Raw genomic sequence first — 138268 nt, forward strand, 5'->3', positions numbered from 1 at the left:
GAAAGCACAAGGTCCTGAGTTTCATTCCTCGGTACCAAAACAACCAAACCAAACCAAAAAAATCTCTCTTGGGAAGCTGAAGCAGGAGAATCCAAAGTTCAAGACCAGCCTGGGTGAGTTAGTGAGAACCTGTCTCAAGATAAATGAAAACAGGGTTTCCCATGTAGCTCAGTGGTAACCACTTGCTTAGCATTCATAAGGCCCTTGCTTCCAGACTCAGCATCATTTAAAAAAAAAAAAAAAAACTAGTGGCAAAGTGCTTGCATGAGGTCCTGGGTTCGATTCTCAGCACTATTGAAAAAAGAAGAAAAAACCCCCCAGACTTTACCAGTAGTAGATTGAAGCAAGTAAGGGTCCTTACTATCCTAGCAAACTTTCTTTTTTAAGACAGGGTCTTGGGCCAGGGATTTAGTTCCACCGCCTGCCTCGCAAGCTCAAGGTCCCGAGTTCAATCCCCGCTACCAAAAAAAAAAAAAAGACAGAGTCTTGCTATATAGTTCAGGCTGGCCTTGAACTCACTATGTAGCCCAGGGTGGCCTGGAACTCTCGGTGATCCTCCTGCCTCAGCCTCCTGAGTGCTGGGATTACAGGTATGCACCACTATGCCTGGCATAATTTTTTGGTTATTTTGCATAGTTGAGGATTAAAATCAGGGCCTTTTCAAAGAGCTACATCCCTTTTTTACTTTTTATTTTGAGACAGGGTTTTCCTAAATTGGTAAGTTGCTCAGGCCAGGCTCATACTTGAGACCCTCCAGCCTCAGCCTCCCAGAGTGATAAGATTACAGGTGTGTGCCACCACATATGGCTCTAGCAAACGTTTTAAAAAATGAGCAGTAGGGGCTGGGGATTTAGCTCAGTGTTGCTGCTGCCTGCCTCACAAGCACAAGGACCCAAGTTCGATCCCCAGTACCCAAAAAAAAAAAAAAAAAAAAAAAAATTTAACAGTAGGTTGGATGATAAAAGCAAGATTTCACATAATCTTTTTTAAAATTTAAAACATATTACTTTTTCATTGACAAAAAAATTGTTCAGTATATCTTTCTGGGGTACAATGTGATATTTTGATAGATGTTACAATGTGGTAAATCATCCTGATAGGTTGGAACAAAGTGCCAAAATTAACAAATTGAAATTCAACATGGATAAAGACCTACACTTAGGTTAAAAATTTTAAAAAAGTGGACTGCACAGGCAGGAGCAAGACTGGCCTGACAGCATTTTCGGTGAAAAAGGGTTAGGGGACACAAACCCAGTCCAGTCACAGGCTTATGGGAAGACACAATACAAGATTCAGAGATAATAATCTCGCTGCATGGTGAGCCAGCTCACTCTGTCTGAACCAGTTACGATACTGATACTGAGGAACTAACAGTGCTTAGTGAGACCTCCTCATGTTGGGAAATGATTTCAGAGCATGACAAAAAGAGAAGGAATTTGATGAGGTTTAGAAATCCTTAGCATAGGAGGCATGTTTGATCACACCTGTGATCCCAGCACTTGGGAGGCTGAGGCAGCAGGATCGCTGCGAGTTTGAGGCCAGCCTGGGCAACATAGCAGGACTCTGTCTCAAAAAAGCAAAGCAACAACAACAAAAAATAGAAATACTAAATATAGGAGAGAGAAGACCAAGGTGATAAATAACAGCTGTCCTCAAATAGCCAATCATCAGATATAAGGCTGACAATGTGAAATTGCCCTTATGCAACTGCTTTGGTCCATGAACACGGCAGCTCATCTGGGTTTGTTCCCTCATTTGGCAATGTGGCAGGGGGCACAGGAGAATCATGGGGTGAAAAAGAGGAAGCAAATAGTACATCGACATAGGAAGGAATTTGTCACAATGAGATCTTCAGATTCAGAATGGAGTGTGGTTGTACAGGCCTGTAATTCCAGCACTCTGGGAGGCTGAGGCAGGAGGACTGCAAGTTCAAGGCCAGCCCGGGCAACTTTGCAAGAGATTGTCTCAAAATAATAAAGAAGGAAGGAAGGAAGGAAGGCAGGCAGGCAAGGAGGGAGAGAAACAGAGAGAGACAGAGACAGACAGAGAAAGAAAAAAAGAAGGAAAGAAAGAAAGCCCAGCCATACACAAACCCAACTTCCCTGTCCCTGAGCTGGGTGACAGCGTGCTGGTGTAACTAGTTTTGGCATCAGTACAGGGGTGACATGCTAGACAGTTAGAGAACCGGGGCATTCCAAGTGCTTTGACACCACCATTTCTTTCTTTTTTTTTAATCACACTTTGTATATGGACTAAAATTGACATTCAATTCTAGAGGCTTTCTGGATCCGCCATAGTTTGTCTGTGGACAACAGAATATGAGAAAATTTCTTCCAAGCCAAACACCCTCACAGGAAGAAAGACACTCTTTAATAAATAGTGCTGGCAGAACTGGCTTTCCAAATGCCAAAGATTAAAACTAGACCCACATCTTTCACTATGCCCTAAACTAAAATAAAAATGGATCAAAGATCTAAATATTAAAACAGAAACATTAATGGGGCATGGTGGCACAGGCTTGTAATCCCAGCACTTGGGAGGCAGAGGCAGGAGGATCACCACGAGTTTGAGACCAGTCTGAGCTACACAGTGAGTTTAAGGACAGCCTGAACTACAAAGTGAAACCGTGTCTCAAGAAACCAAACCAAATCAAACAAAACAAAACAAAAAAATAGAAACATTAAATCTTCTGGAAGAGAGAATACGTAGGACACTTGAGGACATAGGAGTAGGCAAAGACCATGAACAAAACTCAGACTGTACAGGAAATACTGCAAAGAGTCAACAACTGGGAACTTATCTTTATTTTTTGTTTTTGTACTGGGGATCGAACTCTGGACCTTTAGCTTGTGAGGCAGGTGGCGGAACCACTGAGCTACATCCCTGGCCCCTCTTCTTATTAAAAAGCTTTTGCACAGAGCCAGGGATGTAGCTCAGTGGTTCCAGCGCCTGCCTTGAAAGTGCAAGGTCCTGAGTTCAATCCCTGATACTCAAAAAAAAGCTTTTGCACTGATCTCACTCCAAAAAGCACGGCTGTTCTCAAAAAAATCAACCAATAACAAATGCTGGCGGGGCTGTGGGAAAAGGGAACCCTTCTCCACTGTTGGTGGGAGTGTAGACTGGTGCAACCACTGTGGAAATCAGTGTGGAGATTCCTCAAAAAACTAAAACTAGACAGGGCAGGGATTTAGCTCAGTGGTTCCACTGCCTGCCTCGAAAGCACAAGGACCCGAGTTTGATCCCCTGGTACCAAAAAAAACCCCCAAAAACTAAAACTAGAGGTTCCATTCAACCCAACTATTCCCCTTCTTGGTATCTTCCCAAAAGTATTAAAAGCATCATACCACAGTGATATATCCACGCCCATGTTTATAGCAGCACAATTTGTGATAGCTAAATCTTTTATTTTTTTGGTACCAAACTCCCCGGCCTTGTAATAGCTAAATCTGGGAAACAGCCCAAATCCCCATCAACCAACAAATGGATAGAGAAGATGTGGGTTTTTTTTTTTTTTGTACAATGGAGTACTACTAGGGCTGGGGGTTTAGCTCAGTGGTGCCACTGCCTGCCTCAAAAGTGCGAGGTCCTGAGTTCGTTCCCTGGTACCAAAAGACAAAAAAAAAAAAGGAACGCTCGGAGTACTACTCTGCCGTCAAGAAGGATGAGCTTCATACATTTCTAGCTAAATGGATGGACCTTGAGACCATACTCTCAAGTGAAATAAATCAGACACACGTGTTTAAATACCACATAGTTTCTTTGGTGTGAGAAAACAAAAGTGGAAATAAGGACTAAAATGTATAATGGATGCTGGGAAATGGAAAGAAAATGTTGAAATGAGAAGGGGAACAAGGGAGGAGGGAAGGAAAAAGGGAGAAAGGGACAAGAAAAAAAATGAAAATAAAAGGAAAAAATGGAAACAAAGCTTTTGTACTCAGGGAGGGGAGGGGGCTTGAGGGGGGGAAAGGAAGAGGAAAAAAGAGGGGCGATATCGTGTAGAGGTGCAAATCCCCTATGATGAGTGTTAGCACTATGTATGTCTAAAATGTAGCAACAGTGCTCCCTTTGGCAGCACATATACTAAAATGTAGCAATAAATGTTTTGCTATAAAAAAAGAAAATTCCTTCCAACTCCACAATTCTATTTTTTCTGAGGCTATTAAGAAACAGTCTAAGAGGGCTGGGGAGTTCTGCAAATCTCCTTGCAAGTGCAAGGTCCTGAGTTCCATCGCCAGTACCAAAAAAAAAAAAAGAAGCCAGGGATTTAGCTCAGCGGTTTCAACACCTGCTGCGCAAGCGCAAGGACCCGAGTTGGATCCCCGGTAGCAAAAAGAAAAGAAAAGAAAAGAAACAGCCTAAGGAAAAAAACCCCTAAGAATCATTCATCGGGAGAATACCAGACTAAAAGGAGGACATAAAGAAGAAAGAATGGAAGGGAAATTCAGAGGTGGGACAGGTAGGGTATATAAACATATGTCAAAGATATAGGAATGGAGGGGAAATCTTGGCCAGAGGTTGTGGTGCATACCTGTGAGCCCTGCACTTGGGAGGCTGAGGCAGGAGGGTCACTGACAATCCAAGGCCCGCCTGGGCTACATAGTGAATTCAACACCACCCTGAACTACATAGAGGGGCCAAACGGAGAAGAAAAAGAAAAAGAAATCATGGCCAAGGATTAGGGGAAGAGAGAGGCACCAAAAGGCAGGCCCGTAGCTCAGGCCTGCAGTCTGAGTTTCTTCTCAGGCTACAGAGCTTAAGGTTCCAGCCTGGCAGCTTCTTTCCTCTCTCCCTTCCTCCTCACGGAAACTCTGAAACTCTCTCTTTCTTCCAGATGGGGAGCTCTGGCAGCAAGAATATTCTAGGCTGTGCACAATGACTCCTTTCTTTCTGCCAAGGGATAAAGCTAAAATCTGCTCTCTCAGAGATGAGCTAATATCTCAAGGCAGCAGGACCCTGGTTTGGGAGAGATTGGGATCTTCGAATAAAAAGAAGGTAAGAAAGTTTCAGCATCCAATGGTACAGGGACTCATGAAGAAATTAAAACCTTGAATACTAGCTGATGATTTTAAAACCTAGCTGGGTGTGGTGGTGCACGGCTGTAATCCCAGAACTGGGGAGGCTGAGGCAGGAGGATCGCCAGGAGTTCGAAGCCAGCATGGGCTACACAGTGAATTCAAGGCCAGTCTGCACTACATAGTGAGACTCTGCCTCAAAAAACCAAAAATAAAAATGCAATTCCTGCCTTCAGGATATAATCTCAGGATCACAGGCTGCTACAATGGTCTCCTCTGGGTCTTAATGTTTTTGATAACCTATCATAAGCAACAGCTCATATTTTTACAGGAAATAAAGACAGGAACAAATACGAAGCCCAGAAGCATAATCCATTAGATTTGCTATTGAACATGCAGGAATTTGGCAAGTAGGACATTTGTAAAGTCCAGAAAAACCAGACTATTACAGTAGGCTCTAAGTCACTCGACGAGGGAAAGAATGGAATCGGGGTGGGGTGGGAACCTGAGTCCATTCCACAGCCAGGTCCCTGACTCATTGCGCGATAATGCCTATCATTTCCTGTCTCCAAGCTCCACTCCTCATTTCCCTTTCCCTGGCTATCCCCCCTGCCCCCAAATGGAAGGGAAATAAAATAAATAACAGTTTATTCTGTCTGAAAAAAAGTTAAGCATGTCTGTTTCTTTTCTTTTTAAAAAAAAATTTTTCGGACAGGGTCTCATGTAGTCCAGGCTGGCCTCGAACTCGCAGTGACCCTCCTGCCTCAGCCTCCTGGGGGCTGAGATTTGCATGTGTGCAGCACCACACTTGGCAGTCTTCCTCTCCTCTTGGCGTCTTCTGTCCAGGAAGACACCGGTGCGCGGCCAATCCAGGGCCCTGGAGAGGTATTTGGGAGATAACCGAGTAACACCAGCTGGGCCAGGGAATGAGTCAGGGCTGGAGGACTGACACCACCTGTTCCTTCCTGCCAAGGAGCCTCCAAAGGGAGAGGGAGCCAAGGGCGGCCTCCCGCTGCCTGCCGGGACCCACTAGGCTCAAGAGCAAAATGGCAAAGGTCAGCTGGGCTGAAGCTGGAGGATCGCTGTGTGTTCAAGGCCAGCCTGGACTACATACACAGCGAGACCCTGTCTCAAAAAAACAACGGGTCTCTGCGAGTTGCCGGCGTTCCCGAAGTTCCAAGCTGCCTTTGATTTATAGTTACATCAAATCAAAATGACGCCAAGCGCAGAGACTTCGCAGGCCTAGGGGGCGCTGTGAGGGGCGGCCCGGGCCACGCCCGTAAATGCGTCTCTGACTCCGGTTCGGTCCTGAAAAGCCCTGGAATTGAGGGGCTGCACGGCCTCCTGAGATCCCAGCGCGGGCCTGGTTCCCCCTAGTGGACGCTTCCGGCATCACAGGTAGTCCCTGGAGAATGGCGCGGTGGAACGCCCGGGAGGGGGCGCGTTTACAGGTCAGATCCAGGGGCCGAGGAGGCGCGGACGGGCACCTGGTCCCCCAGGAGCCCCCAGAGTCCCTGTCCGTTCGAGGAGCGCAGGCCTTTGTGCTCCCGATGCAGAGCTCTTCCCACCACGGCTCACAACTTGGCGCGCGGAGGGACAGGAGGGTTGTCAATATGACCAGGATTGTTTCTGCTTTCAACTCTACACTTTTCATTCTTCCATCCAGCACATTTCTTGAGCGCCTGTAACTGCCAAACACTAGCGTAGGGATTGCTTTTCTTTTTGTTTTTTGAAATAGGGTCTCCCTATGTAGTCTAGGCTGGTCTCGAACTTGCCTCGACCCGCCTGCCTCAGCCTCCCCAGTGCTGGGATTACAGGTGTGCACCACCCCGTCCTGCTCCCCCACCGCCTGCATTGCTTCTCAAGTCTGTGGACTCTTTGTCAGACTATTCGATGGTATGAGAAGGGGGCTCCCAGGCCCCTGGACCCCCAAGCCTCCCGCCCTCCAGGACACTCCTGCAGCTTCCTCCCCAAGCGCCAGCCCCCCAGGAGTCCGATTTATTTCTGTCTCCCTCCCCCACCGAGGTAATCCCGGAGGATGGAAGTGGGTTAGAGGCAGATTACTCTGCTCCAAGGGCTTTGCTCTCTCCTCCCTGAACCTGGGGTGGGGGGAGGGGGGGTCCCAGAAGGCCTGAAATTCCCCTTTAGGATTATTGCTTGATTTAGCCAGCCCGGGCGAAAGTGGAGCGAGAACAGGCGAGGGATTCCTTCTCGCCCGGGCCTGAACAGCAGGGCCCGGCCGCTTTCCGGGCTGAGCTCTGAGGAGCTGCACCTTGAGGAATCTGGGGCGAGAGAGCCGGGCCTTTGTTCCCATCAGCAGGGGAGTGGAAGGGGCGGAAAGAAGCGCTGAGAGAACTCTGTGCAGCACAGGAGTAAGGCATCGCTGCGGGGACAGAAACTGCTGTTGAGGGATTTTAGCTGCAACGCAGGTCAGAGCCTTCTGAGGGCTTCCGGTTCGTAGGTCCATCCAGAGCGCTTCTGCCTTAGGGACCCTGCTCTGGGGGGGATTCTGCGGACAGGGATGCTGTGCATGTCCAGCTCCAGAGCCCAGATCCACCTCCCAGGAGCCTGCTTAGCTCTGCGATTCCCTCCCACGCCATCCTGAGGCTTTAAAGCGCCTCGTAACTGACCACAGTGGGACTATGTATTGCCTCATTTGACTGTAATGGGTTAATGACAGTTCAGTTCTGTGAGTTGCATATTGAATCACCCCCTTTCTGCCAGTGAGGAATAGACATGGAGTCAAGATGTAAACTCAGAGGCCAGGGATTTTGCTCAGTGGTGCTGCTGCCTCCCTCGAAAGCACAAGGTCCTGAGTCCAATCCCTGATACCAAAAGAAAAAAAAAAAAGATGCAGGGCCAGGGATGTAGCTCAGTGGGTCTGGCGCTTGCGCCCAAGCACAAAGTCCCGAGTTCGATCCCCAGTACTAAAAAAAAGAACAACAAAAAAAAAGATGTAAACTCAGACTGGGCTCGGTGGCATACACCTGTAATCCCACCACTCGGGAGGCTGAGGCAGGAGGATCACTGAGTTCAAGGCCAGCCTGGGTTATATATCGGGATCCTGTCTCAAAAGAAAACTCAAGCATTGTACCATTCTGTTTGTTTTCTCCCTATGTAGCCCAGACTGGCCTCGAACTCTCAGCGATCCTCCTGCTGGGATCATAGATGCAACACCATGCTGACTACCCTTCTGTTTAGGAGCAGATTCTTTAAATTCCCCAGAATTTTCCATCTCCCCTCAGCTGTGCTTGTCCTAGATGTAGGTTACTTGGCAAAATTTCAGAAGTTGCCATCTTTGATGTCATCTGCTATTGGAAAGGAGAACAATGCAAGCCTGTGCTCCACTGCTCTCAGGAGTCCTGTCCCCTCCTGGCCCTTTTTAGAGGTCTGAACAGGACAACAGGGAGCCCAGGAACCCTCTACGATGGGGGAAGATGGGGGAACAGGAAATCACCTTCCTTCCCCATCTGCCTTATCACATGTCATCTGGACTGCTCCTTATCCATTGAATGAATACATATTTGACTGTATACTATGTACAAGACAGTACTTGGCTGGCCGCAGTGGCGCACACCTGTGATCCCAGCACTCTGGAAGGCTGAGGCAGGAGAATCCCAAATTTGAGCCCAGCCTGGAATTTAGCAAATTAGTGAGATCCTGTCTCAAAATTAAAAAATAGAAAAGGGCTGGGGATGTAGCCCTGGATTCAATCCCCAGGAACACACACACACACTCTCTCTCTCTCTCTCTCTCTCTCTCTCTCTCTCTCTCTCTCTCTCTCTCTCTCTCTCCCCCCCACTGTTTTTGCCAGGCCGAGCCCCTACCTGTTACACCCTCCTCCCGTTACACACAGTTCTCTTCTCTTGCTACCATCAGCAAGCCAAGATCTTCTTATGTTGCTTTTTTAGAAATGCAAACTAACAAGGTTGTGGGATTAAGAAATATCCCTTTGGAATCACTTCCCCAGCAGTTTCCAATTATCCTGGTTTTAATGAGGTAGGAGGATAAAATGAATTTTCCAAAACAGCAGCTAATGAAACAGCACTCATTTACAATCTACCTCAGAATGAAGTAAATACGTCTTACTTTATCATTTGGTCCAGGCTAATATGGAACAAATTTGCACTATCTGAGAAACTGATCAGAGCTTGGTAAGAAACAGGGATGAGCCGGGTGCAGCAGTGCATGCCTGTGATTCTAGCACAAAGGAGGCTGAGGCAGGAGGATCCCCCTGTGTTTGAGGCCAGCCTGGGTTACATCATGAGTTCAAGACCATCCTGGACTACAGAGTAAGACCTTGTCTCAAAAACTCAAACAACAAAAAAGAAAAGAAACAGAAGCAGAGATGATCTTATTATAGACAGCTGAATTAGTTAAAATATTATAGGCAGTCAGCGCTGGGCCCTCCAGAGAGTCAATGCAGAAGATAAGAACACATTACAGCTGTGGCTGAGACAGGTTTGTTGAAGGTGAGGCTTCAAAACAAGGAGAAATGACTCCACCCACATATTCCCCTAGGGATGAACAGCAGTGACTGATATTCTAAATAGGCATCAGTCACCTTGGGTGAGGACCAAAACCCCCCTAGCCCATTTCTTCCCAGAAAATCCTTGTTCATTCTATGTATGCTTGCTACATGACTTGCTTCCCCATTTGATCACCATGTAATCAATATTACCCAAGCAACTATACTTGTAATCTTCTTGGTTGACCATAGTTTTGCCCCACCTTGTACCTGCCTCACCTCATGGTTTTCCTCTATAAAACTCCCTTGAGATGCAGGGTCCCTGGGCCACCCACTTGGGATCTTTTCTGTCTCTCTTAGACAGAAGCTATCTTTCTCTCAATAAATACTTCCTACTCTTAACCTTCGTTGTTCCCAGAATTCATTCAATTTTAGAGAACACAAACTCAGCATATCAGACATCTAGCACGTTGGGTCATATTTCCGTTATGCTATTTGGATCATTTGGAGGTCCTATATCATCCATAGATCATACTTCCTAGATCATTTTGGAGGTTCCATTGAGATAATTGGACAGAGGTAAGAGTTTGCTTTTGTTTCCGATTCTGGATTGTGACTTGCTTAGGTAATAAAAAATTGTCATCCTGTAATTTTATGCCTTGTCTTTGTTATTTGCTTATGCCTTTCACTTTATACCTTGTCTGTCAAATATGCATGCTTTGAATTTTTATGCCTTGTTTCACTTGCATGCATTGTCCTTTGTTAAAATGATGCTAAATTTGAGAACATGAGAGGGATGTCCCATCAAAGAAAGTGACATTTTGTTGTTGTTCTTTGTTTGTTTTGTTGAGACAGGGTCTCGCTATGTAGTCTAGGCCAGCCTTGAACTCACTATGTAGCCCAGGCTGGCCTAAACTAGTGGCAATCCTCTAGCCTCAGCCTCCTGAGTGCTGGGATTACAGGCATGTGCCCAACAGGAAGTGACATCTTATTCCTGCTTTGTTTTTGCTTTCTGAGACAGGGTCTCACTGTGTACTTCAGACTGGCCTTGAACTCACTATGTAGCCAAGGCTGGCCTCAAATTCATGGCGATCCTCCTGCCTTGATTCCTGTTTTGTGTATGTTACATTTGGAATTAGTTGCTAAATTTACTAGTGTTCCTTGTTTGACCTGTTTGACTTGTTAGACAGCAGCACTAGGAAGAGTAATGCTAGTGCGCCCCCTAGTGGACTTTAACATAAAATTCTGTAAAATGGGTCTTTTTATGAAATCTAGTTTATATTTAGAAAATATACAAACCCCATTAATAAATCACGGGACCCCTTCTGCCAATTAAAAGTCAATAGGCTGGTAGCCATTCTTAGGACTTAGGGGACAGGTTTCACTGGGACAAACTGGCCCAAATTGCCCCTCTACACTCTAGAGGGAATGTTCTGTTCTGCCTCAGTTTCCCTTCTGGTCTGATCTGCTGGTGAGGAGGCAATCTTAGTTCTTGAGATTCCCCATTCTTGCCTGTCTAGGGTGAGAGTGACGACTCATGAGCAAGTTGTCTTTTTTTTTTTTTTGAGCAGGTTGTCTTAATAATTCATCATGAGCATGAGAAGAAAATACTTTCTTTTTCTGATCTCATTTCTGATCTTTCCCTGGCACTTTATAATTGCCTTTTTTGGAAGCATGTAAGATATAGAGAAGAAGTCTGAACTGCCCCAACCTTTTTCTCCTACCCAACAACTAATTACCTTTAAGTTGACTCCATAGAAAACGAGCATTTGTTAAAGCCAAAGAAAAGGAAATCATCTAGGATGAAGACAGCTCAAGTTTTTATCTTTTCCATATAGAACACTAGCAAACAGTTGGATTCCTTTTTGGAGATGAATCTCTGGTTGTGGGGAACCAGTAAAAGCTGAGAGGACAACTGAGGGGTCATGGATAGGGTGACTCTCCGGCGGATACACAAAAGTTCCTCAGTGGAAGCTGGGTCCTGACTGGGTAACCAGCAGAAGAATCTCCATTTATCCATCATCCCTACCAGCACTCCTCAGTGAGGTGAGAGGTAACTCAGCGATCTTCTGGTATCCTCTGTTCCAGAGTGACCACAGATGACACTATTAGAGCCCTCTCTTAAGCCTCCATTAAGAATTGAACAACAGGTTTGGACATTTTTTCTCTCCCAGTAAGTTAGAAACTCCCCCTAAGCTTTTCTCTAACTCATTGGGAGTTAATTTTAGAACCACATTGTAGTTAGACCACCCCTCCCTCCAGGAAGTCAAGCTGAGGCTGTTTGCCTTTCATGGAAGAGAACAGCTACCAGCTAGCAACTTGCAGTTCTGCTTTGTATATGCTAACTAGAATAAAAAAGGCCAAGGATTTACCTCAGTGGTGCCATACCTGCCTCACAAGGGCAAGGTCCTGAGTTCAATCCCTGGTACCAAAAAAAAAAAAAAAAAAAGAATTGAAAAGGGATTTTAGTCAGCCTTTTTCTTCTTTCATGTGCATGTGGAAAACTGATAAAAATGTGATTGCTAGGTGATGGGTATAAATTTAACCTGTAACTGCAGAGACATAGAAGTTTTAGGGTGGATTTTGAATAAAAGAGCCTTATCTTCCTGCTAAGGAAGATTACCTAGGTGATTAGATACATAACTTGACTCTTTCTACCTTTGGAGGTGATTTCTTCTGCCCGCTGAGAGATGCTCCAATCACTTTCTATTTTTTCTTTTTCCCCCTCTCTCTCTCTTTCTTTTTTTTTTTTTTTTTTTTTTTTTTTGGTACCAGGGATTGAACTCTTTGCTCTTGCAAAGCAGACACAGTGCCACTGAGCTAAATCCCAGCCCTCCAATTACTTTCAACTTGCCCTCACTCTTTTTCAAAGAATTGGAAAGTAGTGACTTAGATCTCTTGATTATTGGTTTTGTTAGCAATGCTTCTTTCTTTAAACATGACTGTTACAGCTGAAATCTACTGTAACTTGGGCTTTTAAAAAACATCTGGTGGAGTTAACAATTCCAGTTCCCAGGGGAGATAGGGTCACAAGCCCTTAAGGGCGGCTAGTCTGACCCTGACGCATCTTCTATCCTCCTGCTCTGAAGTGAGTCACCTCTAGGGATGCCTTGAGGATACAGAGATCAAGTAGAAATTAAAGGGACACCAATTCTTTCTCTTGTATTTTCAGATGGGATACTCCATGTCAAAATCTCTTACTCTGTTGGAATGTATTCTTAAGCCCTGGAGAATGTTCTCAATCCTTATATGTTAAAGAGGAGCTGTTTAATATTTTCTGCACCTGTGCATGGCCTGCCTACCCCTAGAGCCAAAACAGAATGCAGAGGGAAGTATTATGATGCTATTTCACAAATAGAATTGTACTGTAAGAAGGAAAATGATCAAAATTGCCTTACGTTCAGATTTTCTTTGCATTAAGAAATGATCCTTACTTGTGTTCAAAATGTAAATGTAAGCTGCAGGAAAACTAGACACCTCTGGTCCCTAAAGTATCCACTACCACTGAGCCTGAGGCTACTCTTCCTCACCCTTTGGAACCTGGGGATGAGGTTGCTAAGTTTAACCAAGGACTCGTCCACTGCTACTGAGTCCAGCCCTTCAGGTGCTGAGAGTGGGGCTTCTAGGCCAGCTGTAATTGAAGCTTCTACAGGGCTGTATCCATCCTTAACTGATTTTGTTAAAACCCTCAAGGACAATATTCCTTATAGTGATAGAGTAATACTATACAATAAGACAAGCGCTTGCCTTGCCTCCATGCTTTTTTTCCCACAGAATGTTTTGTTCCAGAAATGTAATAGTTTGTGCTGCTGGGCAGCACTCCTGCCCAATGTATCAAAATGTTTTGTGATTCTTTGAACTGTGTGACCTTTCAGGAATGGTCTGTTAAGCTCTGCCCCCTTACAAGAATATTCTGTTAGCTCCGCCCCTCTCAGGAATGTTCTATTAAGCTCCACCCCTTACAAGAATGTTCTGTTAAGCCCTGCCCCCTTTCTAGAATGTTCTGTAACTCTGCCCCTCTGCTTCAGTGAGCATGCTCACATGGCATGCGTTTCAGGAATGTTGTGTAACTATGCCCCCCTGCTTCAGTAAGCATGTTTGCCTACCCTGTAGATCCCTATGTAAGGAGGCTCTCATTTCTGGCAGAGTGCTCAGACTTCTAGTATGAACTCCTCTGAGCCCACCAGCGTAATGAAGGTTTTTCTCCACCTCTTTGAGTGACCGTCAGATTCTCGAGTCTTCAAATTGCCATAGCCTTGACCCAGAGCTGTAACACTGAGCTGTAACAGCTGTGCCTCAGAGCTGTGGTACTTGGCTGTGGCACTGAGCTGTTCCACTTTGCCACAATAGGAAGTAAATGGCAAATATGGGACTACCTGGGTTCACGTGTCCCTTTCTCTCAGTGACCTAAAACAGATCAAACAAGATCTAGGAAAGTTTTCCTAGCCCTAGAACTTTTTGATTCAGAGTTATTTATTAGAAAGTAAACCCTGCACAATATAATTGGAGAATGGGCTAGGGATTTAGTTCAGTGGCACCGAGCCTGCCTCACAAGCGAAAGGTTCTGAGTTCGATCCTTGGTACCAAAAAACAACAGCAACAACAACAATAAAAGCCAACATAATTGGAGCATTTTCATTTTTTCTCTCTCTCTCGCTTTCTTCCAAGAGGCTAGAAAAACAGCCATTCAGGTTCTCTGATTATTGGTTTAATTTTCGGAGTGGCAATGCAGTTGGAGTCAACCGCAGCTTTTGTCTCTGGAGGTATGTTTTGATAAGGAATAGAGATCCACTCTGGGGAAGTGCTTGATCTTAATTGTCTTTCAGTACCTGAGATGGTTAGGGTTTAGTTCTTGTGCCATACTTAGAGTCTGCACCTGAGAAATAATGCAGTTTGCAACAATATTTGGTCCAGAGCAATTCTCTCCTCTGTGGCTGCTGGATTTCAGGAGCAAGTTTTCAGACTGGTGAGTTTCCCCTCTTTGGGACCCTTGCAGAGTGAAGCTGACCTTCACTTATCTCTGCGCCATATTAAAAAAAAAAAAAAAAAAGGCTGGTCTAGATTTAATTCTGAAACTCTCAAAGAATAAATGTACAAGTTTTAGTCCAAGTTTATCTGCCTTTCAGTCCTTAAGTAGAACTGGAGATTAATTCCTCTTACTTCCCCTCAAGAATGATGCTGACTGATGATTAATTATAGCACAGGGCAGACTGATTTTTATAACACAGATAAGTTAATTGATAGAACAAAACATCCGTAGGAAACTTTATGAGTTTAATAACAGTTTTAAACGAAAAGAAATGTTAAAGAAGAGGCACAGCCCCAGTCCCCAGAGGACTGTTTCTCTCATCATGATTTTCCTCTAGAACATCACGCCAGGCTGGCCACTATTCTCAGAGATGTGCTAACTGAGGCTCTGAAAAAAGAAGGCCTATAGCTGAGTATGGTCCATGTGAGTAGGGTCACAGGCAAAATGGGAAAAACTGTCATAGGTAGACATCTGCAGGAGGGCAGATTGGAGCCTTGGCAGGCCTTCTTCCCCCACTGTTTGGAGTTCATACTTAGCTCCAAAGAGTGCCACCTAGGCTCTTTCTACATCTAAATCTGGCCTATGTACCCAACCCTGGCAATAGTTAAAATTATCTCTTAACAGTCTGCCCCTCTAGCAGGAACAGTTACATGTGACTATCAAAACAGCACTTTTAGGGCCAGAAATTTAGCTCAGTGGTTCTACCACCTGCCTCAGAAGTGCAAGGTCCCGAGTTTGATCCCCAGTACAAAAAAAAAAAAAACCCAGTAGTTTTGGCTACCAGCTGGTAGCCAATAACTATTACTATCAAAGCAACAATGAGAAGACTGTATAGCTGGATATTACAATCAGATAAACCATCAGGTTAGGGCCCATCTTAAAAACTGTCTTTGCTTTCACAGGTCTAAAAGATTTTTATTCCTTCTGATTCTTGTTACAAGAGATCTCTGTTAATTGACCTAGGAAAAGTTCTGACTACGGGCCGGGGATTTAGCTCAGTGGTTCTGGCGCCTGCCTTGCAAGCGCAAGGTCCCAAGTTCGATCCTCGGTACCAAAAAAAAAAAACAACAAAAAAAACCTTGGAAACAGCCCAAATGCCCATCAACTGGAGACTGGATCGAGAAAATGTGGGGTTTTAAAAAATAAAATGGAGTACTACTCAGCCATCAAAAACGAGAAATTAGAAACATTTATTGCTAAATGGATGCACATTGAGGCGATACTCTTAAGTGAAATAAACAGGACACACATGCGTAAATACCGAATAGTTTCTCTAGTGTGAGAAACTGAAAGTGTAAATAAGGACTAAAAGGTATAATAGATAATGTGAAACAGGAAAAAAAAGGGGCAAAGGGGAGGGGGAAGTGGGAGGGGTAGGGGAAAGGAAAGAGGGGAATGGAATTAATATGAGAAAATGAAAAAATGGAAACAAAAGTCTTTGTAAATAAGGAGGGATGGAGGAGTTGAAGGGAGGGTAGGGGAAGGGGGAAAAATAAGAACCAAGAGAGTATGTAAAGGTGCATATCTCCAATGATGAATGTCATTATGTTGTACACCTAAAACGTACCAATAAAAGGATATGCAAAAAATAAATAAATAAATAAATAAATAAATAAAAGAATAATGTGTTCAGAGGTCACCTAAAAGTTTGTCTAGATAATTAAATGAGGACCACTTAGGTTTGGGGAAGTCTGTGGGATGGGACTCCCCTTGGTGAATAAAGGACCAGCTGCCTAGAAACATTTATTCCAATCTTTACTTACTAATGGGACTTCAATAATTTCCATAGCCTTGTGAGAGACACACCCCAATAAAAATTGCTAAACACATTATTGTGATATGTTTACATTGGTTTTAATCAAAAGGTTAAGGTTCCTGTGGGTAAAACAATATGGTTTTAGGGGCTGGGGATTTAGCTCAGTGTTTCCGCTGTCTGCCTTGCAAGCACAAGGTCCCGAGTTCGATCCCCAGTACCAAAAATAAATAAATACAACAATATGGTTTTATTAAAAGATGCTCTTGGTACAAAACTAAATTGAACAACCACAAAGTCCTGAGCTCAATTCCCAGTACCAAAAACAAACCAACCAACAAACAAAAAACAAAACTAAATTGAGACAAAGGTTTTCATAAAGCTCTGACACTCATCATTGCTAATTTCCTCTTTTTTTTTTTTTTTTTTTTTTTTTTGGTACCAGAGATCGAACTCGGGACCTTGTACTTTCGAGGCAGGAAACAGAACCACTGAGCTAAATCCCTGGCCCTTTCATCATTGCTAATTTCATAATGTACTAAATATATTCATGCCATTCCGGTCTTCTAAAATAAAAAACCAAGATTGTCTATGGGGATAACCTTTTTTTAAAATTCCAGTATCTGCTGAGTATGGTGGTGCACACCTGTTATCCCAGCACTCAGGAGGCTGAGGCAAGAGGATCATCATGAGTTCAAGGCCACCCTGGACTACATAGTGAGCTCAAGGCCTAGGGTGGGGGGGTTTAGCTCAGTGGTTCCACCGCCTGCCTTGCAGGAGCAAGGTCCTGAATCCCTGGTACAAAAAAAAAAAAAAAAAAATTAGAGGCTAGACAGTAGAAACTTCTAAGGTACATTGATAGACCACTAGATTCTCCTTAGATGGGATCTAATTGAAGGATAACAAATTAGGTGAGAGTTTCTTTGTGCCATTTAAGGTCTTGTGATCAGATGTAAATGTTTGACTAAAAAGGCTATTCGATATTAAGATGTACATTTAAATGTGTTGCAAAGATAATGTCATCATAATTGTCATGCTAAAATACTATGTGTGGCTCTTGATCTCAAGTTTTCTATGTAAAACTATATAACTGTTGTCTGTTAACATTCTGCATGGAAAAAAAAAAACATTCTGCATGGACTCAGCTAATAAAACAACCATGGTAAGAAATCAGTCTTGCAAAAAAAATAAACAAACAAAAAAAGAAATCAGTCTTCCAGCTATTCTTTATATTTCAAAGTTCTTGATATTCAGATGAGATTATAATAGTTAAGCTCGGGCTGGGGATTTAGCTCAGTGGTTCCAGCACATGGCTCGCAAGTGCAAGGTCCGGAGTTCGATCCCCGGTACCAAAATAAATAAATAAAATGATAGCCTTACTAAAAAAAAAAAAAATAATAGTTAAGCTCACTGCTCCCTCTGCAATACTGATGTAACTGATCTTCTCTTCTGGGTGCTCAACAACTAAAGTTTAGAGGCCAGAACTAGAAAGGTAACTGGACTAAGAAGACAGTTAATATTTTGGCCCTGGCCCTCCAAGGTCAACAAGGACCCAGGACATGAGGGAACATTTTCTACAGGATCCTACATCTTTGGTGAGCCACCTATCCTCCCAAGAAGGAAGACTGCTGGACCCCAGAGGACAGGAATCAACAAATGTACAGTGTGCCTAAAAAGGGTCACCAAAGAAGGAAAACTCTCCCATGGTTTTCAGAAAGCAACATGCTCAAGCAAGACCATGACCCATCCTGACAGCTGACACTGACAGAGGAGATGAGAGGGTCTGTACATGCTTCCAGAATAATACCTGAGGAGACCTAACTGACCTTAATAGATAGCAAGAGGTTTATTTTGATTAACACAAGTTTCACTTTAACTTGGTCTTAAACACCCAGCAGAAAACATATAACCAACAGATATATAAAAATAATACCATGCTGAGCGTGGTGGTGCACCCCTATAATCTTAGCACTCAGGTGGCAGAGACAGGACAAGAGGATCAATACAAGTTAGAGGCCAGCCTGGGCTACATAGTTCAGGGCCAGCCTGAACTACAAAACAAGACCCTGTCTCAGAAAAAACAAAACAAAACAAAACAAAACCCCAAAATAATACCATAATAATAAAGCTAGATATAAAGAGCTCCAACCATTGACCCCTTCTGACAATTTCCAGCTAAAGAAAAAACTATAGTAAAATCTATAAAAGTTCAACAAAAGTCTACAGTCCTTAGCTAAAACTGTCCTAAACTACCAAACTCTCCATCTTCTTACAGCTGAAACTAGAGGGACTTATGACAAGAAATATCAGACTTGTAGATAACCTCCATCAGTAGAGGGGTCTAAGAGCCAACTGGATACAATCGCTACTCCACTTCCTTAAGGGCAGTTTCTGGATGTGGCTCTTTCCCCAACCTGCCTTTCCATTCTAATGTTCATCCTTTTACTAAACATACTCTTTTTTTTTGGTACCGGGGATCGAACTTGGGTCCTTGTGCTTGCGACTAAACATACTCTTAATTTCTTTTTTTCTTTCTTTTTCTTTCTCTCTCTCTTTCTTTCCTTCCTTCCTTCCATTCTTTCTTTCTGGTACCGGGGATCGAACTAGGGTCCTTGCGCTTGCGAGGCAGACAGCAGAACCACTGAGCTAAATCCCAGCCCCATACTCCAATTTCTTGGAAAATTTGTTTATTCTTGCCTAGAGGCTGCCAAACTCCAAGTGATCATGCAGCTAGAACCATCGACAAATGTGCTAGACTCTTTTTACCAGGATCCACTTGATCAACCTTGTGAAGAGAGTTTATAACTGCTAAACTGCAACACGACACTGACCCTTCTCAGCTCAAACCAGCTAGATGGAAACTATGCCTATGCTCTCCTACCAAAGTTGGGGATAGCTCTTCAGGGGGAAATATTATAGATAGCTAAATTAGTTAAAATATTATCGGCAGTCAGACAGGGCTGGGCCCTCCAGGGAGTCAATGCAGAAGATAAGAACACATTACAGCTGTGGCTGGAGGCAGGTTTGAAGGTCAGGCTTCAAGAGAAGGAGAAATGACTCCACCCACATATTCCCCTAGGGATGAACTGCAGTGAGTGATACTCAAAATAGGCATCAATCACCTTGGGTGGGGACCAAAACCCCCCTAGCCCATTCCTTCTCAGAAAATCCTAGATACATAGAATTTCATTCTATATATGCTTGCTATGGATTTGCTTTTCCATTTGATCCTCATTTGATCAATATTACCCAAACGACTATACTTGTAATTTTATTGACTATAGTTTTGTCCCACCTTATACGCACCTCACCTCATGCATGGTTTTGCTCTATAAAACTCCTTTGAGAAAGGGAGTTCCCTGCCCACCCACTGTCTTTCTGTCAATAAATACTTCCTAGGGGCTGGGGATTTAGCTCAATGGTTCCACCACCTGCCTCGCAAGCGCAGGGACCCGAGTTTGATACCTGGTACCAAAAAAAAAAAAAAAAGAAAGAAAATAAATACTTCCTAGTCTTAACCTCCATGGTTCCTAGAATTCATTCTTTGATTTTAGAGAAAATGAACTCAGGAACTCGGTGTATTGGCCTATAGGACATCTAGCAGGTTGGGAGTTATATTTCCCTTTGGTTATTTGGATTATTTGGAGGTTCTATATCATCCCTATAACATATTCCCTAGATCAATCTGGGACTTGTTAGCTATGGTGTGAGGCCCACATAAGACTCAACAGTGCAACAGATATCCCAGACAGATCATATCAGCATTCTACAATAATCAATAATTAATTACTGAATTAATCTGTTTGATGAGTTTTCCTCACTTCAGTGGGCAGACTGTGATAGCCTAACTCCATTTTGTACCTCATCACTGTTTCCCTCTTTTCATGTAAAGTCCAGTGATTCTGGGTGGTCGCCTCCCCTTCCCTCCTTGGGAGTCCTTTCAGTTGATGCCACCATATCCCATTTGGTAGAGCAGTCTGAAGCTATATGTTATCTCAATGACCTTGTGAAAAGAATAATCCACACCTGCGTGATATTTTGTTTCAACTAAACTATGTGAAACTTCCCCTGACCCCCACTAACTTAGCAAAGTTCTGCTCCTGTGAAATTCTGCTTGTGCTCCCCCTCTCCCTGAGCCCTCCCTAACTAGAAGAGCTGCTTAAAAGAAACCCGAAAGCCACTTTTCGTCATGGAGAGTTTTTGAACCGGAGCTTGCTCTTGATCACCAGCAATAAAAGGACTCAAATTTGCCTCAGAGTGTGGGAGTTCTCTATAATCTCTCGAAATTTAGTATAACAAGACCAGCAACAACAACAACAACAAAAAGACCAGCAACAAAGAGTTCCAAATTTTATTAACTAGAGAATAGAATGAATGGAGAACTTGTTTAAGAATAATCAGGTAGGGGCCAGGGATTTAGCTCAGTAGTTCCACCACTTGCCTTGCAAGCACAAGGTCCTGAGTTTGATCCCCAGTACCAAAAATAAATAAATAAATAGTCAGGTATCTCTCATGTAAATCTGTAATATACTTTCTTTTTTGGCAGGGGGGTACCAGGGATCTAACTCAGGACCTTGTGTTTGCTAGGTAGGCGGCAGAACCACTGAGCTAAATCCCCAGGCCCTGTAATATACTATTTTTAATTAACACCCATATATAGCTCTGTACTTCATGTTACTATTAATGTGTTATGCTATAGATTTAGGTGTGTGGCTAGAATTTTACAGGGAAAATTTTTTTAAGCAAAATATTTATTGGTACATTTTATTTATTCATTTATTTTTTATTTTTGGTACCTGGCATCGAACTCAGGACCTTGCACTTTCAAGGCAGGTGCCCAAACCACTGAGCTAACTCCCCAGCCGGTACATTTTAGATACACATAATGATAATTCATCATAGGGAATTTGTACCTGTACATGATGTATCTTGGTTCTTTTTTCCAATTTCCCCTCTTGACCTCTCTTCCCCTCATTATTTGAAAAAGTTTTGTTTCCATTTTTTCCTTCTATTGTAGATAGGTAAGTTAGACATCTTGTAAGCAGTTAGACAGGGCCACCCTCAAGGTACCAGCCCTCAAGGAGCCAACAAGGCTAGGAGCCAACCTGGAGAACAATTAAGGCACATTTGCCATTTAGTATTATAAAAAAGGAAAAGAGGCACTGCTTCCCCTAGAGATAGAGAGCAGTAATTGATATTCTAAATGGGAAATCTTTGTATGTGGCTTGTTTTCCCATTTGATCCCCATTTAATCAATATTACCTGAGTGACTGTACTTGTAATCTTATTGGTTAGTTCATGGTTTTGCCCACCTCATGGCCACCTTGTAATTTTCCATTGGGTCTTATAGTTTTTTGGGGTTTTTTTTTTTTTTTTTGTACCAGGGATCGAACTTGGGTACTTGCGCTTGTGCAGCAGGTGGCAAAACCACTGAGCTAAATCCCTGGCCCAAATTTTTCCTACTCTGAACCTCTATCGTTCCTAGAATTCATTCTTCGATTTTAGAGAACAGGAACTCTTGTTTCGGATACCTAGCAGGTTTGGGAGTTAGATCTCTTTCCCCTATATCACTTCTATTTTTTTTCTTGCCCCTTCTTTCCTTTTCCCCTCCCACCTCTCTTGTTACCCATCTCATTTGAACATTTTCTTCCCATTTCCCAATTTCCACTTTTGGTTTCTCACACCAGAGAAACAGTAAGTGGAGAAATGTTCACCCTTGAAGAATTTTCAGTGCAATTAAGATTTTAAAAACATATGTACATGTGATCTCCAAACCCATAAGCAATCTCTCAGTTCCTCTGATCATTTCTAGCACTTTATTCCAACCTTTGTAGCAGTTCTCCTCTGACCTAAACCTCTTGCGTGCAGAACCATAGCTCCCAACTCTGCGAAATATTGTGGATGGGTGCCCTGTAAATACTAATTGGCAGGGGCCGGTGATGAAGCTCAGTTATGCTGTGCCTACCTGGCAAGCTCAAGATCCTGAGTTCAATTTCCCAGCACTGGAAAAAAAGAAATACTAATTGGCGGCCGGAGATTTAGCTCAGTGGTTTTACTGCCTGCTGCGCAAGCGCAAGGACCCAAGTTCAATCCCCAGTACCAAAAAAAAAAATTATAAAAATACTAATTGGCAGAATAAGAGCCAATGGCTAAGTGTGGAAAGTGTTTGCCATTCAGGAGTGTTTACAGAACTGGATTTTCCAGGATAATGCCAACATTATGATGGCTTTAACAACTCCATATGAAGCAGTACTTCGCGGTGGTTAAGAACATAGGTCTTCAGCTGGGGAAGTAGCTCAGCGGCACCGGCACCTGCCTCGCAGGAGCAAGGTCCTGAGTTGATCCCCCTTACCAAAAAAACAAAAAACATGGATTCTTTCGGGGCACTATGGCGCACACCTGGGATCTCAGCACTCAGCAGGCTGAGGCTGGAGAATCATGAATTCAAAGCCAGTCATGGTTACAGAGCAAGACTCTGTCTCAAAACACAAAACAAGGGGCCTGGGATTTAGCTCAGTGGTTCCACTCCCTGCCTCACAAGCACAAGGCCCAGAGTTTGATCCCTGGTACCACACAAACGAAAAAAGAATTCACTTCAAAAAAAAAAAAAAAACCACACAAAACAAAACAGGCAACCCATTTGGGACCTCTCCTATCTCTCAGGAGCTATTCTTATGCCCCATTCTTATTTCCCAATAAACTTTTCTAGTCTCAAAAAAACCCCACCAAAAACCCCACAAAACAAAAAAAAGAACATGGGTTCTCTAAGCAAAGTGTGGAGGTGTCTCTTTGTAATCCCAACTACTCCAAAGGCTAAAGCAGGAGGATGGCAAATTCAAGGACAGTGTGAGCGCTTTAGTGAGATTTTATCTCAAAATTAAAAATCAAGGCTGGGTTCCGTTCTGTGTGCGTTGCCGGGGCTCTGGGGTTGCACTGCTTGGATTTGAATCTCTTGCACGTTATCAGCGAACCTGAAGGAATTTACGTAATCTCTGCAACACAACACGTGTGCAACAGGAATACTGTTCTTGTTTCTGGTGAGGATTGAGTGTATATATGTAAATTGTTACCACATTGCCAGCCACCGGGTAAACAATTTCTAAGTTTATCAGCTATTATTGTATTAAATTTGTTAAGAGTTAAGTCCGTGACTCCTCCAAAATGACAAATCAGAAATACTGTGGTCAATCTATGTGCCCTTTGCTTTAGCAAACACAGAGGACGATTGCCCTAACCTGACAAGAACTTTCTCCACCAGGCAGGCAGGGAAAACTAGAGCTCAGGTTTAAAGTTACCTAGCAGCACAGTGAGGTCAGATACAGACTGAGAAACTATTCACTTTTGCTCTTTCTGGGATCCAGGTACCTTCCATGTACTCCAGGTGCTGAGGAAAAACACTTGTCTCCCTAGCTTCAGGGAGACACCTTTTCGGTTTTTTCACTCGCTGTAAACAAAGCGCAGCAACCCGCACCAGCCGGGCAGCCTCGCACGCAGGCGTAGCTCAAACTCTAGCGCACTAGGGCTGGCGCGTGACGGCCGTGCGTTTTCCCCGCCCCCAACGTGGTCCCACCGCGCACGCGCTATGGGCCCGCACCCTCCCCCACTCCCACGAGCACGTGCGCGTTCGCGCGGCTCACATTTCGGAGGAGGGCGCGCGCCCTGGAAAATTCCACTCGAACGCTAGCTCCGCCCTGTGCGTCTCCTGGTTTACCTCACGTTCCTCACGCTCAGCTCCCATCCCGACAGCCTTTTCGCCAACAAAATGGCAGCTACCCTGTGGCGGGGCTTGTCTTGCGTAACCAGGGCTTTGGGATGGTGGATTCGGCAGGTGGGTAGGAACGGGGCATATAGGACTTTTCAGACTAACAGGGAAGAAGCTTTTATTTATTGACTTATTGATTTATTTATTTGAGGCAGAGTCTCGGTATGTAGTTTAGGCTGGCCTTGAACTCACTGTGTGATCCAGGCTGCCCTAGATCTTACAGGGTCCTCCTGCCTCACCCTCTCGCGTACTGGGACTACAGGTGTGAGCCACCACGGCCGGCATGGGGAAGAGTTTGAGGAGAACGAGACCTCAGACTGCTCAGTGGCAGAGTTTGGAGAGCCTGGAAGCGGTGTGTGAGAGAGGGGATTTTTCGGAAATTAAATTTCTCAAATTTGGTTTGAAGTTATCTGGAAAGGAGGCATTTAAGGGGAGAGAACGTGGAAGATGGGCCCATTTCTCTTTGATTCTTACACCTAGACTAGATGAACAGTAGTCTATAAAGGGAGTCTTGTCACAGTTCCTGTCGGAGTAAATCTCGTGATCAGGAGAAAAAGTCACCTTGCTTTGAAAAAGCTTGTTGATCATTTGGGAGCTAGCACAACATAGTAAGGTTTACAATGAGATTCAGCACAGAGAGAGAGAGTGAAATGAAGTCTGAATAAACGTGGAGGAGATGCCAAGGTGAGGAATATGCTTTGGCTTAATAATAGCATTCCAAAGGGGAGAGAAAAGAAATTTAAAAACAAACGAACAGAAAGGCCGGGTGTGGTGGCACATGCCTGTAATCCCAGCACTCAGGATGCTGGGGCAGGAGTATCACCAGCCTCACCTACATAGTGAGTTCAAGGCCAGCCGAACTGAATAGCGAGACCCAGTCTCAAAAAAAAAAAAGTATTCTACTCATTTCAGTTTTGGATTGGTATATAAGTTCCCCATCAGATCGAAGTTCTTGGAATGGATGGCATGCTTTCATGAACTGCGACCAGTAGTACTCTGGAGTATACTAAAGAAAAGCTTTTAGTAAATGTTGAGTGATGTTAATAAAGGTTGCCAAGGTATCTGGTAAAAGATGGCTCTAGGTGTTTGGCTAGCAATGGATCTTTCCCTATGATAACTGATAATTTAGATATTTCTATAAGACTTTGACTAGAGTTTGTTTGAGATGGGGTTTTTTCCCCTAGGTTACCTGTATCCTAACCTTTCCTCACCTTCCAGCCCATCCTGGTGACTCAGTCCACAGCTGTAGTTCCTGTCAGAACTAAAAAACGTTTCACACCTCCTACTTACGAACTGAAATACAGAACACAAAAGGAATTTCTAGAACATGCACGGAAAAGCGGATTGGTTATTCCTCCAGAACGTTTGGAACGTCCCATACATCTGGCCAGTACAGGTAAGGTACACTATTTCTGGGACCCTGACCCACTCTCCTTACTGTCAGAGCCTCTGGAAGGTGTAGTGACTTGTACTGTGATTGCAGCATTAAATTAACCGCTGAATCAGCTCAACTTCAATTATGATTTCTTTTTCTTTTTTTTTGTACTGGGAATCAAACTTGGGGCCTCGTGCTTGTCAGGCAGGTGCTACAATAATGATTTCTATATGGTATAATTCATGAGATCATTTTTGGTGTTTTCACACTGTTTATACAAGAGTAAAATTGTCCAATTGGGTGGAGTAAAAACAGGTGGTGAGAACAGACTTAAATTGTTCTATTTTTTTCAGTGTAACATGGTTCCCTCTACATTGAAAATTTTTTTTTTTATGTATTGGAAATTGAATCCTGGGTCTTCTCATTGAGCTAAATCCCCAACCCTTTCTTAATGTTTTTTTGGTACTGGGGATCTAACTCAGGACCTTATACTTTTTTTTTTTTTTTTTGGTACTGGGGATTGAACTCGGGACCTTGTGCTTGCGAAGCTGGTGCCAGAACCAGTGAGCTAAATCCCTGGCCCCAGGACCTTATACTTTCAAGGGAGGCGGCGTGGCACTGAGCTAAATCCCTGGCCCTCTTTCTTAACTTTTTAAGACAGGGTTTCACTAAATTGCTAAATTGCTCAGGCTGGACTCAAACTTGTGATCCTCTTGCCTCAGCTTCAGTGATTATAGTCATGCCCCACCATGGCCACTTACGTTGAAATCTGTTGGAGTAATCTACTCTATATCCAGAATCCTGCCCAGTTTCATATGACCTGAAGATGACCTGTTCTCAATCTCGCAATACTTGTTTCTCTCTACAGCTAGTATCTTTGATGCCTATATTCCTCCTGAGGGTGATGCTCGCATGTCAGCTCTTTCAAAGGAGGGACTGAAGCAGAAAACTGAGCGACTGAAAAAGAATGTGACCTCACAATTGTCGTAGGTGTCTGAGACAACTAAGGGTTGATATTAAAATAGAAATTTCTTGTTGCTACTTTATGCCAGAGAGGCCTTCTTGGGTTGGGTAGAACTTTAATGACTTGACAGTATTTTCTTTCTCTGAGCAGAGTCTGTATTTAATGGAGATTAATGTGGGCATTCTGATTCTTAGCATCTCAGCCTTTACAGGTAATTTTGTCACATCAATTAGGGACAATTTAGACTATGTAGAACTTTTTTGGTATTTTTTTGGTACTGCCAAAAAAAAAAAAAAAAAAGCTGGGCAGTTACACACTTCTGTAATCCTAGCACTTGTAAGGCTGAGGCAGGAGGGTCAGAGGTTTGAGCCTTGCCTGGGCAACTCAGCAAGACATTATCTCAAAAAGAAAGAGAGGGGAAGGGAGGGAGAGCGAGTGAGTGGGTGAGCTGGTACCTAGTTCAGTGCAGAGGTCCTGGGTTCAGTGTGCAGTGCTGCCAAAACAAAATTAAAAAAGAAATTCAGAAAGTAAGGAAAACGAAAAGGGTCAGGAACACAGATCCAGTCTGGGGTGCTAATGTGGGCCTTAATTAAGGAACAGGAGCCTGAAGCTTTTCCTTGGTTCATAGGACAGAATCATTCTGCATTCATCACTGTGGCTCTACCTGCATCTAAATCAGGGCTTCTCTGGATCACATGTAGATTTACAGCGGAAGTATACAGAGTCGCTGTCGAGTTTGCTGTAGCCATGCCTTGCTTCCATGTGTGCAGATCTTACCGTGTCCTTGCTTGTCATTGTGTGTTCCTATTACCCAAGGAACAGAATCCAAGCTTCTTCAGTGACCTGCCCCGTGCCTTCATCTCCACTGTCATCTCTTTCCCCTTTCTCTGTTTTTCTCATCCTAAACTTCAGCATTCCCAAGCTAATCACCAATTCCATGCTTCTCTGTCCTTGCACTCCTTTCCTTTACCGGAAAATGCCTTCCCCCTCTTCTTCACAAGGTAGCAGCTCATTTCTCATGGTCCAGTTCCAGCACTGTGTCCACCTCTTGGCCTTCCCTAGCTCTTTTTAGTGTTGCCCTTGTTATGATAGTGGGACTACTTCTGATGGCCTTGCACAGATCTCCTGGACTGTGAGCTTTTGGTGTACATGATATGTGCAAAGCACACAACAGTTTTCCACGGATTTGCCACCTAGGGCAGGAAAACAGTCACTAAATACCAGTTACATGCAGTTCACTGCAGTAATTATAGGTGTGCTGAAGTGTGGGCACAGGAGCAGGAGGAGGTGACCCCACCTGGCAGCTCTGGGAAGGCTCCAGTGAGGAAAGACAGTTCAAGATGGGGCGACAGAACAGTTCAAGTGAGGTGACTAGAGGAAAGGGTGTTGGATTTCGTCAGATGTTTCCTCTGTGTGTGCTGGAATGATGCTGTACTGCTCCTCTGTTTTTTTGATAGGGCATATTACAGTCATTGATTTCAGCTGTTAAGCCAACAGGGCGTTCCTGGAATAAATGGCACCAGATCATGGTGTCTCCGTCCTTTTTTATGGTACTGGGGATCAAACTCAGGACCTTATACTTGCGAGGCAGGCGGCAGCACCACAGCTAAATCCCCAGCTACCATCCTTTTAATATAGTACATCAAGGCTTTGAGTAAGCCAGGGTTCCCTGTTGGCATTATTATTATTTTTTTTTCCTGTTGGCATTATTATACCTTATAATTTTTATTTTATCAGTACTGGGAATTCAACTTAGGACCTTGCACTTGCCAGGCAGGTCAGGCGCTGCTGAATTACATCTCTGACGTAATCCTTTTTTTTTGGTACTGGGAATCAAACTCAGGACCTCAAGCTTTCCAGGCAGGCACTGTACCGCTGAGCTACATCCCCAGCCCACCTGCTGGCATTATGACTACTGCAGAAATGACGTTGACAGCCGAGACGAGGCATACCGTGCCGCACAGTTACTTTCCCTTTTTTGCATACAATGTTTTCACAAAGTTAAGTGTCTTTGAATTTGCTCATTTTCTTTTGAAATCCATGCTTATGTCATTTTCTCTGGGTGTATTCAGAACTTGAAGTATTTTATCAGTTTCAGCTTCTACAAGAAGAACTCCCTCCTGGAGTCTGCTTAACCAATTTATGTCTGAACTGGTTGCTCATTAGGACCAATGTACATCTTGGTACCTGCTTTTTAAAAATTTGTTATTTTATTCCATCCCCCACCCCGTCAAGCCCCCTCCACTCCCTATGTACAAAAGCTTTGTTTCCATTTTTTCCTTCTATTTTCATTTTTTTCCTTTTTGGAACCTACTTTTGTCATCAACCTAATAGTCCTTATCCTCTTCTGTTGTAGTCCCTGGCTTTTGAATCCCATATCTTTTGTCTCCTTCCTCCCTCCCTCCTTCCTTCCCTTCCTTCCTTCTTTCCTTTTTTAATGGTGTCCCTCTATGTTGCCCAGGCTAGCATTAAACTCAGTCCTCCTACTTGAGTTTCTCAAGTTCCAGGATCATAAGATCAACAGATGCTTTCCACTGTGCCCAACTTACGGTTAATTTTTATTTTGTGTGTTTTTTTGGTTTTTTTTTTGAGACAGAGATTCACTGTGTAGTCCAGGCTGCCTTTGAACTCACTATATAGCCTAGGTTGGCCTTGAACTCTCAGCAATCCTCCTGCCTCAGCCTTCTAAATTCTGCGATGACAGGTGTGTGCCATCGTGCCCAACTGTTTTCTATTTTGATGGACCATATTCTCCAACAGTTTACTGAGAAAGGATGCATAGTATTGTGGTTTTTTTGGTACCTAGGATTGAACTTGGGACCTTGCGCTTGCAAGGCAGGCGGTGGAACCACTGAGCTAAATCCCCGGCCCCTAGGATGCGTAGTAAATAAAATGAGGTCTTGCAAATCTCAAAAGAAATCTTTTACTCTCTTACTTCACTTATGATTTGCCCAGATATAGAATTCTGGGATACAGATAAATTTTCCTTATTTAAAAGGACTGCTCAACATTTTGAGAAGCATCATAATAAAATTTATAGTAAAATTATTTAAAAGAAAATAAAAGTATTGGTCCAAGCCGGGCGTGGTGGCACACATCTCTAATCTCCTGAGGCAGGAGGATCACTGTGAAATTGAGGCCAGCCTGGGCTGCATTGTGAGACTCTGTCTCAAAAAATGAAAAAATAGGGCCGGGGAGTTAGCTCAGTGGCACTGCGCCTGCCTTGCAAGCACAAGGTCGCGAGTTCGATCCCTGGTACTCAAAATAAATAATTAAAAAATATTGAAAGTACTGCTTCAGGCTGGGTAAGGTACACATCTGTAATCCCACCTGTTTGGGAGGCTGAAGCAGGAGGATCTTGAGTTCAAGATCAGCCCATGCAATTTAGAAATTTTATGAAGAGCTGAGAATGTGATATAGCTCTGTAGTAGCACACTTGCCTAGCATATGTGAGGCCCTGGATTCAATCCCCAGTATTGGAAAAGAAGAAAACAAAAAATGCACCATTGAAAAATTTTGGCCGGGGATTTAGCTCAGTTGTTTCGCCGCCTGCTGCGCAAGCGCAAGGACCTGAGTTCAATCCCCAGTACCAAAAAAAACCCCAAAAAACGCGCCATTGGAAAAGAAGAAAAAAAAGAAAAACTACTGCTCCATTGTTTTTTTAACTTTTTTTTTGGTACCAGGGATCGAACTTGTGCCCTTGCACTTGCGAGGCAGGCAGCGGAACCACTGAGCTAAATCCCGGGCCTGTTTTTTTAACTTTTAATGTTGCTATTTAAAAGCCCAATGTCATTTAGACTCTTGAGCCTTTTTGTATGGAACTTCTTTTTCCTTTCCTTTTTTGGTGACGGAGATTAAAATCAGGGCCTTGTGCATACTAAACATATGCTCGTCTGCTGAGCTACGCCTCCAGTCCCCGTTTTTTCTTTTTAGTGCTTAAAGTATATTTTCTTTGATTCTGGATCAAATTTGATTCTGGAATTTGCCTTTGAGAAGCCTCAATCTTTCTTTAGAGTGAAGGGTTGGATTTAGGGGACTTGATACATTCAGAAGGTAATTATTGACTAAACAAACATTAATGGAGGTTGGTGTATGCTGAGAGTTACAGGAATTGTGTGAAGACTTCAGAGGGTGATTCTCATGCTTCATTCCACAGAATCCGGAAGATAAGAGAATATGATGCTAATTTTAAGATAAGGGACTTCCCTGAAAAAGCTAAGGATATCTTCATTGAAGCTCACCTTTGTCTAAACAAGTAAGTAAACTCTTTCTTATAGGTCTACGCTCCGTAGCTATTGTTCCAGGCACAGTTTGTTTTTGTCCTGCTGTCCTGTGTACAGATTTTCCCTTTCCCTTCAGGGAGGTGGTGAGTGACTGCATTGTCTGACTTCTCTCCCTGTCCTGGGATCTTACCTGGCAGGTTCCACCTGCAGGTGTTGGGACTCTGCTAGAATGGCTGTTCTTTCACCTCCTTATTTCTCAATCCATTCTGATCCTTTTTGTGTGTTAATCTTATGTATGTACATTTTCCTCTCTTTAGTTGTTTTGACTAGGTTTCTGTAGAAAATTTCCAACTATGTGTGCCTGCACACACGTGTGTGTGTGTGTGTGTGTCTGTGTGTGTTACTAAGGAATGAATGCAGGACCTTCCCACTGAGCTACCCCTCAGCCTTTTTTTATTTTCTGAGACAGGGTCTTGTTAAGTTGCCCAGGCTGGCCTCCAGCTTGTGAATTCTCCTGCCTCAGCCTCCTAGAGTGCTGGGATTCCAAGCATGCGCCACCAAGCCTGGCTCCAACTTTTTCTTGCTTGCTTGCTTTTTTTTTTTTTGTACTGAGGATCGAACTCAGGACCTTGCACTTCCGAGGTAGCTGCGGTGCTACTGAGCTAAATACCCGGCTCTCCAACTTTTTCTTGACTAAATCAAGTCAGGGCTTCTAGGAGGATGAAAGGTCAAGATTAAGAACCTAGAATAATTTTTTGCTTCTATCTTTCTTTGTTATGGAAAGTATCAAACACAGGGCCTCACATGTGCTAGGCAAGTGCTCTGCCATTGAGCTCCACCTGCAGCGCTGAAACAATCTTTAGTTCTAGTCCTTGAACCTGTGCTGACATTTTTTGGACAATGGCTACTATGACTAGCTGGTTGGGCTTAAAACCTATACTCTAAAATCCATGAATTCTTTTTTTTTTTGGTACCAGGGATTGAACTTGGGACCTTGCGCTTGTGAGGCAGGTGGCAGAACTACTGAGCTAAATCCATGGCAACCATGAATTCTTCCATTTTTTCTTTTCTTCTTTCTTTCTTTCTTTCTTTCTTTCTTTCTTTTTTTTTTTTTTTGGAGAAAGAGTCATAGTATGTAGCTCAGGCTGGCCTTGAGCTGGAAGCAGTCTTCCTGCCTCAGCCTCCCAACTGCTGGAATCACAGTCATGCACCACCATGCCTGTCTATTTCTTAAATTATTTTTAGGTCTGGGTGTGCAGCTAACTGGCAGCATTTGTTTAGCATGTACAAGGCTCAGGAGTTTGATCCCTAGTGCCACAAAAAAATTTGTTTTTTGTTTGTTTGTTTTTGAGACAGGGTCTCTATAGTTCAGGCTGGCCAGTGATTTCCTGCCTCAGCCTCCTAAATGCTGGGATTACAGGTGTGCACCAACATATCCAGAGAAAAAATATTTTTTTTATTATGAGATACTTCAAACATTAAAAAAGTATAATTCAAGTTCATAAATACTTACATTTTTCTATTTTTTCTTCAAAATCCTAAGTTGGATGGAATAGTTAAAGCTACATTTCCATCTCCCATGATGTTCTTTCCTAGAGGTGAACATGATCCTTTATATCATTCTCATGTGTGTTTTGTACTTTCCCACATGAACTCATCTGTAAACAATATACTTCAGGCTGGGGATTTAGTTCAGTGGTTCTGCCACCTACTCTACAAGCACAAGGACCCGAGTTCAATACCCGGTACCAAAAAAAATCCCCAAAAAACAATATACTTCATAGCTGGGCATTGTGCCTGTAATCCCAGCACTTGGGAGGCTCAGGAGAAGGATCACAAGTTTGAGGCTAGCCTGGGCTACATAGTGAGTTCAAGGCCAGGCTGAACTGCATAGGGAGACCCTGTCTCAAAAAATAAAGATACTTTCTTTGGGCAGAGAATTCCAAGTTGGTGGTTATGTTCTCTCAGCATTTTGATGTTGTTTTTTGGTGTTCTGGAAATTGAACCCAAGGCCTTCACACTGAAGTATATCCCCAGCTCTTTCTATGTTTTAATGTTGAAACAGGGTCCTGCTGAGTCACTAAATGGCCTAGGCTGGGTTCAAAGACCCTTGTGCCTCAGCCTGCCTGGGTGCTGGGATTACTGGTACGTACCACTGTGCCTGATTTAGTGTTTCTGTTTTCTCTGGCTGATTTTTTGACATTTCCTTTCCTTTTAGTATTCAGCAGTTTACTATGATGTACCTACCAGGGTGCGTGCGTGCGTGTGTGTGTGTGTGTGTGTGTGTGTGTGTGTGTATGTATGTGTGTATGTGTGTGCATGTGCGTGTATGCGTGTGTCCACGCATGTGAGCATATGGGTGTGCTTTAGATTCCTGTTGCTTTTTAAATGTTTGGAGCCAGGCGTGGTGGTACATGCCTGTCATCCATGCCCCTGGGAGACTGAGGCAGGAGGATCACCATGAGTTCAGGGCCAGCCCAGGCTACATAACAAGACTGTCTCAAAAAATAAAAGAAAAAAAAGAAATCTTTGAGGGCTTTTTTTGTCATTTGGAAGATTCTCAACCAGAATCTCTCTTCAAATGTTGCTTCTGCTCCACTTTCTTGTCTCCTTGAGTGATTCTGAGAGAACATATGTTAGATCTTTCCACTATGCTAAGTATGTCTTAGGCTGTTTTTTATGTAACACCCCCATCCCCGCAGCTTTAGTCTGCATAGTTTTTCGTCTATCTTTGTATCATCTTTTCAGTTGTATCTAATATGCTATTAAACCTACCTGTTGAGCTCTTAGTTTTCTGTTTATTTTTTGTTTTTCATTTTTAGAATTTTCACTTGATTTATTTTCTTTCTTATTGAAAGTCTCTGCTAAAATTCTCCATTCTGTAATCTAATTCCTAATTTCTTATTTTATTCATTTATTTTAGGAACAGGTCTCCAGGCCTGGAGCTCCTGGGCTCAGGTGATCTGCCTGTCTTGGCCACCCACGTAGCTGGGATTAAGGTGGATGCACTGTGTCCAGCGTGTCGTCTAATTTCTTGGGCCACACTAATCACAATTATTTTAAAATCTGTCTGGTGGGCCAGGAGTTTAGCTCAGTGGTTCTGGCACCTGCCTCGCAAGCACAAGGTCCCGAGTTCAATCCCTGGTACCCCTCAAAAAAATAAAAAAAAAAAAATAAAATCTGTCTGCTAACTCCAAAATCTCTATGTACTCTGGCTTAGACAACTATTTTCAGTTGTTGTTTTTTCCTTTTGATTTTGGTTAGTTCTTTTTGTATTCTTTCTTTCTTTCTTTTCTCTTTTTTTAGTGATACTTGGGATTGAATCCAGAGCCTTCACACTGAACTACTACTACATCACCAGCTCTTTTTTAGAAATAAAAATCACAGCTGCAAGGCCATGATGGTGTTAGGTGGTGGATCCTTCAGGAGCTGATTTGGTTGTACGAGTGGAGGCCTCTTGACTGGGATCAGTGCCCTTCTGCAGGGCCCCAGGGAGCTTGGTTGCCCCCTCCACCCTTGGAGAACATACCAAGGTGGTGCCATTCATGGTCCACCCTCACTGTGCATCACAGATGCCAGCAGCCTGATCTTGGACTTTCTGATTTCTAGAACTGTATGAAATAAATGTTTATAAGCTGCCCAGTTGATGGTGTTTGTGTTACAGCATCCGGGATGGCCTTATCTCCGTACCTCATGTGAATAGAACCTTAGAGTACTTGTCCTTTTGTGACTGGCTTATTTTGTTTACTGTAACATCTTCAGAGTATCATAGCCTATGGCCACCTCCCAGGTACCTGAGACTGCAGACAATGTCAGTACACCAAGCTTAATTTTAAATTTTCGGTATTGAGGATTGAACCTAGGGCCTCCTTGTGCTAATCACATCCTAAACAAATTTTTGTTTGTTTTAGTTTTTCAGTTTTTTTGAGACAGTCTTGCTAGGTACTTCAGACTGGCCTTGGACTCGCTATGTAGCCCAGGCTGGCCTGGAGCTTACAGCTATGCTGCCCCAGCCTCGTGAGTGCAGGGATTACAGGCTTGTGCCACTGCCATGCCCAGCTCTCTTTTTTTTTGCGGTATCGGAATTGAACTCAGGGTCTTGCACTTGCCAAGAAGTCGCTGCGCCACTGAGCTACATCTTTGGCCCCTCTCCTTCAGTATTTTTTTCCTTCTTCATTCTTGAAGGATAGGTTTTTCCATATGTAGAATTCTTGGTTAACAGGAGTTCTTTCCTTTGGAGACTTAAGTGTCGTTTCACTAACATCTAGCCTCTGCTTTCTATTGGAAATTTACTGTGATCTTACTAAGGATCTTGTGTATTTGATGAGTCAGTTTTCTCTTGCTGCTTTCAAGACTTTCTTTCCCATGTGTCTTGGTGTCACTGTCTTTCATTTTTCCCACTTGGATTTTGTTGAGCATCTTGGAGATATATATTCATGTCTTTCATCAAATGCAGGGTGTTTTAGCCACCATTATTTCTTCAAATACTATTCTCCATTCTTCTTCTTCTGGGACTCCTTCTGACCCATGTGTGGGACATTTGATGGTGTCCCCCAAGTCCCTTGGGCTTGCTTCATTTTTCTTCCTTTGCTTCTCAGTTTGGATAATTTTAATTGTCTTCCACTCAGGTTCTCTAACCCTTTCTGCCTGTTCGGGTCTGCTGTTGAATCCCTCTGGCACAGTGATGGGGAACTTTCAGTGATGATAAACCAACTCTGCCATGCATGCTGAAGGTTTGCCACTTCTTTTTCTTTCTTTCTTTTTTTTTGGTACTGGGGATCAAACTCAGGTCCTTGTGCTGCGAGGCAGGCGCCGGAACCACTGAGCTAAATCCCCAGTCCAGCCACTTCTGCTCTAGTGAATTTTTAAGTTACTTATTATAGTTTTCAGCTCTCGTATATCTCATTTCTGTCCCTCTCTTGACAGTCCATGCCAGAGCACAGATCCATTTCCAGGCCCAGTGAGAACCTCTGCTGTAATGGGGTTTCAGAGAAATTTCTTTCTGCTCCAAAGATTTAAAGCAATTTTAGTGTGCTGTCAGGTCTCAGAAATTTCTGGTGAAGCACCTTGATGTCATCTTTTGTGTCCTAGAACTTAGCATATTGTCTGGCTCACAGTGGATGCACAGAAAGTGTTTGTAGCAGTGACCTGTTTTCCACCTTCAGGATCTTTCCAGCCGGCAGGCAGGGTGTCGGCAGGCAGGGTGTTAGAGGCAGGAGTCTGTGACCTCTGTCTCTTTCTCTCCTAGCTCCGACCATGACCGGCTCCACACCTTGGTCACGGAGCACTGCTTCCCGGTAGGTCCCACCCCTGGGGGACGTCCTAGGGGCCAGGTGGTAGACATCACCTCTGGGTTTTCTTTTTTTTTCCGGTACCGGGGATCGAACTGGGGTCCTTGCGCTTGCACAGCAGGCAGCGAAACCACTGAGCTAAATCCCCAGCCCGACCACTGGGTTTTCTTAAAAGGATCCCTTTTGAAATCTGTTTGAGGCCCAGGCCAAACCCCTTACTCTCAGGTGGACAGTGGTGACTAGGCTGGGACTCTGGTAAGGGCCATGGCAGTGAGGACAGGGAAAGTCCTTGCACGGTGGCCCTAGGACCACAGAGGGTACCGCTGAGGTCAGGAGTAGGCGACACACAGCTCCCCCTGCATGTCTGCAGTACAGTGGAGGATTTAACAAGAGGTCAGTGGGCTTATATTACATGGTGATGGAATGTGGGGACTTTGGGGACCTCCAGGAATGGGGACTTTGTGGTTCAGTTAGAGGGTCAAGCATAATTGATTTTCTACAGATTTAGTTTCTACCGGTAGAAGATGAGTTTCTACCAGACTCTCAAGGGACAAGTCTAGCAAATCTAGTATTAGCAGTGTGGCCCTGTCCTCTCGCTCTTGAAAGGTGTGGGGAATTACACAGTTAGCTGAAGTATGTGTGCAGCGGCTGGTGCTTGGGTACGCAGGGAGAGGGGCACAGAGTATGGTCTCTACTGACTCAGAGAAGGGGCTCAAGTTATGATTTAGATGGAAAGAGCTGTGAGGTGCATGATTAAGAGTTGCTTAATCACAGCTTGGGAACAGAAGGGGTACAAGAGAGCATGTGGGAAGCGCAGCCTCAACCAGAGCCTCAGAGACCTGCACAGAGGAAGCGCAGGTTGACCTTGTTCTCTGCCCTTAGGACATGGTCTGGGACCTCAGATATAAGACGGTCCGCTGGCACTTTGTGGAGTCTTTGGAGCCAGCTCAGGTGACTCAGGTGCGCTGCTCCAGTCTGGTGAACCAGAGCAACATGTATGGCCAGGTCACCGTGCGCCTACATACGCGGCAGGTAGGGTCACGGCGCGCTCCCTGCCTCCTCTCAGCTCCACTCAGTTTCTGCAGTGCTGGGGATCAAACCCGGGGCCTGGTGCATGTGAGGCAGCTGGTGTCCTGTGAGCTACAGCCCCAGACCCCAGCACCTAAGGAAAGGTTCACTGTGGTCTTTGTGGCTCTGTCCTAGGACATGGTGTGAGGCTCTTCTCCTGCCCTAGCCGTTGATCCGTTAGTCCTAGATTCCGAATTATGGTGTAATGTGTTCAAAAAAATGGTTGTGTGGTAAAAAAACAACAAAAAGCTAGTAGACCTGTTTGGCTTCTATCCCCGAAGACTCTAGCTATCTATGATCGGTTTGGCCGGCTGATGTATGGGCAGGAAGACATGCCCAAGGATGTCCTGGAGTATGTGGTGTTTGAGAGACACCTGATGAACCCCTACGGGAGCTGGAGGATGCACGCCAAGATCGTTCCCCCGTGGGCGCCCCCAAAGCAGCCCATCCTTAAGGTGCGTGTGCTGACTCAGTGGCCTCCTGGTGCGCTTCTTGGGCTCCACCTAGTGGAGAGGGGATGGTGCAACACCAGGGGCCTTCTGGGTAAGCACTGGGTTGGTAGTAACAGCCTCTTGCTCTTTCAGACGGTGATGATTCCTGGTCCCCAGCTGCAGCCGTGGGAGGACGGTAAAGAGGGCCCTGCAGAGGCCCCTAGCCCTCAGCTAGCCTGATGGAAAAATGGAATGTGAGTGTCGAGGCTGCTGGAGGCCACCCACTGTCTCCCGCCCTGCATAGGTCTTCTTGGTGGACTCATCCTCACGGCCAGGCTTAGGCTGGTCCCTCTCCGTCTTTGAAAGACCATGTCCAGCTTCCGAGTCTAGATGAAGGGCCGTGTGTCTCGGAGAACGTACACCTGTATCAGTTTGCTTTTCCATGGCAGAGACTGGGAGCAGACTGGCAGTATCTAGTCCCAGGGCAGGGGTCAGAACCTGGAATAAAACACTGTCCGATCATCCAGGTGGTGGCTTCCGTGCACGTCTGCTGGTGAGGGCTGGGAGGAGAGCCTTCAGATAGCAGAGTGGAAGACAGGCCTCGTGTGAGTGCCTGGACTTCCAGGAAGTCCAGGCCTAGGGAGAATGATGAGTGTGTGTTTTCTCAAACACTGACCTACTGAGTCTGGGTTTAGATTTCCTAGAAGAATAAATACAAATAAATATTTATCTGTCAGCCTTTGGATCATGTTTTTATCTGCTTCCTGTGTGACCTCCAGAAATTTGGGAGGAGACAGGAGTAAGGAGCATTGCTGCATTTGGGAAATTCATTAGCAAGACTTGGATCTCTGATTGCTATCACCTCCTGGAGGTCATGGTGATCTTCCCAGCCCTGTGGGGAAGGTGAGCCCCAGAGTGAGACTGGAGAGTGGATAGCCCAGCCCTTAGTTCGGGCTGGGCTGTCCGAAGGGTGTGGGGCCTGACTTGCTGTGTCCCGTGTCATCTGGGGAATGACAAGAGGAATCACTGTCCCAGCAGCATGCTTGGCTCATGGTACTGTTGCTTTCCTTAGTCTAGTGAAGGCCCTTCTTTATTTTTTTAAATTTTTTTATATTTTGGTACCGGGGATCAAACTCGGGTCCTTGCGCTTATGCAGCAGGCAGCGAAACCACTGAGCTAAATCCCCAGCCCCGGCAGGCTCTTCTTTAAAAACATGGCCTGAGTTTGATCCCCAGTACCCAAAAAAACCCAAATAATCACAGCCTTTCCCAAGCTGAAGCAGGAGGATCCCAAGTTCAAGGCCAGCCTGGGAATACCCTGGAATACTTAGGAATGCCCTATCTCAGAAGACATAACTTGGGGTGTGACTTCCTGGTAGATCACTTGCCTAGCATGTACGAGGACCTGAGTTCCATCCCTAGCACCCCCAAAACAACCAAAAAAACCCAAGGTTTTGATTTTCTTTTTTTTTTTTCCACTTTGAATGTCATCCAGGCATGACAAACCTTTATTCATTTTAATGCTGGGAGCGATCTGATTATTAGCTTTTCATGGAGGCAGTTTATCTACAGTTGAAAAAACACTTTCACCAACCAAACTCCAAAATATCTTTTCCCTTGTCAGCAGAAGTGCCTAGTATTTAGTTAAAATAGATTCTTTTTTTTAGGTACTGGGGATCAAACTCGGGTCCTTGTGATTGCGAGGCAGGCGGCGGAACCACTGAGCTAAATCCCCGGCCCTAAAATAGATTCTTATAACTATAAAAGATTGAATGAATGGCTTTTAAACCCATGGCTAAAATTGGTTAACTGAAAAATAAAGACTAGAGTTATCAAAACACTTTTTTTTTTTTTTGGTTCTGGGGATCGAACTCGGGTCCTTGTGCTTGCGTAGGAGGCGGCAAAACCTCGCCGGCCCCATCAAAACACTTTTTTTTTTTTGTATCGTCAAAACACTTGAAACCACAGTTCTGCTTGAGGGCTGCATGGAGGAAGGTCCTCATTTTCAGGAAAGGAATGCCGTTTCTTTTCATTGGACTCTTTCCTGCCTTTCTTTTCCAGCCATCTATCATATTGATTGATGGCTTGTTTATCATTTTTCTCAGCTCTTTTCAGTTCTTCCATTCTCTCATTTATTTTCTTTTCCCTCTTGCTTAAAGCTTCCTTTTTTTATTCCATTTTTTGATAGCAGTTAAGTTTTCTTTCTTTTTCTCAGCAACAGTTTCCTCTTTGTTTCTTTGCTCTTTCATATTCTTTCTCCTTTTTATTTTTCTCTTTAAGACATTCCATCGTTGTCTCTCTCCATTTTCCAAATGCTTGCAGGGCCTCTTCTTTCCTCGCTGCATTCTCTTCTTCTTCAGCTTTTCTCTTTTCTTCCTCAAGCCTCTTTTTCGCAGCGAGTTTCTTTGCTTCCTTTTCTTTCTTAGCTTTCCAGGCCTCAAATGATGCTATTGCTTCTTCTCTCTTAGCAGCTTTTTTCTGTTCATTTTGAATTCTTAAGTTTTCACTTTCTATCCTTTTTATTCTGTCCTTTTTATGTAAATGTACATTTTTCTTTTCTAAGCACTCCTGGTAAACAGCTGCCCTGATGTGATCTGCTGTGTTGGGCTCCAGGTTCTGTTTTTGTAAAGGCTTCTGGTCCAAGACTTTCAAAGTCCCTAAGTATTAGGAAGAGATGGAGGAGCACAGAGCTCGCCCTGCAGAACTGGATTTCCTCACAAACTCAAGTCATTAATCTGGCAGGTGCACTGGATACTCTATCATTAGTTGTTGACTTTTTACTCTTCATGTTTCTATCTTTGATTGTTTTCTGTGCAGCTGCCACTGCAGTGGCAGGCACTGAGGCCCTCTGGGATTTAGCAGGGGAGCAGCCACTAAGTCGTCCTCTGGGCTCAGTCCCCCTTTCCTCCTCTCTTCAAGGTCAGCAGCAGCCAGCTCGCTTTCTGTCGGTTTCTGCAGTTCAGGATTAACAGTCTAATCAAAACCACTTTTTTGGGCCAGGGATTTAGCTCAGTGGTTTCGCCGCCTGCTGTGCAAGTGCAAGGACCCAAGTTCAATCCCCGGTACCAAAAAAACCCCACTTTCTTTGCATTTTCATTTAATTTCAAGGAATTACAGTTTTCAGTGAATTCTCCATTCCGATCTTTTATGGATGCTTTTTCCTCAGATCCTGGTGGAAAGCATTGTCCAAGGCTTTCTTTAAGGGATGACGACAGGCTTTTAAACAGTGGATCCTCAAGGGTCAGGGATTTAGCTCAGTGGTTCCACCGCCTGCCTCGCAAGCGCAAGGTCCCGAGTTCGATCCCCAGTACCAAAAAAAAAAACAAAACCAAAAAACAATGGATCCTCAAGATCAAGGCTTACAGAGAATCCATCTTTCTCACCCTGTAACGGACGCTCAGCCCAGGAAGGGAGGAGGGTGCAGACTCTAGGCCCTCACCGAGGGCAGTTTCTCTGTCTTCTAGTTTTTCCTTCTCTTCCACGTGGCTACTCTTTTTTTAACATGCTCCTTGGCCGAGGTGAGGGTTTAAAGTGTTCATCTGTTTCAAGCCCGCTATTTTCTGCTGAAGAGGTGCATTTGATTGGAAGAATTCTGGGTTTTGGTTTTATTTTAATTCTCTCCTTTTCAACTTCTTGATCTATGTTGTGAGATTGAGAGAAGGAATTTGCGACCGTGTCTTCACAGACACCTGGCACCCGTTCTGCACTGTTCCTGACAGCAACTTCTGGCTCATCTCCGGTTATGTCACCATTTGACTTCTTTCTTTTCAAAAAAGACAGTCGTGGAGAATTCTCTTCTTCATCCTCTGATATATGAAAATCATTCATTTTTTTCTTAACTAAATTTTCATCTACTGAGGCATCAGAAAAATCACCAAAAGAAACAACATCACTCTCAAAGTCATCTGAGTATACTGAACTCTGGCTGAATGTGCTGTAATTACTCTTATTAGCTCATCCTGGAGAGTAGTTCTTTTGGTAACTTTTGGACTGTTCATAGATGCGAAAGTTGTGGTGAAAACTTTGCCAGCAATAGTGTATTTGTTCCTCTACCTCTATTAAATAGCTAATAAATAGTTGGAATAATTCATTCAACCTGTGATGATGGCAGGCCGGGAAGAGGCTTCCAGATGCTGTGCGGAGTCACCTTCCCGGCGTAGGAAGCCGGCCAGCCTGGCGGCATCACCCTCCATCCCTCGGCTCCCGGCTCAGCGCCCACCTGGGTTCTGCAGCCGCGGGCACCCCGGACCCTGAACCGCCGAGGGTCTCAGGCCGAATTGGCCGCGCTCAGGAACCTGCACTCAGCCCAGCCACGGGGCGGGACTGGTTTTTATTTTCATATTTACTTTTTTTCAAGCCTAGTATTTCCTTTTAAGGAACTTGCCACTTTTTCTTTTGGGGAGCCGTGGGGGTGTGCATGCTGAGAACCCAGGGCCTTACACATAGCATGCTGGGCAAGCACCCCTGAGCTACATCCCCAACCCGAGTCTGTCACCTCACCTTCACCGTCTCTTCTGACCTTGAGTTAAGAATAGGGTCCCAAGAAGCTGGAACCAGGTCAAAAATAACCTAACTCTAATCTCTCTGAAGCCACCATTTCACCAAAGCAGCAGACAGAGGAGAAAACTGGTGTTTTCCTCGCAGCTGTCCAGGCCGATGATGGGGACAAAGTGTGTGCTTAGGGAAGGGAGCGCTGATGGGCTAAGCCCAAGCAGCCGCTCTGATGCTGCTTAGTCTCAGGCCTTTGGGCTTAAAGTCCACATCCCTGTGCAGCGTGAGTGCTAGGGGTGTGAGCACATCCTATTTGCCTGAGCCTGGATTAAGGCAGGAGAAAGGCTCAGAGCAGGGGCCACAGCCGGAGTGCGGAGGGGAGGGGAGCAGAGAAACCAAAAGGTGCACTTAGCAGGCAAAGGTCATTTTGATTTCTCTCAAATATGTAAAAACTGCCTCAGACGCACTGCCTCATCCCATATCCCTGTCTGTTCGGAGTCTCTAGATAATCCTAAATAGCAGCTGAGCAAGAGCTGCCATCTGGGAGCCAGAGGATAAGTGCACTTTTCATTTCCCTTTGGGAACAAATCCAGCTGAGCAAATGGGCCCAGATGTGAAGGGCTGGTGGGGAGGCCAGCCAGAGCCCATCTGCACTGTCAGCTGTCATCCTGGGCACTGGCAGAGACAGTCAACCCCGGAGTCCTGCAGGCCACAGTGTCACTATCCTGTGCTTTAGAATAGGAACTGTCCTTACTCTGCTCCTGTGTTGAAAAAGAGCAGGCATGGTGGTGCACACCTGTAATCCCAGCAGTTGGGAGGCTGAGGCAGGAAAATTGCTGTGAGTTTGAGGCCAGTCTGAGCTATATAATAAGTTCAAGTTCAGCCTGGACTGACCCATCTCAAAAAAACAAAAGAAGGCCGGGGATTTAGCTCAGTGGTCTTGCTGCCTGCTGCACAAGCGCAAGGACCCGAGTTCAATCCCTGGTACAAAAAAAAAAAAAAAAGAAAAGAAAAACCATTATGAATAAACCAGACCCAACTGCCACAGTCCAGAAAAAGCATTCTTTATTCTTTTTCCCTATAGTTTATTTCACAAGAATAAATGTGGGGGTGGGCCGAGGATTTAGCTCAGTGGTTTCGCCACCTGCTGCACAAGCGCAAAGACCCCAGTTCGATCCCTGATACCAAATAAATAAATAAATAAATAAATGTGGGGGTGACTTTGCTCTCCCCAGGCAGACCAGACCCAGTAGGATTGTTCTGGGCAGCACAGCTGTCCGGCCCACACTGGCTCAGCAGTGGTGGGGTTACGTGGGCAGAGGCCAGAGGCACAACCTGCTTGAGCCACTGCTGTGAAGCCCAGGGCAGAGCAGTTGCCCCTAAGGAGGAAGAGGCACTGCCTCCTGCCTCTGGCCCTTTTGGAAACAGAGCACCCTTTCGCCAGCAGAGCACAGGCAGATTCATGGATCCTCCTGGATATTTGGTCTCTGCTCTTTGCTCTCCTGGGAAGGACATCCACTCCCGTGCTGCTGGATGTGGCCGGCGTCCCGCCGTCTCTGCCACGTTACCCCCCTCCTCTTGTCCCCAACCCCACCTCTCCTCTGCCAATTCCAGGACTTCCTTGGATGTTTTTCTCCTCCCTGCTTCCCTCTGGATGATCATCTAGTCCCAGTTACCTAACACTGCCTATGCTACAGAGCTGAGCTGCCTAAGAAAGAGCACTTTGTATTTACATAGCGCCTGTCCTGGCCTCTGCCCTGTGGCTCCTCACTGCCCGGAAGCTCTGCTGTTTGAGGGCAGAGGTAGTGGGTGCGCTGGCTGTGAACCGGGCCTGCTTCCTTGGGCTCCTCTGAGGAGGAGACGGATGTGGATGTGGCTGGTTGTCACTGTCAAGTTGGCTGACAGCACTGGAGGCTCGGAGGAAGTGAGGAGGTCACTGAAGGAGCCAGCAGGAGGCAGGCAAGCATCCCTGGAGGGACAGCCCCTTCCCATCTGTGGAGGACCTGGTGAAGCTGCCCTGCTCAGTTCCCGGTGTTGTTTGGATGCTGGCCTAAGGTCCCAGAGCCCGCCTGTCAGCTGCAGTCAAGCAGGGCAGGTGTGAGGGGCAACAGCAGAAACAGGAGCTTCGGAGCCAGGAGAGTGTCCTTCCTGATGGCTTCTCGAGCACTGGCTCTGAATCCTTTGTTTCCTCAGTTTATCTTTCCACATGGAGTGAGTGGCTTCTTGCTGAGCTTTGGGTGGAGATGTTGTTGCCTGCTGTAACCCACAGTCCCTGTTCCCCTGGCTCGCGAGGTCCAGCTGCTTTTCCACAAGCACTCCTTTCGTAGACCTCAGAGAAGATTGGGGGCTCCCTGCGCTCTGGACAGGTAGGAGGGAGTGTCCTTGGAATCGGAGGGTCTGGCCTTTGCTCGAAAAGTTAGAGATGGTAAAGAGAGGGTAGGACTTCTCTTGGGGGTTGAGCTGCGCCCTTCCTATTAGTTTGTCTTTCAGTGGAGTTGACACCTGGCTTCCTGGGGAGGAGAACTGGATGAGTATCTGAGCACTAGGACTTGGGAAGGACCTCAGCCCCTGCAGGCTGGCTCTGGCCTCCCCTGATGAGTGGAGCTGTCACTCGAAGTCCCAAGGGTAAGCAGGCGGAGGACTGAGATATTCATCCTGAGCTTCCGAAGCCACTTGTCCGTGGTCCTCAGCTAAGGAGGAAGATTTCGGAGCCTCTGCTCCTTGGACACTGAGCTCCAGGGAGACCCTGGTCCTTGGCCCAAGCCCCGAAGGTCCTCCCAGTGCTCTGCCACCTTCCTGGGAACCAGCAGAACGGGCCGCCTTGGCCCCCTTGACCCCCTTGGGGTGGGAGCTCTTGCTTTCTGGAATGAAGCTGACTGAGAAGCATAGTGACTTCTCAGCGGCCTTGGGGACGTTCTCTGTCTGAGCCACTGTTAAAGCCCGGAAGCCAGGTTCCTCCAGTGGGGCGCTAGTGTCTTCCCAGGGACAGACGTCTGCCATAGTGCCCCTTATTTTATTTCCTTCCAGATCTGTGACCTCCCACTGACAGAGCTCTGCTGTCCTGGTACCCCCGCTGCCTGCTCCACAGCGGCTGACTTTGTAGCAGTCTGCACCCAGAGCATCTCCCTGGGGGACCGGGCCCTCTGAGCCTGTGCCATCCCAGGGGCCAACTATGTCCTGTTCTCTGCCGAGTGTCACTGCCGCTGCTGCAAAGTCTCCTTCAGCCCCTGCAGATCCTGCCTTCAGAAAGAGCACCTCTCCTTGCCCTTGGAACCCTCCTGCCACCCCCTGTGCCGGTGTCCCTTCACCTGCCCCTCCAGGACCTGGCTCCCGAGGGCTAACCTCTGCTTCCTGGGTGGAGGGCTTCTCTTCCACTTCCCATGGACACACTTCTGCTGCCCCTGCCCCCATGTGACCTGCAGCCTTGGCCCTGGCTCTGCGTCCCTCAGAAGCGCACGGGGCCAGTTGTGGCGCCACACCCCCACCATCTCGACTGTCCCTGGGACACGTGGCCCCCAGCTTCCTGCAGTCTGCCATCTCAGGTGTTTCCTGAACCTGCTGGGGCTCTGGTCTTTCCTGGGCTCTTCCTGTTCCCTCTCGAGAGTCTCCCTTTCCATCCTGTCTCCATGCCCCTCTCTCAAGGACTTTCTCTGTGGCCTCCCTGGGACAGAGCTCAGCCTTGGCACTGCTCTCAGCTTCACACACATCTGGGTCAGGAGCATCCCATGGGCACATTCGGGCAATGCTGCCCCCACCACTGCCCAGGGCCTGGGAGCTGGCTTCCATTTGGTCAGGATGCTGGCTGTTGGGGTGGGACAGAGAGCCCTCTGGTGCCATGGTGTCCCATGGACAGACAGACAGTCCCGCTTTGCTAGTCCCTCCCCCAGCCTCAGTCATAGATTCTGCTTTTGAAGCTGGAGCTTTTCCCTGGGTCTCGTGTTCCGGGAAGGAGCCTGTCTTTGGGTCTTGTTTCAGTTCCCCCTTCTGTGTCCCTTCCGCACTCACTTCCCAGGACAAGTCTGAGGCCTTGGGGACTGGAGCAGACCATTCCCTCAAGTCCTGGTCCTCCCAAGGACAAACAGCTTCCTGCTCTTGGTGGAGTTTTGCCTCCCATTCTGCTACGCCTCCTGCTGGCAAGGGAAACCTTCCCTTTTCTAGAGTTTCCTGGTTCCCCAGCTCTTGCCCTAGCCCCTTCCCGGGGGCCCCTTCATTCTCCTCCCAGGAACAGATCTTGGCCTTGTCACTGGTGGGTGCTTCCTGTGCTTCCCAGGGACACATGTCAGCTGGCCTGCGGCCCAGGCGGCCCTGGTCCTGGAGGCCCGCTCTTGGCCCTTCAGTGTCCAGAGTGTCCTTGTGCTGCCAGGAGCCCCCTGGACCCGAGGTCTCCCAGGGATGGGCCCACTCCCCCTCCATGGCTGGCCTCCCTGGCCTCGTCTTCCCTGTAGCGTTTGGAGATCTGATGCCCTCAGGTCCCCAAGCCCTTTCCTGGCCTGCTCCAGCGCCCACCTCCCAGGGACAGATCTGTGCCTTGCCATCTGTGGGGGTGTCCTCCACCTCCCACGGGCAGACCTCGGCTGCCCCACTTCCTGCACTCCCCAACCTCTGGGAAATAACTCGGGACCTCTCTGGCTCTTGGGGACCTGGCAGTGGGGGTAAGCTGCCAGAGCCCACACTCTCCCAGGGGCAGACTGCTTCCTGCTTTGGGATCTGCACCTCAGGCTTCTCCCTCGAGGTGACATCTTGGATTCCTGCCTTCCCAGGCATTTTCTCCTTAGCCTTTTGAGAGTCTCCTCCTTTAGCCGTCTGTCCTGGAGTCCCGTCCTCCGTTCCTTCTTTGACCTTCCAGGGACAGACCTCTGCTTTCCTGGGGACGGGCGCATCTGCCACCTCCCACGGACACACCTCGGCAATGCTGCTGCCCAGGCTCCCCGAGGGGTCCCGGAAGCCTGTGCTCTCCCAGGGACACAGAGGCTCCGGGTCTGCACCCTGCTCCTGTTCCCTCCAGAAGGCAGCTTTCTTGGAGGCACTCTGCCCTGCCTGAGGGGCCGCCCTCTCTCCTGGGGCACGAGTCCCCTGGTCCGCTTCACCCACCTCCCAAGGGTACAGCTCTGCCCTGGCAGGGTGAGGGGACCCAGCTTCTGTACCGGGGGCTTCTGCCCAAGGCTTCTCTGCCTGCCTTCGGTCCACACTGCCTGCTGCTGAGGACCTGCCCACGGCTCCAGGGTCGGCACCCTCCCAGGGACACGAGGCCTCTTGGCTCCGCACCAGCCTCTCTGGCTTTCTCCGAGCTGTGACAGCTGCCCCTCTGGGCTCTGGCTTGCCTGTGGCTGTCCCCCTGTCTTCCTGGGAGTCACCTCGGTGCTGTCCCGATGCCGTCCTCTGCAGGGCTCCCTTGCTCACCTCCCAGGGGCAGATTTGGGCCTTGTTGCTACTGTCCAGCCCACCCGTGTCTGACTTGATCACTTCCCAGGGACACGCCTCTGCCACCCCTCGGTCAGCACTACCCAGCAGCAGGAGGCCACTTCTGGGTGGTTCTCGCCGCCCTCCTGGGCCTTCCTTGGCTTGCTCGGCACTTTTGTCCCCAAACACTTGCCACAGTGTGGCAAGCCCCCTTTTCCCTGCTTTCTCCACTTTGCTCTCCCCTGGGCCCTGGGAGAGCTTCCGGCCTCCAGCCTCTTGCTCCCTCCCCCCATCCTGGTGACAGACATGGAGCATCCCGCTGGTGTGGGCATTCTGCTGGTTCTGCAGGGACTCCTCATCGTTGCAGGGCACCAGGGCTGCCTGCTTGCTCACCACCTTGGGCCGGCCCAGCCTGGGAGACCGGGGAAGCACAGCCATGGCCGCTCCTGCAGCCCTGTCCTTCTCCCTGTCTGGGCCGACCTCGCCACCACCGTCCTTCTCCCTGTACGTGCTTCGGGACCGTGTCAGCGCTTTGATGGCCAGCCCCAGGCTGCGCATGGAGCCCTGCTGCACAGGCGTCTTGAGGCTGTGGGACTTCGAGAATGTCTTGGGCCTGTCCTCAGCCCTGTCATCTGCTTCCCCCTCCGGTCGCCCGGCTTCAGCATCCATCTCACTGTCCATGGCCACCCTCTTCCCTACCGCCTCGGAGAGGGGCCTCCAGAGCTTGCCTCGAGCCAGGGCTGGGGAGTGGCTGCCCAGAGCGCCTTCCTGGACCACAGTTTCTTTCTTGACTGGCAGCTCTGCATTCTCCCAGGGGCAGATGTAGGTGAGTAAGATGGGGCTTTGGGGGGGCCCTGAGACTGGTGCCAGGGCAGGGGTGGGCACTGGGGCCAAGGTGGAGCTGGGAGACAGCATACGTTGCTCTGCCGGGCAGGCCCCAGACAGGACCAGGATGGGCGAGGACACCTGGTGATGGATGGGTGGGTGAGGCAGCCTCCTGCCACCTTCCTCCTGGAGCCTCCTGGAGGCCAGAGAGCTGTCCATGCTGCTGTTCTTGGCAGGGGATGGTGGGGCGGACAGGGGGGGACTCCAGGCCCGCTCCAGCCTCCTGGCCGATGGCCTCCACACTGGCCTGGCCGTGGCTGCCTCTGCCTTCTTTTGCTCCTGTCTCTCCTTCGCCTGCCAATAGGTCTCCTCCAGGTAGGTCTGGCTGGCCACCAGCAGGGCCTTTTCCCTCCTGCCCGCCATGTCGCTGAGCGACTTCTGCAGGGAGCTGGGCCAGGCCCGGGACAGCTGCTCACCTCCCATCAGATTGTGGGCACTGGCAGAGCGGAAGCCCAGGGCGGGCGGCCCCTTGGCAGGCTCCTGGCCCTCTAGCCTCAAGGCCTTCCTGGACAGGTTCCTCCGCAGCACGGAGCCCAGGAGGGGCAGCTCCTGCTCTGGGTGGTGCTGGTCATAGGTGCAGTGGGACTGGCACAGGGCCGGGCCTCCCTCGGGGGTGTCCTGGTGACTGGAGCTGAGCAGCCGGCGGCAGGATGAGCTGGGCAAGCTGCTGCGGCCTGGGGAGCCAGAGTCCCTGGAGTGCTGTCTGGCCAGGGCCTCGGGGAACTCGGCCAGGTACCTCAGGAAGGAGCGGCCCAGCCCATGGCGGGAGCTGCCCCACTTATTGGGCAGGTGCGGGTTGTTAGCAGCCATCTCCTTGGTCTTTCGGACCTCTAGCTGGGCATACAGCTTCTTCAGCTCATCCTGGGGTGGGGACGGGAGGGGAGCAGAGCCCCAGGTGAGGCGGGGGATGGGCTCTCCCACCTGTTTCTCCTGGGGACCTTTCCCATCAAGCAGTGTCCCTTCTCTGCTCTGAAAAAATCAGAATCCAAGCCAGGCATGGTGGCGCATGCCTGTAATCCCAGCATTTGGGAGGCTGAGGCAGGAGGATCACCGAAAGTTCGAGGCCAGCCTGGCCTATATAGTGAGACCCTGTCTCAAAAAAACCAAAAATCTGGGTGGCTTCTCACTGCCTGAACTCCGCAGCCCACAGCTGCCTGAGGTCACCAACCGTCCTGCTTGGCTGGGACTGAGGGGTTCCTTAGTATGCCCCCCTCCATGAAGACACAGGGAGTGGGACTTGCTCGCAGCTGTGCCTCTAATCTGACCTCCTGGCTCTGGGTTCTGGGCCTTAGGGTCTTTCCTCTTGGCCGGTGTGTGGCCTTGTTCAGCGTCAGAGCCGTCACTTGAGGGTGGTGATGGGAAGGGAGGAGATCTCACCTCGAGGGAAGACCAGGGGCTGGGGACCTGCAGTGGCATTCAGCCCGGTGGGAGGGCAAAGGTGTCCCTCTGCCCAGACCTTGGGAGCTGGTACCAGAGGCGTAGGGCGGTGCCTACCCGAATGTCGCCAGGGTCCAGGCTGTGCTCGCTCCAGGCTGAGGCCACGCTGCTGTCCAGGTAGGACCCCAAGCGCTGTAGGCCTAGCTCATCCTCATATGCCTCATCCAAGATCTCCTCGTGAGGTGGTGCCCCCGGCCTCTGGAACTGCCCAGGGTGGTGTAGGGGACAAGGTTCACCACGGCTCCCTGTCCACACCTACTCTCCCTTTCCCTGTGCCGCCCACCTTTACTTTGCCATGCTTCTCCCCTTTCCTTCCCCCATCCTCCCCACCCTTCTGTAGCTCAGAGACGGGTGACCCACCCTCCTGCCCACCAGTCCTTAGCTCGAGTACCTGTCTCTGTCACTGCTTCCAAGCACATCTGCACAATGCTCCAGGCTTACAGCAGTGCTGAAAGGACCCCTGTGCAGCCCTAGAACTTACTTCCCTGCCCCCAGGCCTGGATGGTTGCAAGATAGCTCCCAAAGTCCTTAACTCCGGCTCCTTCACCCCAACTCCTTCTGTCATCCTCGCCCTGACCTGCAGGGGGGCGCTGTTACCAAGGGCCCAGGAAGACCTCACCATAGGGAAGAAGATAAGAGCCAGCGTGGCGGTGACTGTGCTGTGGGTGTGGAAGAAGAAGAGGAGGAGAGTCCAGTCCGGGTGCAGGGAGGGAACCAGCATGAACCTGGAGTGTGTGGGAGGGGGTGATTAGCAGCGGTGGTCTCCCCAGCACTGGGCCCCTGCCGAGGAGGGCCCTCTTCTTCCTGGCCTCCTGGGGATGGAGGTGCTGCCCCAAGGTTCACGTTAATCCCCACCTCCAAGAAGCCTTCCCAGTCCTCAGCACAGATGTGTGCTTCACAGCTCTGGGAGGCCTCCCTGTGGGCTTATCTGTCTACACCACAGGACCAGGTCCCCATGGACACGCAGCGGGTCTGGTGCTCGAGTGGCTAAGGGGTGAGGAAGAAGGCAGTGAGGAGTGAGGGAGTGGAAAGACATGTTGGGGGTCCTGGGTTGGGAATAGGAGGGGACAGCACAATTCATAACAGCCAAATCTTGGAAGCAGCCTATATGTCCATCAGCAGATGAATGGATAAAGAAAATGTGGCATTTACAACACAGTGGAGTACTGCTGTGCCATGCAGAAGGATAAACTTGAGGCATTTGTAAGAAAGTGGATTCATCTTGAGACCATAATGATAAGGGAAATAAATCAGATACACAAGCTTCAATATCACATGGTTTCTCTTATATCAGTAACTCAAAAATAAATGAAAAACCAAGTAAAAGATGGACAATAAGAAATAGGGAGCCAGGACTGGGGATGTACTCAGTGGCACTGTGCCTGCCTTGCAAGCACAAGGTCCTGAGTTTGATTCCCAGTACCGGAAAAAAAATAGGGCTCCAGATCTTTTTTTTTGGTACTGGGGATCGAACTCGGACCTTGTGCTTGCGAGGCAGGCGGCAGCACCGCTGAGCTACATCCCCGGCCCGAGGGAGCTGGATCTTTTGCAAGAGGCAAAGGGGACAAGAGATGGAAGGAGGGGGAGGAGGAGGAAGAAAAGGGAAGGTAAAAAGAATTAAAGTGTGTTATGTGCGTGTGCCACTCCCTACAAGGAATGTAAACATTATGTACTGCAGACGTGTGTTAATAAAAATGGTTTTCAAAAAAAATTGTTTTGAGACAGGGTCTTGCTGTGTTGCCCAGGCTGGCCTCAACCCTCCTGCCTCAGCCTCCTGAGTGCTGGGATTACAGCTGTGTGCCTCCACACTTGGGTAAAAATAAAATTCTTTTTAAAGGAAAAGGAGGGGGATTTAGGAGTGGGGCTTGCTTCCGGGTCTTGTCGCTTATTGGGGACATGGGGTGCGGATGGGGGGCAGGAGGAGAGAAGGTGCCAGGCTGGGAAGAGCCTGGGGAGGTGGCCTGGCTCACCTGGCCATGTGGAAGGCAGCAGAGAGCAGTAGCTCGTTGTGCAGGGCAAGGCCCATGTAGCGCAGCTCATGGAAGGCTGAAGGCACCTCACGGGTGGCACAGCTCAGGAAGCTACCCCAGCACAGCAGCAGCACCTCCACTGGGGGGACGGGGGCACCTCAGCATCCTGCTTCCCTGTGCCCCGAGAGGGCTCTGGGTGCAGGGCAGGACAGCCAGACCACAGGGACCCCAGAGGGCCAGGCCGCTCACCCCCAACCATGATGTAGTCCGAGCGGTCGTGGTGACAGAGGTGGAAGTGGCGGCCTGCGGCCGTGTGGCCTTGGGTCACCAGAGGTGCAAACTGGCCCCGTTCCAGGACGCCTGCCGTCCACACTGCCAAGAAGCCCAGCACGACGAGCAGGAGCAGCCCCAGGTGCCGCAGCAGCCGCCCGCTGCCCAGGGGTGCGCTGCGCTGGGCCGCGCGGGACAAAAACAGCTGGAGCACTCTGCAGTGGCCAGGAGCACAGGGACAGGGCCCAGGAGGGGCCAGAGCCACGTGTTTACCTGTCCTGTCCCTGCCACAGCTCCCTGACCCCAGGGGTGCATGGCAGGGAAGGATCAGCGATGGGCCAGTGAGGGGCAGGGGTGGAGGATTCTGTCTCCTGGAGGAGCTTGGGGTGCCAGAGCAAGGTGTGCCTGGGCCTACCTATAAAGCTTGAGTATTATGGTCCCGTAGACGATGGCAAAACCCAGCAGCCGGACCCAGCGGAGAGTGATACAGCGGAAGACGCTGGGTTTGAAGTACAGGATGAAGACCTGGGAGGGGCGGGAAAGAGCTGCTGGGGTGGGCCCGCCCGCCCAGTCCTGGTGGCAAGACCCCCAGCAGCCCCGAGACAGGGCGGTGGCCTCCTGTCCCCTCTGCAGAGGAGCGGTTCAGTGGGACAGAGGGGAGGCCCTGGTCCCACATCACACGGCAGGTCCCAGCACTCCGGAGCATGCTGCACCAAGCTGCCATTGCTGGGCAAGGAGAGGAGCAGGTAGGTGCTCGAGGGTGGGGAGGAGAAAGGGCTCGGCTTTGCAGGGTGCCAGGGTGTGGCTCTGGGGGGCTCTGGGTGGTAGGCCCAGCTGCTGGCCACAGACTCACAGGGAAGTAGAGAAGCAGGGACCCGAAGAGGATGGCTTCCAGCAGGACCACTCCAGATGCCCGGATCCTCTGTGGCCCAGGGAGAAAAGGTGGTGAGCAGCCACGGAGGGGACAGCACCAGGCCAGGGTGCCAAAGGCTCACTCCAGCCCTGGGCTAGGCTGGAACAGCAGCTTCCCCCTTCTGCCTACCCCGGCTCCTAGCTGCGCTGGCACTAAGCCTGCCCAAGGCCAAGGTTTGCACAGTGCCACACTGCCCCATGTGCCACCCTAGGCTGCAAGCAGAGGCTGCCAGAGCTGGCCAGGACCTTCTGCCTTCGTCCAAGCTCTGGGTCCGATGTCCCCTGTTCAGAATAGGACACCCTGACCTTGCCCAGTAAACATCCAGTTAGCCAGGCTCAGTGGTGCATGCTGTGAGCCCAGCACTCTGGGAGGCTGAGGCAGGAGGACTGGAAGTTTGAGGTCAGTGTGCACGACTAACTGGACTTTGCTGGATGCAGACACCTGCCTGATACCATGTAAGGAATGAGGTGGGGCCCGGCTTGCCTTGTTCCATCGGCATTGGTAGGAGACCAGCATGCTCAGGAAGACTGCCAGCATGCAGCAGGCCTGGCAGGCTAGCACCACAGCCCGAAGCGCCAGGGCCTCCTGCACCAGGCACGGCGTGGCATCCATGCAGCTGGGGCAGCCCTCAGGACATGGCTGGCACCGAAGCAGCCACCCTGTGTTGCCTTGCGGGGAGCCGAATTGCCCAGGGGTCTGCGAAGCATCCTCCTCTAGTCCTATAAAGAACAAGGTGTGTTGGGCTGGGGATTTAACTCAGTGGTTCTGGTGGCTGCCTTGCAAGCACAAGGTCCCAAGTTCGATCCCTGGTACCCAAAAAAAAGAATAAGGTGGGTGCAGAGAGGGGTGTGGGTGGGGCTCCCGAGATCCCACCCTTCTGCCCTGATGGCCACCCGGCCCCTGGGGTGTGAAGGAGTGGGAACCCCCAGGGAAGGCAGGGGAACAGGAAGAGATGCTAGGTGGGGCTCATTCCCGGAAGGCAGCCACCCTAGACAGCCCTACCACGTGCCTTGCTTTTCTAAACCTTCTGGGTGGAGTTTCCACCCAGATCTCCCCTACACTGCCTTCTTTTTTTTCTTTTTGGTACCAGGGCTCAAACTCAGGACCTTGTGCTTTCGAGGCAGTCGGCGGAACCACTGAGCTAAATCCCCGGCCTGTCCCTACACTGCCTTCGTCCCTGGAGTTTCCTTCTCCCCAAGCCTGCCTGGCCCTCACCATGCTTACGTACCCCCAGAGCCACTTGCCCCGAAGAATCCAGGTCGACAGCGACAGAGGTACTGGTCAAGGACAAAACCCCGACCCTCCAGGGGGACACACTGTGTGGGCGAGACGATGTGAATTTACGTGGCACCTTTCTTGGGGAGAGTCATGGGATCCATCTGCCCCTTACCCATGCCTTCTGGGATTAAACTGGGGGGCCCCACCAGAAGCCCTGCCTAGTCTTTGGGGAGTCCTCCCTCTCGGGGACCCCCCCTCCACACTGCTGTCCCTTCCCAAGGAGACTCCAAGCGAAGTGCCTGGGACAGACCAGGCTCTTGTTCAGACGGCAGTGACAGCAATGCACAAGTCTCATTTCCCAGCGCCCGGCTATCGCCAGGCCCAGGCACAGGGCAGGCAGAAGCAGGGATATCTGTTCCTGTGCCGACTGACGTCCTGCTTCAGAGGATGCCCGCTGGTCCCAGGTGTGTTGAAAGGCCCCCAAGGGGGACCGGCTTCATCCATCAGAAGCCATCTGGCTTTGGCACAGGAGTGCTTTCTGCAGCCCCAATGCCAGGCCAATGCCAGGCTGGTGGGATGTCAAGCCAACCCTTTATTCCACTTCCACCCACTGATATTTGCCCAGCATGGGCAGAGCGGGCCCCTGAGGCAGCCAGGGGGAATGAGTGCACAGCGTGGGGAGTGACTGGGACCCCAGTGGGCAAGGGAAGGGCTTAACAGTGGCCGATTCTCTATGCAGCCCCTGACTTCCTTCCACCAGAGGGCTTAGCGTAGCGCTTCTGACATCAAGGCCCAGCTTCCTATACCCTGGGCCACTGCAAAGCACTCTGATCTAGCTGCATCTGCACAATCAAACAAAAGTGTACCCAAAGATGACAAATGTGTGGCTGGGTTAAAAAATGAACTACTGGACATGATGGCACACACCTGTAGTCCCAGCACTCAGGAGGCTGAGGCAGAAGGATCCCTGTGAGTTAGAGAGCAGCCTAATGAACATAGTGAGTTCAAGGCCAGCCTGAACTGCACAATGAGACTCTGTCTCAAAAAAAAAGAAAAAAAAGTGGCCCTGGGAAGGGACCCTGAGGCCCTGACTGCCCGCAGGTACAGTGTAGGCTGTGAGAGGCTGCACTTTTAAAAAGCCTGGCAATCACCTCTGACAATCTCTAGGGATTCCCCTGAAGCCCTGAGATTTGGCAGGTGGTGTTGGTGATGGGAAAAGGGAGGCAGGACCACGGGCCCACCCACCTCGTCCTCACCTGGGTGCTGTTGAGGTCACACAGGTGTGTGTTAGAGAACCAGCCCGGGCCGTCGGCACACTGATTGATATCCACTCTCTGGAGGTCCACGTCCATCTGCACCTGTCCCCTAGGGTAGGGGAGTGGCAGCTGGGGCCACAGCAAGGGCTGCAGAAGTGTCCTTGGGCACCAGACTTTTCCAAGGCTGTTAGCCCCACCGCTATGGCAACTGTCCGCCTCCCACTCGGTCCTTCCCCCATCCCTCGCTTTCCAACATCCCATTATTTTCTGACTTCTGAGGAGACGGGGCAAGACCTGATGACCTGTCTGGGGGGATTTTCACACTTCCCACTGTGTGTGTGCACACACATGCACACATAGCTCACACTCACCGCCCCTCACCCCGCCCAAGCCAGGTCTGAACAGATCACAGCCCAGGAGAGAAGGAACGGAACCCCAGAACTGGAGCTGCTGGCCCCGCAGCAGCTCCCCAAGCTGAGAAGGGAGAGATCTGGCAAGGAGCCAGACTGCCTGGCTGCCTGAGGAAACCCTGCTGGGAACAATGCTTGGGGCCCAGAGCTGGAGAGGCTACACTGGTCGCTGAACCCTTGTACGACTGTACGGGTGCTGCCTCGACCCTCAGGCTCCCAGCCTCTGCTCTGGCGGAGCGAATGTGGTTATTGGAGGACCATCACAAGCCCCCAGGTAAGGACATGCACACAGTAGGGCCCCCCGATGTAAGACAACGGGCATTAGGAATGGTCATAGGAATCAGGACGTGGTGGTGTACACCTGTTAGCCCAACACTTGGGAGGCTGAGGCAGAAGGATCACTGTGAGTTCAAGGCCAGCCTGGGCTACATAGTGAGTGTCTCAAAAAAAACAGTACCAAGGCCAGGGATTTAGCTCAGTGGTTTCGCCGCCTGCTGTGCAAGTGCAAGGACCCAAATTCAATCCCCGGTACCAAAAAAAAAAAAAAAAAAATACCAAAAGGAGTGATACTAGGACTGACCCGGCCTACTCCTGGACAGGAAGGGCATTAATTCCAAGCCCCCAGAAACAGCTTTACCTCGGGGAGTGCCCCCACTGGCTTCCCCACAAACCCTGGTGCACAGATTGGCCCTGTCATGCAAGCCAAGCCCTCTCCTGCCTGTCACACTCACGGTTTAGACCTGAGGGCCAAGACCTGTGTTGTCTGTGCCCTCACTTTTGCAGACATCTGCAAGTGTGCCAACACAGGTACCTACCTGCCTACACGCGTCCTCGGGACACTCATTTGTGTGCTCACACACTCAAAGAGAGCACACACCCATGTCAGTGTGGTCACTGGATGAATTCACTCACACCTATGTGCATGAATGGGCAGATTCCCAGAGCCAGCTGCAGACACCACTGCATGCAAATACCCTCAAGTGTCCCCTGATGTGCACATGCTCTGCCAAATAGCCCAGGCACAGCTGGGCCAATGCGTGCCACCAACCCCCAACCCCCGCAAGTCTGTGAGGCCCTGACTTACCTGACCTCCGGGCTGAGGTCGGGCTTGAGTCCGTAGAAGGTGGCAGAGAGTGTGACCAGCCAGCCGGGACGGAGCCGGCCCTCCTGGCAATCCAGGAAGGGATGGGACAGCCTCACCTGCTGCATGTCCCCCACATATCCATCCCCCTGGGGCCATTTGGGGCTGTTGAGGCTCTGCAGGTCGTTGGTCAGCACCCGCTTGTGCAGGGCAGGGCTGTCCAGGTCCTTGGCTGGGCTCTCCCCCCACACCCTGCTCCCTGCTAGCTCCTGCAGGAGCGTCTCCACTCCCATCCGGGTGGCCTGCAGGGCCAGCTGTAGGTGGCTGGCGCCTGGTGGAGGGTGGAAGGTCAGCAGAGCCCGGTAGGCCCTGGGGTCCCCCTCGGCCACACTGCGGACCAGGGCCTGGTACCACTCCACATCCTCCTCCACGCTGGCCTCTCGGATATCATTGGCTTGCAGCAGCATGTTGAGAAAATTGGCAGCCTGGGCCAGGGTGCCCGCTGCCCTCTGTAGGACTGGGGGGAGTCCCGGCCTGGCTTCCGCCCCAGGAACCTCGTAATGCTTACTGCAGTTAGCCCTCAGCAGCTGTTGGGGATCTCCAGAGTAGAGAAAAGCCAGGGCCCCCTCAGCCCCCTGCGGGGGGATCCTCTCGGGCACTGATCCGGGCTCAGTCTGGGAGGGGAGTAGGGGCAGAGAGCGGAGAGGCCTCAGATCCCCCAGAGCCCAGGCACAGAGGAGACAGCAGCCCAGCAGCACCCATGGGCCGGAGGGCTGGACGGTGGCCCCAGTACCCATCCCAGGCACAGCTGTGGGGCCCTGGGCTCTGGGCTGCCAGGGGATTTGGTGACTCAGGGGAGCCCGGGCAGATGCTGGCTGCGGTCTGGGGCCTGCTGCTCGAGCCTCTCCTTCCTGCCAATCTCTCACTGTCCGTAACATCATCAGCGGCTTCTGGACGCAGGTATGTGGGCCCTGCCTCCTCTCTCCTCGTGGCCCCAATCCTGGCACAGGCACAGCACCCTCCCCACCTCACCCCACATCTGTCAGGGGAGGAGGCAGCTGGGGAGGGACCAGTCCCATCGCCCTCCTCCTCTTCCCCTGCCCTTGGCTCCACGAGGAGAGATAGGCAAATCCAGGATGGGCGCCATAGCAACGCAGCTGTCTCCACTCCTCTGCTCCACTTGCCTCCTGCTGGCCACTGCAAAGGGCACAGCAATCAGGGCAGGGCTGTGCCCCGATGCCAAGCTGCTTATCTGGGATTTGAGGTCGGGATGGTGAGAGTGGAAAAGAGAGCCTAGACTCAGCCTAGACCGAGTCACCGGACTCAGGATGGTGGCAGTTTACAAAGTGTTTTTCCGGCCCATCATCCCCAAGAATCCTGTCCACACCCATGGACGGTGCATGCTATTATTCCCATTTCACAGGTGCAGATACTGAGGCTCAGAGACCTCACACCCCAAGATTATGCAGCTACTCACTTTGAAACTGAAACTGAGAGCTCTGACTCCCCTACTCTGCCCAATTACACCATCATCATCCTCAGGGAACTATAGTAATCTCCTGCCCCCCCTGCTGGGCGTGGTACCACAGGCCTGTAATCCTAGCACTGGAGAGGCTGAGGCAGGAGGATCACCTTAATTTCAAGGTCAGCCTAGACTACATAGCGAGACCCTGTCTCAAGATTATGATGATGTAGGGCTGGGGATTTAGCTCAGTGGTTCCGCTGCCTTCCTCCCAAGCGCAAGGTCCCAAGTTTGATTCCCAGTACCAAAAAAAAAAAAAAAAAAAAGATGCTGCTGCTGCAGCCAATGATAATAATAATAATGATGATGATGATGATGTCCCTCTACAGAGGAGTAAATCAGGACCCAGAACCATGAAGGGACTTACTTCCCTCCGTCCACACTGTTGTTCAGCTTCATCCAGGTCACCCCTGGGGACCCAGGTTCTCCTCCTGCCCCCCATTGAACAGGCACCACAGCCATGGGGAAGAGGGGTGAGCAAAGTTTTCCTTCTGCTCCCCACCTACACTTTATCACCCTAAACCCTGGCTTCTCCTTCCTTCCTTCACGAGAACTGGCCAGTCCCTCCTGATCTCCCAGGTTACCTCTGCCTCGAGTCCATCCCTCTGCTGGACAAAGTGACCTGGGAACCCAGCACTGGACCTGGAAGGGTGTGGGTTCTTGGGAGCTCCTGCCTTTCCCCTTGAGGCTGCCTCTTCCTTCACCTTGCTTCAGAGGCTTCCATGGCCCGGCAATCAATCTGACTCAAGTCTCTCTGTCTCTCTCTCTCTCTCTCTCTGAAGCCAGAGGTGATCTACCAATGAGCTACACCCCCGGCCCTTTTTTGTTTGGTTTTTGAGACAGGGTCTCACTATGTAGCCCAGGCTGCCCTTGAACTCTCAGCGATCCTCCTGCTTCAGCCTCCTGAGTGCTGGGATTGGTGTGTGGCGCCATGACTGGCTCCCAGCCCTTTTTATGTTTTATTTTTTATTTTGATACAGAGATACATTAAGCTGCCCAGATGGCTCGAACTTGTGATCCTCCTGCTTCAGCCTCCCCAGGAGCTGGGATTACCGGTGTGGGCTACCATGGCCGGCTGCACAAGCCCTCTCTTGGCTTCTTTTATTTTAAGCCCTTCCCCCCACTTTGATGACCCAGGTCACTGAGTGGATACAGGAAGTGATAAGTGGCAGGGCTAAAATCTTTCCTGCATTTACAGGTGACTCCAAGTGGTTCTGCCCTCGAACTTCAGTTAGGGGCGTGGGAGAGGGGAGGAGAGGGGAAACCCCAAGCAGAATCTCCTGGATGTAAGGACTATGCATTCTGGCCCATACCTTGGATTTTTTTTTTTTCGGTCCCGGAGATCGAACTCAGGACCTTGCACTTGCAAGGTAGGTGGAGGCACCACTGAGCTAAATCTCCGGGACTTTGGATTTTTCTTTTACAGACGAGGAAATGAAAACCCTGAAAGCAAAGTGATATTCCCAAAGCCCTCAAGACAGTTAGTGGCACAACCTGTATAGCACATCCCTAATTCTTTTTTTTTTTTACATCCCTAATTCTTGGGGGGGGGCAGAGAGAAGGAGAGAGAGAGAACACACGTGTATTGAGGTCACCCTGGGCTACACAGTGAGACTCCGTCTCAAACAAACAAACGCCCAAAACAACAAAAATGTGAGCTCACTGACCACAGAAATCCAAGTCATGCAAACACAAAGATACACATCCTTTGTCTGGAGCTTAATTTTAAATGTTTTTGCAAAATCTAGGCTACATGCCCGGATAACTAAGGACCTAGGAAAAGGCAGCCTACCCTGCTCTGCCTCGCAAAGGGCACACGTGCCTTCTCCTGTACCTCAGGTGGAACTCGCTACCCAGTGGCTGACGCTGGCAGCCCTTGTGGGGCCAAGACAACGATTGGACAGCAGGGGGCGCTGCAGAGCCACAGGCCTCGCCTTCCCCGAGGAATTCCTGGGGCCACAGTTTCCCAGACAGCCCTGTGTCGGTCTTCTGAGGCCTCAGGTGCTTTGCGATTCTGGGGCAGTTTCTTCTCTTTTTTTTCTAGAAACCCAAGGGACCTCTGAGAAGGCGCTGCGGGGAGGGAGGAAACGGACTAAGAGGCTAGAAGTCACACCCAGTTGCTTTGCAGGCACTGCACCTTTTTGAGCCGAGTGGCCACAGCTTGGTGACCCATCTGTCTGCTTCAGTCTGTCTCTTCCTAGCAATTCTTTGTGCTGAGTTAGAGAGGCTCTGTGTCACCATCCCATGTGGATGTACTAAGGGCCCACTCTACCACTTGGAGTCCTTGCTGCTGCAGAATCCCGGGGGCAGAAAGCAAACATGGCCAGCCCTCCTAGAGGGTAGGTTTAGGAGAGAAGACAGATTTTAGTCAAATCACCTGAGCTCAGAGAGAAGGAAAGGCTCAGGCAGGTAGATCTTCCTGGGTGAGGGGCAAGCTCAATCTGAACAGTGGGCAGGAGTTTAATAAACGCCGGGAGGGGACAGGGAATTGCTTATGCAATGCCGCCATGGGGAAAGCTGCTAAGGTGCTCTTGGGGCTGGGGGACAGACAAGGCCCGGAGAGGGAGGGAGCAGCCAAATCACGCAGGGCCCGACAGGCCTCCTTAAGGACTTTTGTCTTCAGCCTAAGAGCACTGAGAAAAACTACAAGTGCAGGCGATGAACAAATTTGCATTTTGAAAAGGCCCCTCTGGGACTTAGCAACCCCTGGACTTTCTTGCCTTCCATGTACCTTTGGGTACAGATGCTGCTGAATTCTGCGGGCTGCTCCATCCTCCTCATCCCACAGAATTTCATCATCCCCCTCGGGGAAGACTGCAATGGCTTCCTAGCTGGTCTCCTGTTTTTCCTCTTCAACACCAAACAAGCATCACCTTATTCCCACCGCACATCACCCCTATCATATAAGCAAAGCTGAAACCCTTACTGAGCTCTAATGGTTCTAGGGAGTGAGCTCATTCCAGCTTGTGAAAGTCAGTTGTTAAAACTGGCCCAGTTTAGGGCCGGGGATTTAGCTCAGTGGTGTCACTGCCTTCTACACAAGTGCAAGGATCTGAGTTTGATCCCTGGTACCAAAAAAAAAAAAAGACTGCCCAAATTTTATAAGCAAGTTTTTAATCTTACCCACTATTAAAAATTAAATTATGGGCCGGGGATTTAGCTCAGTGGTTCCACTGCCTGCCTCACAAGCACAAGGTCCCGAGTTCGATCCTTGGTACCAAAAAAATTTAAAAAAAATTTTTTAAATTAAATTATGTAAACTTACAGGGCTGGGGATACATCTCAATGATAGAATGCTTGTCTAGTGCTCGCTTCAGCAGCACATATACTAAAATAGAATGCTTGTCTAGCATATACAAGGCCCAGGTTTGATTTCCAGTGCTCCAAAAAATAAATGGCTGGTGTGGTAGTACACACCTGTAATCCTAGCACTTGGGAAGCTGAGGCAGGAGGATTACTGTGAGTTCAAGGCCAGCCTGGACTCCATAGTGAATTCAAGTCCAGCCTGAACTACACAGTGAGACCCTATCTCAAAAAAGAAAAGAATACTACAAACTAATAAATTATATTAAAAATCAAGGTAATAAATTCTCAAAACTCATCATTTCCTAGCCTGGTGTGATGGCGCATGCCTGTAATACCAGTACTCGGGAGGCTGAGGCAGGACGATCCCTGGGAGTTCAAGGCCAGCCTGTGCTACATACTGAGTTCAGGGCCACCCTGAACTACAAAGGGAGACCCTGCCTCAAAAAACCCCAAAACTCATCATTTCCTAATAGTTTTCCCTATGGTCTTGGGATTACTTATGTCCATTGTATATGCATGATTATCATTTTGTGTGTGTGTGTGTGTGTGTGTTCTGAGACAGGGTCTTGCTACTTAGCCCAGGCTGACCTCCAACTCGGGCTTATTTTCCTGTCTTAGCCTACTGAGTGATGGGGTTACAGGCAGGTCCCACCACACCTGGCAAACTTGCATGCTTAAATTAACACATCATGAATGGATTTCAGCTCATCTCTTTCTAACTCTGTGTCTAGTAAGAGCAGGTGGACAGATTGAAATCAGCTGCTAGGCAAGCGCTACAAATCAGGGCTTGATTTATTGTTTTGTGGATTACCTAGATTTCAGAAAATGAAGGAGAATATGCTAATGCAGATTTAAACTTTAAGTGTTATGTCTGTAGCTGTGTGAATAGCACAAAAGTAAGGACATATTCTTCCAATATTTGAAAACTGTTGACTTTTTTTTTGTTGTTACTGGGAATTGAACTCAGGACCTTGCATTTGCAAGGCAGGCACCAGAACCACTGAGCTAAATCCCCAGCCCTTAAAAACCGTTCTCTAATTCAGTCGAGAGGTTGTCTCCCATTGTTGACAATCCAGATTTGTCTTTGTCTTTTCACTGTCCTCTTGCGTTAACAAAAGAAAATATCAATGCGGATCCTGGTTCCTTGGTCACTGTGACCTTTGGGTATCCATGTAAGCGGCTGACAAGGGCTGGGGATGTAGCCCAGAGGTTGAGCTCAAGCCTAGCAGGTGGGAGGCCCTGGATTCCATTCCTAGCAACACACACACACACACACACACACACACACACACACACACACACGGAATTTAGCAAGCATCAGTGAAATTCTTTGAGAATCAGTTATATGGAATTTGCCATTGTATATTTTCATTATTATTTGTAAACTGTGCGCCACACATCCTTTGAATCAGCAAAATTCATGAAACTTTTGTACATATACGCATACATCGCCTTTCCTAGCCCAGACAGTGTGGGTTGTTAAACACTTATCCGTACACCACAAGATCTAAAACACTGTTCAAGCAGTCATTCCATGGCTCAGTGGACGCCAGGAGAGGATGCAGATTCATGAAATGACTTGGCCAAGGTCACACTTTGCAAGCAGCATGGGCGGGACAAGAACTACAGATATTCCCAAGGCCTGAGGCTGTCTCTCAGGACTAGCTCGGGTTCCCGGGACCCGCCCTACTCCACCTCCCGGACAGCCCTGTCACTTGGGCCCAGGAAGTAAAAACCAGGGGTCGTTAGGGCAGGAGACCGACGCTCCAGGTCCCAGCCAATAGCGGCCCCCGGCCCGAGCTATGTCACGCGCAGGGGAGGCCGGCGCGAGCACGCCCTGGGAAGGGGCGTGAGCAGCCCTCCCGGAAGTGGCGTCGACCCGGGGCGGTCCGCGGCGGCGCTCGGCCTGGGGTCGTGCTGGGCTCCGTGCGCCCCCCGCCCCCCTCTATGAAGCAGAGGCTGTGGCGGCCGTTGGCGCTGTCGCTCCGGGGGCCGCGGCGGGCGGGGCTCCGGCGGGCCTGGCCTAGTCCCCTCCCCAGCCGGGCTGCCACAGCCGCCCGCCCGGCCTCCCTCCCTCCCGCTCCCCGATGCAGGGGGCCGAGCTCCGGGATGGCGAGGCGGCCGCGGCGGCGGCCGCTTCGTACCGAGTGCTGAGCCGCCTCCTGGGCTATGGAGAGGCGGTCCCCGAGCCGGGCCTGCCGCCGCCGCCGCCCCCGGGCCATGGTCCCCCGCCGCCCCCCTTCCTCGCGCGGCCCGGCCCGCGGGGCTCGCGGCCGCCGCAACTGATGGTGTTCCGCAACGTGGGGCGGCCGCCGGAGGACGAGGACGCGGAGGCGGCGCCGGGCCCGGGACCCACGGAGCTGCTGTGTCCGCGGCACCGCTGCGCCCTGGACCCCAAGGCCCTGCCGCCGGGCTTGGCGCTCGAGCAGGCCTGGGGCCCGGCCGCGGGACTGGAGGCGCAGCTGGCGGCCCTGGGGCTCGGGCAGCCGGCGGGCCCGGGGGGCAAGGCAGCTGGCGGGGGCTGCTGCCCGTGCCCTTGCCCCGCGCAGCCGCCTGCTCCGCAGCCCCCGCCGCCGGCCGCCGCCCCGCAGGCCGGGGAGGACCCCACGGAGACGAGTGACGCGCTGCTGGTGCTGGAGGGCTTAGAGTCGGAGGCTGAGAGCCTGGAAACCAACAGCTGCTCGGAAGAGGAGCTCAGCAGCCCGGGCCGCGGAGGAGGAGGGGGCGGCCGGCTGGTGCTGCAGCCCTCGGGCCCCGATCTGCCCCCAGCGCTCTTCCCGCTGCAGGACTTGGTCCCTTCGGGGCGGCCGAGCCGAGCCGAGCAGCAGCCGCCGCCGCCGCCGCCGCGCTGGGCCTCTCCGGCCCCTCGCGGGCCCCTCTCGGAAGGGCTCCTTCAAGATCCGCCTCAGCCGCCTCTTCCGCACGAAGAGCTGCAACGGCGGCTCGGGCGGCGGGGACGGGACCGGCAAGAGGCCTTCTGGAGAGCTGGCCACCTCAGCCGCGAGCCTCACCGACGTGGGATGCTCTGCGGGTCGGGAGGTGGACTCGGGGAGGTGAGACCGGCCAGGGACTGGCGACAAACTACCCCCCCCCCCCCGTTTTTCTTTACTGCTAACTCGATCCTGGCAATGTTTAATACTGGGTCTTCAACAGGAGGGCAGAGACAGGGCTAAAGGTGGCGACAGCTCGCATTAGATCAGAGCTAATTGTGGAAACAGCTTTCACTCTTAGTTCACATCGGGTGACTTCTGCTGGTTAGCATCTCCCGTGCTGGGAGAGGATTTGAAACCACCACCACCCCCCACACACCCTGGTCCTCTTTTTGAGTGTTCACAAGGTGTTGGTCCACCATTATTCGCCCTGCAGGGAGTTGGCTGGAAATATTTGGCCTTGGGGGCAAAAACCTGGTGAGCATCACCTTGCTTACTGTCAGGGTGATGTCTTCTCATCATCCTGTGTGCATGCACCCCAGCCCTCCCCCTCACATGAACCACAAATGACCAGGAACTGTGACTTAGGGGTCAGCAGTCCACCTCTATTCAGTTTTGTGTTTTCCTGGTGCTTTCCTTAGACACACTTGGTATCTCAAGCCTGTGTGCCAGCCATTGACAGAAAACAGCTTTGTGCAAGTCCTAAGTATGAGTGAGGTTCATGAATTCTAGGCCAATTAATGAAAATTCCAAACTTACAGATTGAGTTTCCCCCTGCGTTTGTGATATTTGACATTCAGGGTTGGGTCTGCAGTGTTGGTATGGAAAGCTGTCAACTTCTGTGTCGGGGGGAGATGAGACTTCCCTGGTGCCGACTGAATAGGTCTTAGGAAGACTGGCATTGGTCTTGCTGTGGCTTTGTGATAAATGCTTGAGACCTACTGAACCACAGACCAAAGCTACAGAACAGTTAGACCGTGTATGTTGATAACTTGCTGTGTGCCAGAGTCACTGGTGGGGGTTTAGAAAAGTGCAGGATGGGCCGGGGATTTAGCTCAGTGGTTCCGGTGCCTGCCTCGTAAGCGCAAGGTCCCAAGTTCGATCCCCAGTACCAAAAAAAAAGAAAAGTGCAGGATGTCTGGAGCACAAGAATTTTAATTTTTAAAAAACTCTACAGTTTCATCCATGGAGATTCTGTTCTCAAGGGAACTTGGGGGACTCTGGGAGAAAAAGGCAGCCTGGTTTGGCTTTGTTGCCCTTTCTGAGCTACTGTGCCCTGTGTGGGTTTATTTTGGGGATTGGGTCAAACCTAGACTCCCTAAGGAAATCAGCGTGTCACCCCTTCAGGCAGGGTTGAGATTCTCCATTTGCTTCCGGATGAACTCATGCTGGGAGCTCTGGTCTTGAAAAGTGTGGCGGCTGAAACATCTTTTATTGTGGTAGGCTCTGCATTCGATGCTCCATTTAGCAATCCCAAGGAGATTCTCCTTAGGTGGGGGTGGAGGGCAGGATTGACGCTGTGGGTAATGACACAGGATAGATTGCTAATTTTCTTAGGGTTTGTCTTGCCTTTGTTCTATATTGACCGCGATTTGGTCTAAGATTCCAGAGCCACCAGAGACGAGGTGTGGCGTGAAATTAGATGCTCTGTCTAATAGATTAGGAGGAGGAAGAAGCATATAATGTTCTACGGTTTTTTCCTTTGGAAGCAGAATTTAATGGTCATTGGCTGCTCTGTCACCAAGCTTCACACTAAGCACAATACAGCTTTCTGCTGCAGAGCAAATGGGGCCGTACCTCTGCAAAGGAGCTTAGTTTAGGGCACTGGAGAATTACATGTTTTGGTCCAAGGGCTTTTCCTGATGAATTGAAGAAGAGCGAGGTGTGTCTGCATGAGCCTGTGCTGTGAGTGCTGTCAAGCAGCATATGCGAAAGCCTAGATTGCATTCAGAGCTCCAGCCTCAGCTGTGAGATGGAAGCCAGTTGGTCTTCTTCCTGCTTCCCTTCTTCACATCTGTAAAATGGGAGAGTGATGCTGTCTTGTTCCTGTCCTTGTAGCATTAGAATGAAGGCAGGAGAGATCTAAGTGGAATATTTTGTGCTTTGGGGAAGAGAAGCAGTACAATTGGACTGGTAGGTTTTTTTCCGTGCTTAGGATCTGGTGCTGCTTGTTAGCTTCCCCACAGCTCACTATGTGCCAGTCTTACTGGCAGCCGCGCAGCTGTGAGGAACGGACTGGGCCTGGCCAGGGTGGTTGTGATGTGTGTGGCTCTGGGAGTCTGCGCTGGTGGGAGGAAGGGAGAGTTGGGATTTGAAGCTCATGCTCTTGTCTTGATGAGTGGGACCTGTGAGCAGTGAGAAGTCCCAGTGTTTTGCCAAAGGGTGTGAGCCTTCCCCTTCATTGTTGGTTAGGATTCATTAAGGGCCTCTGCTGTGTAATTTGGGGCATTTACAGTAACCTCTAGGCATACTTCTCTTTGCTCTTCACATCTCCTTTTCCCATCTACCTTTCCCACAGCTGCTGACCAGAAAGTATGTCCTGTCATCATTTTATGAGGTGCAGCGGTTTCCGTATTTTAACACTGAGCAAAACTTGACTTCTTTCAGATGCTTTAATCTGCCGAGTGGACATGCCTAGATAAAGAGTCTACAGGTGGTAGGATTCAGCTTAGAGAACACTTTTTAACTAAAGTAAGACATGGGCCTGCCAACTAATCAAGTTTCTGTTCTGGGACTGGGCTAGGCCTTGTACCACACACATGTCACGATTCAGAGAGCTGGGCCTGATGCCCGTGGCCTCTGTGTAGTACAGAACTTCGCTATTTCCGGAAAACCGGTGGAGCTCCCTGGTCTGCTCTACGTATGTATGTCGAGCTGATTGTCTCCCTTTGGATGGGGGAGAAATAGCACTTGACCTGCCCTTCTTGAATCATCACATAACACATACTTGGTTGGGAATGGGTACCTTGTTCATTTTTCAGGAATTGTTTTTATACCCGAGGTGGGGCCCGCCTGTAACCCCAGCACTGGGGAGACCAGAGCAGGATCACCACCATGAGTTCAAGGCCAGCCTGGGCTCCATAGTGAGACCCTGTCTCAAAAAACAAAACAAAAATAGGTTTGTTTGGGGTTTTTTGGTACCAGGGATCGAACTCAGGTCCTTGCGCTTGCACAGCAGGCAGTGAAACCACTGAGCTAAATCCCTGGCCCCTTAAAAATAGGTTTGTTTTTCCTAACAGTTGAGGCTGTTCCCGGCAGTCTTCATAGTTGTGCGGTGGAGAAATGGAGAACAGCTCTGAGGTGGTTTTCTGTTTGTTTGGGAAAAAGAGATACAGTTTGGGATAGAGAGGCAGGCTGCCTTGGCACTGTGTGGGGCCCCACTGTTCTGGGCAGACCTGGCAGACGAGAGAAACCTTTTTTGCTGATTTCAGGGTCTCTGGAAAGGCATCTTTCTGCCATAGCATGACATGCTGAGAGAAAATGGCCTTGTGTTGTGAGGAGTGTGAATGTGTTTGGGTTTGTGGTCCACACTCTGTTGATCTTTTTAACTATTTTTCCACAGAGTGGTTGTGCTTGGCTGCTCTCTCAGAATGAGAGAGCTCTAGAAACCTCTGTCCACTCCAGCCTTGTGCCTCTCCCTCCCCACGTTCTGGCCAGCGTTGTTCCTCAGGCTTGAGGCCTGGCCTGTGCCTGCTGGCCTCCCCTGAAAGTGCCCCCATCGGCTCTTTGGCTGCTTTCTGATCGAGTTGGATCTGACCTTGCTGCACAGATGTCTGTGTATTGGAACTAGAAACGAGCACATGGTTTTCGACCCTGCAGCACATGAACAGACACTGGCTGTGACATGTTGGAAATGGCACGGGCTGCCTGGCTTGGCACTGTGCTTTAGCAAGGGCAGAGGTGCATTGGGGCAGCAAAACCTCGTGTTTGGAAGTAACCCTAGGAAAGAGTATGTGTAAGTCTTAGGGCGTCTTAGCGGGGATGTACGGACAAGAGTGGGAGGGCATTACTATTTCAGTGCTTATACTCTAGGTTTCAAGGAATTTGAGGACTGGCCAGTGCTTCCATCTTTGCGTTGGTGTCCCATCTAGCCAGTGCTTCTAGCTCCTTTTACCTCATAAATCTGTCACAGTACAAACAGTAACGTGCCGTGTCTTACCCACAGCACACTGACAGCACTGACGTCTCTGAGAACTTGGCCTGAGCCTTCTGCTCTTTTATTCTGTCATGGGGACATGGCCACCAAATCCTACCCACCCCTGACCCTAGCCCTCAGAAGTCTCTGCCCCTCAATTCAGGGGGCCCATCATAGCCAGGGTTACAGTGGCTTCCCTTTGCACCCCAGTGCTTGTGAGGTTGATCTGGGGAAGAATAAACAACATAGGAATGTAGTCTAGAGGGTTAATTTAAAATGTATATCTGGAGGGGCTGGGGATTTAGCTCAGAGGCACCATGCCTGCTTTGCAAGCACAGTGAGTTCAATCCCTGGTACCCAAAAAAAAAAAATGTATATCTGGAGCCATGTCATTCATGTAGCTCTCCAAAATCAGCTCATCAGCTTGGAATGAGCATTTTAGCATTCCAGATGTTTCCTCTGCACCAAAGGGGATGCATAAGACCTGTGTACCTCAGTAACGCATGCTACCTGTGTTCCCATCCCCAAGCTTAGCAAAAGCGCAGAATGTTATCAGCGCCTTGGAAGACCTGAGTGTTGCTTCCTGATTGCATTTTGCCCCTCCACTGGGTAACCACCATCCTCAATTTTATGTTAATCATTCCCTTGCTTTGTTTTTTAAATAGTCCTCTAGATTGGTCTTTTATGAATGACTGCCGTTAGGATGCTCTCAGGTCCTCAAGGCAGACACTGCTTTAGGTTGTTGGTTAGGCTGCATCTCCCTGAAGAGGAGAAGCCACACATTTTTATTATCAGTCTTCCAGCCTCATAAACCTTTTGCTCTTTGCATCCAGCCACAAGGCACTCTTGTTTGCCAGGAAAAAATCATCTTGGTGCTCTCAAATGGCTCTGCCTGGGTTTGGACTCAGATGTTTGTCTTTTTCTAGATCCTAGAGACTATGGTTTTCTTCTCCAAAATGCCAGGGGCTGGGGAGAAGACAAGCTGCAGTGAGAGGGCCCCTGAAGACGTGTGCGTTTGGCACGGACAGCGTCCCTGCACAGGCAGATGGCACAGTGGTACAGCTTCCTTTGAAAAGAGGCAGCCAGCCAAGCGGCTGAGGTGTGAGCCTTCCAAGAGGCCAGTGCTCGGGCCTCTGCTTGCTTCGTTTAACGTTGTACCCACAAGTTAGCAAATTAGCAGTCAGCTCGGAAGCGCCTGAGCGGCCTTCAAGCTCATGTCCGGTGGCATTAGCTTCCCCTCTAGCCCTTGGGATTATTGGCGCCAAGCTGCAGCCATCACAAGCGACTTTGAGCAACAGAGGGACAGGTGTGGCTGTGCCTGTCTTATGCAGCTGCTCTCGAGTGTGCCCTAGGTGTGGTGGGGGTGGCGTGTGTGTCGCCCTTAGACCCTAAGGTCCAGCCTGGAGGAGGCTGCACCAGGAGCATGCCGACGGGAACCGCCAGATTTCAGCCCCTGCTTGGTGGCAAGGGCTTCGTGGTTTTGGAGTTTTCTCTGAATTCTGAGAAGCTCAGACATCTGTGTCAAAACACAAACGCATAGAGCCGGGGATTTAGCTCAGTGGTTTTGCCGCCTGCTGCGCAAGCTCAAGGACCCGAGTTGGATCCCCATACCAAAAAACAAACGCATAAACGGCTTCTGGAGTCAAATAATTGTAAATAGGATTTCATTTTGTATTTTCTTTGCTTTTCCACCCCTCTGTCGGTACAGTTGATAGTTAAAAAGGGTTTTAGTATTGTTCAGTCCTTCAGGTGAGAATAATTTTAGAAGGGGAGTCAGCTAAAATGTTTGGAGTCAGGTACTGCAATATTGTAATTAGAGCTGTAATGCCTGGAGTCAGCTGGTCAGTTCTGAGGTGGTTTATTGAGGTATAATTTATTTGCCACAAAATTGCTCTTTTTTTAGGTGACTGGCTCTGCTAATTTTGACAAACTCTAGTCATCAGAACTTCTGTCTCACTCAGCATGTAACCCCTTTCCGTCACTTCACCAAGACTCCCCCGTAGTTAATTCAGTCCGCCTAAGGTGCGTGTTTGGAGTCTGGCACCTTTCTGGCCAGGAAGCCTGAATTGGAGGTTTTTGGATTTCTCTCATTTCTTGCTTTCAAGCCAGTTGAAATTGGTACAAAGTGAAGTTCCCTTTGGTGTGTGATCACGAGGAGATCTGGGGAGGGCATGTGGCAGGGTGAGGATGGTAGAGTGCTCACCTAGGTGTGTGGCCCTGGGTTCCACCCCCAGCAAGAAGCACACACACGCTCGCACACATGCACGTACATACATACGTACGTGTGCCCAGAGACCCGGGTTTTCCGGTGACTCCTGGAGAGGCCTCTGGTAGGGCTGGTGGAAGCTGTGTGGCTGGGCTGCTGGGCAGAGCCCCCACCTGTCAGTCTCACCCTCAGCCCACACCTCAGGACGGTAGTGCAGGCGCGCACCCTGGTCTCTGGTCAGCCGTTCCCAGCTCCCTCTTGGACCTCCTGCTCCAGGAGTAGCCCCAGAGGGAAAGCAGCTGGTGTAAGCTGTGTCTTCCTCTTGGCTCCCAAGTGAAAATCAGCTTTACATCTGACTTCCTCCTCTTCAAATGGACTTTATAATTACCACTCCAGGTGTCTTACTCTTTTTTTTTTTTTTTTTTGTCTCTTTTAACTGCTGGGTTTGGAGCGCTCCAAAGGGATTTCTTATTGTTTTATAGGTTGATGATTTGGTAGCCAAACCGATTTAAGGAATTGCCTTAATTATTTCATTCTCCTTTAAATTTTAGGCTTTATTACAAGTGCTGCTGACAATGACTGGGGTTTGCTTTGTTTTCATTGCATCTGGAATTGAGTGTCCTGGTGATTGAAATGCGTGTGTTCATATCTCCCTTCATTCTCTGTGCATTCTCACCCCCAGGAAACCCAGGTTGACAAGAACTCAAAGTGCCTTTTCTCCGGCCTCCTTCAGCCCCCTGTTCACAGGTAAAGGTAGCTTTTTCTTTTGTCTGACATCTGAAAGCGAGTGTGTTCTGAGACCTGTCAGGCCTTTTAGAGAGATCTCATTTTCTTACCAGAGAAGGGTTAAAATATTAGCAGATGGGATTCAGCCCTGGATAAGGAAAAGCTATTGGAAAGAACAAACTAAGGGCTCAGGTAAAGAAATCCTGGGCTCTGACCTGTAGATCCAACCTGCCAGAGCAAACACTTTCCAGGCCCATCCAGGTGGTAACAACATAGCCATCATTCTCTGGAGATTTGCAGGGGGGGCTTCAGGCTCTTCTGCAGTGGATTTCCTTCATCCCACACCCCCTGGGTTTGAGATGAGGCTGTTTTTAGGATCCACAGTGATATTCTTGACTTTGGATGCTTTAGACACAGAGCTCAGGGCTGCTTGTTGGTAATTGGGCGGCCCTGGCAGTTATGAGTGGTTAGTTCAGGGTCATCGCATATAAATTAAAAGTAGGAATTACAAATTTATAGGCTCTCTATGCATAAAAGGCTCTTGAAGCATGTAATTCCTGTCCCTGCTTCCAATGGAGTTTATAGATTAGCTAATAAAAATGATCCACATATATCTGGTCTATTTTTAAAGACTTTGGGCAAGGGGATTACCCATTTTAGGGGCTAGCAGTTCTTGCAGCTGTTGGGGCTCTTTGTTGTATCTAATTTAAGCCTTCCTCTTGCAGCAAGGAACACAGTTGATAACATAGGAAGGCTGTTAAATGCCTGCTGGGTAATGGGTAACTGCCTTTTTTTTTTCAGTACCAGTACTGGGCATTGAACTCAGGGCTGGGCACTTGCTACGCAAGTGCTCTACTGCTGAACTACACCCCAGCCTTGCTTGTTTTACGGGGAACTTTCTCAGAGATGGAGAACTTCCCTTGGTGAAATGTGAAGCTCCTGATTTATAAGCTGTAGAAAAGGGAGCCTTTTCCACACTCCCTCAAGTCTCAGAAACTGAGTTGTGACTGAGAACCCTTTTTTAAAAATCCCACTGCTGGCCAGTGTGGTGGCACACGGCTGTCATCCCAGCACTCAGGAGGCTGAGGCAGGAGGATCACCGAGAACTTGAGGCCAGCCTGGGCCACATAGTGAATTCAAGGTCAGCCTGAACTACATATCGAGACCTTGTCTCAAACCCATTCCCCCCAAAAAACCCCTCAAAATCCCACTGTCAAACTCCTTAAAAGGGACTCTTTGTGTCCCTTAAAAGATGATTGGAAGAATTTTGATTTGGGAATGGAGATGTCCAGGAAGATGTTAAGACAGTGGGACTCCAGCAGGGTAGACTGTTGAGCTCTGAGAACAAGTAAGTTGATTCCTATATAGACATCTGTTGGAGGGAGAAGGTCTCTGTTCTTACCCCAAACCTGAAATTAAAGAATGTTATCCTGTTGGCAACATGTCTTTCTAGTGAATAATTATTTTCTCCTTAAAGTAAATACCACCCACTTTGTAGTTTCAGGTTCAGTCTTGGCCTCTTTGAATTGTGCCTTTCATTTGAGTTCTACGCCTACAGCTGAGGCCTCTCTGACCTGTTGGCATCACTGTTGGCCGGGCCCGGTCCACTGCTTGGGAAGCAGAGTTCTCAGTTGCTGACCACCCCCTTCCTGCTTCTGGTGGTTTACCCATGACTTCTAGAACTTTTTGCATGTCCTTTTTTTTTCTTTTCTGGCAGGACTAGGACCTGAACCTGGGACCTTGAGCATGCTACACAGTGCTCTGTCACCGAGATCCCCCCAGCACTCCCATCTTCATTAGTGTTCAAGACCTTTGCAAAAAAACCTGCAGACTATAAACCTAGCTCCTGGCCTTTTAGAGATATTGGTTGCCTCATTTGTTTTGTTTTGGTTTGGTTTTTTAAAACTGGGAAGCATTAAAATATTAATTGAGGGGCTAATTCAATCCTGGATAAGAAAAAGTTATTGGAAAAAACACCCTAAAGGCTAAGGTAGAAAAACCCTAGGTCCTGACCTATAGATCAGACCTGCCAAAATGAAAGTATTCCAGACCATCAAGGTGGTAATAAAGTACTCTTCATCCTTTGGAGGCTCAAGTGGAGAAAGAGTCAGGGTGGGGACGGGCAGAGGCTGGAACTGCGACACACTGGCAAGGAAGAGGAACCATGTGCCGCCCATGCTGAGTTCCTGTTGCAGAGCTGCCTCTGAGCTTACCTCACCAGTGGCTGGCTGGAAGTTTTTAATCTTTAGGGCTGTAAATACACTTTCAGCCTTGGAAGCCTCCACGACGAGGAACTAACTTCCTTCTTTTTTTGGTATTGGAGATCAAACTCAGGACCTTGCACTTGCGAGGCAGGTGGCAGCACCACTGAGCTAAATATCCAGCATTACTTCCCTTTTTTAATTTGTTTGTGGGACTGGGGTCTGAATCTAGGGCCTCGTGCATGCTCAGCAAGCACTCTACCGCTGAGCCCTTTTTATTTTATTTTTGAGATAGGGTATGACTGAGTTGTCCAGGCTGGCCTTGAACTTGTGATTCTCCTGCCTCAGCCTCCTGGGGAGCTGGGATTAGAGGCGCCACTATGCCCTGCTAATCAACATCTTAAGTGGTAGGTTCTCTTTTTAGATAGATACTCTGGAAACTTCAGTTAGAGATAGCAAGCTAAGCTAATGCTGGAATCTGTACCTGCACTCAGCTTACCCTGCAGTTATTCACGTTCTTCTGGCACTTGCTTTTTCCCTGTCCCTTTGGCATAACAAGCCACCTGCCTCGCTCCCTAAAGCAGAAATTGGTGTGCAAGTCAGTAAAGACAGTGTGGCTTCCATTCAGTAAAGATCCCTCGTTCAAGGTTGTAGGCCTGATCCAAGTTAAGTCAGCGGCAGAACCAGCATTAGATGGTCCCAGGTATTTCTCCCAAAGAGCCCTTGGCCCTTTCTGGGATGAGTGAATGACCAAAGTTTAAACTGACTGTGCTCAGGGTGGCTCCAGGCCTAGGAACATTGGATTCTGGCTCTGGAAAGCCATGGCCCTCTAGCCCCTGTCACTTGACCTTTGCTTCTCTTTGCTGTTGGGCAAGGGACTTCGGTGACATGCTTGCTTGTGCTCCCTCAGGTGAAACAGTGTCGCTTGTGGACGTGGACATTTCTCAGCGGGGCCTGAGCTCCCCACACCCTCCAACTCCCCCTCCTCCTCCGAGAAGAAGCCTCAGCCTCCTAGGTACAGTCTCCCCCCTCTGCCAGGCAGGCTTCTGGGTTTCCAGTGGTGACAGTTCTTTCCTGCCCCAGGCCATTGAAGGGGGCTCTCACCTGCATGCCACAGTACTTAGCTTCCATTTGTTAATTAGCTTTCCATTTCCCTTTCCTGGGTCTTTGGCTGGGAGCTGCCCTGGAATATGCTCACTCCTGCTTCCTAAGCAAGGGCAGCCTTTTGCAGTAAGATGATTTTTCTCCTCTGTGCCAGAAGACTGGGAAGTTCAGGTTGCCTTGCCTCCAACCCGAGGGCAGCCAGGTGTCCCGTCCCCACTGCCTTTGCTCGCTTGTTCCATGCTCATCTTTTGAACCATGTGCTTTTGTTCTCTCTTCTAGATGATATCAGTGGGACGCTGCCTACATCTGTCCTTGTGGCTCCGATGGGGTCTTCCCTGCAGTCCTTCCCCCTTCCTCCGCCTCCTCCGCCCCATGCCCCAGGTTAGCTTAGCTTAGAGGCCAGCTTCTGAGAGTCCAGGCCGGGAGAGATCTGTGTGGTGAATCTGTCATGAGAAAGCTCACATCTTGCCCTTGGCTGGGGCAGAACTCCTTGGAAATGAGGCCAAGAACTGTTTTTTCTAACCCATTCTCTATGGAGGTGAATCTAATTTTCCTCAGGAATAAAAGACCATTGAATTTTTCATCTCTTGGCTGCTGAGACGGGACTGCCAATCCTTGACTTAGACCTCACTTAAGAAACCGCCTTAATGCCAGGGTAGTGAGGAGGTTTGCCGAGTTGCTGGTTTCAGAATGCTTTGGTTTTTCTAAGGTGTTAGTATTTACTGCAGCCTTGTCAGTAAGTACCAAGCATTTAGTAGCCCATGGCTGCTTTGCCAGCCTGCAGTACCCAAGAAATAAAATGAACGAAATCGGCATTCCTTCTACTTGCCTGGCAAAGCCCTTACTCTTCCTGGGCAAGTAGGCAAGTCACTATTTCCAAGGCTGCCTCTTCACTTCGAGGTGGGAGAAGTTGGCGTCGCTCTAGGCTGGTGAAGGCCCCGAAGTAGTCACCTTAGTCAGGTTAGTGAGCAGCCGCCCTGGGGTGAGCGCCCCGCCCATCCTTCACAGCTTACACGAGCCACACAGCTTTTTGTTCCAGCCCATCCAGCTCTCCCCCACCGCTTTGGCTTCCACCCTTTCCTCCTTAGCTTCTGATGCCTTGCCCCTCTTCAGTTAGCATCTCTTTTTGGGGGGCGGGTGGGCCTGGGGGTGGGAGCAGTGAGGGCCAGCGTGTGACCCCCACTGTCTTGCCCTCCAGATGCATTTCCCCGGATTGCTCCCATCCGAGCCACCGAGTCCCTGCACAGCCAGCCCCCCCAGCACCTGCAGTGTCCCCTCGACCGGCCGGACTCGAGCAGCTTCACGGCCAGCCTTCGAGAGCTGGAGCAGGTAGGTGGTGCCCACCCTGTCAGCCCCACGGGCTCCATTCCAGGCCCTTGGGACAGTTTCTAGAGGACAGTGGTTTCCTGACCTCTGTATTTACAGTGACTTGCTAATTCCATAAGAGATGTAATGAATTTAGGGGGGAAGTTATACACAGTGAGGGTAGGCTGGTCTCCATAGGTTGGCTGAGGAGGCCTCGGTAATGGGATTGGAGAATTAGCCTTCTGGTACCATGGGACACTAACAGCACGGTGAGCCTGAAGTTCACTGGCGATGGTTGAAACCCTAGGAGTGGCTTTCACCTGCTCAGATGTTGTGGGAAGTGGGGTGGGGTCCCCCCGGTAAGACAGGCTGTGCCAAAAACCTTGACACTGCTCTGCTCTGTTAACTGCTTGGCTGTTTCCCAACTTTGACCAGTGTGGTTGGTATTGGGGGCCAATGAATTGGGAGGATGCAGAGATGAAGCTGAAAGGGAAGCCGGATGGTTCTTTCCTGGTGCGAGACAGCTCCGACCCTCGGTACATCCTGAGCCTCAGTTTCCGGTCCCAGGGCATCACTCACCACACTAGGATGGAGCACTACCGAGGTGAGTGCTGGGCTGTGAGGGGCTTCTCCCTTTTGCCCTTCTCTGCCTCTTCCTAAGAAGGATTTAGAGGAATAGAACTAGGACGGGGGGAAATCTCAGACTTGCTCACTGGAAGAAGTGCAGGAGGGAAGGGAGAGTAAGGCTCCATTCAGCTCTCCTCAGCATCTTGTCTCCTAAGTGAGGGGAACAGAACCATCAAAGAGGCTTCCAAGTGCCCGGCCCGTGCAGCTCTCCTAAGCTTTATTTGTGATGAAACTTAGCATTCAGAGACCCTGAGTCTCTTTGCTAGTCCAGGCAGTATGTGGTGACAATTTCCTCTCTTGGTCAGGTTTATAGTCTCAGGAAATGGTCATTGGAACGTGGAAAGTTTGCGGGATCAGTGCTTGAGACCTTCTGCTGTCCTGGCGGCACTGCTCCGTTTGTGGTGTTTCAGGTCCCAGGCACGTCAAGAAGCCAACTTGTGGCGCAAGTGCAAGGACCCGAGTTCGAGCCCCGGTACCAAAAAAAAAAAAAGAAGCCAGCTTGTTAAACGCAGCTCTCTGGATCGATTTTGCACTGGGGCATTCTGATTTGACTTGGGCCAGAACCTCCTGATGGTCATTGGTAGTAGGGCTGGAAATAGATCTTTTGTCAGGCTCCTGCATAAAGAACCAGAAACAAATTGTGGAGGGTTTGGGGTGCCTTCGGGGGTTTGCCCTCCCTTCCCAGAGTCTCACCACACACAGCTCTGCCTCTCAGGAAGAGCCTCTGCCTTGCTCCTCTCGGGCCTGCACAGTGGCGTCTTCCCCACCCTCAGCTCCTGTTCTGTGGACTAACTAGCCCGTTTCTCTTTCGAGACTGGAAGTAGCTGCTTGGCCATGGTTTCTTCTGCCCTACTTAGCCTAGGGATGTATGAAGAGAAAGGAACTTGAGTCCAAGGACCTGAGAATGAGTCTCAGGGTGAGGGGGCTGCTTATTTTCCTGCAGTTCCTAAAACCCTAAATTGAATAGACAAAACCAAAATGCAAGGCCGGGGGGATTTAGCTCAGTGGTTTCGCCACCTGCTGCGCAAGTGCAAGGACCAGAGTTCGATCCCCAGTACCAAAAAAACACAAAATGCAGAAGAGCATTTCAGAGTGAGGCATTTTGTTAAACCTATGAAATGGCAAGGGACAGGGCCGTGGGAATGGCAGATAAATGTTTTTGGCCCTGAAGTTCCTGATAGGTGAGATGCCAAGAGCGAGAGTCCTTTCAAATAGTTCTCCAATTACTTTTTATTCAAAAGACTTTTCTTCCTTGAGTAAGGGGAGTTGGTAATAGAAGCCTTGTGGGCTTCTAGCGGCCAGTTTGCACGAGCGTTTGTCTCCATCTCTTTAGACCGTACCTCAGACGTCCCTGTCGGGGTCGAAGGGAGACTCGGGTCTGCAGTTCCCAGAGATGAACAGACCTCCTTTGTACCCTTCTTGCTGGCAGTTCTTTTGGAATGCAATACTTTAGTTTGTGGAACTGTTTCCATTTTTTAAGTTAGCAGTTCCTTTGGCCTTTGAGAGTCTCAGGTCTGAGGTAGGAACTTTGTAACGTGTTGGGCAAGGAGTGTTAGAAGCTAACGAAGGAAAGACTTGGATTGGTTTTCTGTGCCTGACGCACGAGTGAGACCCACGGCGCTGCTGTGCCTGTTGAGTCCTCACCTGTCCTGTGGACGGTAGAAGCCTTGGGTCTTCTTGGGGTGTCATAGAAACCTGCTTTGCTGTGGTAGTCTTTCTCCCCTTCTTTATAGCAGGGGTGTGTGTGTAGGTGAGGGAGAGAAAGTATGATTTAAGGATTAATGTTCATACTTGACAGAACCTTTTTCTATTTCTCTGACTTAAATTATTTGGTAAAAATATTTAAGACCTAATTTATGTCTCATTAAATTGAGGTAATATCCTCCTTACCATCGATGGTGGATAAACTCGAATGGGGAGCTTTGGGTACCTAGGACCCAGTGTGCCCACAAATGGCTCTTCCCAAAGCCTGAATCATTGTCATACCATTTTGAAGGACGGTTTTAGCGTTTCCCCTGTTCATTTTCCATGGCAGGAACCTTTAGCCTGTGGTGCCATCCCAAGTTTGAGGATCGCTGTCAGTCCGTGGTGGAGTTCATCAAGAGAGCCATCATGCACTCCAAGAACGGGAAGTTCCTCTACTTCCTGAGATCCAGGGTTCCAGGTAAGGCTGTGGTTGCGTTGTCGCTCACGTTGGGTGTGATCCAGTGTATCCACTGTGATGTCAGGGCACCCACCCGTGGGCAGAGGCTGCACTTTCTTGAAGGTTTTTCTGGCCGTTACAGCAGCCACTCTTGCCGCAGAACCTGTGGCCAGGCCTTGGCTTTGTGCGTGACCCCTGAGGGCACACACTGGGAGTCTGGGCTTCTGCTTCTATGGCCCCACGAGTGAGGAGACCCGCCTGCTGATGTCTCGGCAGTGCATGAACAGGGCCACTCCTTGTGTCTCCGTGTTGCTGCAGGCAACTTGAGGCTGTCTGTGAAGCAGGCCTGGGCCTTTGGCAAGGGCACCGGGACAGTGAGGGTGCGGCCACAGGAAGGGCTGCTGGGGAGTTTCTGCTGCGGCTTTGTGCGCCTGCCAAGGGCCCGGTCTGCCATCAGAGTGGAGGTTCGTCTCCTTCCATCCCGACCGCTGCTGCACACACTTCTCTTCGTTTGGCCCTGCTCTTCCCAGGCCGGTCGTGTGGTCTCTGCCTGCTCAGGAAGCTATCGGGGTCATTTCTGGTGCTGGGGAGAGGGCTGGTGTAGAGGGCCTGCTGGTGTGACACTGGGTAAAAAGCAGTGACATGCAGGAGGACGCGAATGGAACTGGAGATGAGAACTCTGTGCTTTCCCCTTAAATCCAATTCAGATCCCTTTTTTGGGTACTGGGAATTGAACTCAGAGACTCGCACTTGCCAGGCTGACACTATACTGCTGAGCTACATTCCTGACCCTGTTTTGTTTTGTTTTTCCTTTTTTGGTTGTTTTGAGACAGGGTGTCACTGTATAGTTCAAGCTGGTCTTGAACTCACTGTGTAGCCCAGGCTGACCTCAAACTTGAAGCTATCCTCCTGCCTCAGCCTCCCGAGTCCTAGGGCTACAGGTGTGCAACACTAAATTTAGATTCTTAAATAGGATGCCAAGAGAAGTTGTTCTGAAAAGTAGGAGTTGCCAAGACGCCTCTGGCAGAACATCAAGAGCAGGGCTAAGCCAGGTGACAGGAATATTTGTACAGTTACGGTGTGACAGGGTGTGAACTGTGTTAATTCTCACTTCGTTTAGTCTTCTAGGCGCTGTCAGCCTAGTCAGTCCCAGGTAGCTGGCTCTAGGAATTGGCCCTGCTTGGCAGTTTTGTAAAGTTTGTGGCTTTGGGGGTGTTTATTTCATAAACATGTAATTTATAGCAGAATGAAAATCTGGCCGCATCACTGACCCCCACGAGCTCAGCCTTACAGAAGGGCCAGACGGAAGGGCAAGGATGCAGGCACACGTTCAGCCCATCCCCAGCACGGCAGCCACGGCAGGAGCCAGGCGATTGGGGAGGGGAGGACTCCACCCCCAGGCTGCTCCGTGCCGCAGAGACAGGGCTCTCGGACCCCTCGGGTACAGCGCACTCAGCTGCAGATGGGCGGCGTGGGCCTGCACCCACTGTCCTCACCGTGAGCTCCACCCTGGCCGGTTACACTTTTTGTTTTGAGGCAGGGCCTCCCTAAGTTGCTAACCTGCTCAAACTGGGCTCCAACTTGAAATCCTCCTGCCTCAGCCGCCCACACTGCTGGGATCACAGGCATGCACCATTGCATCTGGCTTGTTTGCAGAAATGTTAAATTAGACTGAGGGCTAGAGTTTGTAATAGGCAGAGGTTGGACGCACAGTCTCCCCACTGAGCTGAATCTCCAGCCTTTTTTTTTTTTGGTACTGGGGATCGAACTTGGGTCCTTGCGCTTGCGCAGGCGGCGAAACCACTGAGCTAAATCCCCAGCCCCTGTATTTTTTGTGTATGTGGAAATAGATTCTTTTCCAAGATTGTTGTGGCCCTTTGGGGTCCCTTGCATGTCCACATGAATGTTTGGATTGGTGTGTCGATGTATTAAAAGAAGCCACCTGGGACTTTGATAGGGATTAAGCTATGTCTGTATGTTGACTTGGGGAGCATTGTTAACAATATTAAGTCTTCGGGGCCGGAGATACAGCGCAGTGGTTTCGCCACCTGCCTCGAAAGTGCAAGGACCCAAGTTCCATCCCCGGTACTAAAAAAAAGAAAAAAAAAGAAAAAAAAATTAAGTCTTCTGATCCATGAATATGGGATGTGTTTCCTTTTTGCTTTTTTGCTTTTTTGGTACCAGGGATCGAACTCGGGACCTTGTGCTTGTGACACAAGTGGTGGAACCACTGAGCTAAATCCCCGGCCCTGATTTTTTTTGTTGTTTTTTTTTTTAAAAAAAAACAACCAGGGATTGAGCCAGGAGTGGTGGTGCTTGCCTATAATCCCAGCACTCGGGAGGCTAAGGCAGGAGAATCGGTGCTAGTTTGAGGCCAGCCTGGACTACATAGTGAGTTCAAACCCAACCTGAACTACACAGGAAGACCCTGTCTCAAAAAAAATCAAGGGCCAGGGATTTAGCTCAGTGGTTCTGCTGCCTGCCTCACAAGCTCAAGGTCCTGAGTTCGATCCCGGATACCATAAAATAACTAGGGATTGAACCCAGGACTGTCACACTGAGCTACATCTCCAGCCCTTTTTAAATTTTGAGGCAGGGTCTCCCTGAGTTCCTATGTTTCCCAAGCTGGATTTGAACTTGGATCCTCCTGCCTCAGCCTGTCAGAATGCTGGATCACAGGTGTGCCCCACCACACCTAGCATCTGTTCACTTATTTAAACACTTTGGACAGTGTTCTGTAGTTTTTCATAGTGAAAATTTTATACTTCTTTTGTTCAAGTTATTCTTAAATATTTGATTTTTTTGTTTTGTTTTGTTTTGGTACCGGGAATCAAACTTGGGACCTTGCACTTTCGAGGCAGGCAGTGGAACCACTGAGCTAAATCCTCGGCCCAATATTTGATTATTTTTAATGCTATTGTATTAAATACAGAGTTTTCTTAATTATTTTAATACTAGAGTTTTCTTAATTATTTTTAGGTTGTTTATTGCTGATGTATAGAAACATACTTGCTTTTTGTATATCCATCTTATATCCTACAACCTTGCCAAACCGATTAGTGGCACTATGTATTTATTTTTATTTTTATTTATTTATTTTTTAAGACAGGTTCTCACTATGTGGCTAATGCTATCTTAAACTTGTGGCAGTCCTCCTGCCTCAGCCTCCCGAGTGCTGGGATGACAGTCGTGAACCACCATGCCAGCTGTATTTTTTTACATTATGAAAATACCGTGTAGTAAAAAGGCCAAAGGTATGTGGGGCTTGTGAGGGAAAGTGAATCTTCTACCCTCCTCTTGCTCCCGCTGCCCAGAAGTGTGGTCAGCAGTTCATGACATTGCAGTTTCTCTCAGGCTGGCTCAGGCTAGGAGCAGAGCAGGATTTAAGCAACAGTACTTTACTGTTAGCTCAGACTTCTTTGACTCTTGACCTTATGTTTATTTTTTCTTCTGGAAAGATTACAGTGAGGTCTTCCAGCCTCTCTAGTTTATTCTCTGTACACTTCCAAGCACATGGGGCCCTGACTGTGATGCGGACGTAGTTTCCGATGTGATTCTGGTCTTCAGAGAGCAGAAGGACCTGGGTGTTGGGGTGCCCACACCTGGAAGAGGCTTTACCCCACCCCTGTCCTGGTGGGGAGCAGAGAAGCGCGGTTGCATGGCTGGAGCTGGGTCCGCGCCTGCCGGTCAGAAGAGGGGCTGCCGTCCATTCCTGTCCCACCCTGGCCCTCCAGCCGCAGGTGTCTGTCTCTGTCTCTGCTTTCTTGCCACTGCTCACTGCTTCTTTTCACGCGCCACACGCCACACTCCCTACTCCCTACTCCCTGCGCACTCATTTGCTGGGTTTGGGGGAAATGGGATGGTTGGGTTGACACCGGGGACCATCACAAAATTCATAGGTTGCAAATTGCTCTTTGTGAGCCTGGAGGCTTCGAGTAAGAGTAGCGAGAACAGACACAGTGAGACCTCTGCAGGCACAGCCCCCGGGCCCCACCCCTGGAGTCAGCACAAATGGCCCCGTCGCCATCGAAGCTCTTGAACTGAGTGTTACAGCCAGTCCCTAGAGCTTTCTGTTTGTCATGACTGAATTTCCGAAGGAAGACATGAATACTGTTAGACAAAGAGGCATTGAACCCAAAATAACTTCTGAAAACCACTTGAGCGAAATATATTCAAGAGTGAAAATCGTATATAACAATTTTTTTTAAATGGAGAAGCCCGATCCAGGAGGGTGTGGAACCTAAAGTGTTACAGCGTGAACCGTGAACCTTAGCGGGCCAGGGAGGGGCAGGGAAGGGACAGCGCCTGCTGAGCACACCCCTGGAGGAGGGAGGAGCCCAGCTCAGCCCTCTCTGTCCCTCCCCGTGCACAGTGGGGCTGCACAGTGGGGCGGAAGGGTTTGCCTGAGTGTAGTCCTGACGTAAATGCTTTTAAAGATGAGCAGGTCAGGCCCAGGGATTTAGCTCAGTGGTTCTGCCGCCTGCCTTGCAGGCACAAGGACCCAAGTTCGATCCCCAGTACCAACAAAAAAAAAACAAAGATGAGCAGGTCAGCAGTGCTTGCTTCCTAACACCACAGTATGGTGGTGTTTGTTTGTTTTTGAGAAAGTCAGTTGTCAGCAACCATAGGAAGACCTGGGGAAGCAATCTGCAAGCTTTTTTTCCTTTTTGTGCCTTCAAACAAAGTTTTCAAACTGTTTGAAATTTAACCCCAATAATGTGGATATTTTCCAGCCAGGTTTGTCTACAGAATTTCATTTGCTCTGACAATGGCTGAGGAGGGAATTCTTTCAGAGGCTTTTCATTTCAGATTCTGTCTCAATACTGTGCTGTGTCCCCTCCACTGCCCTTGTTTATTAAGACCGAGATGTTCCCTGTTCCTGAGAACCTGCCATCCCGTGGGTGTGGGCTCTGCCATGGGAGGTGGGTGTGGCTCGCCCTGTAGCCTCGAAGTGGTCCCTGTGTGCTGAGTGAGCTCTGGCTCCATCTTGGCTGAGCTGCCGCAGCTGGGGTTCTTAAGCTCAATGTGGTGGCGCACGCCTGTGAACCCCACACTCCGGAGGCTGAGGCAGGAGGATCACTGTGAGTTTGAGGCCAACCTGGGCTATGCAACAGAACTCTGTCTGGAAAAACAAAGAATGGTACCGGGGAGGCTGTGAAACATGCAGTGGCCCTTCTGCAAGAGGAGAGCAGGGGCCCTCTGTGGACGGGGTGTGGCCCAAAATCCGACCCTGCAGTTCTTTCCCAAGTGATGTGTGCCCAGCGGTGTCCCTGAGTCTCCCTTGTCTCCTTCTGAAGGGCTGCCTCCCACGCCAGTTCAGCTGCTCTACCCCGTGTCCCGATTCAGCAATGTCAAGTCCCTCCAGCACCTTTGCCGATTCCGGATCCGACAGCTCGTGCGGATAGATCACATCCCGGATCTCCCATTGCCTAAGTACGATGGAGTCAGGGTGGGGGAAGGGGCTGCCCACACAGGAGAGCCTGGTGCAAACGAACGGTCCTTTCTCTGGCGCCTGAGAGGGAGCGGGAAGTGTGCAGGCTCCTGCAGGCTGGGAGCAGAGTGCAGGGGAGGCGAGGCAGGGGTTCCTTGGGTTGGCAGAGTCTTTGATGTGGCCTCAGCCGCACAGGGCATGCAGGGGAAAGGGTTGAACAAGGAAGAATTTCTCATATATTCTGTGCAAATAACATTTTGTGTCTCTCTTGTTTGTTTTTCACAGACCTCTGATCTCTTATATCCGAAAGTTCTACTACTATGATCCTCAGGAAGAGGTATACCTTTCGCTAAAGGAAGCGCAGCTCATTTCCAGACAGAAGCAGGAGGTGGAACCCTCCACGTAGCGAGGTCCCTGCCAGTGACCACCAAGGGTAGGACTGGGGCCGTGTTGAGCCTCATACCCGCCCCTCCAGCCCCACATGGCATCTGCCATGGAGTTGCAGATCTGAGAGTGGACACAGACCCCGTTGAGGAGAAAGCAGACAGGCATGAAAGACTTAATATTTGCCAAGCTGGAGATTGAGGCAGGAGGATCAAAAGTTTGCAACCAAGGCCAGGAATGTAGCTCAGTGGCACTGTGCCTGCCGGGCAACCTCAAGGTCCTGAGTTCAATCCTTGGTACCAAAAAAAAAGTTTGCAACCTACCTGGGACCTCAGCAAGACCCTGTCTCAAAATTTTAAAAAGTCTGGGGCCGGGGATTTAGCTCAATGGTTCCGGCGCCTGCCAGGCAAACGAAAGGTCCTGAGTTCGATCCCTGGTACTGGAAAAAAAAAATTAAAAAGGCTGCCAGGTGGGGGCACATTTGTGAGGAGGTTGAGATATGTCTCTGTGATAGAGCGCCTGGGATTCAATCCACTGTACTGCCAAAAAAAACATTTTTTTTTTTTTTTGTACCGGGGATCAAACTTGGGTTCCAGGCAGCGAAACCACTGAGCTGAATCCCCGCCCCCCGCCCCCGCAATTTTTTTTTTTTGCCAAACCTTGTGCAAGCCAATCACTAGTGTAGGTGAGGAGAACACACAGGTGCGGCTAAGTGTGCCACTCCCTCCTCGGTGATTCCCCACTCTTACACAAATTGGGTAGAAGGTAGGAAACCAAAGGGGAAGAAGTGTTCATCAGGGCACGCAGACGTGCCTCCAGCCGCGGGAGGCACACCCTTCTCAGTGGGCGCTGCCCCGCCCTCAGTGTGGGCTTCTCCACCGCCAGCTTCCGCTCTCCTCTCTCACTGCATGTTGGTTCTGCTGTCAAACTGATGGAATTTTTCCCTTTCTCCCTAGGCATTTGGTTGTCAAGCTCCAGTCTGAAGAGCCCAGTGAAGTTAGTGTGAAGAGGAGGAGGAGGAGGAGAAGAGGGAACAGAAGGGTTGAGATTCCCTCCGCGAGGACGTTGGTCCTGCAGCCTGGGGCTTGGGAGATGCACACGGCCAGTCTCAGCCTCGACTCCCCTCCCCTCCCTCCGTGTGCGTGTGCGGTGTGCGGTGTGCAGCTCCAGTCACACCCAGCCTGAGGTGCCAGACGAGAGGGCTCCTGGGAAACTGGAAGAAGTCTCGACACTGTTTCTTTTCAGAAGTTTTGTTTTTGATCTTTACGTTTCTCAGTATGGAAAACTCATGTCGGAGGCAGCCGGGCTGTGTGCCTGGCGGATGGAAATGTGAAGGGCCAGGCTGAGATGGGTCTCGGGAAGGGCAGAGCAGGACCGGAAGTTCCTAGGGCAGGAGACTCCCTGCTTCTCGGCACCAGTGTCAGCACCGGGGGAAGGAGCAAGGGACACCCTGTTCCTCTCCTTCGAGGCTTCGGAACCTAATTTGAGAATCACCTTTTTCGGAAGCTGTGTTACTTCATTTTACTTAATTCCGTAGGTTCTGGAGCCTGAAGCCAGCTGTTCTCCCTCCACCCTGTGGCTGTCCCCCTTCCCCCTTGAGATGCCGAATGTAGTGGTCCTCTGCCGGCTCGGTGCTTCCTCCTCCCCTGAGCTGCCACCGGTGGGCTCCTGTCTTGCTCCCAGGTTCCCCATGGCAAACCATCGCCTGGCTTCAGAGCCACCATCCCCTCCAGTGTCTGCCAGCCAGAGAGCGGGAGGGCAGGGAAGGGGCAAGGCCGAGCTCTGCCCTTCCTGGGGCAGCCTGGAGAGTCCCAGCCTCATGGGGTGCCCGAGTCCGTCAAGGAGCACAGCCCATCTCGTGTCTCTGGGGTTCTCCCCGTTGACCCTCTCCTCAGATGGGAGATGGCATGGGCTACGTCCTTCCCCTGTGTTCCCAAACCATCCCGCTGCCTTCGGCCCAGAGTCTGGTAGATGCCCTGTGAGGGTGATGAAAGGGGAAGAGCGAGCTGCTTCACGGCCAGCACGGTGACATTGGAGTGTGGTGTGAGGGCTGCTGGGAGGCACGAGGCCCAGGCGTCTCCTGCATGGTACTCTGAGGCTGCCTTGCCGGGCTCCCGAAGCTCACATCTGCCTCATCTCACGGGAGCAGGAAGCACTGGCCCTGGCCCCACACCCTTCGCCGGCGCTCCTGACCTTGTGACCCGGCTGTAAAGAACCAGCCTATGGATGAGCTTTGCGGCCCGGAACCCACTGCCTGTGGGACTTGGCCCTCCTTGGCTTGGGCCAGCATTGCCAGCTGAGTGAGGTGGTGACCCCAGAGAGGTCCCTTGCCATCTATAGAAAGTGCATCCCACTGTAGAGCTGCAAGTCTGGAATCTTGAGGGCCCCGAGTGGCCAACAGGCAACCATCTGGGATCCCCATTTCCGCCACCCATAAGTTTAGAAGTACTGCGAGTGTGTGGCTCTGGACTAGGCACTGTGGGAAACACAGGCAGAAGACAAGATCTCTGGCCCGAGGGAACCTTCTGGCGACTGCCATGAGTGAAGTCACTGGAGACCACTTGTGGCAGAGAAGCGAGGACTGGAGGATGCTGAGAAGTGGGTGAGATCAGACCAGATGGTCTGGAAGCTCTGGCGATGAGGCGCAGTGTGGGCAGGGCAGCTTGCTGAGGCTGAGAAGGGAACGGGAGCCCGAGCCATGAAGCAGAGTCCGAAGCGCCTCCCGCACAGCCCCTTACAGCAGCATCTTGGGGTCCAGACTGAAGCCGGTCACCGGGCAGGTCGGAAGCAGGTGGTGCCTCACCCAGGCCCTGGCTGTTTGCTCTCCTCACTCAGTCCCCCGCTCCCCTGTGAGCCTGGGCTTCTCCCGGAGAATCCACACACTCAGGAACAAAACCAGACTGGGCAGAGGTGTGGCCAAGCCTCCAGGCACCTGCTTCATCCCCCAGGAGAAAGTGCTGAACTTCAGCTGTCTGAGCCTTCCTCAGCAGAAGGGCTGCAGTTGGCCCTGTGCGGGTGGCAAGGGTGGAGTGTGGGCGGGAGGGGGCGGGCTGCTGTGCAGAGGGACCCCTTTAGTCCTGGCTGCTGCAGTAGTCACCACTGGGGAGGGTCCTCCCTCCTAGTGACCGCTGTGGGTGTGACCTGCAGTGGCCCCCAGGATGTGTGCTAGTGACAACTACTGCTACAACCTGCTGTTACTTGAAACGTGCCGAGTCAAGTCGGGCACAGGAGGAGGGCGGAGCTTCGATGTGGGGCCTGTAAGTGGGTGATGACGTCTGGCCTTTAGAGGAGTTGGGGGCCGCTGGTGACCACACCCTGGTCTCCGTCTGCGTGGAGGCGAAGTGAATGTCCCAGCCTGGAGCAGGAGCTGCCTCTGTGACCCCTGCTCCTTCCTGTGTGGCGTGGGGAGGAGGGGTGGCCCAGGCTGGGTGTGGGACGCTTCGGGAGCCAGAAGTGCCTCGGTGAGGGAGCTCCCTAGCCCTTCTGCGCCCCAGAGCCAGGGCACAGGGCACCCGCCAGGCTGTGGTCCCGTGGCTGCTGCATGTCGTCCCCATCGGCAGACGTCCTGCTGCCAGTCGGGGAGCCCAGGGGAGCCTAGTTTGTCCCCAGAGCTGAGAGCACCGCGCCCCTGTGTGAAGGGGAGGGCTTTGAGTTAGACATTTTCCCTATGGGAATCCTCGGGGTTGGGTTTGTGGGGAGGGGAATGGGTAAGTGGTTTTGATCTCTGATTGTCCACGCAGCTGTTCTCACACTGAGTTGTGCTATTGCATACATGTAGCCATCTTTGTTTTCACTGCAGCAGTGTTTATCAGTAGTTCAAATGATTTATTTGCTCCTGGGGAGTAAAACCTTTTTTATTAAAAAAAAAAAGAAAAAAAAAAGAAGTGTCCCCATTATGATAGCTGTAGGATTATGGGGCCACAAGGTCCAGTCCACAAGTCCCCATGGTAAGTCTTGCTTGGACACTGGAGCCTTCATGGCCAGCACAAAGTGAGGGGAGGCTGAGGGCCCGAGGCACAGAGATGGCACTGGGGGCTCCAGTGCCACAGTGACAAGACAGGAATGGGCTGCATTTAAAATACTGATTTCTCGGGCTGGGGACTTTGCTCGCTGGCACCATGTCTGCCTTGCAAGTGCAAGGTCATGAGTTCGATCCCCAGTACCAAAAAAAATACTGATTTGTCTGCCAGAGAAAAACTTAATTTCCCTGCAGATCCCACGTCGCATTTGTCCTTTTCCTTGCTTCTTGGGCTCCCTGGCAGGTGTCACCTGGTTTCTTCTGCCTCCCTCCCTGTCCCATCTGCACTGCCCCCCCCCCCACCGCATCTACCTCCCGGAAGCCAGTCCTGCATGCTGAGTGCCCTGCCTCCCCCATTTATCTCAGCAGGGCTCGGGGGTGGGGGGCCTGGATCTGCCCCCCCCGCCCCAGCCAAGAGACACTAGGCAGGCAGGCAGGCGTGAACATGAGGTTGCAGCTGGACTGCGATCGAGGTTGCCCCTGGAGGTGGCGTAAGCACGGAGGCTGCTCACACTGAGCTGTAGCCCCACTCCCTACTGGCTCTGGCGCAGTGGGCAGGCCAGGCTGGGGACTCATCTGTCCCTGGTGCTCCCTTAAGGGACAAGAAGGGCCAAGGCACCACTGCTGCTGTACATTGTGGTTGGTAAAGACCCGGAGGAAGAGGGGCGGTGGCCTGGCCCAGGCGGGCGCCAGAAGCGAAGCCACTACTGCAACCGCTGCGACCTCCTCAGCACCCCCGTCCCTCAAGCCAAAGCGTGGCCTGGCTTTTGTCTTCCCATTCAGTTGTCCTTTTTCTCTCCCCTTTTATGCTTAATTTATTAAAATACTTGCTGTATAATTTATTTTCATAAACTATAAGAAATGACTAAATGGTTAAAATAGACTTACAGGCCAATCTTAAATGAGGTAGGAAGGTCTGAGGGCGGGAGGGAGAGGGAAAGATGTTTTGATATAAGACAAATGCACTTTGGGTGTGTTTCGGTATTTTTCTGGGGTAGAGGGAACTAGGGATCCCTGTAGATTAGTCCCAGAGCGGGCTGTCTGTACATACCGTATCCATAAGCATGTTGGTTAGTAACTGCTGCAGGTCCTGTTTGGAAACCCCATGTACAATTCCCGGTTTTTGTAAGTGTCAGTGCAGGAGACATTTGACTCTTGTGTTTGTATCTCCTTTTTAGGGTTGCTGTACCAACCCATGTCTTTTGGGGGAGGGGTGAAAAAAGATTTGAAATAAAAATGTTTAGAAATTATTTCCTGTTGTTTGGCTTTACGCTTTCCCACCCCTCCCATCTTCGGCCTTGTCACGCCCCCAGGGAAGGGGGTCCTGAGGTGCCACCCAGCGCTGACCCCTGAGACAGAGCCAGGCGACCTGGGTGCAAACCCTTCCCGGGCTGATCTCGAATCTCACCGAACCGGTCTCCCTGGGGTCCTCAGGGCTGGCGGGCAGGGCATCTGAGGGTCACCTGCCTTCAGCGCCTCTGTAGCCCCTGCCCTCTTGAGGTCTGGAGAGTCAAGGACATAGTATGCTTTCTGGTTTACACCTAGGCCCAGCAGTCTCCAGGTCCCCTGCTTAGGGCCCGTGTGCCAGCTGAGCGTGAAAACACTTGGAAATCGTGTGCATGGGCCCTGCCACACTCTCAGGGGTGCCCTCTGAAAGGAAGCCTTTGGGACCCGGGGTGCATTTTCATAGTCACGCTCAGGAGGGCGTCTTGAGGTCCCTGCTACCCAATACGCAGGCGCATGCGCTCCATGCTGGATGAGACTGTTCCAGTAGCCCTCCTAGGAGGCCATGGACTCCTGCCTAAAGTTTCTCTTCCCTTTTGGGAGAAAACGTGCTTTAAACAATGAGATGTAGCTGGGTGTGGGCCACATAGCCAGACCTTGCCTCACAAGACAAAAGAGTACAGCATTGCGGCGAAGATGTTTCCCTTGGGATCAGTTCTAGAACCGTGGGCCATCTGGGCAGGCAGTGAGTCCCACGGTGTCTCTGCCAGCTGGACCTGGCCCCTAAGGTGCCATCGGCCAGCCTGGGTGTGGCAAGAGTGGAAGCACAGATGCCAGTTCCCATCAGCTCAGCTCCTTGTGCAGCTGGTGGGACTGTAGGATGGCGTGCTTTTGAAAGCAGAGGCTCCTCTGGAAAGTCACCCCTGCCCTGTCCACCCTCCAGCTGCAGCCACCTGCACGGCCTGTGTCCTGTCGACTTCCGGCTTCAGTTTTTACCCTATCCCAAAGGCTCTTCATCTTACCCTGCAGCAGAGGTTCAGGATGCACAATGACAAGCATTTGGCAAATGACAGTGTGGAAGATCTGAAGATCCCCTCCATCTCACATCTGAGCCCCTGGTGGAAGAGGCGAAAATGAACTTCCTGTTGGGCTGGGGATTTAGCTGAGTCGCGCTGCAGCCTGCCCTGAAAGCTCAAGGTCCTGAGTTCCATCCCAGGTATCAAAAAAAAAAAAAAAAAAAAAGAAAGAGCTTCTGGTCTGTCCAGGATCCTCCAGCCTCAGTGTGAGCATCTAGCGCAGAGCAAGCCCTGTGGATTCAGAACAGTGCCAGCTTTCAGGAGTTCACTCCAGCGCAGGGGGCGCTGGCTGGGCTATCTTTGCCATCTAATGGACCATTCCCAGAGGATTTTCTTTTCCTTTTTCTGTTTTGTTTTGTTGACACAGAGTCTTGCTATGTAGCCCAGGCTGGCCTGGAACTCTCAGAGATCCACCTGCCTCTCCTCAGCTCCTGTGCCTCCTCCTCGGGAATTTTCAGTTTACTTACAACCAAACTCCTGGCTCTTTGCTCTGTGAAGCTGCTCATCCCTGTCTCTGCCTGCCTGAGCTCTATGACCTCTGTGAGGACAGCACCTGTGCCCTTCCCGGGAATGCTGCTTCCTGTCTTTGGTCGGTGATCTAAATGGAAGGGGTCTTCTTTTCATTTTTGTGATACTGGGGATTGAACCAAGGGCCTTCCCACTGAGCTACATCCTCAGTTGTCCCTACTTCTTTTTAAATTTTGAGACAGTATCTCACCAAGTCACTAAGTTGCCTAGGCTGAGCTCAGGCTTTCAATCTTCCTGCCTCTCGGCCTCCCAGAGTGCTGGGATCACAGACGTGCGCCACCCTGTCCTAACCACCCTCGCGTGTGAGCAAGTGAGCTCATTTGTTTTTGGTTTTTTGGTACGGGAAATCAAACTCAGGGGCTCGTGCTTGCCAGGTGCTGCACCACTGAGCTATATCCCCAGCCTTTTTTTTTTTTCTTCAGTACCAGGGACTGAACTCAGGATCTTGCACTTTCAAGGTAGGCATGGTGCCACTGAGCTAAACCCCCACCCTTTTTGAGACAAGGTTGCACTGTGCAGTTCACCCTGGCCTTGAACTCTCTGTGCAGCCTAGGTTGGTCTTGAACTCATGACAATTCTCCTGCCTCAGCCTCCCGAGTGCTGGGATTACAGGTGTGCACTACCACACCCAGCAAATGAACGGATTGGTGTATAAATGCTCAGCACATCCTGAGCACTCACTGAATAGCCACAAGTGCTAATTCTGTTCCCGTTTGCTATTCCTTGCATCTGCAGAGGGCTGAGGCTTTCCAGCTTCCCAGGGTAGGAAGGAGGACCCCCAGGAGCCAGGCACAGGCTGCACAAGGGCTGGGGCTGGAGGTGGAGGGGCAGAGCCTGGTGAGTCCTCAGGGCTCTCCTGCCACCTAGTGGCTCCTGTGGGCCAGGCCACAAAGCGGAGCCCGCAGGTCAGGGGCAGAGGCCAGGCTGGGCTTGAATGAACCCAAACAGCATCCCACACTCCATCCCACATCACCCTGGGGTGGCGAATCCTTTGGCCCCCACCCAACCCCTTTAGAGGTGGTGGGCAAGAGGGAGGCCTTTGTTCTTGGGATCCCCGGGGGTGGTGGGTGCCACTCTCATGCCCCCCACCCACTCACCGGCTTGATGACAGCTGGCGGGAGGTGCTGGGGCCTGGCCTGGGGTCCACTCGGTCCTGTAAATACAGACTTCTGGGCAGGCACCGGGTCGGGTCCCCCGAGTTCCCTCCCACCTCCTCCTGGGGTTCTGCCCTTTGGGCTCCAGGAAAGGTGAGGGGGCTGGGCTGCAGAAGGCCAGGGAGACCGCTCGTCTGGGTCTCTCATCCCCTGGGAGCCCCACGAGGAGGCTGCCCTGGTGTCCCTGTTCCATCAAAGCACACGCCTGCTGCAGAGGCGGCTGTGACCACGGGGGGCCTCTGCCCTGGCAAGCGCCCTGGGGTGCCGGAGCCCCATGCTGGGCTGGGAGCCCAGGATCATCTCCATGGGTTCCTGTGTCCACTCTGCTGCCCACTGCTCACCACCTGGCACCCCTTTCCCTCCCTCGGACAGGCGGGCAGCCCCAACCCCAGCTCGGGCCAGGATTGCATCATGGTTGGCTTTGTTCTCAGCAGCAGGTGCAGAAGCCGGGCCACCGCCCCTTCCCTCCTCCACTGCCTCCTGAGGATGTCACCTCCTTCCTCGCTTCCCAGCCCTGGCACCCTGGGCTCCCCAAGTGGAGGCAAGATGGCTGTAAGGCGGGCATGAAAACCAGGCCACAGACTGCCCTTCAGCTTCCTGCACCCCCCAAGAAACACCTGGTTGTGATCAGGGTGTGGCCTCCCAAGGTGGGTGACAAGGTCAGAAATTGTCACCAGATGAGCTAAAGCCAATAATAATCATCATAGGATAAGCCAAGAGCAGTGTCACACACCTGTAATCCTGGCTACTCGGGAGGCTGAGGCAGGAGGATCCCAAGTTCCAGCCCAACTTGGGCAATTTATCGAGGCAAAATAAAAAATAAAGTCTCAAAATAAAAATAAAGTAAAAATAAGAAGGGCTGAGGATATAGTTCAGAGGTGGCCAGGTTCAATCTCCCGTATGACAAGGGGGAAAATGAATTAATTCAGCCCTTGGGAAGTTACTTGACTTTTGTTGATCACATACACATCCAGTGGACTCACACCTTCTGCCACATCTTATTTAATTGTCATCTGCCCTGAGATGCAATCACCATTGCTGGCTGACAGGACTCTGGGACAGAGTGGGAACACCTGGCCAAGACCGTGTGGATGCCTCTGACTTGAATCTTGGCTGTGTTCCCTGATGGCACTTGGTAGTTTTCCACACTGGGGTTTGAACCCAGGGCAAGGCTGTTGCTGCACATTCTGACCCATACAGGTACCGATGAGCAGGAGCTCGTTGGGAGCCTACCAGAGAAGAGGGGCTGCACGTATGCGACCCACAGCTGGGACAGAGAGGAAGCATGGCCCCTGTTTGCCTCTACAGGAACTCTGCTTGTGAAGCTTCCCGGGGTTGTCGGGCTGTGGGGATATTTGCCAATACAGCTGCCATGACTTTGGCCAGTAGGAGTCTAGTCCTTGCAGGAAGATCAGCGGGTTTGAGGGCAGAACATCCCTGACCTTGCAAAGCCCAGCACCAGAACTTAGACCTGGCCCACCAGCAGTGATTTCAGAGGCTCTCTATGGGGTGGGGGTGGGGGGTACAGCCACCACCTCCTGCTCCTTGTCTCCACTTCCTGGGCTCTGAAAGAACCAGAGGGCAACCAGTGGGAAAGAGCAGCTATCTGACTCCACAGCGAGGGCCCAGCGCCAACAGGGCCTGGGAGAGGCCTGTGAGGACTGCAGGCGACGGGGCTGGCACTCCGCTGTCCCCTGTCTCTGCAGTCCAGGATGGACTCTGTCTGCAGGAACAAAGACCACCATTGACCCTGTGGCCTTGTGACCCCACCGGAGCCAGCTCTCCCCATGCCACGCAGCCTGCAGGGCCCTAGGGTGGCAGTCAGGGACATGAGGCCACCTAGAGGGCATGGCAGGGAGGACGGGGAGTGCATGGGGGGTTTAGGGGCTCCTGGCTGCGGTCCCAGGGCAAAGCTGCCAATAAATACTGGCAGGGTCATGGCATGGTAGAGCCCCGGAGTCCAGCTCCAGCCTCCCATGGGCTGCCAGGCGACACATTCCCGCCTCCATGCCCCCGGGGTGCCCCCACACCCAGCCATAAAGCCCCCTTTGTTTGACACTCTCCCTCTCTGCTTCCTGCCCCTTCTTCCTCCATCTCTGGTGCCCAAGGAGGGGCCAGGCTCCTTGAGGAGGGTTGGGACCACCTCCACGCCAGTCTGGACACTGGGGGGGGGTCCCTTAGCCCTCCAGCCCCACCCCACCCACGGCCGGCCTGGGGCAGGTGCCACTCAGCCCTGTCCCCTGGACTCTGCTCCCACAGCTGCTCCCACATGCCTGTTCACGTGATGCCCCTTTTGGCCTGGCCCTGCCCCATTAGGGATGCAGGACACAGGGCAGGGGGCAGCCAGGAGGCCACCCTGTTGGGCTGCATCTGAGGAAGGTGTCTTTGGCCATCTCCTGGGTCTTCGCCAGAGTGGGCAGTTCTGGAACCTCAGGCCCACTCCCAGGTGGATTCTGGGGCTCAAATGGCCTTTGTAGATGAACAGGTCTGGGGCCTGCTGCTTGGCACATCTTGGGCAGGAAGCACTGGGTGGGTGACAGGAATCTCCATCCTTGTTCCTCACCCCAGGCAAGGACCTCCGGACACATCTGCACGTAGGAGGGACTCTGGACAGAAGGAGCTGTCAGCTGCCACCCCCTCCCGGCCATCACAGGCAGGGCCACTGTGTCTGGTGTGGCCCATGTGCCTCGGAGGTGACACCCGGGGCCACGAGGTCAGCTCTGCCACCCAGCTGCTGGTGACCTTGGGCAAGACCCTCTCTGGGGTCTGCAAAATGAGGGGCGGGGTTCTTGTGACCGCGATCGCCCCGGGGAGTGAGGACAGGGCTTCCCTGGGGAGAGGTCTTCCCCGCAGCGACACTGTCCGCTCCCCAGGACAGGCAGGAGCCCGGAGTGGGAGGCTCGCGTGCACCCTGCGGCGACAGCGACAGCGACAGAGTGTGCGATCCTCGCCCGGGGCCGGGTGCTGCGCGCGAGCGCGGCCCCCACCCCGGGGTGCGGAGGGCGGGGCCGGCGGGCGGGGCGGGGCTCAGGGCTCCGCACTGCCAGGCGGTCGCTGGTGCAGCTGCCCGGCCGGGGACATGGAGCGGCCGCGGCGCCCTACGCCCCCCGGGGCCGGAGCGGCGAGGGCGGGGACCGCGTAGCGCGCAGCATGGAGCAGGTGAGCGGGGCGCGGCGACCCGGGTGGGGGGTTGCACGCGGAGGGCTCGGGGTGCGGGGCTCTGGGCGGGGCCGGAGCTCTGGGGAGGGATGCCGGGGTGACTCGGAGCGGGGCACACAAGCACACACGCGGGCGTCCTCCCCCGCCAGAGACACCCAGGGAGGTGCGTCCAGGGCGCACCCCGAGGGAGAGAGCCCCCTCCTTGTCTCCCGCCCCGCTCGGGAAGGTGCCAGCCCTGCCCTCGGAGCCCAGGCGGGGGCGACCCCGGTGGGGGGCTGTGCGCCCCCAGACCCCCGGGCGGGACCTCCAGATGCAGCGGCCCCTCCCCCAGCCACGGGGCTTCTCCCTGGCGGATCCCCCTCGCCCGGCACTGCCGCCGCGGCCACCATTTCGAGGCGGTGAGAGGACGCGGTGGGCGGGGGCCTCGCTCCACGGCGTCCCAAACAGAGCTGCAGCCCGCGAGGTGGGGGCCGCCTTTCTCTCACGAAAGCTCCGTCGCCAGGCGCTGAGGGTGTGGGCCGGGTGTCGTGGGCCCGCAGCTCAGCAAATCGCAGCCGGGCCGCGGGGAGGGCAGCGCCTAGCGGGGGCAGCCGGGCTCCCCTGGGCTCGGCCCTCCCACCCACACCTCTGCTTGGGTGAGGGCCTGGGCTTCTCCGGAGCCGGCGGTGGGTCTGGGCTCCGGGGCGCGCCCCTAAGTGCACAGCCTGCCCGCCCCTCCCCTTCTGGCCCCGGGCTCCTGGGGGGCTGCGGCCTCCGAGACCCCCGCCCTCCCGGACGTGACGGAGGGGTCTGGGCAGGGGTTGCCGGTGATGGGGTCAGGGGCCGGGCGATCCTCCCCGCTCACCTGCCCTGCCTGCGCTGGGCAGGCGCTGGGGCGGGGCCTTCTCTCCCGCCTGGCCTGTTCGGCCTCTTAGTTGTTAATTGAAATGGCCAGTGGCAGCTCCCAGAGCCCAGGCCGGGCAGGCGGAAAGGGACTCCATTCCTCGGTGCTTGCTGTTGTCATTATTGACTGGAGCCCAGAAAAACCACAGGGGGCAGCTTGCCAAATACCATGGAATTGCTTATTATAGAATAATTTATTTTTGTAGTTTTTTAAGGCAGGGGCCCACTGTGTAGTCCAGGCTGGCCTTGAACTCACTATGGAGCCCAGGCTGGGCTCGAGCTTGTGGTGATCCTCCTGCCTCAGGCTTCCAAGTGCTGGGATGACAGGCATGAGTGCCACATGGGGCTTTAAAAAGCATTTTACGTTCTGTGAATTTCACCCCAGTTAAAAGAAAAAAGGGGGAGCAAGGTGTGGGGGTGGCTCTCATTCCACCTCCCCCAGCTCAGGCTGGGTGCTCCTCCTGCAAGCCACCCCTCTCCCCCGTCAGTCATCTTTGCAGCCTTCCCCCAGCACAGACCAGGCCAGGCTTGTTCCTTGTCCCCTCCCCTGGGGGACAGTTAGGACAGTGGGCTTGGCTTCATGAGCCCAGGCTGGCCTAGAATTTGTAGCAATCCTCCTGCCTCAGCCTCCTGAGTCCTGGGATTACAGGCATCTGCCTCCATGCCTGGCCCTTATTTTAAAATTTTTAATTTAAACTTTAAAAAGCCTTAGGGTGTCACTCAGTGGCAGAGTGATTAGCTAGCACACATAAAGCCTTGGATTTGATCCCCAAACTGCAAAAATCAGTCACTGGACTGGGCAGGTGGCATGTACCTGTTATCCAGCTCTGGGAGGCTGAGACAGGGGGATCCCAAGTTTGAGCCCAGCCTAGACAATTTACAAACTTAATGAGACCCTGTCTCAAAATTTTAAAAAAATTTAAAAAGAGGGGCTGGAGATGTAGCTCAGTGCAGAGGCCCTGCTTTTGATCCCCAGTACTGGAAGGAAAAAATGTCACTGGGAAGCCTTGGACGACATCCACTCTCCAGGCTGCTGTGGGGTCTCTGCCAGCTATGCTGAGCAGTGGCTCGCTAGGTCCTTTCTCACCGTCCTAGGGCAGCTCTGCCCAGCACACCCGCTCAGCCTGCCCTGCCTGACAGGCCCACTCTCAGGCCGGGGCGCTTCTGAAACCCGAGCTGCTTCCCAGCACTGAGAAACTCCTATTTTAAGTTTCCCTGTCCGGAGCTCTGGGGTAAAGCTAAGAATCCCTTCACAGTGCAGAGCCCCTGGTGTGCCGGCCTGGTATGTGTGCCTTTCAGCTGGGCTGCCAGTTTTTTAAGAGGGGAGCAGGCCTGAAGTCGAGTGCAGGGCTGGGGGGCTTCTCCCTCCTCGGCCCCCCTTTTCTTTCTTTCTTTTTTTATGTTTTTTGTTTTTGTTTTTTGGTACCGGGGATCGAACTCAGGTCCTTCTGCTTTTGCAGCAGGCAGTGAAACCACTGAGCTAAATCCCCAAGCCCTGGGCCCCCCTTTCCCCTCTGTGGCCGGCCTGGCTCAAGGTGCAGCTGCTGGGGGTTTCCAGAGCTCCGGGGGTGGGGAGCTGAGCTGCTCTCCCCGCCTCCTTCCCCTTCTCTTCCTCTTTCCTTCCTCCCAGGCCTCCTCCCCAGCCCTCTCCTCTCCTCCCTGGCCGAAGGGCGAAGCAGAGAGAAAGAGGAGAGAGGAACGAGCCCCTCCTGGGTGCAGCCACGGTGGGAGCTTGGCAGCATCTGGGGACCCTGTATGGCTGGAGCGGGAAGAATTAGGGTCCTCATATAGGACCAAGGACTCCAGCTCACTGGAGCTGGAAGCCACTGTGGACTTCCACAGTGGGCATGGGTAACCTGGACAGAGGCTCCCCAAGCATAGTGGTCCTGACAGCACTATCCAACCCCTGCCTCCACCCTGGGCTCCACCCTGAGCCAGCCAGCCAGAAGGTGCCAGGCTAGAGGTCCCATAGGGACCCACTGACGCCATGAAGGACACTCTCCCCAGGTCTTGTGCCTTCTCTCCCCTTGATGGGGGGGCTTCCTCTCATTTCCCTCAGGGCTGCACTTGTGCCACTATCACAGGACCATCCCACCTGTCCTATGTGGGGTTCACTGCTCTGCCCCGAATAGGACCTCATTGAGGACAAGCACATCACCTGCTTCACCAAACCGAACCCCACACCACGGAGGTTTGCATGCAGTGGGGCTCAGTGACTGTCTTTTGGCTTAACTGGATGCCACCTGCCTTCAAGGTGCAGACTGGGGAGGAGGGGAAGTTGCCTTTGGAAGACAGCAGAGGACCTGGGGGCTGAAAACCAGGGGTCTCTGCTCTCCCCTAGTCCTGAGCGCCTTTCCTTTTCCACCAGGGGGCGCGCGTTCCCCTTCCGTGCAAGGGCCTGGGCCTGGCCCGGTTTATGGCCCTTGGCAGGCGCTGGAATCCACTTTATAGATTTTCCTCGATTTCCGATTCCTGAGCGTTTGGTTTACAACTTCTCATTTCATGGTGGTGTCAAAGCAATATGAACTCAGAAGTAACTGCACCTGAATTTCGACTTTTCCTGGGCCAGTGCCTGGGTGCAAGCCTCTTGGATTGGGGGGGCACCCACACACGCAGCATGCAGTGTGGCTAATCTGCAACATCCCAGAGGTGAGGTGCGTTACATGCATTGGTCATGTATGATATTTTGAATTTACGATGGATTGGGGGAGCACGTGCAAAACCATCATAAGCTGAGGCAGGAGCATCTCTGTTGTTTAAAAACAGGTTCCAAGGACGCATGTTCTTGTCCTCAAAGTCAGGCAGCCACCCACCTGCAGGATGGCGAGTTGAATGCAGGTCTTTCTTCTGACTCTCAGTGATCTTTTGTGGACACAGTCAACCCTCGCCAGCTCGGGGGCCGAGCCTGATGGTGACACCGGCTGTGGCTGGGGATTCCCTGACATGCCTGGGGTCCCCTCCAGCCTCTGGCCTCTCTCCCACCCTCCCCCTCAGTCCTCGGGCTTCCTGTTTGGCACCTGCTTCTCAGCAGTGGCAGCCCCTCGAGTCAGCCCAGGGCCCTGAATGGCACCCCAGTCTCCCGAGGGCCCCACCTGAACTCACCTGTTGGCCTTCAGAGCTGCCCCTGTGCCCGGCACAGGCCACTCTCCTGGCTGTGCGCTTCCTCTCTACCAGTCCCCAGGCTGGCACTGTCCCATACCCCGAGCTTGGGCCACTAGACACCCTGCAGAGCCTCTGGCTCAGGCCTGGCCTCTGGGAGAAGGGCAGGGCTTCAGCAGCCGACCCTGCTCCCTGGCAACCCTGCCTGGGACTCCAGAGCCCAAATGCCTGGCTTCAAATCCTGTGTGGTCTTGGATAAGATGTTTATTTCTCTGGGCCTTAGTTTCCTTAGCCATAAAATAAAATAATACCCACTTCGGGCGCCTTTGTGAGGCATAATTAGAATAACACGAAGGACTTGGCACCCAGATTGGTCCCTTTCTGGGACGCCCCAGGCAACTGGACTACCTGACATCCAAGCCCTGAAGTTCTGCATCTTCCGGGCCCTTTCTTCCACGCCCAGTAGTCAGCAAGCGCCAGGAGCCTCTCTTGGTTACTCCCTGCCCTTTGCTTGCTGACCTCCCTTCTTGTCTCCATCCTCTACCCTGTGCCCCTGGGGACAGGGCACGTCTCTGCCAAGCCAGGTTAGGACGTAATGTCTAGCAGGCCCAGTCACTCCAAGTCACACGGCGCCCGTTTCCTCCCTGTCTTCCACACTTCCTGTCCACACACCGCTGAAGCAGCCCTCTTTTGCCTCCCTGCCTTTGTCCCCAGTCCCCTGCCTGCCCCTGCCCTGTCCATGGAGTCCCCAGGCCCAGGGACCTCCTGTGATGCCGCTCTCCTTCCCAGCCTTCCAGGGCTCCCCAGGGAGCTCACTAGAGTCTGGATCATTGGGAAGGCCAGGTCCCACGAGGGAAGGAGCTCAGCTTTGTCCCTGCATCCCAGGAGCAACACCCCACTCCTTTGTCCCCCAGCCCCTGCCTACCTACTCCCCTGCACTCCACTGCCCTTTATCGGGGCTCCACAGAAGCATGGTGAAGGAAGGAAGGAAGGTACACGGCTGGAGGAGGAGTCTGGGAGCGGGGGAAACATGCCACCCCAGATTGAGCCCGTTGGCCCCCCAGGGAAACCCCATGGAAACAATGCACGGGGGTGAAGCAGCTTCCTTTGGGGTGAAGGCAGGACTTGGGGAGTGAGAGTCAGGAGCAGGGAGCCATGGCAGGAAGGAGGGGCTGGAGAAGGAGGATAGGGAGGGGGTTCGGTGAAGGTGCAGGAAGAGGGTGGGGGACCCGCGCTTTCTGGGAAGTGGGGGAGGTGTGGAGCACATTGTGGAGTAGGACTCGCCTGCCGGTCAGTGTGAGCTCATTTCCTCTCGCACCTCCTGCAGGGGCCGAGGGCATCGGGCTCTGGAAAAAGTGAGCCAGGGGCACCCAGTCAGCCTGGACGTCACATGCCAACCTCCGCCTTCCGACCCAGCCCTTTTTCCACTGGAAGGGACCTGAGCCTGGTGCAGACTGGCCTTGGACCCTGGGAGCTACGGGGCAGAGGGGAGCAAGCCCAAGGACCGGGTGGAAGATGAGCAGGAGGAACCAGGATAGATGGTTACAGCTGGGTAGCAGGAAGGACTTACAGACGTGGGGGATGCGCTGGCTCCAAGTGACCTGGAGGGAAAGGGCTGGGGCTGGAAGGGAGTCATTGACGGTCTCCCATAATTACACAAGTGAACGGGACTTTTTAAAAATAAAGTAGAGGACTTAAAAACCCATCAGAGGGGCCTGGGATTTAGCTCAGTGGCACTGTGCCTGGCTGGAAAGTGCAAGATCCTGAGTTCCATCCCTGTTACTGAAAAACAACAACAAACAAAACAAAACAAAAAAACCCCATCACAGCTGGACATAGTGGTGGGAGCACTCTGGGAGGCTGAGGCAGGAGGATTGCAAGTTCAAGTCTAGCCTGGGCAACCTAGTGACTTAACTAGACTGTCTCAAAATAAAAAATAAAAAAGGGCTGAGGATGTAGCTCATTGCGAAGGCCCCAGCTTCAGTCCCCACTATGGGGCATAGAACCACCCACGCATGCACAGACACCCAGCATCTCCTGTGGGCTCAAGGGATGGCCTAATTGGTGTCTGCACTCCCACCAGGACCCGAGTTCCTGCCTCTGACCAAGGGCAAAGGGTGAGGGTTGCGGCTGATCAGTGTTGAGGTGGCAGCTGTGGGAACCACTCAGTAGGTAGAAGTGCCATCCAACTTCCGGTGTCCCCCTCCTTCAAGTCTATGGGTGGAAAAAGGGAGCCTTTAAAACAGCAAGAAATGCTGGGTGTGGGGGCACATGCCTGTAATCCTAGCACTCAGGAAGCTGAGGCAGGAAGATTGCTATGAGTTCGAGGCCAGCGGGGACTACATAGCAAGACCTTGTCTCAAACCAAAACCAAAACCAAAACCAAACAAGCAAAATTGGCAAGAAGGCCTGGGGAAGAGGTAAGCCTAGGAGGCAGGAAGTAACAAGGAGAAAGGTGGAATCAGATAGCAGAAGAGCCTGCCACCTGGAAGGACAGGAGAGCGGTCCACCCCAGACTGTAGGGGGTCCTCTGGCGACAGGGAGATGAGAAGCTGTCCCAGCTCCGAATGAAGCCAGGAGGGGTGGGAGTGGGGAGCCTGCGGCTGTGGGGGGGCACCGCGGTCCTGGCCCCGCTTCCCTGGACTAAGGGGCACCCCCATGCCCTGCAGCAATTCTGCCCTCATCTCTGGAGCCAGGCGCCCCCAGCCGTGGCCCCTTTCCTTCCCCTCGCCCCTCGCTTCTGCCTTTCTCTACCTCCCAGGGTTTCTGCGTGTCTGCCTCAGTTTCTCCCCATCCCTGGCCTCCCTTCCTCCCTCCCTCTCTGGGCCTGGTCCCCGTGTCCCCTTTCCTGGGCCCAGATGCCCGTCCCTCTGGCCGGGTCCCCTAGATGCCCCCACTGCACAGACTCGCGGCTCCACCGCCCCGCCCGCGTAGACCCCGTTCTGCTTCCACCGCCCTTGGGAGAGGCTGCCGGTGCGCCCCGTCGGAGCGGGGGAGGAGTCAGGGCGGGAGTGGGAGGGGCGGGAGCCGGTCCCGCCCCCGGGTCCCTGCCCGCGCCCCGGGCAGTGGCCTGGCCGCAGAGTCGCCGCTGCCGCCCGATGAATGGAGTCGCCTTCTGCCTGGTCGGGATCCCGCCGCGCCCGGAGCCCCGGCCCCCCCAGGTGAGGCCGCGGGCGGGCGCAAGGGTGGGGGCCACGGCCTGGGGCCCAGGGCGCGGGCAGCGCTTTGGGGGTCCTGGGCCGGGCAGGGGTAGGGGCGGGAAGGGGCGCGTCAGGGGTCCGGGCCACCGACCGGGCGGTGCCAGGCCCGCTGCGGGCAGGGGCCGGGAGGCCCGTGCCTTTGTCCCGGGCCGCAGGCGGGGCGCCCGCCGCTTCCTCCGCGAGCTGGCGTTTCCCGCTGGGGAGGCCCCGGCACCGCTGGAGGGGCGGGAGAGCTCAGCCGGGGTCCTGGCCCGCCTCACCCCCCAGGATCAGCCCGGGGTCCCCCACACCCCCACCGGCGGCCGCTCTTCCTCCGCCCCTCGCCTGACCGTGGGTGGGTCCGAGCGCGGGGTGCCAGGGGCATTACTCAGCGCTGACTGCCTTGCTTGGGCTCTTTCATCTGCCAGCTGCTGAGGCTGGGGAGGGGCCAGCAGGGGCCTCTCAGTCCCCGGCTCCCATCAGGGCCGGTCCCCACCTCTGGGTCAGGCCGGGAGCCGTCCCACGCGGGAGGGCCCAGCGCTGTCAGGCCGGTAACTTTCCCGAGCTGGAGCCCCTCTGCAGCCCTCCGCCGTGCCCTGGGAGCTGGACTGGTGTGCGTGTTTGTGTGTGTGGAGCTGACTGCGCTCCTCTCTCCCTCCCTCTGCCTCTCCCCCTCCCTTCTGCCACAGTGTTTCCTAATTATGAACTTGAAATTCAGGATGGACAGGGGGTGGGGGTGCCGGTCATTAAGCATGAGTCCCTCAGATTCCCCCTCCTCCAGCAACACTTCATCTCTGGGGGTGGCTGCTTTTTGATCTCATCCTCCTGCCCCTCTGCCAGGGCAGCAGCCTGCCTCACAAGTGGCCGGGCAGAGGTGCTCATCGGCATGCAAGGCGAATCACCATTATATAACCGGTCATTGCAAACTCAGCCAGGCCCAGAGCCCCTGGCTGGCTGGGTCTTCCCTTGCCCGAGGTATGACTGGGTCCGCCCCAAGGTGGCAGGAGCTCTAAGGTCCTGTGTCCAGGCCCACCTTCTTGGGAACGGTGTGATCAGTAGATTCCCTACACTCAGTGCTGGATTTGAGGGTCTCAAAACTCTCCGAGAATGGGCAGGGTAGGTGTTGGGTCCCTATTTGATTATTTTTAAACATTGGTTCAACAGAATGTTGAACCCAGACTTCCTGCATGCAGGCCAGAGCTCAACCACTGAGCTACACCCTCAGTCTATTTTTATATTTTATTCTGAGATAGGCTCTTGCTCAGTTAGTTGCCCAGGCTGGCCTCAAAATTGTGATCCTCCTCCCTCAGCTTCCCAGGTGGGTGGGATGGCAGGCATGTGCCACCACACCTGGCTCAGCATGCCATAGTGACACTGCCCAGGCTCTGGCCTGGGCCTCCTGATGGTAGTCAGGCCCTCCATGGAGTTTGGGGGGGAAGTTATAAGGAAGGTGGCACAGGACAGGCTCACGCAAAGGGACCTGGGGTACAGGCCCTGCACGTGGACACCCTGGGTGGGTGCCTTCTGTGTCCCCCTCCTCAAGCCAGTCCTGTACTCACGCTTTCTTGCATGAAGGGAGTGGGGCCGGGAGGTGCTGGTGATGGGCCAGGACGTGCATGAGTGTGCCCCAGGTTCCTCCCCTCATCGCAAGGATTCTTAGAAGGACTGCAAAGCAAGAGGCTGGGATGAATTGCAGCAGGAGGACATCCGGGAGAACTTCCAGGGAGAGGCCTGCCAACTGCAGCATCCCAGGCTGGCCTGGGGCCTTGTGCAGGACTCTGTCGTGCAGCAGTGGGCCAGCCAGGGGCGTTCCTGTGATGTCTGACCCCAGAGCAGAAATCAGTCTCCCAGCCTGCCAATGTATGCAAATGAGCACAAGCTCGGTGCCTGGAGAAAGTGTAGGTGTGGAAGGACAGGGACTTTGCTTTCACAGTACAGCTGATCACTAAGACAGAGATAGCGGTTACTCTGGGCCAGGATTATAGATCACCTCATTCAGTCCTCACAGTGCCACCACGAGGTGGACGCCATTATTGTCCCTGTTTTGCGGGCGAGGACACTGAGGCGCAGAGAGCTGGTGGCCTGGCCAAAATCAAACGGCCCTTGGCTCCGTCTGCTCTGCCTTGCTATCTGGCTTCTCAGGATACAGCCCCAGATCAAGCCATCTTGTATTGGGTTGGAGCTTGGTCATTTGTTTGGTTGTTTTGAGATGAGGTCTTGCTATGTAGCCCAGGCTGGTCTTGAATTTGTGGCAATCTTCCTGCCTCAGCCTCGCAAGTGCTGGGATGACAGGCATGCACCACCATGCTTGGCTTGGTGGCTTGTCTTTCTACTTTTTCTGCTTGTCCTCAGAGGTGGCAGGTCCCCCGTGGCCACTGGAGGGGTATTGCTCACTTATCCCTCCGGCCACCCTCTCCTGGGGCTGTGGCCCCGCCTGCTGCAGGGCTCAAAGGTGAGATATTGGCTTGGTCAGGGGTTTGGACAAAGCCTGGTTTTAATTGTCCTCTCACTGTGTCCCCAGAGAGTGCCCTGAATAGGACCAGCGGGAGCTGGCGGTGCCTTCCCCGGGCAGCCCACCCCTTCACATCCAAGCTCCGTTGCTTGTGGGACAGTGCCAGCTCATCGGCAGGGCAGTGCCAGTCTGCACCAGGCAGCTTCTCCTCCCTCTGCTCCCTGGGCCTGGACTGGGCCGAGTGCAAAGCCCTTGTGGGTGTGGGGTGTGGGGTGTCTGCACCACCTGTGGGGCTCAGGACCGAAGGGGCAGCACCTTGCCCCCTGCCGGACCCCTCCTGGCTCTGCCCAGGCCGCCTCGCAGCTGGGTCTTGGGACAGGGCCCTGAGGGGCAGGGGTGTGAGGACAATGCGCCCTGTTCTTCTCCGAGTCCCCAGCGCCTGGCGCGGAGGAGTCTCTGCCTGCCCACCCCTCCCGGGCACAGGGACTGCCGTCCACGCTGCCGTCTCCCCCGCAGACTGGAGGTATCGGAGGGCAGGAAAAGCAACCGCAGTAGCAGCTGTGTCCACAGCGCTTCCCTTGAGTAGGTACACTGTTGGCATTTTGTTTGGCAGATGAAGAAACCGCCACAGAGATTAGGTGGCTTCCGAAGTTCACAAAACAAGTGGCAGAGCTGAGAAGTTGACTGTGCTCCTAACCTCATTCCAAGCGGCCCCAAAGGTGTCACATTTGTATTGTAATCCCCAAAGCCTGGCAGCCAGCCAGCATTCACAGGATGTTTGTTGACTGATTGACTGAACTCACGAGTGGTAGGACAGTGTGTGTGTGTGTATGTGTGTGTGTGTGTGTGTGTGTGTGTGTGTGTGTGTGTGAGTCTCTAACCAAATTCTTTGGTAGGAGGTGGGTGGGGGTCTTGGGACGACACCTCAAGGTGCTTCCCTGTGTTCTGCACCAAGTGCCTGTGCCAGTCCTAGAGAGGGAGGGGAGCTCGCTTCCCCACCCCGACACTTGTGCCCTCAGGACTTGCACAGGTCCCTGGGGCTCCCCCAGTCTCTGGCTTCTGGTGCTGAGGAGTGGTATCACAGAGCCCTGTCCCTCTTCAGCTTTCTGGCCTGAGGTGTCCAGCTCAGTGGGAGGCCTGAGTCCACTCTGAGTCAGCTGACGACTGATTGACTGGTGCTGGGGATGAAGCCCAGACCAGCACTTCGCCACTGAGCCTCCTGGTGCTTGGCGTTAGTTCTCCGCCTCTCAGGAAGGGGTGGTCTCTGGCCAGCTTCACCCCAAACCTTGGGCCCTGGGCAGCCCCAGTCCTGGGTGCTAACCTCTTCCCAGTGGTCTCAGCTTGCCTTCTGGACACTCCGAGCCACTGTTGACGGGGACCAAATGGCGGCAGGGTGACTCAGTCCCCCTGTGACACAAACAGGCTATCGGGGGAAGGACCAACCCACGAGGTGAGGTTCAGGTTTCAACCCTACCCTTCTGCCCTGCGGGGCTCTTAACCAATGCACTTGTTTTAGTTCCACTCTTCTTTCTTCTTTTCTGTTTTGTTTGTTTGTTTTGTTTTGTTTTTGGCAATGCTGGAGATGGAACTCATGGCCTCAAGCATTCTAGGCAAGTGCTATCCCACTGAGCAACAGTCTTGACTTTTTTCTAATTCTATTTTGAGATGAGGTCCTGCTAAGTTACCTTGACCTTGAAATCCTCCTGCCTCAGCTTTCCAAGTAGCTGGGATTAGAGGTGTTCACCACCACACCCAGTTTTTAGGCTCAATTTTTTTTTTAATTCCTGAAATAATCCCTCAAAAAATTTTGTTTGGGGTGGGTACTGGGGATCAAACTCAGGACCTTGTGCTTGCAAGGTAGGTGGTGGTACCACTGAGCTAAATCCCCAGCCCTCAAAAAAAATTTTTTTGAGACAGGGTCTTGATATTAGTTCAGGCTGGCCTCAAACTCACTATGTAGTGCAGGGTGGCCTCAAACTCACAGTGATTCTCCTGCCTCAGCCTCCCAAGTGCTCAGTTATATGGGTGCGCCACCACACCCAGCAATGCCTCAAATTACTGAGAGGAGCCAATGAGGTAACACAGGTAACAGTGACTAGCATTTGGTAAATTCAACTATTGATAGCAGCTATCATTAAACAAACAATAACCATCAATGTAAAGAAGCAAGAACAAAAAAAAAAAAGAAAGAAGCAAGAACACACTTTTGGCTTAGTAAAAAGCAACACTTAGCTGGGCATGGCAGCACAGGTCTGTAACTCCAGTATTCTGGAAGGCTGAGGCAGGAGCATCTTTGCATGTGTGAGGCCAGCCTAGGCTACATAGTGAGTTCAAGGCCAGCCTGGACTACATAGTGAGACTCTGTTTCAAACAAAGCAAGACAGAAAGCATGCAATGCTCTGGATTAGAGGAATCCAGAAAGGAAATGAACTGCCCCTGCAGGTGATGAGGCCTCCATCAGCGGGCGTGGGCAAGCCTGGACAATTATGTGGACTAGAGAGAATCCAGGTGCAGGATGAAAGGCCAGGCCAGGAATCCCCAGGAGAGCTGCTGTGGCATCAGCCCCGCGTGAACGGCCTTGGAGACTGTCTCGTGGCTCCTGCCATCCAGGGCTAGGAACCTCCCAGGTCGTCTCCTCTGGACACAGGGAGTCTGAGAGGCTGCCTGGAGAGGGGCTGCGAGAGCCCCTGCAGGCCCAGGCCCCTCGACATCCGGATGCCCCTGGGCTTTGGGTGTGAGGTGGTAGCTGGGGAAACAAGGGCTTTGCTGCACCCCCACCCAGCCTCTCCTGGTGGCCAGGAGCCCGGCCTAGAAGGAGCGGAACTGGGGAAAGAAAGCCTTCCTATGCCCAGTGTGTTTGGGGGCGCGTCCGTGGGTCGGGGGAACAGTGGGGCCTTTGTCCCCGGCCACCGGGAATCTGGCCGAGGAGCTGGCCCTGGGTCTGGCGGGCCCGAGGCAGGCAGGTCCTCTTTGAAGTGACCCTTTCAAAGCGCGGCCTGAGTCCCTGGGACGAGAGCCGGGTGGGAGAGGCAGGGGTTGGTGACAGTGACCCGCGCTGGCCTCGGTGGGGTGCTGGCCTGCAGGACTCGGGGCCGAGGAATGCGGCGGCTGTGTGGAAGGACACCCACTGGGGTCCCCGTGCCAAGCAGGGGTCCTGCACCGAAGGGAGTTTGTCCTGGCCCCAGGCCGGCTCCTGCCAGCCTCTGGTGAGATTTCTGTCTGGATCCAAGTCCTCAGCCAGCAGCAGCTTTGTCCTTGCTAATTTCCTCCCCTGGTGTGAGATCTGCTTGAAAGGACCCAGTGCCCCCACAGCCTTGGGTGGCACCGCAGGACCAGAGGGAGGAAAGCCAGCCGGAAAGGGCGCATCTCCATACCTTTCAGCTGGAGGAATACTGGAGGCTGGCCCTGCCTGCCTCCCCGTGTGTTCCCAGGGGAACCTGAAGCCTAGAGAAGGAACAGGCCAACGGGTTGGAGAAGGGTGGGGGACAAGGAGGCAGTGCCAGCCAGGTGAAAGTCCTCCGCCTCTGCCTCTGAGTGCAGAGAGGGAGAGGAAGGAGGCATTTTTTGTTGTTTGCTTTTGTTTTCTGTACTGGGATGGTAACTAGGGCCTTTGCTCTGATGACTGCATCCCAGCCCTTTTTATTTTTTATTTTGAGACAGGGTCTCACTAAGTTGCTACGTTGTTCAGGAGGGACCTGAACTTGTGATCCTCCTGCCTCAGCCTCCCAGAGTGGGTTTCTGTTGGCAGGGTTCCCAGGGCTGGAGGAGGAAGGAGGACTCCAGTTAGGGACTGAGTAGTGGACAGGGGAGCCTCGGCCCTCCCAGGTGAGGACCTTGTTCACCCTGGCACTGTCACCTACTTCCTGTCTCCTCCTCCATCTTGCCTGGCTTCAGGGGTCCCTCTGTACAGCTCCCCACTGCGTGTGGTCCCGAGGTCACACTGCACAGGCGTCACAGCTGTCTTGGTTTGTGTAAGTGCACTTGACATTCACACGGGGGTGAACTCACCTGGTAACACATTCCTCCCAAGGTGTGCGTCACGTCCTTAGGGGGTGCTCTGCTCTTGGGCTCTTCCGGAGGGAGGAAGGCACCCAGGGCCAGGGTGGTGCTGCCTGTGTCTCCCACTGGAATCTTCGGGGCTGGGCCCTCATCGGCATTAATGAGCCAGCCTGGGTGCCCTACCCTGCTGCACCTGCTGCAAGAGAGGAGGGCGGGAGGCCGGAAGCGGGGACCCCAGGACAAGGCCTGAGTTGCTAAGAGCCACCCTGCCTCAAGGAGAGGCTGTCTGGGCCCAGCCTTGGGGCAGCAGAGGAGGCTCAGTGCCTATGGAAAATCAGACAGTGGCCAGGTTAAAAGCAGCCTGTGTTCCTTGAGGAGCCCTTACTGCATGGTCTCCATGTCCCGGTGCTGTCTGGCTCCTGAACCTGGTGAATGACACACGGCCCCGGCCTCAAGGGCTTGGCTTTTCCTACCGCCCCATAAGTCAGCCCCAAAAGTCGAGGCTGAGGCAGGAGGATCGCCTCGGGTTCGATGCCACCCTGGGCTACATAATGTGTTAAAGGCCAGCCTGGAATTCATAGTGAGACAGTCTCCAAAAATTGGCCAAATTTGCAATCCTCCAGCCTCAGCTTCCCAGAGCGCTGTGATTCCAGGCGTGTGCCATCCCACCTGCTTAATTTTTGAAAATCCTCTGTAGATGGCTGAACTAAGACTTGCTGAGCAGCTCTTGTGTACTAGGCACCCAACCCTGAGCCCTCACAGGTCCTTTTCACAGCTGAGGAGACTGAAGCCCAGAGAGGAAAAGGGTCACACAGTCAAGGCCTGAACCTTGGACTCCTGGACTGTTCTTTCTCAAGTGTCCTGCCCCTCTGCCCACCCCAGGGCGCTGGCAACGGAGGATGCCAGGCCTCCAGAAGCCGTGTCACTGGGATTCCTGCCAGGCTTGGGAATTGTACCTGCAGCAGGTTGTGGGCCATGGCCCTGCGTGGTGGCTGCCACTGCCTTTTATTTGGCTCTTGTTCCCAGCTGGGCAGGGATCTACCAATTAGAGATACCTGCTGTATTCTATTTGGATTTCATTTGCATGATCACACCCCTAACCCCACCACACTGCCTGTCCCGGAAGTGCCTCCCCAGCCCAGTGTCAGGCTCTCGGCCCCTCCGGCCTGAGGAGCGTGGGGTGGGGGCTGCAAGCTCAGGGCCCAGCTGGCCACACTATTCATAGCTCATGGCCTGGCGTACTTCGCATACTTGGCGTTTCTCTGTCTGTCTGGCCCAATCTTCCCTCCTCTCCCCTCTGTCTGTCCTTTCCTCTTTATGCTCCTCTCTCAGCCTCCTCTCCCAACTTGGTACTCTGGGCCAGTCTCTAGAAATCTGATGTCTGAGCTGCCTGGCCAAGGCCCTGTGCAAAAGGGAAACTGAGCCCCAGGGCAGGGTTCCTTCAGGCCTGGCCCAGAGGGAGAAACTGGTGAGGAGGAGGCCACATCTAGCAGACAGGAAGACACCTCCGGGCTTGAATCCCTGGGAGCTGAGGCTGGCCGGGGTGAAGAGAAGCAGTTCAGAAACTGTCCTGCTGAGAGCTGGAGGATGGGCAAGTAGGGGACAGGGGACTCTAGGCGGCTGAGGCAGGCAGGGCCCAAGTTGGAGCCCAGCCTGGGCACGGAAGTGATTTAGTGAGACTGCGTCTCAAACAAAACCTTTTTTTTTAAGGGCTGGGGATGCAGCTCAATGCACAGGGCTGGGTTCAACCCCCAGTACGGCCATAAGGAGGAACAGACAAGTGCCACACCCCAGGGAGAGCAGTGGACCAGGGCCTGGCACGCTTCACGCCCTTGGCGAGGCCAGCAGGGGTGGGCACCGAGCTGCAGACAGGGAGGAAGCAGCTTCTCTCCCCTGCAACCCTTCCCTTAGTCCAGCACCCCACTTCTGCACATGGGTCCCACTGAGGAAGGGGTGGGTACAAAGCTGAAGCAGCCCTGTCCCAGAGGGCCTTGCTGGGGTGTGGGGTAGCCACCCTGGACTCTGCTGAGGGGCTCATTCATCCCTCCACTTTCAAAAACTGTGTTGAGCCCCCAGCAAAGCAGCTGTGGTCCAGGCTCCCAGGAAGTGACATTTTTTCTGAGCACTCGAGGCTGAGCAGGGAAGTTGGGGAAGAGAAACCAGCATTCCTGAAACAGCATGTGCAAAGGCCCTGGCACTGGAAGGAGGCCAGGGGAACCCAGAGGAGGAAGGTGCAGTGGGTGTCCTACAGGGCCTGGTGGGCATCACATTACAGCAATCATTCAGGACTGTCTGGGACCAGGGGTGACAGCAGCTTGGAGCAGGGTGGCAGACACAAAGCGGGCGGATTTGGGAGATACTGACTGGGGAGGCAGAGTCACCCCGCTAGTTGGATGCAGGGTAGGGCCACGACACCTCCCATTTATTGGTGTCTAGAATTCATTCCCCAAAACTTTGCTGCCAATAGCTCAGCAAATAAAAGAAACCTGTGTAACCTTTAGTGACAACCTTGAGGTCACATCGCCAGAAGGAGCAGAGCAGGGTGTGCAGCCTGTGTGGCCTTCCCATCGCAGTGCCGGGACAGTGGTCCCTCTGGCCAGCCTGGACCCCAACTCCTCCCTGCCCCTGCGGGTGAGCCGAGCACTGCTAGCACCAGGCTGGGCAGAAACAAGTGCTCCACAAGTCTCGTGGCTGTCACCCTGTCCCAAGTGTGGGCCCGACAGACTGGGGGAGCCCAGCCGAGAAGCATGGGGAGGCTGTGTGCCTGCAGAGCCCCCGACCCCCAGCTGCCTCTGCACGGCGCCGGGCCCAGCGGTTGGGCGGTTTCAGGGTGGGGCCCGGAGCCCCTCCCCGCAGGGAGTGGGGGGTCAGGGATCTGCTGAGACCCGCGGGGGGCGTGGCCTCCAAGGGCGGGTCCGGTGTGAGGGTCGGAAAAGGAGGTGCGGCCGGAGGCTAATAGACGCCCGGAGTTCCCATCGCCCCAGAGCCGAGCTGTCCAGGATGTGGCAGGTTGGACAGTTTGGGAAGAGACTTTGTGACATTCTCTTACTTACCCCCAAGAGTGAGCGCCCTTGCTTTGGTCTGGTCTAACAGGGGCTTTGGCCTCTCTCCTGTATTCCTGGACCGACGGGAGACCTCAGGCTCCCACAGTTCTGCCCCTGTGCCGGGCCCCTTCTTCTCCGTGGGAGATGAGGAGGGGGAGATCCCGGGGCGTGGCTAGGGCCGAGGGGCCTGGAGAAGGCGGTGGGGTCCGGGAGAGGGGCCAGGCCCTGAGGTCGCCCTGTCCCCTGGGATGTAAGGGACATCGGGCAGCAGGTGTGCCAGGCTGGCCAGCAGGGGGCGCTGCTGTCCCAGGCCTCCCGGCCCGGCTGGCAAACAGACTGTTCCCTGCAGTGTGGGAAGGGTCCTTGGAGTGTGTGAGGGCAGGGCACGCCCTGTGTGTGTGTGTGTGTGTGTGTGTGTGTGTGTCGCAGGGGGCTGCAAGTGGTGGAATTGGAAGAGACGTGTGTGCGCTCGGTGGGTCTCAGGCCGGTCTCAGGCGGGAACCCCACCCGAGCCACCTGGCAGGGGCTGGGCTTGGAGGAGTGTGGGCTTCCACCATCCAGCTCTGAGGGACGGTAGGGACTCCGGGACCCCAGAGGTGACAGTGCGGGCTCCCAGCAGGTGCGGGCTCCCAGCAGTGCGGGCTGAGTAGTGGAGGGACAGGACCCGCGGGCCGGGGAATTCCAGGTGTCATTTGTTCCATCTTTTTTCAGCTTTAAACTTTTTTTTTTTTGCGTTTGAATTCTGACTCTGACAATTTTTTTTTTTTTTTTTTTGGTACCGGGGATCAAACTCCGGTCCTTGTGCTTGTGCAGCAGGCGGTGGAACCACTGAGCTAAGTCCCCAGCCCCTCTGCCAATTTTTTTTAACTGTGGGAAAATAGATGTAAAATTTCTCGTTTGAACCGTTTTTAACTGTATGGTTCAGTGGCATAAATATATTCCCGTTGTACAAACCTCACCACCATCCACCTTCCCAAGCTGAAATTCTGAAGCCATTAAATAGTAAGTCCTCATTCCCGTTATCCCCAGGACCTGGTTAATGCTGTTCTGTTCCCATCTCCTGAATATAAGTGCCTCTTCCATAAGGGGAGCAATACTGTATTTGTCCTTTTGGGTTATTTTATTAGCCTGATGTCTTCAGGGCTCATCCATGTTGGAACATGTTATCAGAATTGTGTAGCCCAGGCTGGCCTTGAACTCATGGCAATATTCCTGCCTCAGCCTCCTGAGTGCTGGGATCACAGGCGTGTGCCACCATGCCTGGCCTTTTTGTTTGTTTTTGAGACAAATCTCTCTATGTAGTTCAGGCTGACTTTGAACTCACTGTGTAGCCTAGGCTAGCTATAAACTTGTGGTGATCCTCCTGCCTCAGCCTCCCAAGTGCTAAAGGTACAAGCACCACTACACCCCAATTGCCATCCAGGATTTTTGAGCGCTTGCCCTGGACAAGGCAGGCACATAGGGCAAATCCATTTCTGAAAATCCCAACAGCTATCGTTTGGGAGCTGGTGGTGCAGTGAGGGAAACAGAGGCCATAGCCTGGAGCAGGCTTTCACCTGGAGGAAGGCCCAGGCCACGCCCTCAGGGACACTGAAGGCTACGTGGAACCAGGAACCCCTGCTCCCAGGAGGCATCCAGACTTTCCCAGGGCTGGGAGGGTGGGGTGGGGTGGGGTCCTGACAGGCCCAGAGACCAGCGGGGTGGAGGGAAGGAGTGGAAAGGCTCCACAGTGGCCCTGTCCCTGTCCCAGGTCACCTGCGGTTGCTGGGCCATGGCCCTGGTTTACTTTGTGGCTGCCTCTGGGCTTACACTTTTGTACAAGTGCTTATTTCCCACCATGAGGAAAGACGTCCGTCCCTCGGCGTCCCTGAGGCGGGCACCAGCCCTCCTGCTGGGCAGGGCTCTGCCAGCCTGGCACCTTTGCCCTGCTCTTTGCCTGCTGGGAGCAGCCTCATGGGGCCTCAGGGGGATGTGGGAATCGGGGCCAGGAGCCCTATGAATGTGTGTGTCACTGTCTTGTGCACATGTGTCCCGGTGCCTGCACATCTGGGTGTGAGTGTGTCTGAGTATGAGAGTGACCATCCAAAAAGTGATCCGTGCAGTTTGCATTTATCAAACCCTGACTATGCTCTGGGCCTGGGCCGAGTTCCTTTAGCTGCTAATCCTCCCAACACCCATTGAGAGCTGCGTCATTTCCCAGGGTGTCAGAGCTAGAAAGTGGTAGAGCTGGGTGTGGTGGTGCACGCCTGTGATCCCAGCACTCTGGAGGCTGAGGCAGGATGATCACTGTGAGTTTGAGGCCAATTTGAGTTACATAGTGAGACCCTGCCTCAAAAAAAAAAAAAAAAAAAAGGCGGAGACAGAACTCAGATCCACGAGTCCTGGACTCAACAGCCTGCATCCTAGCCCAAATTCACCCCTATTCGGGGTGTCCCTGTGTCTCTGCCCTGTCCCAGGACAGTGGTGGGTGCCTGACACCCAAGTGCTTCCTTCTCACCTTAGCCTTCCTTGGCTGTGGCCCAGTGTAAGGGGGAAGGAGCAAGGGACACAGGCCACCCCAACCAGAGAGGGGGAGCCCTGGGTCTGGGAGACCCCTGAACCATCCCCTGCCCCAGCCAGACCCGCTGCAGGGGTCCCAAGTTCCCAGGGATTCCAGGGTGCCACTTGGCCAGCCGGCTCCTCCGCTCTGCCTGTGGGGACACGTCCTGGGGGGCGGAGCCTGTGCCCCGCGGGGGTTGAAGGGTGGAGGAGGTGCAGCCCTGGGAGGAGACTGGGGCAGGGGGCAGAGGCGTGGGCTGGGAGGGCAGAGCCGGTATCGCATTGCTCTCTTGCTTGGACGGCGCGGCCCTGGCTGTGCCCGTCCCTGTGTGGGCTGGGGGTGTCCTGGGGGACCAGGTGGTGCTTGGTAAATGCTGGGTGATTCTTTGGGGACCGTGGCTCAGCTCATCATCTTGTAGTTTGGGGCCTGCATTCTGGGAGGAGGTGCTGCCCAAGCCAGAGGGAGGAAAAGGAGGCCACTGACCCTGAGTCGCTCTCACTTCCGTCTTTCCCTGTCCCTGACCCCCGTGCTCCTGGAGGCTCTCACCCTCTTCCGAATGCCTCCACCAGATCCTAGAGGGCCAACCAGACCGGCACCCTGCCCGCGCCCCAGGGCTGCCCCCATGGCTGCCTCTCCTGTCAGTGCTGGGGGTCGCCTTTGGTGGCGGTGACAGTGGCTGGCAGGGCCTGACCCTGGAACTTCAGGAACCCCCCCCCAAAAAAGGGAAGGAGCCAGGAGACTCCTGAGAGGGTGCCCAGGCCTTGACCCGCAGCACCCCATGGAAAGAGGTCGGGGTGAGGAATTAGAACCCTGGATCTGCCCCCAGCTTCCTAGAACCGAGGCCCTGAATCAGCCTCAGTGTCGGGAGCTAAGAACAAGGATTAAAAGGGCAGAGCCTGCCCTGGTGGCACTCATGCCTGTACTGTCCAATGGCATTTGTCTAATCCTAGCACTCCGGAGGCTGAGGCAGGAGGATTGCCATGAGTTCGAGGCCAGCCTGGGCTACACAGTGAGTTCAAGTTTAGCCTAAACTACATAGTGAGACTCTGTCTCACAAACAAAACAAAACAAAAGAAAATAAACAAAAAAGAATGTCTGCCTATCCAGCTCTTAGCGCAAGGGTCAAAAGGGAACCAGGGCAGGTGTTTTCGAGAGTGCTCTCCCTTTGGGGTCCAGCCTCCAAGCCCCTCCCCCGCAGGGCTCCACGGGAAGATGAAGCTGAATGGATTTTGCAAGCTGGTCAGCTCGCGCTGCGGGGGGAGGGGGGAGGGACCGATCAGTAATTCCTGCCCCCAGCGGGGGAGGAAGCGGGACAGGGGAGGACTCGCTGGGCAGGAAGGCTTGGAATAGAATCTCAGCAACGCCTGGTATTTCCCAGCCCCGGCCCCTCCCCCACGGCCACTGGGGCCCACCCCACATTCCTTTCCCAGAGGAAATGGGGGAGGGAGCAGGCTCCCCGGGCCTGGACTCCGCACAGCCCTGGGTCCAGGTCTAGGTCTGGCCCCTTCCAGGTGTCTGAAGCCTCGGGCATGAAACCCGAGCCCTGTGTCTACCTCTCCCTTTCCTGCAGTCTACCTCTCCCTTTCCTGCAGCCTCACAGCGCCCCACAAGTTTCTGTTTTTGAAACGAGGTCTTACTATGTAGCCCCAGCTGGCCTCAAACTCGGGGTGATCCTCCTGCCTCAGCCTCCTCAATGCTGGGATCACAGGTGTGCGCCACCACACCTCCCCACTCTTTTGAGAGCGAGAGAGTCCTCCCATCCATCTGGGACAGGGTAGCACCTGTCAGCCTGGCGAGGCAAAGGGGCCTGAGAGGGGACAACCCTTTTCCTCAGCTTCAGGAGCGGCCTTGCAGCAAGAGGAAAGGCAGCTTCCACAGGGGCATGTGACAGGGAGGGACCCACCCGCCAAGGGCAGCAGCTGGGCAGACCCAGAGCCCTTGGTTTCCTAGCCCCACAGGGCTGGAAAAGGGTGCAGAAGGAGGTGCCGTCCGATGTCCCTGACTGCCCTGCTGCCCCCTCCCTCTCTCCCCAGGTCCTCCTGACTCAGCGGCCACAGTGCTTTCAAAGGGCTTCCGCCAGGGTGGGGTGGGGTCGGGCTTCTGCTGGGGGCCACCCTCGGGAAACAGGAAGTGGGAGAACAAAACCCGCTCGCTGGCCTCCTCCTTCTTCCTCCTCCTCCCTTGCTTCTGCTCCTGCCCACCCCAGGCCCGGCCCCTTCCCCTCGAGTCTCCTTACTTCTCTCTCACCTCCCACGGACATGACCACCCCCAGGGCACCTGCCCCTTCCCCTGGGACGTGGATGACAGGATGGGAGGGCGGGGAACTGGCTTCTGCCTCCGGCTCCCTTTCAGCAGCATCTCCGGGAGAGGCGACTGTCTCCCTGGATGGAGGGTTTCTGGATTTGGGGTCCTTCTTGAGCGGGAGCTGCCCCCCAACTTCAGCCTTTGGCTGCTGGCTGGGGTTAGGGGTCAGACCCAAAGTTGAAATCCAGGGCTCTGAGGCTTTGAGTTGTCCCAGTGCTGCGGTGACACCATGACGTGCTGGGCCTCAGCTTCATTCTCCACAAACTGGGCCACAGTGAGTGGCTGTAGCAGTGAGCAGTTCGGTGTGACAGGAACACGGCAGTCCGGTGACACTCGCACTAGCCAAGGGCCCTGACCCCCCTGCCCGGGGAGGGGAAGGGATTGGGAGCCGAGCACCCGGAAAGGAGAGGAGGGCAGGCCTGGTCGAAGGGGCCTCTCTGACTCACACCGAGGGGCCTGGGGACCCTCTGGGGGCTGGCTGTCAGAGGAGCCTCTGGGGCGTCCTGGGCTGGAGGGGTCCACCTGGGCCATCAGTGGGCCCTGGCTTTCGCGGGCACCCTGTGAGGGGCGTGTGGGTGCCTGGCACGGGGGTGCTTTCTGAGGGACAGCGGGTATATGGCAGACGTGTCTCTACCGGGGCGGGTGTGCCCGGGGTGTCCACGCAGGTGGGGTACATGAGTGGCCGTGTGTTTCTGTGGGGCGTGCAGAACCGAGGTGAGCGCGGACGGGCGTGTGCTGCGGGTCTGTTTCCGTGTGTGCAGGCAGTGCATGTGTGAACCCGTTTCTCTGGGTGTGCTCGGGAGAGTGGTGCATGTGAGTGGGGAGGGCATGAGGTGCGTGGTCGGGAGTGAGTTTCCCCGGCCGTGGCAGGCTGTGCTCCGTGCGTGTTGCGCGCGCACGTGTGGCGGCAGCTGTGGGTCAGGGCGCGCTCTGGGGCCGCCCCCTGGGGGAGGCGTCTGCCGCCACCGCCACCGCTCTGTCCCGGACGGGCGGGCGCCTTTGGCGGGCGCAGGCTGGCGCAGGCCGGCGCCCTCCAGCCGTGCTGCCTCCGTCCGCACGCGCTGCCCGTCCCCTCGGGGCCCGCGGCTCCGGGGGGCGGGCTGGCACCCCCAGCGTCCCTCTGCGCCCCAGGGGACCGAGAATGCCGCCCACAGGGCTCGGAGCCGCTCCAGCAGCCCAGCCCCAGCCCCGGGCGAGCGGGGGCTCGAGCGGCTGTTCGACCCGGGGTGCCCAGCGGGGCGCGGCGCTGGTGGGCAGCGAGGCGTGGCGCGTGGAGCGCGCGGGCGCGGGGGGCTGGCGCTGGGCGCGCGCGGTCGGCGTGGACTGCAGCGCCCCGGAGCCCCGCTGCCTCTGGATGCCCTGCCTGGGCCACCGTGGGCCGCACCGGGCCAGGGTGAGCCCCGCTTCCAGGACGGTGTGGGGAGATGGGGCTGGCGGCTGGGCCTGTGGGGTGGAACTCCCCAGGGTTGCTGGGCCAGGGCCCCAGGTCTGGGCAGAGCTCTGAGAGCGCAGCCCTTTTATGGCTTGCAGGCGGTGGAGGGACAGAAGGGACGGGGGCATCTAGGAATCCCAGAGCCAGAGTTGGGGCCCACAGGGAGCTTGGCACCGGCAGGGCTAGATGGAGCAGTGGACACCCTCTCGGAGTGGACACCCCGCTGGGGCATCTGGGCTTGGGCACGGGCGGGTTTCCCAGTGGGCGAAGGGTGCTGAGGTGGCAGGACAGCCCGGCAGGCGGCAGTGATCTCTTGCCGTGGGGGCCGGGGGCAGTGCTCTGATGCCCGGGATCTGCCCGGCTGGCAGGTCGTGAGTCACAGTGGCGCTGTGCCAGCCCCAGCGCTGTCTCCCTGCGGTGACCTCTTTATGCTCCCCCCAGGGGAGGAGCTGCGCTTCTGGGCTCTCGTTCCTGGTGTTGCCAACTTACTGCATGTCTACGTTGGCCTCGTGGGTGCCCTTCTCCCGCTACCCGCAGGTGCTCCTGGATGTCCCTTCCTTCCTGGCAGGAGGGCAGGAGTGTTTGGAGCTTGGTCTGGGCCGGGGGGGGGGGGGTTCATCAGTCATGTCCCGGCCCTGTGCGTGCCCTCATCCCCCGCTCCGCGTGGGTGTGGGAGAGGCAGTGGGGGAGAGTGCAAACTGTCCCTGTCACCTCCCTTCTGCTGACAGTGCCAGCAAGACCCAGGGTGGCCGGGTCAGAAGGGAGTGGAAATATTTGCATGTGAAGAAGGATTGAGGTGAAGGGGAAGGGAGAACTTCCCAGCCCGCAGCCCCTGCTCTGGCGGGGTCTGTGGCATCCCCTGTCCAGGCAGGAGTGTGACAGCGGTGGCAGGGATGTTAGTGACATTCCTGCAGCTCGGGAGGAAGGGGTGGAGGACGGGGAAGGGAAAAGCAGAGATAAGAGGGGGCAGCAGGAGTGTTGGGGTGAGCAGAGGACGGAGGGGAGGTGCCCCAGGGCCTGGAGCTCAGGCAGCCCCCCATTGGCACCCCCCAGCCCGCTGGCAGCTCCAGGCGGGATGTGTTTGGGGAGGGTGGGGCGGGGGCGTGCGGGGACCTGTCCCAGCCACTTCTCACTGGGGCAGCTGGTGGCTTAAACCTTAATCCGGGACACCAGGGAACAATGGGTGCAGGGAACAGCTCTGTGCCCGGGTGGGGGATGGCAGGGGGGCTGCAGAGGGGCAGGGGCTTCTGCAGGGGGAGGAAGGGGTCCTCCGGCCCTCCTCCCTCTCTCTGATCAGCTCCTTGCTGATAGGAAATGCAGGAGATTTCAGACCTCTTCTGAATCCCCAGCAAACCTCTGGGCTCCCCAGGCCCCCTTGGGACTGTTGCTCAAGCGGAAGGAGCCGGGGACATCATTGAGTCCCCTGCCAGGTACCCGATCCCTGCCAAGGTCTCCAGTCTAGGGTGATCCAGATTTGCCTTGGCCCCTTCTGGGGATGGGGAAGCCCAGTCTCACCTGGGATTTTCTGACTGATTCCTCTGGTCCCCTTGCCTGGCCCTTCACTCTGTCCTCTTCCTGTCCTCTACTGGCCCTGGCCCTGGCCCTGGGCGCCTTGCAGCCTGCTGCCTGCATCCAATGCTCCTCTTCTCCCCCGAGCTTGCCTCAGCCTCCCGCCCATGGTAAAAGGGTCAGGAGGGGCTGGGCACACAACATGCGCAGGAGCTGGGGAAATGATGCTCGTGCTGACCCCGAGGCATTGTCCACCTGCCCTAGATGGGAAGCTGTGGGGTGAAGTGGGAGCCCCCTAGGACTGTGGGCTTCCTCCCTCGGTGCCAGGGGCCCAGGAGGAGCGAGGAGCCGAGCACTGCTGGGGGTTGGGTGGGAGGTGCTTTGCTCCCCAGGCGTCTGGTTAGGGGCACCAGTGTTGGGTGGCATCCCCGAGGGGGGCCTCCTGGCATTTCCTGTGCCAGCCTCCCAGGGCACCCTCTTCTCTGTCTGGCCTGTGTGCAGCCTCTCTGACGCCCTCCTGTCACCCACTGTCCTCTGTCCAGGGGGACCTGCAGGGCATCTTCTCCCGGTGGGTGCTGCCTGTCCCCATGCCACCCGCTCCGGGGAGCCAGGCGCGCTCCGGGACCCGCGGCTGTTCCTTCACCCCTGTCCGATGTCCACCCTGTCTGTGCCCTGGAAGCTCTCGGTCCCCATGTTCTGCTGCCACTCGAGGGATGTGTCTCTGTGCCCAGACGTGTGTCTGTGTGTGCAGGTCCGTGGCTGCTCGTGTTTTTGTCTGCAGAAGCATGTGGACTCGTGCTGCTGGAGATCTGCCTCATGTTTGGGTGTGTGGGGGGGGTTGTGCGTGCCCAGGCGGCAGCAGGCACCTCCAGCCAAGAAGGCTGTGGGCAGCACCCTGCCTGGCAGGCGCTCAGTGAATGTTTGCCGTGCTGAGTGAATATCTGGTTCTCCACCTGGTTCTCTGAAGGGGAGGACGTGGCGGGGACTGAAGGGAAACAGAAGGCGGAAACTGCTGGGCTGCTGAGGGCAGCAGGGAGGGGACCCCGTGGTCCCTCTCAGGTCCCAGGCAGGGTGCCAGCCACCCACCACTCACCCTCCCTCCCTGTGTCCCGCAGCTGCCCCTGGGCCCAAGAGATGGGTGCTCTCCCGGGCGCCCGCTGCCCTGGCAGGGGCCGAGGACGCTGCTGCTGCACAAGAGTCTCCAGGACGGCTTCGGCTTCACCCTGCGGCACTTCATCGTGTACCCACCCGAGTCTGCCGTGCACTGCAGCCTGAAGGTAGCCTGCCTGCCCGGCCTGGGAGCTCCGCGGGTGGGGGCTCCCTCCTGGGGTGAAGCCCGACCCCCCCGATAAGGTCCAGGAGAGGGCTGCAGGGGCTGGGGTGCTGGTGCTGTGTGAGGGGGCAGAGCTCTGACTGCTGTGGCCTGGTTCTTCTCGGGAGACAGGAGCGGCTGGGTCAGGGTGGGGACCCAGAGGTGGGAGCCCAGGTGAATGGCCGTCTTGGGAAAGATGGGGCTCCTGAGCCTCTTTGTCCACTGGCGGCTTCTGAACTGGTCTGCTGTCCCAGTCCGCAGCGATCACAGAGTCGGTCCAGCGCAGCTCTGCAGCCCTTCCCACTATGCCCCAGGCCCTGGGTGGCGACAGAGGACCCCAGTTCTGGGACAGCTCCTAAGGCACCTGGGCTTGGGGCTGTCCCACCCACCTCCGCGGCCATTCCTGCTGTGCCCTGGGTGCCTTTATTGACTTGGCCCTGAGCGAGCCCTTCCGGCCCTAGGATAAATGTCAGGCTCTCCAAGCCCATCAGCCAGCCCAGGCTTGGGTTGAGGCAGAGCCAAGAGGAGCACAGGGAGCAGACAGGAGGGGCCAGGCAGCAATCAGGGCCCATCCTGCTCTCTTCCAGCAGGGGAGGAGACGGATTTACACTGGGGTCCACAGCCCCTCTGCCCCCTTCCTCCAGTGCTGGAATCAGTCTGCCACAGCTGTTGGGGGTCTCCCTTGGGGAACTTGATCCCACCTGCCAGAGAACCAAAGCACTGGGTTTGACGGCCTTTGTCTGTGTGCTTACGTGTCTGCACACACACGTGCGTGTATGCCATGCTGGGCACGGGTGTGCACGCATGCAGCTCTGTAAACGTGTGTGTGTACGTGGCACTGCAGGGGGTCGCCACTGTCACTGGCCACAGCTATGCTTAGGGTGGAAGTGCTGTGTGGCACGGTCCCACCCCCCATGTCCAAGGAGACAGGCCCCCTTGGTCCCTGGAGCCCCCTCCTTCCGGGCCCCTGCTACCTTCTCTCAGGGCACCCTGCAGATGGGGACAGTGGCAGCGGCTGTGGCCCAGGGTGCCGAGCTCTCCCTCCTCGGGCCCCAGAAGGCCCTGGGCTGGGTGAAACAGCCATCACCTCTCCAGACCCAGCAGGGCTGGGGCCCTGGCCGAGCTCTCTCCCTGTTGCTGCCCTGAAGCCCTTGGGGGCTCAGCAGTCCAAATGGATCCATCCACCCCCGCCACCCGAACTCTGCTGTCACCTCTTATCAGCATGTACTGCACCCGGAAGGGGCCCCTGTCCTGGCCCAGCCACCAGCGTGTGCTGGGTTCCAGCTCTGGCTCTGGAGGCCTCAGACAAGGCTGGTGTTGCTGTGAAATGGCCCCGTGTCTGTGGAGAGGGCTCTGAGGTGCCACGTCCTACTGGCCTGGGCCTTCCTTCTTCCCTCAGTCCCGGCTCCTGCACCCCTTCCCCCAGAGTGTCCCCGGGGCCTTCTGGGGGACCCCTTGCCTCTGCACCTTGCTGCTACCAGAGACCGCTGCCCTGGCTGCTGTCCACTGTCCCACAAAAGACGCTATCCTTCCCCGCTCCAACGCTGTATTCAGGTCTGGCCCTGCATGTCCTTGCTTCTTCCGGCCACCAAGAGTCTGCGCGTCCTGTTCCCCTCCCCAGAGGGCGGCTGATCAGCCTGTCCCCTCCATCCGCCTCATTCTCTGAGCACTGGCAATAGCACTGTTGGGGCTTGGCGCCCTGCTTATCTGTCTGCCCTGGTGTTCAGCGTGCAGCACCTCCCCCGGGCCTGGGAACTCCCTGGGGACAGGAACAGGGATGGGGGCTGGAGCACTGGGTTCCCAGGGGCGGGGTTGCCATGCGGGGGCTGAGGCCACGGGAGCTTGGCCTGGGTCTTGGGGTACACCAGACAGCCCTCGCCTGCTGCTGGCTCGCTGGAAGCTGGAGGGAGGGGCAGCTGGGCTCCTCCGTGGCGCTGAGGGCCGGACCCGCTGCTCTGTTGCTGCAGGAGGAAGAGAATGGGGGCCGAGGGGGCCGAGGAGCAGGAGCAGCAGGAGGAGGAGGAGGAGGAGGAGGAGGAGGTGAGTGCGGCTGGCGCGGTGCAGCCCTGGCCCCGGGCTCTGCCACCTGCTGTTCCCGTTCTCCTCTGTCCCTGGTCTCCGGGCAGCTCCCCTCGCTCGCTCTCCTCCCGTCCCTCCCGCGGACCCTGGCACTCTGGGTGGCAGACGGGCGGCACCCGTGTCCTCCCTGGAGTTGCTCCCGGCTCAGACCAGAGCCCAGGCCTGGGCTGCCGAGTCCTGGAGAAGGGGTGGCCTTGCACAGAGAGGTGGCGGGACCCTGCAGGGACCGGAGGTCTCCTTACACTCCAGCCTCACTCTCCTGCCTGTCGCCCTTGCCACCTGCGGGCCCCTTGCCAGCTCCCACCCCCGGGTGTTCAGCAGCTGTCCTGTCCTGCCCCTGGGCATTGCGGGCAGCCATGGGACAGCCCTCCTGCATCCCTGTGCCACAGGCTGGGGTGGGGACGAGCCAGCACCCGGGACAGGCCCACACTGTAGGTGACGTGGCTGGCAGAGCAAGCAGGCACACGCCAGAGGGAGGGTTCTGGGGTCCAATGGAGTGCAAGCCTGGCCAGGGCTCTCTGGGCTCCGTCTGGAGCCCCCCCAAGGAGGGGGTGGGAGGTGTGAGTGCTGGTTGTTCCCTGGTGTGTGCGGGGACATTTTCTTTCTTTCTTTTTTTTTTTTTGGTACTGGGGATCGAACTCTGGACCTTGCGCTTGCAAGGCAGGCACTGGAACCACTGAGCTAAATCCCCGGCCCAAGGGGACATTTTCATTGTGTGGGTCTCCGGAGCTGCCAAGTATCTTCAGGACTTGATATGGAGTCCCTTGGGCTGTGTCTGTCCTTTGTCTTTTTTGTTTTTGATTTTCTGAGATAAGGTCTCGCTGTGCAGTTCAGGCTGCCTTGAACTCACTAAGTAGCCCAGGCTGGCCTTGAACTCACAATCCCCCTGCTCTGCCTCCCCAGTGCTGAGATCACAAGTGAGCACGCACCGAGGACAGTGTCTTGGTGCCCGCTTAGTCTGGTTTCTGATAGGGACGTGTGGACATTCGTGGGGCTCTCTCTGTGCCCATGTGGGTTCTCGCCCGCCCCGCATGGCCTCTTGCTGGCTCACTGTGCATCCATGGGTCTGGTGCCGGGGCCTGTGGGCATGAGCGTGTATGCTGTGTCCGTGTGGCTGTGATTCACTCTCAGGGCCCCGTGTGTAGCTGTGGGTGGGTGTGACCTTCGGCATCACCCCCTAACCTGGCCGATGCCTGCAGGCCCCTCCCCGCGGCACCGCCTGGAGCCCATGGACACCATCTTTGTGAAGAACATCAAGGACGATGGCCCCGCACACAGGGCGGGGCTCCGCACAGGTGAGAGTCAGGGTGGGTGGGATTACCAGCTGCAGGTGCCGGGCCGATTCCCCACTGCTGTCCGTACCAGCCGGGTACCCCGTGGGCCATGGCGCCCCCTGCCTCTCATGCGTGGCTGCACCCTTGTGCCCAGGAGACCGGCTGGTGAAGGTGAACGGGGAAAGCGTCATCGGGAAGACCTACTCCCAGGTCATAGCGCTGATCCAGAACAGGTGAGCGCCCGCCTCCCTCCCAGGAGAGCACCCCAGACCCTGGCAGCCGGGGTCCCTGTCCTCCGCCCAGCTTGACCTCAGCCCTGGCCCTGTCCCTGCAGCGATGACAACCTGGAGCTGACCATCATGCCCAAGGACGAGGACGTCCTCCAGCTGGTGAGTCCCGCAGCCCCACTGCCAGGCAGTCGGTGGCCCTCAGCCCTGCCCCGCCCCCCGTGGGAGAGAGAGGGAAACCCAGCCTGGCACTGCCCAATCTGGGCTTCGGGCCCCTCCCTGGGTGGGGGCTGCCTGTTGCTTCATTCGGGGCTGCTCGGGAGAGGGCAGGCACTGGCCTCGGCAGGCAGGATTCCTGCCGGGTACCAGAAGGAGGTGGCCCAGCGGGCCCCACCAGACTGGCATGTTCTTGCTGGTGCCTGTGAGAGGTGCCGGGTTCCACCCCCTCTGACTGGTGACCCACGGGTCCCAAGGCCCCCAGCCTACTGCATCCTCAGCTTCACTCGGGGCACAGACAGGTCACACCAGGACACAACACAGTCCCAGCACTGCCTTTGGTGTAGCACGTGTGTGCTCCGGTGACACAGCACACAGGCCAGGCCACCGTGCAGATGCCCCATGCACCCCGACCCACCGCTGATGTCACAGCCCGCAGAGCTGGACCTTGGGGCCCATGGTGGGAACAGCGCAGGTCACAGCAGAGCCTGGGGCTCTTGCTGCATGTGGAAACACCAGCTGGTGTGCGATCACACGCGCACACACGCACCCACAACTCCGCAGCACACTCCAGTTCCTCAGTCCTCACCCAGCAGTATCGCAGGCCTCAGGTTTATACAGCCAGATGTGCAGCCCAAAACCCCTCCCCCCACACACCTGGGCACACTTGGGACGCAGCACGGGCTGTGTCCCACAGACGCCCTGCCATGGCCACCCACACACAGCCCTGTGCCCCTAGTCCCGGGCTGAGCTCTTGGCCAGTGCCAGGCTCCCTGGTCCCATGGGTCCCCACCCACTGCATGCCGACTTGCGTTGCCAGAGGTCACTGCCTGCCAGGGGATCCTGAGGGCCCATGGGAGCACTTGCCGGGCTTCTGCCTGGAGCAGCTCTGGTAATCACAGTGCCACCCTTGGCACCGTGGCCCTCTGGGAACCTCCACCCCTGACCTCAATCAATCGTCCCCTCGCCCTTCCTGGGAAGGGGGAGGACAGAATGGGGCTTGAGGAGGTGGAGGGCTCACCCCAGGTCTCAAAGACCCTGCCTGGACGCCCCCCCCCCAGGCCAGGCTGGTTAAGCGGTGATGACTGGAGGGACCAGGAAGCCCTGCTGTCTCCATCTGGCAGGGAGAGCAGCAGCTCCGGGCCTTGCTCCCCGGGTGGGCTCCAGGGGGCCCACGGCCCCGGATGTTGGCATCTGGGGGCCTCCACGGCGCCCCCACCTCCGCGCGAGGGTGGGGCCCAGGCATTCCTGCGGTCGGTCGGGAGCCGAGGCCTCGGGCCAATCGGGCCCCGGCAGCGCTGACGCCACCGCCGACGCTGCGCGGCCTCCACACCCCTCCTCCCGCCGGCGAGGGACCGGGCGGGCGGGCGTGGCCTTGGGGGCGTCTGCGAGGCGGGGCGAGCGGGATGCTGTGGCCGCAGCCCTGATGCGGGGCGCCCCGGGAGCCGGCGGGATGGCCGGAGGGAGAGGTACGGTGTGGCGGGCGGCAGAGGGGCCGAGTGCCGAGTGCAAGGGGTGTGGGTGGTCAGCGCATCCCCGTCACATGATGTTTGTGCCGGCCAGGGGCAGCGCGTGCGTGGGTGTCTCATTGTGCTGCTCTCGGTGTGTGTCTCCCTGTGGCCGGCGCCGTGGCTGCGTGTTTGCCTGGGTTCGCCTCCCCCCCTCCGATGCTTCACTCTGCCCTCCCGGCTGGGCCGCCAGCGGGCAGCCTGTCCCCGGGCCGCTCCTTTTTTGGCAGGGCCTAAGCGCCAGCCCTGTCACTGCTCAGCGATGCAGTGTCAGCCTTGGCAACCCGTGCCAGATTCCAGGCCTGCGGTGGCGGAAGATGGCCCAGGGTCCCTCCACTGGCTGCCAAGGGCTGGCCCCTCCTCCGGGCCGGCTCTAGGGGACAGGATGTGGGACGGGTCTTCTTCACCCGGGGGCCCAGCAGCCAGGCCCCTGTCCCTAGCCCACCCCACCCCAGACAGGCCTCTGGGCGGCTTTCTCCTCAGTCCGCCACCTTCGCTGGAGTTTCCCGCCCCACCTGCGTGGCTGCGGGCATTGTGGGACGCCGGCAGTGGGCAGTGGGGTGGACGGGGCGGTCCAGAGCGCAGATGAGAGGGCGTGTGAGGCTGCAAGCTGTCCTTGTCGCCCGCCCTGTCTAGGGTTTGTGCGTGCGTGCGAAGCCTGCCGCTTCTTTGTCTGCCCACCCACCCCACCCGGGCCTCTCCCTCTGGGTGCCTTGGGTGGCCCTGCTCACTGTCTTTGTCCCTACCAGGCCTATTCCCAGGATGCCTACCTGAAGGGGAACGAGCCCTATTCTGGAGAGGCCCGCAGCATCCCCGAGCCACCCCCTCTCTGCTACCCCCGGAAGACCTACGCCCCACCAGCCCGGCTGTCTGCCTGGGCCACTATGGTGCCTGAGCCCACCTCGGCCCTGCTCAGTGACCCCCGGAGCCCTGCCGCGTGGAGTGACCCAGGGCCCCGCGTTCCGCCCGCCACCCTCACCCACCCAGAGTCCTCTTCCTTGGGGATGAGCCAGCCCCGCCCCAGCCCTGGTGCCTTCCCCCACCTACCTGAGGAGCCCCGGACGTCCCGTGCCTTCCCAGAGCCCGGCAGCCGGGCGCTCCCCAGCAGACTGGAGTGCCAGCAGGCCCTGTCGAACTGGCTGTCGAAGCAGGTACCCCGCAGGGCGGGGGAGAGTCGGTGCCCGGCCATGCCACCCCGGGCCCGCAGTGCCTCGCAGGACCGGCTGGAGGAGGTGACCGCCCACCGTGCGTGGCCCTGCTCCACGTCCCAGGATGCTTTGAGCCAGCTGGGCCGGGAGAGCTGGCACCGGGCACGCTCAGAGGACTATCTGGGCCGGGCCACCCGCTCCGCCGAGGCCCTGGGACCAGGCCTGCTGGGGTCACCCCGCTTCGAGCGCTGCAGCTGGGCCTCCCAGCATCCTGCTGCCCACACAACTGCCTGCCCTGCTCGGGACCTGCCAGGGCCTCAGGCCCTTCCTGCACCCGGCCTGCAGGGCCTGGACGACATTGGGTACATGGGCTACCGAAGCTACAGCCCGTCCTTCCAGCGCCGGACTGGCCTTCTGCACGCGCTCTCCTTCCGGGACTCGCCCTTCGGGGGGCTGCCCAGCTTCAGCCTGGCCCAGACTGCCACACCATTCCCACCCGAGGCCTCTGAACCGCCCAGGGTGACAAGGCCCGAGCCCAACGCCCTGGCCCTGGAGCCCCCGGCCGAAGACCCCCGCGAGGAGGTCATCCTGAGGCAGAAGCCGCCCACAGGCCGAAAGGGCCCCCTGGGCCCCGCCCGACAGATGAACCTTGGACTTGGGGACGAAACCCCGGAGCCAGAGGCAGGCGGGCGAGGGGAGCGCTTGGGCAGGAGGGTCACCCCCTTGGCCACCACCGAGGACTCACTGGCTTCCATCCCCTTCATCGGTGAGTGACGGTGCGGCCCTCTTGGGACACTGGCTGCTGTGCCACCCAGGTGTCTACCGTGCCCAGGACCCGGGTGGGTTCGGATGGGATCGCCTTGTTCTCTGTCCATCCACACTGTGTCCATCTGTTTGTCCATCCATCCATTCTCTGCAGCCTCCTGCTGCTTTGCCTCCTGTTCATTTGTGCTTTCCTGCCGTCTTCTCCCACTTCTGCCTTCCTCCATCCTTCCCTCCTTTCTTGCATCCATCCGTTCTTCCTTCTCTCCCTCTCTTTCTCCTCTTTTCGTTCGTCTTTTCCTGTGCTCCTTCTTTTTTTTTTTGGTACCAGGGATCGAACTCGGGTCCTTGCGCTTGTGCAGCAGGCGGTGAAACCACTGAGCTAAATCCTGGCCCCGAAAAAATTTTTGTTTTTTGGAAGCGGGGATCAAACTCATGTCCTTTTGCCTACAAGGCAGGCAGCAGAACCACTGAGCTAAATCCCCTCCTGTGCTCCTTCTTTCCACCCCTTGCCCCTTCTCCTGTTCCTCCTCACTCTTCCCCTTTTCCCTGCCGCCCTGCCCTCCGTCCCTCCTGGGCACACGGTCTGACAGGCCCACCCAGGGCCACAGGTGTGGCACAGGGAGCTCGGGAGGCTGTGTGGCCTAGACTGGGCGTGGCGGGCATGGAGGGAATGTGGGAAAAGGACATTCGGGCCAAGACTGGAAGGATGGGAGGGCGTCCGGGCCTGTGCAGTGTGCCGCCCGAGGGCAGAGAAGCGGGAGCTCCTGGCTCCTGGCCCATCTGGTGCGTTGCTACAGGGCCGTGCAGGCTGCAGGAGCTGTGGGGTGGGCTCCAGGTTTGGGGTGAGGGGTGCAGGCGGGCCGGGCTGGGCGGGGCAGCCTTCTATGTTCGCCGTCACAGTGCCCTTCGTGCCCCGCAGATGAGCCCACCAGCCCCAGCATCGATCTCCAGGCCAAGCACGTCCCTGCGTCGGCCGTGGTCTCCAGTGCCATGAACTCAGCCCCGGTCTTGGGCACCAGCCCATCCTCACCGACCTTCACCTTTGCCCTCAGCCGCCACTACGCGAAAGACTGCAGTGAGTGCCCTGCGCTGTCCCCAGGGCGCTGTGCGGTGGCCCTGAGCCCTGGCCCCTCCCTGCCCTCCGCTTGCTCCCTGGGCTGATGCAGCCCCTTTGCAGGCAGCATCAAGGCCGGGCGCCGCTCCTCCTACCTGCTGGCCATCACCACCGAGCGCTCCAAGTCCTGTGACGACGGCCTCAACACCTTCCGGGACGAGGGCCGGGCGCTGCGGTGAGGACCGGGGGACGTGGGCGGGAGGCCAGGGCCTCAGGGCCAGCTGTGGGCAAGCGAGGTCACTCCCGTCCTTACTCCTCACCTTGGTCCTTGCTCCCCAGGCGCCTGCCGAGCCGCGTGCCCAGCCTGCGGGTGCTCCGGAGCTTCTTCACGGACGGGGTGAGCGCGGGCGGGGCAGGGAGGGGCTCAGGGCCTGGGGACTCCTGCTCCTCCCCTCCTTCACCACCCTGCGCCTTCTGAACCCAAGGCCTTTGCATTTGTCTCCTCCCCATCTCTGAACCCCTTTCCAGCCCTCCTTTAACCTCGTGACCTACTTTTTGTTACTATTTTTGTTTTTATTTTTTGGAGACAGGGTCTTGCTGTGTAGTCCAGGCTGGCCTCGAACTCACTATGTGGCCCAGGCTGGCCTCAAACTTGCAACGATCCTCCTGCCTCAGCCTCCTGAGTGCTGAGATCATAGGTGTGCGCCACCGCGCCCGGCCCTTTTCACGTTCTCTCGGGTTCTTGGGCCTGTTGGGCAGTTTCAGCCTCCACCTGACCTTTCCGGCCTCCCTGGGCTCCCTGCACATGCTGCTGTCCCCGAACTCCTGAAGGCAGGGTGCTCACCTGTCCGCAGCATGGCGGGGTCTCCAGTGCTCTCCCTGTGCCTCCCTGGGGAGACGCTGCCCACGTGCACGTAGCGTCTGCCTGGACGGCACACTGGAAGGAGTAGTGACAGTGACGCTACTGGAGAGGCTGGAGTCGCAGCCTGAGGGTCTGGGGGCCAAAGGGTTGGGGCTGCAGCAGCTGCAGGCTCCTTGTCTTGCGATGCTGGGGGTAAACCCAGGGCCTTGAGTACCAGGCAAGAGGTCTACCACTGAGCTGCACCCCAGCCCTGTGGTGTTCCTTTTTCTTTTTGGGTTTTCTTTTCTTTTTTTTTCTGTTTTTTGGTACTGGGGATCAAACTTGGGTCCTTGGGTTTGTGAGGCAGGTGGCAGAACCACTGAGCTGAATCCCTGGCCCCTTTTTTGGTTTTCTTGAGACAATGTCTCACTGTGTAGTCCAGGCTGCCCTTGAACTTGCAGTGATCCTCCTGCCTCAGCCTCCCCAGTGCTGGGATCACAGGTGTGTGCCACCACATCCGGCTTGCCTATTTATGGGCTGAAAAAGCCACTTGGATGTCAAGCCCTCCCTGTCTGGACTTAGCTTGACACCACTGCCACCCGGGTCGCTCTTTATTGCTTCCTCGGTTTACTCGGCTCTCCCTGGGCTTGTTGTCCTCCTCCCGGAGTCTGTTGACACAGTCACTTCTCTGTTTAACTCCTCCTGGACATGACTACCTGCTTTGCTCCCTCGGTCTTTGTTGATGTTCCCACTTCCCTTATTTACTTAACTCCTTGTTGACAAAGTTCCTTCCCCTGTTTCCTTATTTCCTTTAAGGCTGTAAAGTTAAAACAGGGTCCAGATTGGCTTTTCTAGCGTGGGAGGCTTGTGTCTGCTGGCAGGGCCCAGCTTTTCCCCCTTCTGGCTTCTCTGTCACAGCTCGTGACAGCTCAGAGAGGCCAAGCCAGGACCTGGAGGTCACACAGCGCTTTGGAGGACAGCATGGATATGCACCAGGCCCGAGAGGCTGATGGTGGCCCATGGGGCTCCTGAGGTGCTGGTACGTTAGGAGCCACCCTAACCTGCCCTGTGTTGTCTCCCTGCAGTCCCTGGATAGCTGGGGAACGTCCGAAGATGCTGATGCCCCTTCCAAGCGGCACTCCACCTCTGACCTCTCAGACTCAGCCTTCAGTGATGTCAGGAGAGAGGGCTGGCTATCGTACAAGCAGGTCCTCACCAGGAAGGGGAAGGTAAGGTGGTGGGAGGATTCAGCGGGAGGGTGGTGGTCAGGCTCTGCAGCTGCCACGCCTGCCCTGCAGCCGCTGGAAGCAGAAGGGATGGCAGGGAATCCTAGCAGCGTTCCCCCAGCCAAAAGTGGCCGCAGGGAGCAAGGTCCCCCAGGGGAACCCAGGCTTGAGCAGTCTCTGGGCTCAGCCTCCTCAGGCCCTGAGGACCATTCGGCCATGTGTCTCAGGACAGCAGGGACCCTTGTATCCGGAGAGGGTTACGGCTCTGGGGTGCCAGCTGGCCTCTTGAGGGCTAACAGGGCCGCCCTGGTGGTGAGGGGTCCAGGTAGCGGCTCCGTGTGACCCAGGTGAGAGAGGAGGTCAAGGGACCCAGGCTGCAGGAGGAGCGGGGCAAGAAAGCAGGACCCCAAGACCCCAGGACCCGGGGAAGAGCCCACTGCTGTCCCCCAGGTCTCCCCAGAGTGGCCAAGGGGCTGAGGATGAGCCTGGCTCGGCCCCGTCTGAGTGGAGCCCGCAGTCGTCTCTGCCCCGAGCTTGTGTCAGGCGCAGATGAGGGGGTGCTGTGGGCGGGGACTCAGCTCAGGGTAGGGCACTGGTGTAGCAAGCAGGAGGCCCTGGGTTCAGCCCTTGGCACCAAAAATAAAAATAATACTAAATAGGGAAATTTTTTTTTTGGTACCAGGGATCTAACTTGGGTCCTTGTGCTTGCAAGGCAGGCAGTAGAACCACTGAGCTAAATCCCCAGCCCTAATAATGGTAAATAAATGAATGTGGTGATCTCACTGGGCATAGTGGTGCACACTTGGAATCCCAGCCCTTGGGAGGCTGAGGCAGGAAGATCGCAAGTTAGAGGCCAGCCTGGGGTACATGGTGAGACCTTGTCTCAAAAAAAAAAACCAAAACAAACAAAAGGAGCAGTGTTTGGATACAGCTTATACATATCCTCCCATACACTCTATTTATTTATTTACTCATTGCAGTACTGGGGATCAAACCTAGGGCTTCTGCACTGAGCTCCATCCCCAGCCCTTTTTATTTCTATTTTGTGACCGGGTCTCGGTGAGTCACTCAGTTTTCCAGATTGGGCTTGAACTTGAGACCCTCCTCTCTGTGCGTACTGGGGTCACAGGTGTGCGCCCACGTGCCCAGCTCCCATCCTCTTTAAATCCTCTCTAGGGGACTTGCGAGGCTTAACAGGATGTGGGCGCTGTGTGTGTTGTCACCATGCTGCTCCGGTAGGGATCCTAGGCGAGCGCAGTCTTGAGTGTGCAGGGCAGATGCCATGTTTTTCCCAGGTGTCTTTGCTGCCCCGAGGGTGGACATGGCCCCTGTGAGGTAGAGGCTGACTGTGGCTGCATTTCACACCTTGCTCCTGGGGGTCGGTGATACCACGTGACCCAGGGACAGGCTCACGCACCCTGATGGCCACCATGAGGAGGTCAGGGTGGAGAAAGCGCTTGGGGCCCAGGGCTTACAGGTGCTGAGGTGCTCAGTGGGGCTGGGAGGGAGAACCCCAGGCTGAGAACTGAGGGCACAGGAGCCCAAACCCAGGGGAGCAAGGGACTGGGGAAGCGGGAGGAGATGCTGGAGCGCCCAGGCATGGGGCGCTGGGGGCCAGACATCCGGGAACGTGTGTGTGTGTGTGTGTCTAATGGGCAGAGAGGGAAGTGTGTGACGCAGGAGACAAGCGTTGGGTCTGTGATGGAGGACGTAGGGCCATGGCTGTTGTCTGGGTGACTGAGGGGCCCTGATCAGGGTCATGGTGTGAAGCCAGGAGAGGGAACCTTTGGAGAAAAGTTGGAGGAGAAGGTGGCCTGGGCTTATTGAAGGCCTCAGGTATCAAGGACATAGGAGTAGCCGGGCCTGGTGGTGCACATCTGTAATCTTAGCACTCAGGAGGCTGAGGCAGGAAGATCACCATGAGTTGGAGGCCAGCCTGAGCTACATAATGAGACCCTGTCTCAAAAACAACAACAAAAATGGCAGTCAGAGCCAAAAGTGGTGGCCCAGGTCTGTAATTCCAGCAACTTGGGAGGCTGAGGCAAGAGATTTGCAAGTTTGAACCCAGCCTGGGCAACTTAATGAGAACCTGTTTCAAAATAAAAGAAAAATCAGGCCGGGGATTTAGCTCAGTGGTTTCGCCGCCTCCTGCGCAAGTGCAAGGACCCGAGTTCGATCCCTGGTACCAAAAAAGAAAAGAAAAATTCAAAGGGCTGGGGATGCAGCTGTGACAGATGGCTTGCATAGTGTGTGGGGCCTGGCTTCAGTCCCCAGCAGTAAGCAAGGCAAAGATGAAGTCAGGCCAGGAGGGTGACCTCGGAGGGCCAGCGCAGCTGGGCAAGGGGCAGGAGTGTGGCGACGAAGCCCTTCAGTGCAGGCTGTGAGCCACCTGGAGGGTCCTCCCGGGTTCCATCCCCAGCTCTGGGGACTTAAGTGCTTCCAACAGGGACAGTAGCGGCCCCCTCTTCTGGAGGACAGAAGCTTCCATCTCTCGCTGGGCAAAATCTGCTGTCGCTTGTGCCTTTGGTCAGGAATTAAGAGGAAGGGCCCCCCAGTCAGTGGCAGACACGGCTTCTGTCCAGGTGTCGTGCTCCAGCTGCTGACATCTGCCCAGCATCCCCTCCTCCTCGGAGGCCGAGACTCAGGCAGAGCTCAGGCAGGAGCAGCGTAATGTGTGCCTGCAGCCACAGAGCCGGCGTTCCAACTGGATGTCCCAGACTTGTTAGCAAGGACACTGAGGCCAGAGCCGGGCTTGGGGAGTCCAAGGTCATCCAGGTCCTTTAGTCTCCGGAGCCTGGCAGCACCTTGCTGTAACTCTAAAATTCCCCCTGCAGAGGAGTTTTCATTTTTGGTTTTTTGATATGAGCTCTTGCCATGTAGTTTAGGCTGGCCTTGAATTCGAAGTGATCCCCCTGCCTCAGCCTCCTGAGTGCTGAGATCACAGGCCTGTACCACCCTGCCCGGCTTTGTTTTGAGGCAGCACTTACTGTGGGTCACCCAGGCTGGCCTGGAACTTGAGGTCCTGATCTCAGCCTTTGTAAGGCTGAGTGCCAGCCTGGGCCTGGCTCCCTGGAAGGGGAGTCCAGATGACCGCACGTTGGGGTGCCCCCAAGCCTCCCCCACACCTCTGTGTCTGGCCAGCAGTGTCATGACCTTGGCGTAGAACCCACCGAACGAGGCGTCACCCTGCCCTGATCCAATGGGGGTGCAGCCCCTGCCCTGGGTGTGGCAAGGACCCTCAGTGGATGCCAATGGGCCTGGCCCAGCCTGGCTCTGGGTGCAGGGCTTCGGGCCCTGGAGAGAAGGCAGGTGAGCTCCCTGCCCGGGAGCTGAGGAAATAACCTGAGGTCACAGCAAGTGCTCAGGGTGAGGTTGGAGGTGTGACAGTGTGTGCGGCTGGCTTTGGGGAAAGAAATGGCAGAGGAGCCTCGAGGAGGAGGTGATGGAGGCCTCCTGGACACTCGGACCTGAAGGGAGAAAAGGAGGCAGCTGCCAAAAGATGATGGGGCCCTGCGCACGCCTGTCATCCCAGCGCTCAGGAGGCCGAGGCAGGAGGATCGCCTGGGACTGGAGGCCAGCCGGGGCTACTGGGGAGCCCCTGTCCATCCCGGAGCACACATGCCAGCCCGAGTGGGGAGGTCAGTCGGTGCCCGCTCTCACGCTGCTCTCCCGTGTCTCCGCAGAAGGCGGGCAGCGGGCTGCGCCAGTGGAAGCGGGTGTACGCCACGCTGCGGGCGCGCTCGCTCTGCCTGAGCAAGGAGCGGCGGGAGCCCGGGCCGGCGGCGGGGGCTGCGGCGGCCGGCGCAGGTGAGGAGGAGGCGGCGCCCGTCTGCATCGGCTCCTGCCTGGTGGACATCTCCTACAGCGACACCAAGAGGAGGCACGTGTTCCGGCTGACCACCGCTGACTTCTGTGAATATCTCTTTCAGGCTGAGGACCGCGATGACATGCTGGGCTGGATCAGAGCGATCCGGGAGAACAGCAGGGCCGAGGGCGAGGTGAGCCAGGCGCCGGGCGGGGGGGGGGGGGGCCCGGGGCGGGGCGGGGTGGACCAGGCCGAGCCAGCTGCGTGGGCTGCGGGCGCTGACGGCCGCGCCTCTCTCTCCTGCTCCAGGACCCCGGCTGGGCCAACCAAGCTCTGATCAGCAAGAAGCTTAACGATTACCGCAAAGTGAGGTGAGGCCCGCCCCGGGCGGCCCTTGGGGTGCGGGTGCAGGGGGTGGGGGCCGCTGGCGTGATGAACACCGCTTTCCCCTCTTCCTCCGCAGCCACGGCTCTGGGCCCAAAGCCGATGCCTCCCCCAAAGTCTCTCGCGGGCTGGGGGGGCTCAAGTCCGAGTTCCTCAAGCAGAGTGCGGTGCGCGGCCTCAGGACCCAGGAGCAGTCCCCGGGGAGCAAGGGTAGGTGGGGCCTCGGCCGGGCGCAGGGGTCGGGGCGGCGCTGTGAGATCGGGCGCCCCGCGGCTGGAAGGGCACTGGCGGGAGTCTCCAGGACACCCTGCCTTCGGCCTGCGGGCTCCCCCCCCCCCCCCCCGCCTTGGAGGCGCCTCGCTTTCTGTGCTTCTGGCCGTCAGGGATCCTCCTGTGCTTGATCCATCCGGTGCTTGGTCTGGCTACAGCATAGCCCCAGCCCTTCCCGTGGGGTGGGTGCCCTCCGTGGGCTCCTCGAGGGGCTTAGGTGCCACTGATGGCAACCCCAGTAGCCCCATCTCGTGTCCCTCACTGCGCTCTCTCCCCCCCTGCACCCCAGATGACACTACGGCTGCCCCCAAAACTCCCTGGGGCATCAACATCATCAAGAAGAACAAGAAGGCCACCCCGAGGGCCTTCGGGGTCCGGCTGGAGGAGTGCCAGCCGGCCCCAGAGAACCAGGTGGGCTTCGCGGCACCCTGGCGGCGGGCAGGGCAGGGAGACAGGCAGACCGCTCCGCTCTCCCTCCGTGGTGCGCTGCCCTAACCCGCTGCCTGTCCACAGCGCGTGCCTCTCATCGTGGCTGCCTGCTGTCGCATCGTGGAGGCCCGGGGGCTGGAGTCCACCGGCATCTACCGAGTGCCCGGCAACAACGCCGTGGTGTCCAGCCTGCAGGAGCAGCTCAACCGCGGGCCCGGCGACATCAACCTGCAAGACGAGGTGGGTGCGCGCCTGCCAGGAGCCTGCCGGTGGGGACGGGGCCATCTCATCACTGCTGGGCACTCAGGGTGGTTTGTTCTTTGTGGTGCGGTAGAGCAGACCAGGGCTCCTGCACCCCAGGGACCCACTTCACCGCTGAGCCGTGGTCGCAGCACTTTGCTCTCTTCCTTGTCCCTTCCTTCCCCTTCCTGGTTCTGGGAATCAAGCTCGGCCTCATGCTTGCCAGGCAGGCGCCGCGCCACTGAGCTACACGCCTGGCCCCGCAGTCGTTTAACAGCACACAAACCACACACAGTTGTGGGGCTGCACAGAAGTAGGTTCAGGCTGGCTCAGGGCGGCCATCTGCTGACCCCGGGCTCAGCCAGGAGAACGCACACATTTTCCAGAATGGCCAGCCACCCAGTGGCCACAGCCTGGGAAGAGGCCAGGCAGAGAGCAGCTTGGGGAGCAAGCTGACAGCCACACAATTTGTAGCTGGGCACAATGGCGCACGCCTGTCATCCCAGCATTCAGGAGGCTGAGGCAGGAGGATCACCCCAAGTTGGAGGGCAATCTAGGCTATTTAGTGGGTTCAAGGCCAGCCTGAACCACATAGTGAGACTTGTCTCAAAGAACTTAAAATAAAAAAAAAATAAAACAAAGTAAAAGAGTTTGTAGCTGAGCACAGTGATGCATGCCTGTCATCCCAGCTACTTGGGAGGCTGAGACAGGAAGATCATAAATTTGAGGCCAACCTGGGCAACTTATAAGCCATACTCTGTCTCGAAATAAAATTTGAAAAGGGATAAGGATGTACCCCTGTGTTCAGTTCTAGCACGGGAAGAAAATGTTGGAGCAGGGCTAGTGGTTCTCAAATGGCGTTCCCCAGAGTCCCGGGGTTCCCAGAGGGGCCTGGGCGCCACAGGCAGGGCCAAAACCCTGCTCTGCTCCACTGTTAGCTTGGGTGTTCATGTGCGATTCCGTTTGACAGAAGGGGCTCTGATGAGAAAGATTTTTCCTAGAAAACCATGAATGTGGGCAGTGAGCTCCCAGGGTCCTCCCGTGACAGTCCCTGTGTGTGGGTGATGGGAGAGGAGCCCATGGGTGAAGCCGGTGCACCCGCAGGGCCTAGTCTGAGGCTGGGCAGGAGTGGCCTGGGGTCCCCAGGGGGTGGGCGGCGGGGCGGA

General features: G+C 53.7%; 4 protein-coding genes and 1 pseudogene across 9 annotated transcripts in view; 3 read left to right on the forward strand and 2 right to left on the reverse strand.

Moving 5' to 3' along the window:
* Positions 1-23894: 23894 nt before the first annotated feature.
* Positions 23895-38112, forward strand: Mrpl45 (mitochondrial ribosomal protein L45). Of its 2 annotated transcripts, none has more exons than XM_004859553.4 (8): positions 23895-24090; positions 25243-25420; positions 26268-26385; positions 30520-30618; positions 35835-35883; positions 36760-36909; positions 37227-37400; positions 37530-38112. In XM_004859553.4, exons 1-8 carry the CDS (start codon positions 24025-24027, stop codon positions 37614-37616), a joined length of 921 nt encoding a protein of 306 aa, XP_004859610.2. In that variant the 5' UTR covers positions 23895-24024; the 3' UTR covers positions 37617-38112. The 2 variants fall into 2 exon arrangements, with proteins under 2 accessions (XP_004859610.2, XP_021095539.1); XM_021239880.2 differs by lacking the exon at positions 23895-24090 and adding an exon at positions 24160-24376.
* A 1210-nt stretch (positions 38113-39322) lies between these two features.
* Positions 39323-41218, reverse strand: LOC101705597 (microtubule-associated protein 9-like; annotated as a pseudogene).
* A 1742-nt stretch (positions 41219-42960) lies between these two features.
* Gpr179 (G protein-coupled receptor 179) lies at positions 42961-57877 on the reverse strand. The gene is made up of 11 exons (XM_004859861.3): positions 56710-57877; positions 55216-55324; positions 53970-54057; positions 53225-53460; positions 52682-52750; positions 52244-52353; positions 51808-52043; positions 51559-51697; positions 50208-50313; positions 49646-49792; positions 42961-49012 (listed from the first exon to the last, which is right to left on the reverse strand). Exons 1-11 carry the CDS (start codon positions 57645-57647, stop codon positions 44474-44476), a joined length of 6717 nt encoding a protein of 2238 aa, XP_004859918.3. The 5' UTR covers positions 57648-57877; the 3' UTR covers positions 42961-44473.
* A 5509-nt stretch (positions 57878-63386) lies between these two features.
* Positions 63387-89994, forward strand: Socs7 (suppressor of cytokine signaling 7). Its single transcript, XM_004859552.4, is given in 11 exon segments — positions 63387-64379; positions 64381-64587; positions 71488-71552; positions 74643-74747; positions 75116-75217; positions 76035-76165; positions 76577-76745; positions 78804-78932; positions 84209-84344; positions 84628-84775; positions 85683-89994. Coding segments are annotated over 10 exon segments (1923 nt in total). The 5' UTR covers positions 63387-63621; the 3' UTR covers positions 84749-84775; positions 85683-89994.
* Positions 89995-95801: 5807 nt separating this feature from the next.
* Arhgap23 (Rho GTPase activating protein 23) overlaps positions 95802-138268 on the forward strand; it is a 61534-nt gene continuing 19067 nt past the window's right edge. Inside the window, exons 1-16 of one of the 5 annotated variants that reach the window (XM_013077634.3) lie at positions 95802-95885; positions 121440-121601; positions 123604-123676; positions 124915-125010; positions 125144-125222; positions 125324-125378; positions 127690-128854; positions 129773-129928; positions 130031-130142; positions 130247-130304; positions 131834-131977; positions 135658-135972; positions 136089-136150; positions 136243-136373; positions 136723-136844; positions 136947-137102. In XM_013077634.3, coding sequence (XP_012933088.2) covers positions 95877-95885; positions 121440-121601; positions 123604-123676; positions 124915-125010; positions 125144-125222; positions 125324-125378; positions 127690-128854; positions 129773-129928; positions 130031-130142; positions 130247-130304; positions 131834-131977; positions 135658-135972; positions 136089-136150; positions 136243-136373; positions 136723-136844; positions 136947-137102 — 2895 coding nt within the window. In that variant the 5' untranslated portion in view covers positions 95802-95876. Of the gene's footprint in view, positions 95886-102897; positions 103028-118390; positions 118777-121439; positions 121602-123603; positions 123677-124914; positions 125011-125143; positions 125223-125323; positions 125379-126761; positions 126902-127689; positions 128855-129772; positions 129929-130030; positions 130143-130246; positions 130305-131833; positions 131978-135657; positions 135973-136088; positions 136151-136242; positions 136374-136722; positions 136845-136946; positions 137103-138268 lie in introns of those variants that run through there. The other 4 variants (XM_013077633.3, XM_021239856.2, XM_087202331.1 and 1 more) reach the window with 4 other exon arrangements.

This window comes from Heterocephalus glaber, unplaced genomic scaffold (genome assembly GCF_053883595.1).
Source record: "Heterocephalus glaber isolate CG9 unplaced genomic scaffold, H.glaber_assembly_v1.0 deba00001773, whole genome shotgun sequence".
Lineage (NCBI taxonomy): Eukaryota > Metazoa > Chordata > Mammalia > Rodentia > Bathyergidae > Heterocephalus > Heterocephalus glaber.

Coding starts and splice junctions, on each gene's coding strand:
- Mrpl45 (XM_021239880.2), top strand. CDS start 24,308: ATGGGGAAGAGTTTGAGGAGAACGAGACCTCAGACTGCTCAGTGGCAG. Junction 25,421..26,267: donor CATACATCTGGCCAGTACAG/GTAAGGTACACT, acceptor TTCTCTCTACAG/CTAGTATCTTTGATGCCTAT. Junction 36,910..37,226: donor TGCGCCTACATACGCGGCAG/GTAGGGTCACGG, acceptor CTATCCCCGAAG/ACTCTAGCTATCTATGATCG.
- Gpr179 (XM_004859861.3), bottom strand. CDS start 57,647: ATGATGTTACGGACAGTGAGAGATTGGCAGGAAGGAGAGGCTCGAGCA. Junction 50,314..51,558: donor GCTGCCTTCCACATGGCCAG/GTGAGCCAGGCC, acceptor CACACACTCCAG/GTTCATGCTGGTTCCCTCCC. Junction 49,013..49,645: donor TGGACCCTGGCGACATTCGG/GTAGGCACCGCC, acceptor TCCCCACCCCAG/GATGAGCTGAAGAAGCTGTA.